The 138,912-nt window shown below is 41.2% G+C and overlaps 4 protein-coding genes across 5 annotated transcripts; 1 reads left to right on the top strand and 3 right to left on the bottom strand.

Annotated features, from left to right (window-relative positions):
• Positions 1–7,913: 7,913 nt before the first annotated feature.
• On the bottom strand, positions 7,914–10,370 carry LOC146668710 (E3 SUMO-protein ligase ZBED1-like). The gene is made up of 3 exons (XM_085408735.1): positions 9,544–10,370; positions 8,571–8,920; positions 7,914–8,315 (listed from the first exon to the last, which is right to left on the bottom strand). Exons 1-3 carry the CDS (start codon positions 10,013–10,015, stop codon positions 7,914–7,916), a joined length of 1,224 nt encoding a protein of 407 aa, XP_085264861.1. The 5' UTR covers positions 10,016–10,370.
• Positions 10,371–43,728: 33,358 nt separating this feature from the next.
• LOC146668708 (neuronal acetylcholine receptor subunit alpha-7-like) lies at positions 43,729–100,088 on the bottom strand. The gene is made up of 10 exons (XM_085410705.1): positions 99,738–100,088; positions 91,357–91,496; positions 84,227–84,271; positions 75,140–75,249; positions 55,039–55,118; positions 53,777–53,944; positions 48,782–48,976; positions 48,157–48,243; positions 46,398–46,507; positions 43,729–45,593 (listed from the first exon to the last, which is right to left on the bottom strand). The coding sequence occupies exons 1-10, from the start codon at positions 99,805–99,807 to the stop codon at positions 44,991–44,993; spliced, it is 1,608 nt and encodes a 535-aa protein (XP_085266831.1). The 5' UTR covers positions 99,808–100,088; the 3' UTR covers positions 43,729–44,990.
• LOC146668709 (uncharacterized) lies at positions 55,065–69,168 on the top strand. The gene is made up of 2 exons (XM_085410706.1): positions 55,065–60,877; positions 66,673–69,168. The coding sequence occupies exon 2, from the start codon at positions 66,965–66,967 to the stop codon at positions 68,477–68,479; it is 1,515 nt and encodes a 504-aa protein (XP_085266832.1). The 5' UTR covers positions 55,065–60,877; positions 66,673–66,964; the 3' UTR covers positions 68,480–69,168.
• An 8,283-nt stretch (positions 100,089–108,371) lies between the features above and the next one.
• Positions 108,372–121,420, bottom strand: LOC146668707 (neuronal acetylcholine receptor subunit non-alpha-3). 2 transcript variants are annotated; one of them, XM_085410708.1, is made up of 9 exons: positions 120,984–121,420; positions 114,586–114,737; positions 113,137–113,181; positions 111,858–111,967; positions 111,201–111,714; positions 109,524–109,714; positions 109,155–109,371; positions 108,814–108,950; positions 108,372–108,694 (listed from the first exon to the last, which is right to left on the bottom strand). In XM_085410708.1, exons 1-8 carry the CDS (start codon positions 121,057–121,059, stop codon positions 108,816–108,818), a joined length of 1,440 nt encoding a protein of 479 aa, XP_085266834.1. In that variant the 5' UTR covers positions 121,060–121,420; the 3' UTR covers positions 108,372–108,694; positions 108,814–108,815. The 2 variants fall into 2 exon arrangements, with proteins under 2 accessions (XP_085266834.1, XP_085266833.1); XM_085410707.1 differs by having other exon boundaries at positions 108,372–108,950.
• Positions 121,421–138,912: the final 17,492 nt, after the last annotated feature.

Genomic DNA, 138,912 nt, shown 5'->3' with positions numbered 1-138,912 from the left:
ACTGAAAACAGGAGATTGATATGTTCTGCACCAGCTCATAAAGGCATCACTAGGTTACTGCAGGCTGTAACAATGGTGTAGTAACTATAGATTCAACAGAAGAAATGGATATATACATTTTTTAAGAACTATACACTGATTAATCAGTGGCATGAATTGTTAAAAAAAAACACACGTTCCAGTCATGATATTTAGTCACTTTGCACCAGCAATCTCTTGTTTGAGAAAATAATCATTAAGCCAACTACAACATAGCAGCAGATTGAGAAGAAATTTTTACCCAGTGCAACATTGTGCATGTTTTCCGCATTAGGGTTAGGAGAACTGCAAACTGTCTGGGAAACCTCTACCCAAGCCATTTTAAGCTAACTGCACAATACTGTATTTTCATGTTAGCGCAGTTCATTATTATAAATGTAAAGGAATTCAATCTGTCTCTGCAAATGTATTCTAGGTTTACAGTTAATATTATAAATAAATAAATATATTATAATAAGTCTCGGCCTCCTCTGTCTGCTTGGGGAAAGTATTTGTCATAGCCAACCAGCAGAGTTATAACTACATATAAACTAAGCCTCCTCAATAGTTAGCTCTTCTGTGTTTGACTATAGCAGAAGTGCCAATTATCAGTGAGATTTGACCACAGAAGCCTGCAGAACTAGAGATAAGGGACAATTTTTCAACAGTGTTAGTTTTTCTAAATTAAAAAAAAAAAAAGGCATAAAAAATTTCAGATTTTTGGCTCCCAGGTATTCTTCTAATTCTAAGAAACTATAGAAATTAGCAACAGTTTGCTGTCTGGTGAAAGCAGATAAACATGATTCTGTTTTATTTTTCCCTTAACCCCTCCCTACACACCCACACGCACGTACACCCACACGCACGTACACCCACACGCACGTACACACACGCGCGCGCGCGCACACACACACACACGCGTGCACACACACACTCACACAGGTTGGTCTGTAGTTAATTTGTCTCCCAAGTTCTCGAGGTTGAGTAGATGTGAAGCAAACAGTCCTCGTCTTTCTCTCAACCACAGACAATGACAGAGAGAGACAAAAGGCTAAAGTATGAGGATTTTTTTTTCTCAGAGCAATATGAAATATCTCTGTTTTTCAGCTGTCCCTTCAGCACGCATGCTGAATGCTAATGGTCCTTCAGCAATTACTGAAAAAGTTTTAATATCACAGTCAAACACAGGACACCTTCAGAGGTGGAAGTTAGCTGACATCAGAATATCCCAACTTGCATGCATTTTAATGATTTTTCTTTTTTAATAATCACCCTTCCACTGTCTTTTCTCCTATCTCACTTTATCTGTTTGTATAATTCTTATCTTCTCCACTCAACACTGTGTAAATGCTGGTTAAGACAATTAACAAGTGAAAAAGCAATAAATGACAAGTTTGCACTTGTTTTGAAGAGTTCAGACAATTTTGATACCACAGATTAGTCAGTGTCAACTATAGGTACGTTTATTGTGCTAACCTATCATTTGGTTCACATTTTTTATGGCACCAGACCAGATGTACTTGTTATTAGTGATTACAATCCTCATGCTAGTCCTGTCCTTCCTCCTTCTGCACCTCTTTCCTGGGGTCAGCTGTCTTTTGTCTTAGGATTTATGTACAGAAGCTGATTTTCATCATCTAGGTTTTCTTGACCATGTCTACAAGCCTAAATGCACTGATCTGCTTAGGAACTACTAATTTTTAAAATTTATGACTTTTTAAAAATATTTTTAGTTGCATTGCACTCAGATGAATACAAATGACTAACGTGGCATTTCATGCTTTGGTTTTTCAGAGCATTTGTATTACTGAAAAAGTCCTGCAGGGCATTTTTGCAGATATTCTGTAAGTCCTTTTCTTTTTTTTTTATGGCTGTGAGTAATGTTCCTTCTGTTTCTTTGCAGACACATCAATCCCTGAGAACTTCCATTTCTTTCTCAGTTCCATGCCTACCAAAGTATTTCCTGTTACAGTGCTCCAGAGCTCTGTCAAGGCAGTCTCACTCTCACTCACTCACTCTTACACACACACACACACACACACACACACAGATTGTGACACGATAATAAAACTATAGTTGAGTTCATTTGATATGAAGATTGTCTGTCTAAGATTGCTTTACAGGATTAATGTTCCCTGTATGAGTGCTTTATGTTTTTTGCATTTCAAAGTGTGGAAAACTAAAAATTCAAACAAATCTGCGTTCTGTGCAGGCAGCAGTATAAGCTACCTTTGCACATTCATCATACTTTTCATAGTGTATTCACACACCACTTAGACTTCTGTGGGTAACTTATAGCTGAAACTGTTGGCTATTCAGTAGATGACATGCCCAAAAAACTCATTAATTACATAGAACTGCTGGTTGTATTCTGGGGCATTAGATAATAATATTATAGTTGGGTTATTGGGATAAGACAGCCTGACTATGAAATATAAGAATAAGGATAAATGGTAATGCAACTCATTTATTGTAAAGTTTTTATGTGTGACATTTTGTATTTGTTGTGATTAACTTAATACAAGGCAGAATCAGTTTCCTCTACATTTTCTGAAGCCAAGCTGTTTGCAATACAATGATTTTAAAGAATTATATGTGCATGTTCCCCAAAGATTATTCTAAGATTCATTTTTAATTCATTGTAATGTCTTTACCTGTCCATTGGCCCATTCTGCTGCAAACACAATGATTAGAGCATAAGTTACAAACACATCTGCTTTGTAACGCTAAAAGATTTCATTATTCTACTATTATTAGTTACTATAGTATTCTAAGAAAATAAATGTGTATACAATTTGCACCCAAAATGAGCCACAGCAGTTGGACTTGCAAAATAAATGAAAAGTGAAAGCACTTTTTTAGACTTTGCATTGTCTGACACATTTATAATTATATGTGATTTTTAACTGCCTGGATTAGCTGATGTTATAAATGATGTTGTCAACAGCAAGGTCACTCTCACGTTCAGTAATAACATTAGGAATTTCCCTGGTCCTTTTTGTAGTGAAAGTTATTCTGAGCAGCTTCGTAAACAAACTTTGATAAGAATCTCAGATATTCAGTAGTAGAAGTTATCTAACCTCCTTTATGTTTGTAAAATGCATTGTGTATTCAGTCCAAGGTGAGGTTTTAATCAAAGCAGTTTCACTGAGGTGTAATCCATCTTAAAGTTTCCACAATATTAAAATACACACATACTGTGAAACAAATATATAGTACCATATGTAGTCTGTAACTGCTCTTGCTGCTGTGTTCTTCACTGGTCTCTTCTTCACGAGTTAACCATCCATTTAAATAATGTTGTGTCCCACAGATGTAGTTAGACAGTCTACCCTTGGCAACAGTGTGTTAGCTTACCTTCATATATATAGTGCTTAAAATTTAATTAGAGAAGCTGTCATAAAAAAGGAAAAACACTTTTTTTAAAATTAATCTGTAAAAAACTTGTTTAAAACTAAGATTTACTGAAGTCACTGAACTGCACTGTCATTTTTGTACCCGCTCTGCACAGGCTTTTCAGAGAATTCAGAAATTAATCAAGCACCACATCACATCAACCGCTAAAACATTTAGACACTAAACATTTTTCTTTTCCAACATGCTACATGCAAGCATGTTAATAGATGTAATTTGGCATTTTGTGTAAAACTGTAGACTTCATAATTAATGGATAACTTCATAATTTATATTTTAGCACTTAAAATATAATTTTAATCCAATAGCGTGTGCATAGTGATGGATTAACCATCCAGAAACAAACAAACAAAATTTAGGGGAGCTTTGGCATAAACCTTATTTTGGGTGGCTGTTTAATCAATACTATGCATTGTCTGTATAAATATGAATTTGCATCTTTGAGATGCATTAAATGTAATTTAACTACTGTAAAATCCTGCCAGTACCTGATTTATCATCCTCTATATAACAGATCATGGTCATCCATATTTTTATTTATACATACTGCAGCACTATAAATGAACTAATACAACAGAAATTAATGGGTTTGTTAGTGTTAGGATTATTTTATTAGCAATGTTGTTTTCAAATGACATAATAATTTGATGTTTAAGTTACACAGTACACTAGTTTCTTGTGAAAACCACTGCAAGGGATCATACCTGCACTCTAAGACTGCCTAAACAACAAGAAGAAACACTGATCCCAAAAAGTGTCCTGGATTTTTCATAGACTTCTCAGTGGGTATCTATGTTGTCATTGCCAGGTGACTAATGACCCTCCTAAAGGCCTGCAAGCCAACATAAAATGAGGCTTCACTGAGATCACCAGCAGTTGCTTTGAAGGCCTCATTTCACTTCACACATAAAGAACCTGGTCATTAGTGCTTTGTTTTCTTGAGTGTTTTACTTGTATATGTGGTTGAATTGTTGTCTGATTATTGTGTGTCTTGTGTTGGAAAAAGAAACATCTGCTATGAGTTCACTGGCAATGACAGAGAATGTGCTCTGATCAACCTCAACTGTACTGCAAAGAGGACAGCATCCCTTGGAATGCTCTGATCTGTGTCACTGGTAGGTAGCAAATATTCACAGAAAAGTTGGCTTATATAATAATTATATAAGTTTAATGTTCAAGCTAATAAATTAGCAGTTGTGTGCACAGCAGGGTTTCTAAAGTATGCTGTCATGTGTGATCATTCCCAGATGTAATGCATGTCTTATTTGTAGTTTTGTATTTTTTTTTAATTTTGAATTATATTATTATTATTTTACATTAATAGAAAACCTTTTTAAATTTTCAACCATGGTTGCATTTTGAGGCTACATCCCAAAAATATGTACAAAGTCCTATGTGGGAAGAATGATATGAAACTTTAGATCGTTCAGCTTTAAACAAAAGGAAACAGGCTCTTTTTGATCACTATATTTGCTCCCATCATTGCTGTGTTGTGTGGAACAGACACTACACTGTTGTTTTGTAAATACCACAGATTATGAGCATCACAATACAAAGTGTTTGCTGATTTCACAAAGCAGAACAGTTCTGTAACACAATTTCACTCTGTTCTGCAGCTGTGGTCCCGTGTTTGTTCAGTTCTCACTCAGTGAACTTTTGCTGCTCTCTTCCTCTTGACTGTGTTTATAAAAAATAAAATGAAAAAAAAAACAAACAAAAACAGATGCCCCCATACATGCCAAAGCCTGCTTGAAGCTTTTTGCATGAGGACACTCGAACGGGGCTTTGCTCTAAATTCTATATATATATTTGTTTATTTTCTCTTTATATCATTTGTTCAGTTATGAATTTTCAAACTCATTGAAACTCATTAATTGTAGTTTTAATCTTCTAATATCGTCTGAAAACAGACAGAAATTAAGTTTCAGCTGGATTTAGTCATATAATTTTCATATTGTTTGTCCTTAATGATAACAGACACTTTCAAAGTTATTATAAAAAAGAAGTTGGCATCCCTTTCATTAACAGTTCTAATCATATTTTTGATGTTCATTTGCTTCCCTAATCTGGTTTTCAATTACACCTCCAAATAATTATGTGGTTCAGTCTCAGTAGAGCGCACCACATCAAATTGATGTCTCTCATTGTTATTACACTCCTGTTTTATTGGTTTAATCTTTAATTCTAACAATCATTGCCAGAGCCATGCATCCTTTGAGGGGAAGAATTTAGGCTCAAACAAAGCATGGTGTATTGCCTTTCCTCCTTTTGAAGGAGCAGTGCAAAGGAAAAAAAGACACTGCCAGCTTCAACATGCCTGCAGCTTGCTGCAGAGATTAGTCTGATCATTCATTCCATTTCTCACTGCCTTACATAACTGAGTGTTTTTACAAAAACTGTGGACTTTAAGTGTTTGAATCTTAAATATAATATAAAATTGTTTTCTTTTGATCTTTTTTGTAATATAGCCAATTCTGTTTTGAGTATTCCATCTTCTTTTCTTTGTACACGGAGATTGAGTTGGTTTTTTGTCTCTTTGGTTTGGTTTTTTGTTTCCAGATTTCAATCAGAAGGAATCTTTTTTTCAATTCCGTTAAGTTCAGTTGCAATTAAGTGTACGTAGTGCAATTAAAATGATTTAAAACATTTTAGCATAAATAAAAAATCAGATCATGGTTTGCAAGAGACATGGTAGAAGTAGAAGATTAATTACTTTACTTTTGCTAATAAATGTAATTAGAATTGTGATTGGCACACATGCAGCCACACAACTCTGAAATTGGTAACATGTCTTAGACACACAAATATAATGGCACACAGTCCTTTTTTATGTATTTTACATTCAATATAGTTACATTCATTTTTTAATTTCTTTCTTTTACTGGTGCTTGAGGGTCCATGTGGCTGCTGAGGGTTGCTGGTGCTATGAAGAGCAAAAATTGTGTTCTGGAATGCCGTGCAGTTATATACAGGAAGTGTTGATCGCTGATTGCTGACTCATCTTAAATTTTCTTTGACTTGTGAGATGCATTTTTTGCTTAGTCTTGTGTTTAGTTTTACTTATTTGAAGTAACTATGAGACTAACTGTTGTTTTTGTTTCTTCACTGTTAAATAGTTTGTTAGTATTACTCTTATGCATCAACCTGGTCTCATCAGCCAGTATTCAAATCCCCTTAATTTCTTGTGTGTTAGATCAGATTTATTTTGTACAGCAGTTAGCTTCAAGTTATGTGAAGTTTTTATTTTGACTGTAGTTTAGTTCTGTTCATTTGACTTTTTTTAAGTGCCCAGTGTTAATTCATTTTGTATATTTCTTTTTCATTTTTAGGGTAAATAAAACCCATTTTTTTCAACATACCCACCATGTCCTCCTATCTAACGCACTTCGTTCTTTACACAAATTCTAAAGTACCTATTTAGGTTTACTTCTCTCCTGATTTCAGACATTCATTTGAATTTTAAGATATTGAAAGGCTTGGCAATATAGAGCATCTTTTAGAGCATCTTGTTGCTCAAAGGGACCAAAGACAGAATATATATGTAGCTTAGTAAAAAAAGAAAGAAAGAAAAAAGAAAGAAAGAGGAAACTGTTATAAATACGCAGTTCATAAAAGATAAATATTGCAAAGTTAAAAAGAGTTAAATGTATGCTTTGTTGTGTGATGCAATCCATGATTAAAATGATAAGAATGTAAAGGTTATATTTATTTTGTTTAAAAAAACGTGTTACTTTGATAATTCAGTTTTGTCCCAGTGGAGGTGAACTAGACACAAGTGCAGACGTGTGGCGTCTCGGAGCAGGCAAAGTGAGACGACTAGAGGAGCTAACGCAGAAGCGAGAGGCATCCTGTGGTGATTTAAAGCTACAGTTTATGACTGCAAACTAGAGCTGGGTGATATAAGATTTTTTCATATCACGATATGTTTTTTTCATTTCAGGCGATAACGATATATATCATGATATAAGCCAAATAACTAAATTTGTAAGATTTAAATGTGCCATTGCTCACAATTAAAATGTGAAATAATCAGCAGCTTGTTTTGATTTAAATATTTATTTCCCATAATAAGTTAAACAGGGCAGATGTACTTAAGGAAAATGAAACTTCAGTTTCAGATAAATAGAGGCAAATATTGCAAACTACACAAAAGGCAGCCGCTAAAGCGTTTAAGTTTGAAAATAGAACAAACAAAACAGACTACTAAATTGTCAATTCCACTTAGAAACAAAATATTAATTCTAAAAATAAATCTTAGTTTGTTTTACAGAAGAACAGACAAAATTGACTAACTAACTTTTGTCAATATCAAATGAACTGAGAACTAAATGGAAATTCTCACTCTCCTTGTTGTATAGCTTAGCTTTTCAAACAGTTTTAAAATAAAGATGCTAACAGAACATTCTTTAAATCCTAGGTACACATCCAAGGTGCAACATATATATATATATATAAAAATAAAACTTTAGTCTGACAAAAGCCTACAGGTTGTGGGACAGGAAGACAAGTCTATCCACTGCTTCAGGCTTTAAAGCGGCCCTGTGGCAAGTCACAATATTAGCCCCTGTACTAAATACCCTCTCAGAGGGGCTGCTGGTTGCGGGGATGCACAGGTAGCGCTTTGCCAGGCAGCTAACTCTTGGGAAGCTTCTGTCGTTGATTTTCCACCACTCAAGTGGGTCCATTTCACTGTCTGCATCAGGTGCCAGCAAGTACTTTTCAAGCTCCTTTTCAACTGTCTCCTTCTCAGTGAGCCCTGTGCTGGTGGGGTGGGATTTCTTAAAGAAGCTGCCCAGTGACTTTCTCTGTTTCTTCTGGGTTGGTAGTACTGCAGCAGCTCCACCATCTTCTGTTTCCTCCGTTCCAGCTGAAGTGGACGGGTGCTCAATTTGCCCCAACATCTCAGACACTGCTCTCATTTTGATGGCATCAACATGTTCTGCATTAATGTATTGTACTACATCTACCAGGGTTGCAACATCAAGCAGTTCATTTGTAATCTGGTGATTGTACTTTTCATCAAGGTATGTCATGACTGTCATCTTAAGGTCTTTTGTAAGTTGTGTTTCATCCTCAGATGGTTTCAGAATCTGTGTTCTGAAAAGGTGAAGCATCGGCTTGAGGTAGGACACACTCACGTAACACTCTCCAGAAAGTGAATCTGTGAATTCCAGTAGTGGGTTCAGGGCCACATGCACAGACTCCAGAACATCTAGATCTTGCCAGGAGGGAACCAAGTGCCTGGTCTTCTTATCTGCACTGAGGACCTGAGAGATAGCTTTATGTTGCTCCAGAACCCTCCCAACCATTTTTTGGCGTGAGCCCCACCTGGTGGGTGACTCTGTCACTAACTTGTGCTGGGGGAGGTGAAGCTCCTCCTGAGCAGCAGCCAATTCCCTTTTCTTCTTACAAGAGAAACTGAAGGCGGCCACCACTCTCTTACACACGGCCACAGCTCGCTCCACCCTCTTGTCTTTGCCGGCTTTTTCTGTGGATAAAAAGGTAAATAATAGCACATATTAACCTCAGAAATTAATTTAAGATTTTTGATTTTTTTTTCAGTCACAAATAAAATTCACTGCCCTGAAAACCCACTTACTTGCTATGATTGTACTTTTTTTTATTGTACTTTTACTTTTTTAAATTTTGCTGACAGACTGTCCAAATTTTTTTTTCTTATATTTAAAAAGGTGACAGAGGCTGGTGTTATCAACATCATTGTTATATTTGACGTTTTCATCACTTGTTCTTTTTGTCTTGAATTGCCCTATTTGGTGGAATCATAATTTAATGTTCTTTATAGGAAAAAGAGCTGAGGTTCTGTATTAGCCAATTGGGATCCTGATAGAATCCCAAAATTCTAAATTTTATTTGGCACATTTTGTCAACTTGATTTACACTGAAGAGTGACTGAATATTTGCCTATTATGCATGCCAACAGCAACTATTACTTCAAATAAATAGGCTGACATGAAGAATATTCTTTCTGATGTTTATTTTTTAACAATAATCATGGAAGTGATTTAGATCTCTAGCTTTTAATATATTTACATGGGCTCAAAAACACAATTAAAAAAGGCATTTTTAATTTTATTCTGCTTCCCAACTTACCGATAGCTGAGTGAAGTCGATGTCCGAAGCACTGCAGCCGGGTCCAGTTATTCAGGGATGTGGCCTTCACTATATTTGTCCCACTATCAGTTGTGATGCAGACTTGTTTGTCTTCACTCAGTCCCCAGGATGCAAGCGCTTCTGACAGTCCTAATGCAATTACTTCACCCGTGTGGTCGTCGGGAAGGTAGGCAGTTTGAAGACATTTGCTTTTCAGATTCCAGTCTTGGTCGATATAGTGGGCAGTAAGGCTAAGGTAAGGTTCTGACGTGCGACTTGACCACATGTCAGATGTAGTAGCGAAGAACGATACAGTTTGTAGCTCCTTCTCAACAGCCTCACGGCGCTCTCTATATAGCTTTGGAAGCGCTGTCTGAGAGAAATGTTGAAGTCCAGGGAGTTGGTAACGAGGATCCAGTACCTTAATTAGCTGCTTGAATCCTTCATTTTCGACCGTGTTTATTGGTAGCATGTCTTTAGCAGGACAGTAGGCTATGGCATTCGTTATGTCGCTATGTCTCTTAGCTTTTTTGTCATATGGTAAGACGCTGGAGAAAGCCGACTCAATTGACTGTTGCTGCTTCGCAGGGATTCCCCTGGTTGTTTTCGATGACAAATTAGCACTTTCAGTCAGAGATTGAGCGTGCTCTAGTGGGTGGCACTGCTTCAGGTGATGAAAAAGGTTTGTTGTATTTCCAGACTTGGTGGGAACATGCTTTCGGCACAACTTACAGTGCGTGCTACTCTGTTTTTTGTCAGACTTCAAATAGCCGAAATATCTCCACACTACGGAACTTTTCTGGCCCTACTTTTCGACAATCTCTTCGGCATTCGAACCGCCATCCGTGTTCTCTTCGGTAACGTGGTCACCCGAGCTCTCGGTCGATTTTTCTCTACTTGGTACACTCATTTTCTCCATTACCCGGTCGACACGGTGGTTAGCTGCTTCGCAAACAAATACGCACGTGCGGCTTGGCACTTGTGCTGTACGTAACAAGGCACGTGACGTGGATCGGCTCTGCGCTACTTAATTTGGATTGGCTGTTCCTTTTTTTTTTTTTTTAAAGAGGAAGAGAGAGAGATGAGGTCTATCGCGATAGTTGTATTTTCCTATCGAGAAGAAGTTATATCGCAATACATATCATATCAATACAGCTCTACTGCAAACGTTTTGGGTTGTCGGTTAGATAACCCAGGAACTATTTGGCATTGCAAAGCAGCGAATGTCGACCTGAAGTCTGCTGCATGGAAGTTTACTGTTTATTGATAAAGTGGTGGCTAACTGGCAGAACATCCAGACTGTGAGCAGCTAGTTGCCCTGTTTGGACATTTTGGTGGCCTGAAAGTGGACAGCAAACACGCAGTGCCCAAAGTGGCCCAGACACACCCCATATATTCTGCAGCTGTTCTTGAGAGCTTCTGCGCTGCTTCGGAGTTGAGGCCTGCTTGCCAGAGTCTTCTCTGCTGGACACGAGACTTTCCAAAGCTACTACCCCGTTTGTTTACTTCAGATGGAGCGAAGCGACCATTAAGTTTGGGGTCACAACGATCCCCAGCTACGATTCAGTCCTGCGACTTTTACTTTCCCTTATGTTGTTTTAACGGCTTAAAATAAGATAGTTATTGTTAATTGATGAAATTACTCTGAAATTTCAGTTGAACAACTAAACAAAAGTGGACTTTATTTTTTTTAATTAGAATCAGTGAACAGACACTTTTACGTTTAAGTACTCAGTAGGTTCATTTTGTTTATGGTGAAAAATATTTGCGCATTGCTATGAGATGTAAGTCATTCAAGCATATGATCCTAGTGCATTATTAATTTGTATTTATTTTCTGGGGGTAATTTAAGTTACATAATCTTGAGTTTCAATTCATACTGTAATAAGAGAAAAGAACCCAGGGCTCCAATCTACGTCATTATAAATATATGGTAGATGGGCCACACACACTTATGGAGTTATAGCATGGAAACAAAGCAAAATTACCAAGCATACACTGCAGGCAGACCAATATAACTTGCAAAGCATGCACAAATTGAAAAACAAAAAGCTTTCCAAAGGTGATAAAATAAAGATGATTTGAAGAAAAAGAGTGATGTAATAAGTCCTTGAAGAGGGGAAAAAAAAACTTAGAAGTCAGAAGAGCTTTAATTGAATGACCTGCATCCAACTTCTTTCAAAAGTCTGGGTTTCATAAAAATGGATATTGCATATGTCTGAGTAAATATATCTATATTTGCTTGACATTTTTATTTAATGTGTTATTTAATTTTTTTTGTTTAATGCCACGAATAACCTTTTTTTCTGTCGTGTTGATTCTGAATAAGATTATGAGTGACTCGGGCTGACACTGTAGCAGGGGTTGTCATTAAAGCAACTATCATTTTCATCCATAAACGCGACAAGACCGTTGTGCATTATGTGCCCTTTGTTCTCACCAGGTGACATCACATGTGGAGCACAAGTGCCTGGAACCAACGCTACCTCAGGGCAATCCCCAAAGGCCTTTTGTTTTTTTTAACCTCCAGAAACTCTCCTGCTTGGCCTGACCTACTCCCCCTCAGGTATTATTCATTTTCCTTCCCCCTTTTCCCCCCTCTTTCATATATATAGGCATGTGTATGTACACATAGGGTTTCTATACAGGAACACTTAATACTTGATATACTATATGACTGCATCTAAATATATCTGTCACGGTTTGCCGTACCCCCCCCCTCAAAGGCTGGCCCCAGACAGCCCAACAAGAAACAAAACAGCCAGAAAAAACAGAAAACAACCCGACCAGGGCGGGCGGCGGGGGCCCAGGAAGGAGGGCTCGAGCAAAACAAAACCGGAGCACCAGAAGGCCAAAAGACAAAAACAAAAAACGAGTCCAAAACCAAAAGAAACGAAGCACACCAGAACACAGGAAAAAACAGAGTCCAAAACAGAAGAGTTCAGGGGGCCGACAGCACAGGAGTCCAAAACAGTTCAGGGGGCCGGCCAGGGGGCCGACAGCACAGGAGTCCAAACAGTTCAGGGGGCCGACCGTGCGGACGGCAACGGCGGCGACGTGGACACAGTTCGGGGGGCCGACCGTGCGGACGGCAACGGCGGCCACTCAGGCGATGGCGGTCCAGGGGCCGGCCGTGCGGAAGGCAACGTGCGGAAGGCAACGGCCGGACCAGGCGAAGCACAGGCAGAGGCCGGACCAGGCGAAGCACAGGCAGAGGCCGGGCCAGGCGAGGCTGAAGACACGGAGGCCGGGCCAGGCGAGGCTGAAGACACGGAGGCCGGGCCAGGCGAGGCTGAAGACACGGAGGCCGGACCAGGCGAGGCTGAAGGCCCTGGAGCTGCAGCAGGCGAGGATGATGATGGAGCTACAGCAGGCGGCTGGATGGGCTGAACGGGCCCCTCGGACCCTCCAGCGGAGGCAGGAGGCTGAACGGGCCCCTCGGACCCTCCAGCGGAGGCAGGAGGCTGAACGGGCCCCTCAGACCCTCCAGCGGAGACAGGAGATGAAGGCCGGAGCGGTCCCTCGGACCCTCCAGCGGAGACAGGAGACGAAGGCCGGAGCGGTCTCTCGGACCCCCCAGCGGAGACTAGAGACGAAGGCCGGAGCGGTCCTACGGACCCTCCAGCAGAAGTCACCACTAAGCCAGCAGTCATGGAGTCCTCTGGCAAACACAAAGGCAACTGGCGATGCACTGAGCACTGGCTCTGCCCAGGCAACGCTGACATGGTGCAGTTCTCAGGTGGCTGCATAAACTTCAGGGGTCCAGAATCAGCCGGGGACTGAGACCTAGCCTCTGGGGAAGCCCTGGAGCGGCAAACTGTGCCAATGGCGGCTGAACCATGAAAAGCACCTTGAGGTGAAATTAGACTTTCTCCCTGCATGGAGTGAATGAGTGAAACCGGTGATACTGGAGCCAGAGCTACGGGTAGCGGGGGCACTGGAGCTACTGGGGCCTGCGCTACAGGCGGCACTGGAGCTACTGGGGCCTGCGCTACAGGCGGCACTGGAGACTGAACTGAGGGTGGCACTGGAGACTGAACTGAGGGTGGCACTGGAGACTGAACTGAGGGGGACACTGGAGACTGAACTGAGGGGGACACTGGAGACTGAACTGAAGGAGGCACAGGAGACTGAACTGAAGGAGGCACAGGAGACTGAACTGAAGGAGGCACAGGAGACTGAACTGAGAGGAGCACTGGCTGCGGGGGAGCTAACCGAGCTGAGAGTGGCTGCGGGGAAGCTAACCGAGCTGAGAGTGGCTGCGGGGGAGCTAACCGAGCTGAGAGTGGCTGCGGGGGAGCTAACTTAGCTGCCGGTAGCTGCACAGGCGATAAGCAGCTCGCGTTGACATCCGCCACACAAAACGCAGCCCCTGAATGAACAGTCATGCAGTCCAAAAATGAAAAAGAGTCCTCACTCACCACAGCCGGCGATTTAGAAGCCCGAACGTCCGGCTGTGGGGTGGCGCACTTGCGGCGCGATCGGCGTTTCCTCCCCGCAGACGGCTCCGACGGGCCGGGCAAGATCACATCCGGCGAGTCGGGCAGCGAGGCAGGAGTGGCTGAGAGAAGGTGCGGTGTGAGCCGGAGAAAAGCCTGCATGGTCGGAGGAAGCGACTGCAGAAGCCATGGCAGGCCAGAAAAGAGCTGTTGTAGCCGACTTTCCACGGCACGACGAAGCTCCTCTGGAGGGTTCTCCAGCCATAGCCCGAGGAGAATCTCCACATTGTACGCAATGTCGTCCTGGAGCTCCTCGGACGGATTCACTGCCGCTGGGTCCATGGTGGCTGGTTCGTACTGTCACGGTTTGCCGGGGCAAGCCGTGTGGAATATGAAATAGGACCCAAAATGCGGCAGCTCTGGTGCAGATGAGTGTTTATTTACAGGGGTGTGAGTACAAACAGCGGTGGCGACAAAACATGAAACCGGAAACCTAAACTGGGTAAACTAATAAGACAAACCAGAAACGAGGATGCAGGGAGGTCCGGAGAAATACATACGGGGAGACGCAGGGAGACCGAGGGGAAACAACACAGACGAACCAGCGATTACCAAGACAGAAAATACAACTTAAATACACTCAGAGAACACAGGGAGATTACACACAGGTGGGAGACACAGCTGGGAGTGATTAACATGACGAGACCAGGGAGGCAAACTGAAAACACTCACATAAGACGCAGACCTTCACAATAAAACAGGAACACACGGGGGGGAACAGGGTAAACACCAATTAGAGAACAGAACCAAAATCGCGAAGAGAAAACACAAAACGCTGGGTCAAAAGGACCCAGGATCATGACAATATCACTGTGCGTGCTGTCATTTTTATAGTTCATGATAGAATCATATGGGTAAATGTTTTACGTAGTTTGTTGTTTGTTTTGATATGGGGAATGTGTTGAATGTTTCACTTTACAAGGATTACAAGAAATTATTTATGGTCCTTTTTATAATTTAATGTAGAGTGGCTCACCAAGTTTATGGATTGTTATAAACGCATTTTTATTAAGACAGTAAGAGATTGCTACTGTAAAATATCAATACATCAGTATGTGCATGTGTGTGTTTGCCTCTACAATCCCAAGACACTATAACTCTCATTAGTACCATAGTGGATATTATTCCTCATTCTGCAGCATAACATGGAACTAAAACTAACGAGGTTGCCGAACGGATGCTAGCCAAAGTGCAGTACCCATTTACATTGACACTCACACAGATACACCTCCACATACGTCTTAGTTATTGTTGACTTTGTATTGTGCTAAAGACAATTTCAAAATGTTTTTTCCCATGTTTTCAATGCACCATGCTGTGTTTTGTCTCTTTGTGCTTGACTTGTGCAGAGTGTCTGGACATGAATGAAGCCATTGAAACACTGTTTATCCGAGACAATAATGGCCACCTTAACTCCCACACAACTGCTTCGGGACAGGAAGCACCCCAGTTCAAGAGTTCTCAGCATGAGAGTCAAATCCCATGTAAATACAGACATTTAATTGGTGCAGATCGCCTCAGAAGTTGTCTGAATGTGAGGGCACATATTTACGACCCTTAGAAAACGGTCACGGGGTTTTTACAGCCTGAAGCAGCCAAGAGGAAGTGACGTAGCGTGAAGAGGACGGGCATGCGCAGTGAGAGAGAAGACGAGCGGAGCAAAAAAAAAACCCACACGTGTCCGGACGAGGGAGGACGCTAGGAAAGACCCGAACAAAGTGTAAACGAGGGGTTAGCGAGACAGTGTACGGTACCGCAGCGAGTCTAGGCTGGGTTTCCGTCCGTGTATGAACTCTGATTCCGGCTACAGCGGCCTTACGGGTGCAGCGCCGGGGCGAAGCGTCGGCGGAGATAGCGCTAGCCGAGGGGCTAATCGAGAGCTAAGGGCTAGCGGCCGCTCCCCTCCAATCTGCCTCAGTTTCCCGGCGTTACCGGTAGAGTTTGACGGTGAAGAACGTTTAGAAAGCGAGACAGCACGGCCGGCTGTCTGGCGAAGGACCAGCGAGTTTCCGAGAGAGGAGTTGGGCGGCTTCGCTTCGCCCGGCCTGGGGACTGCCGTAGCTCCGATAGCCCGCGGGACCGCCATTTTGGGCCTCAACGTCGGCGGTGTTTGGAGTACCCTGCCACCCAGACGACGCTCCGGATGTTCACCCTGCTTCAGCGGGCTGTATGTAAAAGCTTCGCCTACCCGTGAGTTCATCACACCCCATTTCAGGAGGGGCAAAGGTACTGTTTCTGTGTTTTTTCTTTGTTTTGTGTGGACCGGAGAATGGACATTCTATTCCGGCTGTGGAAGTTCTGGACAGCCTAACAGACTGTAACTCCGGTTAACGACACCTACCCCTAGAACTATCTGTCCGTCCCACCCCAGAGACAATTTACTGGATTAAACTGTAAAGACTGAAATGTTCTTTTGGTGTGTCGGACATTGTAAATGATGCGTTGGGACTGTGTCAGCCATTTTAGACTGGATAATTGCTGTGTTAACTTTTACTGTTCTTCTGTATTGTGAGTGCTTTCTCTGTGACTAGGGTGGGTTGTGCGGAGTCGAGGACTCCTAACACTGGGTCCCACCAGTCTGTTTTGATTTATTTTACCTCATTTTATTTCTTTCATTTCTTTGGTCCTGGGGAGGCTCCTTGCTGTTTTCCCTTTGCTCTCCAGGGCCCTGTGGACATTGTTAACCAAGTTTTTTTTTTTTTGAGGGCTCTCCAGATAAATAAAAAAAGAGCCACGTGGTTTAAAAAGTCGTTGTTGAATGCTTTTGTCCGACCCAGGTTGCCTTGGAGTAGGGGCACCCGAGTTATTTGGTTAGGCACAGGACGACGGAGTTAAGTGGGACCGTGCTAGTATTCCGTGTGCAGGCGCTGCTATCATTGCAGGTCCGGGCCTGGAGTCCTCCTTTTGTGCCTACTGTTGCCAGGTAACTAACCCCATTCTTACTGAAGTAAGTGTCCGGGTCAATCGCGCTAGAGGGGGTTACGGACTTAGATCCCACCACCCGCTAGTCGTTCAAGGAAGCCTGTGCGCCCTTCTACCCCTACATAGCAGGGCTAGTAGCCCCTCACAATTGGTGTCACGAACAGGATTCACCCATTGGCTCGGGGTCGTTATAGAGGAGGAATAGAGTTAAGGCAAACATGTCTGAACTAGAAGATTTGAAAAGGAGCTTTGATGAACTACAAGGGAGGCTTGCGGAGCAGGCGGGTGCCTTACAGCAGGCACGAGAAGAACAGAGAGAAGCTCTTTCTCTCGCAAGGGCAGTGATTGATCAACAGGCCCAAGCTTTAAAAGCCCCGGCGGCAATCTATGTCCACCGAGACCGCAAACTGGCAGATTTTAGTGGTTGCCCTGGAAAGAGTGGAGATGATTGTGTGGAAGAGTGGATCGCGGCAATGCGGTCTGCGTTCCAAGTCATGAAGGTGCCAGAGGCGGACCGTGTAGAGCTGGTCAAACAACACATAAAAGATGAGGCCAGGGCAACTGTTAAGTTCATGTTGGATGGGGCAGGAGAGTCTGTCGAGGGCATATTTGAGGTTCTCCTTCAAACCTATGGAGACAAGGTCCCCATAGGTACCAGGTTGAAGGAGTTCTATGAGAGAAGGCAGATGTCCAGCGAGACAGTCAGAACTTATGCCTATGACCTACAGGAGAAGCTGGCTTTGATTAAGAGGTGAGAACCCAACCGCGTTCCCGACTCAGAGACAGTGTTGAAGGAACAGCTAGTGCTGGGCTTGCGGGATGACCTTTTGAGGCGAGAGATGAAAAGGAGGGTCAAGGAGGAGAAAGGCCTAACCTTCATCGGGCTGCTGCAAGCCGCAGTTGACTGGTCGGAGGAAGAAGAAGCCCAGTCCCCTCTCGCCTCCCAAAGTAGGCTCAGAACTAGAGGTGCGGTGAACGCTGCAGTACCGGCCGAAGATAAACCATCCCCCCTCACCCTGGAGATGCTCCACGAAGAGGTTAGGAAACTAGCTGCTCGTCAAGCTGTACTTAGCACTACAGAGCAGGGAAAGAGGGAGCAGCCAGCAGAGTGCACAGCGCAGGCGAACACCCCTGAGGGACGGTGAAGGGCGATATATTTGCTACAGCTGTGGGGAGCCTGGCCACACTAGCCGGCATTGTACCAAAAAGCTAGACGCCGGGGCTCTGGCCCCTATTCCCATAGACCCGGCGCAGGTGGCATTTTCTGGCAATCCAAACGCCAAGGGTGTGGCCAAGAAACACCCCACCACACCGGCCATAGGGCGCCAAGCAGCCGAGTGTCTTCTGACAGAGGTGGAGGAGAGCCTCCAAAGGAGTGCTCTTGGGAGGTGTCGCACAGTCCACCTTAAGATAGGGGGGGGTGGACACCACCTGCCTCTGGGACACGGGGTCAAATGTGACGGCTATTACGGAGTCCCATTTCCGTAGGTGTTTTGGGCCACAGGAGTTGAAGTCAGCAGACTGGATTGAGCTCACAGCCGCAAACGGGCTCGATATTCCTGTCTTGGGCTGCTTGGAGGCGGAGGTTGAATGCGCCGGGAGAGTGGTTGGTAAGAAGTGCATTTTTGTACTCACCGACACTCACCCTCAGGTAGACAAAGCTAATGGGCTCCCAGGGATTGTGGGGATGAATGTTATAGAAGACCTCGAAGCGCTCTTTATCGCAGATGGGGGTCGCGTCCACATGGATCCCCACGCTCCAGACGAGACAGAGGCCACCATCCGTCGGTTGATAGCCCGAGCGAGGAAGGAGTTCCCGCGCACAGGTCCGGGTGGCAAAATCGGGTTCGTCAAGGTGGCTGGCAGGGAACCCGTTATCATCCCCCCGAGGAGCGAGAAAGTGGTGGAGGGCCGTTGCGGGGTCTCACCTAGGGTTGAGTGCCAAGTGCTGGCAGAGGCGGCAAAAGAGATAGAGCTGCCGCGGGGACTGTTAGTTGCCAACACTATTGCGACAACCAGTGGTGGAAGAATCCCTCTCAGAGTGATGAACACAAGCGAGAGGGCTGTCAAGCTGATGCCAAGAGCCAGGCTTGCCGTTGTAAGCAAACCATGAGCTGTGCTCCCCAAAGAGGTTGTACGGGTAGAGGAGAGAGGGGGGGCACTCGTGGTTAAGCCGCTGGGTCAGGGTGAGAGTATAGCGACAGGTGGCGAGGCTGGGCAGTTGCCGGTCCCTGTACAGGCTAACACCCGGGACCTCACGGAGCTACAGCGTCAAAAGCTTTGTCGGCTGTTAGCCCAACACCAAGACGTATTCTCGGCAAGCGAAGTCGATTACGGCTACACCACCACGGTGACACACAGTATCCCCACCGAGGCACCCCCAATCAAACAGAGGCACCGAAGGGTCCCACCCCATGTCTTTCAAGAGTTTAAGAGGCATGTTCAGGAGCTCGTTAGCCAGGGGATCCTTAAAGAGAGCTCCAGTCCATGGGCCTCGCCTGCGGTGGTGGTTATTAAGAAAGATGGAAGTGTTCGATTCTGCTGCGATTACAGGCGGCTGAACGAAGTGACGTGCAAAGATGCCTACCCACTTCCCCGCATCGAAGAGTCGTTGGATGCGCTTGGCAATGCGCTGTTATTCTCGACCCTGGACCTGACCGCAGGCTACTTCCAAGTGGCCATGAGCGAAAGGGACAGGGGAAAAACGGCGGTTACAACACCATTTGGCTTGTTTGAATGGACTCGGATGCCATTTGGCTTGTGCAACGCCCCAGCCACTTTTCAGCGGCTGATGGGTATGGTACTGGGGGACCTCAGTTTTGATATACTCCTTGTCTACCTGGATGACATTATAGTCTTCTCCCGGGACTTTGACAGTCACTGCGAGAGGCTCGAGACAGTGTTCGAACGTTTGAAGCAGCACGGGTTGAAGTTGAAGCCGACCAAATGCTTCCTTCTGCGGCCGGAGGTTAAATTCCTTGGCCACGTGATTTCTGCTAAAGGCGTCCAGGTAGATCAAGAAAAGGTCAAGGCCCTGGAGGCATGGCCGGCTCCAAGGAGCGTGCGAGAGGTGAGGCAGGTGCTTGGATTCATGAGCTACTACAGGCGGTTTGTGCCAAGGTTTGCACAGTTGGCCAAGCCTCTGCATGCCCTGGTTGGGAAAGGGTTGAAAAACACGTCGAGGGGCACCCAGACGTTTGTTTGGACCGGTGAGTGCCAGGAGGCACTGGATGAGCTGAAACGGTGCCTGGTGTCCCCTCCAATCCTGGCCTATCCCAACTTCGGCCTACCCTTCATATTGACCACAGATGGGAGTCTGCACGGACTCGGGGCTGTGCTCAGTCAAAAACAGGAGGGCGTAGAGCGTGTGGTAGCCTACGCGAGTCGGGGGCTGAGAGGCTCCGAGAAGAATGACAAGAATTACAGCGCATTTAAACTGGAACTTCTGGCGCTTAAATGGGCTGTTACCGAGAAATTCAGGGACTACCTGATGTACGCCAGGTTCACGGTAGTCACGGACCATAACCCGCTGCGCTACCTGGCTAGCTACGGCTAACCTGGGGGCTGTCGAACAGCGGTGGGTAGCACAACTCGCTGAGTATGACTTTGAGGTGTGTTACAAGCCCGGGCGGCAAAACACGAATGCAGACGTCCTCTCCAGAATCCCTAACCAAGAGGAACCCGAGCAGGAGGACACGGGCAAGGACTTTATCAAAGTGGGCCCAGAAGAAGTGCGTGCGTGTCTGTGGCCTGCTAGGTTGGAGGAGGATGGTAGGGCTGATCTGAAAGCCAGAGTGCAAGCGACTGCTGGGAAAGCTCTTGGTGGGCACAGCTGGGAGGAGGTCGAAGTGGCTCAGAAAAACGACCCGGTCGTCGGGCCCGTGTATCGGGTGGTGGAGAGGGGCACGGGGATGAGCCATGCCGATCTCCACGCGTTAACACCTGACGCGAGGCGGCTTCACCAACAGCTTGACCGCCTTAGGCTTTATAAGGGTGTGCTGTATAGGCATGTCAGCGACCCTCGTGATGGGGAGGAGATCAGGCAGCTCATTGTCCCAGGGGCCTTACAACGTAGGGTATATGAGAACCAGCATGAGCATGGGGGGCATTTCAGTGCAAAGAGCACCCTCGCGGTAATGAGAAGGAGCTATTACTGGCCTACCATGAGTAGAGATGTTCAAGATTGGGTTCAGCAATGCAGGCGGTGTGCATTGGCAAAGGATGTCTTTCCCAACCACAGGGCCCCCATGACCTGCAGCAATGTCACCGCACCCCTGGAGGTCCTTGCTATGGACTATACGGTGCTAGAAAAGTCTTGTGGGGGATACGAAAATGTCCTTGTCCTTACAGACATGTTCACCAGGTTCACCGTTGCCGTCCCCACCAGAAACCAAACTGCTGAGACGACAGCAAATGCTTTGCTGAAACATTGGTTTACCTATTACGGGTGCCCGGCCCGGTTGCACTCCGATCAGGGGAGGAGCTTCGAGGCTAGTGTTATAAAAGAGCTGTGCAGGGCCTATGGGATTGCCAAGAGTCGCACCAGCCCTTACCATCCGCGGGGGAACGCGCAGTGTGAGAGGTTTAATAGGACCATGCACGACATGCTCAGGACACTGCCACCAGAGAAGAAGTGGGATTGGAAAACGTACTTGCCAGAGTTGGTTATGGCCTATAACTCTCGTGAGCACTCTTCCACGGGTCATGCGCCCTTCTATCTCCTGTTCGGGAGGGACGCCAGAATGCCCTTGGACCTCCTGGGAGGGAAAGACATGAGGGAACCAGAGGCGGACAATCTGGACGACTGGGTCCGGGACCACCATGAGAGGCTTAGGACCGCGGTGGAGGTAGCAAGCTCGGCTACTCAGGAGGCTTCTAGGAAGAGGAAGAGGATCTACGACCGGAAGTCCCGCAGCGCCCTGCTTCAGTCCGGTGATCGGGTGCTGTTGCGCAACCACAAACCCAGAGGCAGGAATAAGATCCAGGACAAATGGGAACCCAACCCTTATTTGGTGGTGAAACAAAACCACCCTGACATTCCTGTGTTCACGGTCAAGCCAGAGAAGGGTGGCTCGACGAGGGTCGTGCATAGGGATCAGCTCAAATTGTGCACCTTCCAAGCGCCGACATGGCGGCCGAAGCAGGCCAATAGGTTGCCAGCCGAAGTGGAGTCCGATACAGACTTCACGGAGGTTGTTTGCTTTCCACCACTCCCCTGTGGGTCGAACCCGAGCGCTCTCGGTGCCCCAGGGGCGGAGGAGGTTGGTGACTGTGTCGCCCAGGGGTTGGAGCCGGATTTAGCGGGGGAGGTACAACCAGTTATGGCCCTAAGTGAGCCAGAGGAGAGCGATGAGGCCTCAGAGGCGAGCGATGAGGTGCACGAGGGGCGAGGGGAGGTTTTGCAGTTTGAACGCCCTTTGAGGCGAACCCGAGGGGTACCCCCTGCGAGGTATAGAGATTATGTTACGAAATGAAGCCATGGATTACTGTTATGCTCATTTGCAATGTAATGTGAGTCATATGTGAATGGTATAGAGTGTTACTGAACATGTGGGTTAATATGTGTTATTCTGTGTTTGTTACAGGGATGAACTGCTTGAGTCATCGCTGGTGTGGCAGGGTTTAGCTGGGGGGAAATGTGAGGGCACATATTTACGACCCTTAGAAAACGGTCACAGGGTTTTTACAGCCTGAAGCAGCCAAGAGGAAGTGACGTAGCGTGAAGAGGACGGGCATGCGCAGTGAGAGAGAAGACGAGCGGAGCAAAAAAAAAAACACGTGTCCGGACGAGGGAGGACGCTAGGAAAGACCCAAACAAAGTGTAAACGAGGGGTTAGCGAGACAGTGTACGGTACCGCAGCGAGTCTAGGCTGGGTTTCCGTCCGTGTATGAACTCTGATTCCGGCTACAGCGGCCTTACGGGTGCAGCGCCGGGGCGAAGCGTCGGCGGAGATAGCGCTAGCCGAGGGGCTAATCGAGAGCTAAGGGCTAGCGGCCGCTCCCCTCCAATCTGCCTCAGTTTCCCGGCGTTACCGGTAGAGTTTGACGGTGAAGAACGTTTAGAAAGCGAGACAGCACGGCCGGCTGTCTGGCGAAGGACCAGCGAGTTTCCGAGAGAGGAGTTGGGCGGCTTCGCTTCGCCCGGCCTGGGGACTGCCGTAGCTCCGATAGCCCGCGGGACCGCCATTTTGGGCCTCAACGTCGGCGGTGTTTGGAGTACCCTGCCACCCAGACGACGCTCCGGATGTTCACCCTGCTTCAGCGGGCTGTATGTAAAAGCTTCGCCTACCCGTGAGTTCATCACACCCCATTTCAGGAGGGGCAAAGGTACTGTTTCTGTGTTTTTTCTTTGTTTTGTGTGGACCGGAGAATGGACATTCTATTCCGGCTGTGGAAGTTCTGGACAGCCTAACAGACTGTAACTCCGGTTAACGACACCTACCCCTAGAACTATCTGTCCGTCCCACCCCAGAGACAATTTACTGGATTAAACTGTAAAGACTGAAATGTTCTTTTGGTGTGTCGGACATTGTAAATGATGCGTTGGGACTGTGTCAGCCATTTTAGACTGGATAATTGCTGTGTTAACTTTTACTGTTCTTCTGTATTGTGAGTGCTTTCTCTGTGACTAGGGTGGGTTGTGCAGAGTCGAGGACTCCTAACACTGGGTCCCACCAGTCTGTTTTGATTTATTTTACCTCATTTTATTTCTTTCATTTCTTTGGTCCTGGGGAGGCTCCTTGCTGTTTTCCCTTTGCTCTCCAGGGCCCTGTGGACATTGTTAACCAAGTTTTTTTTTTTTTGAGGGCTCTCCAGATAAATAAAAAAAGAGCCACGTGGTTTAAAAAGTCGTTGTTGAATGCTTTTGTCCGACCCAGGTTGCCTTGGAGTAGGGGCACCCGAGTTATTTGGTTAGGCACAGGACGACGGAGTTAAGTGGGACCGTGCTAGTATTCCGTGTGCAGGCGCTGCTATCATTGCAGGTCCGGGCCTGGAGTCCTCCTTTTGTGCCTACTGTTGCCAGGTAACTAACCCCATTCTTACTGAAGTAAGTGTCCGGGTCAATCGCGCTAGAGGGGGTTACGGACTTAGATCCCACCACCCGCTAGTCGTTCAAGGCAGCCTGTGCGCCCTTCTACCCCTACATAGCAGGGCTAGTAGCCCCTCACATGAACAACCAGGTTCCCACCCACCGTGCAAACCCCTGTTTTCTACAGTTAGAGAAATGGTCCCCAGAACTCCTTTTATCCACATTTGAAAGAGATACACATATTTACACCCAAACACACAAGTTTACAAGTTTAGTGAGTATTTTGTGAGGTTGTATGAAGCCAACTGAAAAGTCTTCTTTGAGCTCAGGCTTCTCTTTGTCAGTGACTCACAGACACTGATATGATAGAGAAAATCTTGGCTGTGCGTATTAGTCTGATTGTGTATGTGTGTGCATGCATGCAAACGTGCATTTGTGTATGTTTGATATGTGTGTTATCTCATTAGGTTGAAAAATGGTAGTAACACATACACACGCTTAGTTCATCCCTGAGGCACAGCACATCTCTCTGTCTCCTACTCTTCTCTCTTGCTCTCTTTCCATCTCCATATACACCCTATTTCAGCATGTGGTTCATCTCCCCTGACTTAAGCTGCTCTTCCGTAAGACTGGTCTGAACATGTGTATTGCACATTCCCTAAAATTTACTTAAACACACACAAACGGACACACGAGAAAAACAGAGAAAAGTCGCATTAGCTCATAAGGCAATGGGTAACCGCTGAGCTAGACAGCACATGTTGACTACCTTAGAAGAGAAAATCTACTTAACTTTGCCAATGCAAATTGAGTCAGAGTCAGGATGCCTGTAATGCAACATACAGCATAAAACATTACTTAAAGGTGCACACATTTATTTACATCTCTCCTTGCAAGACTTCAAGATTCCTTCCTCAGGCCTTAAAATATTAATATTTTAAGCATTATTTTCTTGCTAATAACAACAGAGGTACTGAAATGCAGAATAAAAGATCCAGAATTAAAGAAAAATGCTAAAATATTAATTTTACAACTTCAATTAGACTTCTCTGCAGAACTTGGTTAAAGTTTGTTGCTCCTTGTATTAGTTTAGCTTAACTTAGCTAGATAAAATGTCTGCAATTAATTTTCTTGTATGCCACATTTTTACACTAAAAACAGAATCATGTTTCAAATTGTCTGAGTTACACTATAGTATGATTCCAATTAGAGTCATTGCAACCAAAATACCTACCAGCCTGCACAAGATTGCCAATTCTGGTTTGAGGATAAAAGTGTTATATACCATTAGCCATAATGAGCCCTCAGTCAGCTTCCTTTCTTTCTTTCTTGTTTCTTTTTTTCAGAAAAAAGAAAGAGGCAAGCATTTCAATTAGTCAGAGAAAAATGTTAATGCGAAAGCTGTAAGAACCTGATATATTGTGTTTGTATTATATATGTATGTTTATCTTGTTTGGTTATTTATTATTTATTTAATTATGGAAGTACCTTTATCCTGAATCCCTAAATCTGATGTGTGGCGACTGCACCATGCATAGAACCTATTGTCAGATTAAATCTGTTATCCACTATCGTTGACTAGACTACATATGGTTGTAGTTAGTGTGTGTTATTTCTGGCTCAAGAAAAAGAAAACAATTTTGTTTGTAGAAAAACATTACTTTCTGTAAATACCAGCTATTTCTCCAAATGAACTTGAACTAAGGTGAATCATGCAGCACTGGTACAAAAATGATCACAGTTATTTATTCATCTATTCATGTTTAGATATACACAGTTAATTTCTTTGCTGGATCACAGATTCATTTGGCATGTCCTCTAAAGTCCCATAAATAGTGGACATCAAACCCAGCCAAACAGGATATGACCTGACTAATTTGAATAACATTTCAAATTATCAGCCATCCTGCCAACTTTAAACTGTAAATCTCTATTCATGAAAATAAATTGCATAAAAGATAAAAAACAGTTTTAGATTTATTTCACATTTTCTTTTTTATTATACAGCTTCTGTAATCCCTAACTAATTAATTTTGTGTTTACTTTTTTTTTTTTACCAGTAAATAAATTAAAAAAATATATAATTCCCTTCAGTATGGTTATCTGTTAAAACAGTTACCAGAGCTACAGGATGGTGTACTTGTTCTCAGTATGTTCATGGATGCCTGTCGCTGGGATCATGTTAACATGATGATTGATGATGCTTTGCATCGGTTATGAACGCCATGCTGCCAGTGGTGCACTTTGCCCCATAGTAGAACTAAGTGCCAGAGCATGACCTCTACCACATGCTTGCTGTAGAGGACCTCAGCCAAAGCTGGCATTCTGTCCACCACGGGTACATGTTAGATCCATTAACTTTCCCAAACAAGCAAGAAAACCCAACTAACTCTCTTACATACACACACATATTTTTGGCAAAGCGAAAGTATTTTGCACAGCAGTGCATTCTGACTGATTCTGCTTGGGGAAAAAAAGCTTTTTATACTACAAGAAATGCATAAAATCATTTCTGGGCAGCCATTGTTGGGAATTTTAGCGGGTTACAGTGAAGGTCCCTCTTACAAAGATACAACGTAAAAAGCTGGCTCAATTTTTTTTCTCAACCTTCATTGCTTTTCAGATATAATATACTGTATGCTGGAAGTGAATTGCATACAGTGTAATAAAAATGCATTCGCTCACCCTGACTGGTTTATCAGCTTCCTTCATCTCGTACGTACAGTGGGGCAAAAAAGTATTTAGTCAGCCACCGATTGTGCAAGTTCCCCCACTTAAAATGATGACAGAGGTCAGTAATTTGCACCAGAGGTACACTTCAACTGTGAGAGACAGAATGTGAAAAAAAAATCCATGAATTCACATGGTAGGATTTGTAAAGAATTTATTCGTAAATTAGGGTGGAAAATAAGTATTTGGTCACCTCAAACAAGGAAAATCTCTGGCTCTCACAGACCTGTAACGTCTTCTGTAAGAAGCTTTTCTGTCCCCCACTCGTTACCTGTATGAATGGCACCTGTTTGAACTCATCATCTGTATAAAAGACACCTGTCCACAGCCTCAAACAGTCAGACTCCAAACTCCGCCATGGCCAAGACCAAAGAGCTTTCGAAGGACACCAGGAAAAGTATTGTAGACCTGCACCAGACTGGGAAGAGTGAATCTACAATAGGCAAGCAGCTTGGTGTGAAAAAATCAACTGTGGGAGCAATCATCAGAAAATGGAAGACATACAAGACCACTGATAATCTCCCTCGATCTGGGGCTCCACGCAAGATCTCATCCCGTGGGGTCAAAATGATCATGAGAAAGGTGAGCAAAGATCCCAGAACCACACGGGGGGACCTGGTGAATGACCTGCAGAGAGCTGGGACCAAAGTAACAAAGGTCACCATCAGTAACACACTACAACGGCAAGGAATCAAATCCCGCAGTGCCAGACGTGTTGCGCTGCTGAAGCCAGTGCATGTCCAGGCCCGTCTGAAGTTTGCCAGAGAGCACATGGATGATACAGCAGAGGATTGGGAGAATGTCATGTGGTCAGATGAAACCAAAGTAGAACTTTTTGGTATAAACTCAACTCGTCGTGTTTGGAGGAAGAAGAATACTGAGTTGCATCCCAAGAACACCATACCTACTGTGAAGCATGGGGGTGGAAACATCATGCTATGGGGCTGTTTTTCTGCCAAGGGGACAGGACGACTGATCCGTGTTAAGGACAGAATGAATGGGGCCATGTATCGTGAGATTTTGAGCCAAAACCTCCTTCCATCAGTGAGAACTTTGAAGATGAAACGAGGCTGGGTCTTCCAACATGACAATGATCCAAAACACACCGCCCGGGCAACAAAGGAGTGGCTCCATAAGAAGCATTTGAAAGTCCTGGAGTGGCCTAGCCAGTCTCCAGACCTCAACTCCATAGAAAATCTGTGGCGGGAGTTGAAAGTCCGTGTTGCTCGGCGACAGCCCCAAAACATCACTGCTCTCGAGAAGATCTGCATGGAGGAATGGGCCAAAATACCAGCTACTGTGTGTGCAAACCTGGTAAAGACCTATAGTAAACGTTTGACCTCTGTTATTGCCAACAAAGGTTATGTTACAAAGTATTGAGTTGTATTTTTGTTATTGACCAAATACTTATTTTCCACCCTGATTTACGAATAAATTCTTTACAAATCCTACCATGTGGATTCATGGATTTTTTTTTCACATTCTGTCTCTCACAGTTGAAGTGTACCTCTGGTGCAAATTACTGACCTCTGTCATCATTTTAAGTGGGGAAACTTGCACAATCGGTGGCTGACTAAATACTTTTTTGCCCCACTGTATGTTTCACTAAATTCATTTATGTCATATACAACAAAATATTCCGAAAAGAGACATTTCACCTTCACATTGGAAGCACAGCACTACTTAATTACTGTAACTTACTGGTTAACGTGTTTACTTAATTTTATAATACAAATGTAATCAGAGGTGGAGAAAAGAGATGTGTAAAAGAGATATAAGAGGTGTGTGAACAGGGATGAGTAGACATGCACATATAGTAACTGGTAATGTTTCACAAATGCAAAAGGAGGAAAAAAAACAAGGTAGATGGTATGTGTTCAGACAGGAGGAGAAATGATGATCATCAAATGATGAAATGTTTCCGCCATGGCTCCCACACACATCAGCAGCCTATTTGTATCACTTAGGGCACGAAGCGCAAAAACAGAAAATACGCCTCTTCAAACACATTAAGTTAACTCACTGCAGCACTGGGGCAGGGGCCAGACACAGGCTGTGTCTGTCACACACACTGCCTCTCCACACCTTACTGATCTGATAACAGCAAGCAGAGACATTATATTCAACATAATATACTGCAACAAAACATCTGCAATAAAAAGCAGCAGTGCAAATGGTAACTGTCACCATTCACCCCTGACTGCTTTAAGGGGAAAATAGTGATTTAAACCTGAGAGAACTTTAACTGCCAGTTTATGAGGTTCTGCCTGACTTCTCATGTGCTATTGCAGTTAGGGTTAGGGTTTTCTTGCTTTGCGGTGCCATTTAAATATACTTTATCAGAACATGTCTGATCAGAAGTGAAATATTGCCATTAAGTAAAATCACTTTCTCATGGTTGTAATTACAGAAACTCCTGAACAGAAGTTTAAGTTAAATGTTTATTTTTTCTTCATTTAGAAACCGCAGTCTTTCAATTTAGTTTTAATCATGTGTAATTCCCTCCAACTACGACATGCGATACATGGTTTTCTCATGTATCGCCAACAGCAACATGTGACCTCCTAACCTCCTTTAATAACCTCTTTTCTCCCAATCAGTTCTGTTATGAGCCAAGATTATGCACTAAGAATAACTGTGAATATGCACTGTACTCGTAGTGTTACTATGAGAGCATTTGTTAAGAATAGAATGGAAAAGGATTGAAGGAGTAAATGAGATTATATACCCCATTCACCCTGAAATCAGATTAAGAGCATTTTATTTATATGTTTTATTTTTTTACACACTACACACATATACATGCATTTCCATACTTCTGGATTAAGTTGGAGAGAAGAGAAAGTGGTTGATACGTGAAATAAATGAACATGGATGTAATTATTATTATTTCTATTTTTATTATTCCTTGGTTATAGACAAGGTGAAGTGTAGATTTTAACATAAAAACATCCATGGTTGATTGCCACATCTGTAAGACAATGAGGACGGCTGGTAACACATTTGTGTTACCAGCCATTGTCAGCAATGATGGACAGCACAGCTTGATGTCGGGTAAGCCTTGTGTTCTCACTGGGTTCAATTTGTTTTAATACTGCTGAGAACTGCCATTTGAATGGAAAATGCGTGATTACAGAGATCAGATTAGACTTACTAGGTCATGCAGGTTATTCAAAAGCAAACTACTTCATGAAACATCCACGACAGCAGTGACTTTCAGATCATTGGCTAGAGGCTGGCTTTCCTCATATTCAGGATGCAGTAAGTACTTTTGACTTTTTGCATTCTAAATAATAGAGATGCATTAAGACATTATATTGCATTGCATTTTATTATTGTAAGAAACAATAGTTATTCAAAATACTCAGGTTAGCTTGTATTTATTTAGCTGCAAGTTGCAAAACATTTTATCATAGAACTGTTTAGGACCATATACATACACCTCACTGGAGATGTTAGGTGTGTGGTCTTTATATTGAACTACACTATTAAGCCCACAGAGGTGTGTTCCAGATTACCTGAGACCAACAGTGTCACCAAACAGAGACAACATTACTCACCAAAACTGTGCAAGCATCCAGTACAACCAAAGTGGCCTGTTCCAGGACAATTTCAGGTAAAGGTTATGGCACTGTGTCTGTCACCTTGGTCTGCTGGCAAATGGAAGGTTGGGGTCCATGTGTTTGTGGTGTGATACAGTGGGGTGCAATTCCAGCCACCTACAGCTGTCTGTATGTGTGCAGTGAAGCCTGAGATTAGATTTGACCAATTTGAACATGTTATCACACTGCTGAGCAGCATTTGGTGTCTGTGTGTTTGTGTGTGTGCTAAGCTGCTGAAAGTCCTGACTAATATCATAGGCAGTAAGGAGATTGGATACTGTCTGACTTTGTTTATTTCCTCCATTCCTTCCTCTTGGGAAATGAGGAAGGCTGCTGAACCATACTGTCTGATGAATGTTTGTTACATGTTCACATATCTGAGTTTAGTTTAACTTATCAGCTCAGGGTGCAGAGAAGGTTCTGGCTCAATTTTGTGTAGTAATCTGAAGCCTGAGCCTAGAAATACTATTCCTAAAACAGGGAATCTTTGAATTTTGCATTGCATCGAACATGAGTTTTGAAATGTCAAAAAATGTCATTTCTTATCTTAAAAAAAAATCTATCAATACTGGCATATGTAAATCAGCATGTGGTTCTGGATGTCTCTATTGAAGCTAGGAGCTTGACACAGCAGCAAGTTAATTACATAGACCTCGAAATGCTGTAGAGCAAGCAATAGAGAGAGAGCTTCTTTTTCAATGGTGCTGTATTTTTGTTGGTGGGAGTTGAATTTTTTCGAAAAGTAACCAACTGGGTGATCAACACCCTGCCTATCCTCCTGCAACAGCACCGCACCTGCACCGTTGGCGCTGGCATCCACCTCAAGTTTAAACGGATGGGTGAAAACAGGAGCGGCAAGTACTGGTGTGCTGCAGAGGAGAGCTTTGGCAGACTCAAAAGCATTCTGGCATGTGGGGGACCATACGAATGGTTTTGACACACTTGTGAGACTGGTGAGAGGTGCAACTACATCTGCAAAATTCTTACAGAAGCCACGATAATAGCCGGCCATACCAAGGAACCGGCGAAGCTCACGTCTAGTGCGAGGCACAGAAATCTAGGATAGCCTGGATTTTAGCCAGCAGGGGGCGCACCTGTCCCTGACCCACCTGCTTCCCTAGATAAGTCACAGTGGCCTTACCAAAGTCACATTTGGCAAGATTTAGGGTAAGGGATGCCTCTTGTAATCTTTCAAAAATCTCCGTGAGTGTTCCAAGGTGATCTGACCAAGTCTCTGAATAGGCTACAATGTCGTCTAAGTACACTTCACAGTTTGTGACACCACCTAAGACAATGTGCATAAGGCGTTGGAATGTGGCAGGGGCATTTCGAAGGCCAAAAGGCATGACGGTGTATTGGAGGAAGTGGTCAGGAGTGACAAAAGCAGAAATTTCAGATGCACGCGGAGTGAGGGGAACTTGCCAATAACCCTTTAATAAGTCCAGTTTGGTGACAAACTTTGCGGAGCCAACCCTGTCAACACAATCTTCCATGCGGGGAAGAGGGTAGGAGTCGGGTTTGGTCACACTGTTCACTTTTCGAAAATCACTACAAAAACGTGGAGTTTTGTCTTCCTTCGGCACAAGAAGGCATGGGGAACTCCAGGCACTCGAACTAGGGACAGCAAGACCATTTTCCAGCAAGTAGGAAACTTCTTGCCGAAAAAGTGCACGTTTGGTAGGGTTCACACGATAAGCGTGTTGTTTGATCGGAGGGTGGTCACCTACATCTATGTCATGTTCGAGGACAGTAGTGCGAGACGGAGTGTCAGCAAACAGAGATGGGTAAGTATTGATCAGAGAACACACATCGGTCTGGGCAGCCTCATCTAAATGTTTTAGGTGGGATTTCAACTTATCCAATACTTCAGAGTTTCTGAGTCGGGAGCAACCCTCAGCACAAACGAAAGCTAAGCCGTCACTTTCTGGGCTATACTGAGACGGAGATGCTGGCACAACTACCGGCACGGCAGACAGCGCAGCGGGGGATGAGGAGGAGTTTACACCTGCATCACGAACAAAATAAGGCTTCATCAGATTAACATGACACACACGACGCTTTCTCCTACGGTCTGGGGTACCTATAACATAATCTGTGTCACTCAGTTTCTCTTGGACAGTATAGGGCCCACAGAACTTTGCCTGGAGAGAGGATCCAGGAACGGGTAGGAGAGTCAACACTTTGTCACCCACTTCAAATTTTCTCTGCACGGACTTTTTGTCGAATTTCCTTTTCATTTTTTCCTGAGACGCGGAAAGAGCCTCGCGTGCAATTTCGCATGCTTTATGCAGACGCTCCCTAAAACAACTTACGTAATCTAATACGTTCTGCTCGGGGGTAGCTGTGTCGGACAGATATCTCTCTTTAAGCAGCCGCAGGGGACCACGCACTGTGTGTCCAAACACCAGCTCTGCGGGACTGAAACCCGTGGATCAGACAAGTCAACATCACCATATTTACGCTTGTGGGCGCGTGTGACAACACAGGCAGGAAAAACAGAGGGCAGACTGTCAGCAGCAGGCTCGGAAACAAAATCAAAATCATCGACGGGGTTTTCAATTACTTCAGGGATCGGGAAAACTTTCCCATTGGCTAGATCATTCCCCAGAATCATAGTAACCCCCTGCACGGGCAAGCGAGCGCGCACCCCAACTGTTACCGGGCCCGAAACGAGAGGCGACTGTAGGAAGACTCTGTGCAGCGGAGCTCGTAACACACTCATTTTCACTCCCCACACGAGAGCATCAGCACCACAAAACGAGTTACTTGAGAAAGGCAACGCGCTTTCCAAAATGAGAGACTGGGCAGCCCCAGTGTCGCGCAAAATTACAATCGGCACGCGATCCTCCTCTATTCCAGTCAGTGAGGCGAACCCTTGTGAAATGAATGGTCGGTAACTGCTGTTAAGACTGTGATTTCCTGGTTCATCACTGACGGGATTAGGAGTAGCAACCGATTGAACAAAACCAATGCTTTTTGGCTTTTTCCATGTGTGAGTTTGCTCTTTGCGACGGAGCGACGGACAACTGGCAATGAGATGGCCAGTATCATGGCAATAAAAGCATTCTCGGACAGTCATGGGGACCTGATCAGGGCGCGTTTGACGCTTAGGAGAAACCCTCAAACTCCTTGCAGGTTTCGACAACAGGGCACATTCACGGCGCACAGCTGAAAACGCAACGCGATGGGTCAACACAAACTCATCTGCGAGAACAGCAGCTTTAGACAACGAATCCACCTTTTGCTCATTGATATATACAACAACATTCTCTGGAAGACACGTTTTGAATTCCTCCAGCAGGACCAATTCTCTTAGCTGAGCAAAGTCCTTCACTTTACTTGCAGCTAACCACTTATCAAACAAGAGAGTCTTCTCCCTGGCAAACTCTACATGTGTTTGGTTGGCAGATTTTTCACATGACCGAAACTTCTGGCGATATGCCTCCGGAACTAGCTCATAAGCCCTTAAAATAGTGGATTTCACAATTTCATAATCCAGGCTGTCATCAATAGACAAGCTCGCACACACTTCCTGTGCTTTCCCCACCAATTTACACTGCAGCAACAAACTCCACACATCCTTGGGCCATTTCAAAGTGGTTGCGATGCGTTCAAAGGCATTAAAGTAAGAGTCAACCTCACTTTCTCTGAAAGGTGGCACTAAAGCAATTTGCCTGCTTGCATCAAATTGGTCAGAGGAGAGTGAATCAGAAGATTTACTCACAATTTTACTCACTGGGGTAGAGGTAACATTGCGCTGCCGGGAAGGATCCAGCTCCATAGCCCTTATGCGGAGATGCATAAGCTCAACTTCTTTGGACTTAGTCGCAAGCTCCACCTCTTTCAGGCGAAGGGCGAGCCCAAGATCCTCCGTAACCAATCCTGTTGATTGTCCGGCTGGGCTAGCGTTTGGGATCTGAATGGCAGCAGGAGCCTCCGCCCCTGGCGACACCCGTCCACTGGGAGCTTTTGGGATGGTTGCAGCAGCTTCTGCTCCCGCATCCACCACCAAACCTCCAGTCGCCTCAACCGGCCGAGGTTTCGACTCCGCAAAAACCCCCTTATCCACCAGCTGAGCTGTCAGGCACTGCTTAATTTCTGCCTTTTTAGCATGTAAAGGCACACTAACATTAAACAAATCTGCCACCAACAACAAATCTGCCTTTCTGCATCGATCCAACTTATCCATGGTGGGTTGTAGTGCAAAATCATCCACGTCAAAAGTCATTGTGACTAGATCACCCCCAACACTACAAGAAAACTGCCAACCAAAAACTGCAGACAACCCACAAAATACAATGAGCAAAAAGAATGGCAAAAGAAAAAAAAAAAAGGACGAGCCCCCACTTTATGTTACGCCCCAGTCTAGGGGTACAGGAACGCAACACGAGTTGGAAAGAATTGCCCCGCCCTGGTCCCCAAAACCATACACAAAGGGAAACCAATTTCTTAGTGAATCGTGATTTATTTTTCTGCACTGCAAAAATGAAGCTCCGGGGTGAACAAAGGCCAAAATAACAAACAAAACAAGCTAAGTCAGGAGGAGGTGTTATCTACAACCCTATGTGAAATCAAATATCAAACAAAAGACAAGCGCTACACCTAACTCCCTAACTGAAATAAACAGGAGAAAACAGTGCAAGGAAAAACAATAAGGCAGCTCACCCCTTCTGTTGCAGTGCTATTTACAAGGCTATTTACAATGAAAACTAATGTACACACTATATACAAAACTCCAAAAAAGTCGCACAAAGTCACAGGCACAAAAGTCTCAGGTTTTGGAGGCCAGGGTCAGGTCTGCTGCTGCTGTCAGTGGCTGCCCCGGGACAACTGCTGGTGAGGGATTTGAATGAAGATCACATGGCCAGGGGACCAATCAGCAGCCGTCAGCTCATCCACTCCGGGACCTGCAAAGACTTAAAGGCACAGACAACAACAGCCACCAAAACAGATTATGGACAGGGCCATAACACTGTATTTTCCGCATTATGAGGCATACTTAAAATCCTTTAATTTTCTCAAAAATCAATAGTGTGCCTTATAACACTGTGCGCCTTTGTGTATGAATTCTGGTTGTGCTTACTGACCTCAAGCCGATTTTATGTGGTCACGGCGCTCAAAACTCTGTCAAAAAATGTTTTAGTACGACTTTGGTAAGCTATGTAGCTGCACTGCTTGATGGATTGTCAGAGCATTACGGCTACCATAGTCAGGAGCGGAGTAATCTGGGTCCAAAACTCTTTCCACTTCAGGTCCCAAAATTAAAACGAACACTGCGGCATCAATGAGAGGTAAAAACTGTCTAAATTCTTTCATCTTTAACAAAATTAGCAAGATTTGAAGTTAGAAGTTAGAAGTTAGCAGGAAGTTAGCTCCCTAGTTTCCACCTAAACTTGATATGGTATGTTCTAAATGAGAGATTTCTGAAAAAAAATAAAACTTACAGCTCTGCTATCACTTCCAACATACATGAAGACAGAAAACTAAACAACAGTGACTTTTGTAAGGTTACTGAAGTTGGACTAGCTGGTATTTAATGATGTGCTATGTCAGTGGTTCCCAAACTTTTTTCGCTGCGCACCCCTTTGTTTTACAGAAAAATGTTCGCGCACCCCCCCCTCGCGCGCGCACACACACGCACGCTCTAACACATCCTCCAACCACACACACCCATATTTTGCTCAATTGTGGTTTATTTCACACCTCAAACATTTAGTAAACAATTAAGCAAATACAAGTAATCTGCAGGTAGTAAGAAAATAAACTACTAACTCTTTACGCTACACGGGTATTTTTTGAAAACGCAGCTGTTTCGTCCACACGTAAACGGCGTTTCGAATCACCGAAAACGGAGATTTTTTAAAACTAATTTTTTGCGTTTAGGTGTGGATGAGGAATACAGTTCGTCTCGCACCGTCAAAGGTATGTGCCTTTTTTCACGTCAGCTGTGCACCACGTTATTGCTTACATGAGTGGAATTGCAGAATGGCAGATAGTCAGATTAACAGTATTTTGTCTCTATCTTCAGGTTTTACATGCTTACATATAAACACGCAGTTACTGTCCCTCAATTTAGTAAGGCAGAGGCATCACGGTGTAATTATTTTACATGTAGTTGTTTTTTTCCTGTGTAATAATATTCAACATTGCTATCAATACATTTTTCAAAAAAAAATGCCTCTGTGCAAAATGGGTTTAAAAACATAAACAGCTGTGGGATACTGTTTGTCCATGATTTAGACAGGGGGAACAAATCGTGGCAGGATCAGCCTGATATTATTTGTACCCCACTGTAACTTTACTGTATAAAGAGCTAACATCTCCAAAATGTCAGGAGTAGTTTAGTCATTACAAGAAGTGTTTGTGAACTAAAAATCACGAATGTGGGATGCTGTTTGTCCGTGATTTGGAGAGCCCAGCTTGTGCTCCCAATGAAGGGAAAACCAATTCTGCAGGGGAGACCTACCTTGGCACTTGTGCAGGTGAAACCAAAGGGAAGATATGCTTCACCATATTTTCTAGTCTTTGGCTTAGAATGAAGTTGGTTTGGAAACATATTCAGCGATGCTTCATCTCCTGCTTTGCGTTTGTGTGGGCGCCCAATGGTTGTTTTGTTTTTTTCCCCTTTTCATGCTGCGCCCCCCCCTGCAATGGCTCTGCGCCCCCCATAGGGGGCGGGCCCCACACTTTCGGAAGGTCTGTGCTATGTGATCGCTAATGACACAGCTAGGATAATGTAATGTTAGCATAACATAAACACAGTGAAGCTGGAGGATGAATGCTAACTTTTTTCGACTCGATAAAGGTTAACATGAGGGTTCCCAATGGTTAGGAACAAATGCAATCACATGGCAGGATGCTGTAAACGAACCAAACTTCAGTTAGGAGAACAACTGAGATAACCCATCCACAATACGAGGTTAGTCATTAATATACTGCAACAACATGGGAATAGAGCAGCTGCAAGAGAATTCAACATTAATGAATTAATGGTAAGGAAATGGAGGAAGTAAGAAGAATGAGTTGAGTAAAATTTGACTTATCTGACTGTTTTGTTTCCCTTAATGCGTCTTATAATCTGCATTATATGTATGAAAACAGACCCGTTAATCTATAGTGCGCCTTATAATCCAAAAAATATGGTACATTTAGATTTGTTCACAGCTTAACCTTTATGCTATGCTGAATGACTCTTGACTTCATGGATCTTACTGCACATGTGAAGCTTCATGATCTCACTGTCATGAAGAAGACATATGCAGTTAGGGTCATACATATTTGGACAATAATAGAATTATTGCAATATTGTCTGTATGACATCACGGTCCAGCAATCAAGCAATTCAAGTCATGCAGTCAAGATGATTGTAGTGCAGACTTTTATGTTTAATTTAAATGATTTAACGAAGATATTAATTGTTTACATTAACTGTTTACAGACATTTTTAAAGAAATTCTCCTATTTTCAGAGGCTAAAAATAATTATAAAATTAACAAAGTTTTTTAGTTTTGATAATTGTGTTTAATGCTAGACTAGGGCTGCCACAAACGATTATTTTGATAGTCGACTAGTCACAGATTATTTTTGCGATTAGTCGACTAATCAGAGCATGCATCTGCTCTTATATAACTATCATTAGCTTACAGCTTTAAGTGTTTAAGGTATGTGCTAATTAAAAATAAAGGCAAGATGATAGTTTATTAAATTTTAATGAAATTTGCAGATTGTTTCGGTGAAGTTTAATAAACTCCTTGCTATCTAAAATATAACAGGACACCGGAGTATATTCTCGAGCATTTCACACTTCTGATAATCAGTTGTCTGCTTGACGTTTATTCAGCTGTGTAAAAACTATAACTTTAATCTCAGCCAAACCGATTTACTCAGGAATAAATAAAATACTAAAAAAAAAGCCAAACAATAACATTTTAAGTTATAACATATGTAGTGACTTACATATCATGTTTAACCCGAGTAGCGAAAGACGGCCGTGGGTTTGAAAACGATTTGCCCGGAGTCCGGGGTTCTCACCGGCTCTAGTCAGCTTTGCCCCCGGCTAGCTATCGAGGTAGTGGGGAACAGACGTTTGAGTGCTTTTCAAAATATGTGGTGTCTTGATAAACTGAGCAGATATTTGAGGTTTGCACAGCTACATTCTCGCTTGAAAATATGTTAAACGTTTATTTTGTGACCCAGAAAGAATAATAAGAGTAATATTAAAACTAACTAGCTACCGCCATTGTTGGAAACTGAGCTGGGCTGCGCTATGAATTCTGGGACAGAGCTACTTCTTTTTCTTCTTTGGGGTTTAACGGCAGCTGGCATCCTTATACATGCAGTGCTGCCATCTTCTGTTTCAGTACGTTATTACACTCTTAAATCCTACTACTTATTCCTGCGTCTTTTGTGATCTTACAAAAGCTTCAAACGACGCGTCGACTATTAAATTAGTCGTCGACGATTTTGATAGTCGACGTAATCGTGACTAGTCGACTAATCGTGGCAGCCCTATACTAGACAATGAAGCCTGGAAAATCATCCATTGCTGTGTTACCTTCCTTGTTGGCCTCTGCTAGGCCTTTACTGTAGTTGACTTCAGTTGCTATTTGTTTGTGGGTCACTCTGCTTCATCATGATTGACTGATATTGTTGTATGCTTTCGATCATGAGGTGTTCTTTCCCTTCTCCATACTTCCCCCAGTCTCAATACTTAGATGTTTGTCTTCTGTGGTCTTTCTTGCCCTTGGCTGTTAATGAGCTACCCAGTGCATGGCTTTTTAAGAATATACCCAGTTTTGCTGTTTTGTCTGATAGATAAGATTTATTTTTCAGGGTAATGATAGCCTTTTTCAGTTGCATCAGCATCTGTCTGGACCTTATTTTAAAAGCACCAACGAAGGGCTACAAAAGTTTAGTATTTGGAATTACCACCTGATTTAAATCTCTGCTTAAATTAAAGCTGAAAGTCTGCACATTAATCACATCTTGGTTTTCTGTTTTTTTTAATCGACTGTTATGGTATACAGAACCCATTATTGGTTGCATTGTTCAAATACTTATGAACCTGATTGTGTGTATATTTTTCTAAATTTTGAACTCTTTTGTTAGAGCTTATTGTGAGAAAAAAAAATATTATTCTGTCAGTGAAATATGACATTTTATAAAACTGTGTGAACAATACCATAGAAGTCACTTGTGATTAGGCAGGCATATTAGATGACAAGCTGTCATTTCACTGACTCTTCAGATTGCAAAAAACAACCTAGTAATGACCACTTCCAGTCGGTTCCAGAATTCATCATGACTGATTGAAAATTCTGGTGGTAACATTTTAATCAAACTATATAATTTCATGAATTGTAGCATGTCAGCAAGTGAAATGCCAATAATTATTAGTCACTCCTTTATTTTTCTCAAAATAGTGATGTACACTGAGCATTTATGTACATTATTCAACGTAGAATGACTCTGAATGATACTGAGGCACAGACTACAAAGAATAAGACACTCAAGTTGACCAAAATACAACATTGTCAGTTTAAAAACCATTAAAAGCAACAGACAAATTCAAAAGCACTGCAAAAAGTAAACTGCCACATCCTCATTTTTAGCTATACTTGTCAAAATCATTCAGCAGAATTAAACCTTTAAAAAACTGCAATTCGAGCCTTTAGTGTGTGGGTGAACTTCAATATATTGAATTGTAAATTGCATTGTCTTTTACATTAAACAATTCTTGACATGGTTTTATTTCTTCTAATGCAACCTTTCAATTCATGCCTCATATGAACTATTGCATCTGTATGTTCCAACACGTTGGTAGGTGAGATGGAGCACATTTGTGATACCTTCCCACTTCTATCTGCATGGACATTTGCAGGCATTTCCAATAAATCCCAATAAATGTTTTGTTATCAGATCATCTATGATTGGATTCATATTTAAGCAAATACTGTACAATTTGGAATATGCTAGGACCGTGCACAATTAGAACACTGACCAATATTTAATGGAATTGTTCAACTTGGTAAAAAATGGATTTGTTTCTCTGAGTTAGACAGAAATATGTCAGTCAAGTAAGTTACCATCAGCATGTAGGTAGCTTAAGATAACTCCAGAGCACTGACTATAGCTCCTTTATTACACAGATGTGAAAGTGGTATTCATCTTTTGATCTGTTTGAAACAAATGTCTGCCTGTTCATTTAAAGATTATAAGACTACTCCGTGTTATTTTTAAAAGCATATTTGTGACATTTAAAGCAAGTAAAAACATTATATCCCTGGTCACAGAAAAGTAGATTTTTGAATGCAGCTTAAGTTCGCACAAAAGAATTGGCAATAAAGCAACACTGTACATTTCATTGGCTTCACCTTTTGCTTCATGTCTATTATGACTGGACATAACAAACTGTTTACAGTGCTTTAGTGGCATAAAAGGTCGACAGCAGTTGGAAGCTGTTTGTCTGTACGTAGTGCATTGATTAACTGTAACAGCATGAATTCCATTTCAGTGAGTATTTCTGCAATCGCTGTGTGGTATACTGTATGGTGTTGCTTCATTCTTCTTTAGTTTCCCCACTTAACACCATTTAAAATATCCAATAGCTTGGTGGAAAAAGGCTGTGAATTTATGTGGGTTTTTAAAATGGGAATTCACTCATGTCTTTTGCCCCCTGGAATCAGAGGACAGTCAGGGGGCGAAAAGAGACAAAGTTGAACAAAAATCTGTTCTATCAAGTCACCCAGTAATCCTTGTTACATGTTGTCACTAGAGATTAGGGAAGAAAAGTGTTTGCCTTTCACTGAGCATTAGAGAGTAAAATACAAAGCACTCACCACTACAAAAGAGTACTAAATGCACATCTCAGAATAGATTTCAAAATATTCTCTTTCTGTATTGTGAGTTTCTGTGTGAGAATACAAAAACATGTCTAGCTCACACAAATAAACAAAGATGAATTTACTACCCAAGGAAAAATTGCACTGTAAGTGAGTGTGAGTGATTTACAAATAGTGCATCATATGCTAACAAAACTATACTGTATTAACACAAGGGATGGATGTAATGAAGTGACACTTTAATAAACTGCCCTGAAAAGTTAAGTTTTCAGTCACAGAAAAGTTCCGGTAGTATTAATTTGTCGCTTTAATGTCATTTCAAAACAGTAATGTTGACTGAGTATTTTTTCCAGTGTCTGGTAAATCATTCCTATAGTTTAAATGAACTGCCACTGACAGACTGGGTTGCTGTGGAGAAGCAGAGATTGGTAAGATTTGGCCTGTAAGGCAGGGTTAGCAGAGGTATATTAACATTTTGGTGCCTACGTATTCTGTGTTCTTCTGTCTGCAGTAAATAAACCTTATAAAGGGCAGGCGATGTATTGCAGGTTTTCTTGATTGCTTAAACACTATAACCAATCTTTTGAACTAAAATTTCAAAACCATAATGCTATTTTTCAAAAAGCACACCCATTTCCTTGAACTATAAACACTATTCCCCTGCTTTAACACATGAGTCAGATGTGGGGAACTGTTACTGCAAAACTCTACACACAAATCCCTACATTTTTCAGTGCTTATACCATGTGGCCATTTAGAAAGCGCTTGCATTCAATAATGTTAACTTAAGTCAGCACAGCTTGAGCTCAATTAGCACACAATTAACCAAGTGGAAACACTACGAGTCAAAATTTATCACACACCAATCGGAAACTCATTCAGGTTTGAAACAATGGATTCAAAGAGATGCAAAGGAAGAGGTTGAGGAGGAAAAGGAGGTCTAGGACACCAAGGAGGAGGTGGAGGAACATAATTGGCCATTGGGCTATTGTAAATGTACCTGGTCAGCGTGGAGGGAATGTCACTCTGTGCGCAGCCATCAGCCAACGAGGGGTACTCCACCGCCATGCCATTCTAGGACCCTATAACACTATGCTTCTCCTTGCTTTTCTTGATGGTCTAAGACAACATATGTTCCAGCGGGACTACAGTGAACCAGCACAGCCAGAGCAGCCTCACTATGCTGTTGTTTGGTGTAATGTCAGCTTCCATCACACTGCTCTGGTTCATGACTGGTTTACCAATAATCCAAGGTTTTCTAACATCTTTCTGCCTGCATACTCTCCCTTTCTAAACCCGATGGAGGAGTTATTTTCGGCGTGGCGGTAGAAAGTGTATGACAGAGAACCTTATGTCCGTGTTCACCTCCTCCGGGTCGTGGAAGAAGCCTGCCTATACATATCAGTAGATGCATGCCAGCGGTGGATCAGGCATGTGAGAGGATTTTACCCCTGCTGCCTGGCCAGGGTCAATATAGCCTGTGATGTGGATGAGATTCCCGGACCTGACCCAGATCACAGACAGGATGCTGCAGGTGGAATAATGTTTTTGCTGTGTGTTGTACTGTATGGTACATGAATAAAAATGTGCCACTGTATTAGGGCTGGGCGATATGACCCAAAATTCATATCTCGATATTTTTTAGCTGGATGGCGATATAAGATATATATCTCAATATTTTTTTTAAAGTTTTAAGTTTTAAGTTAAGAACAAAAAGAGAGTTCTAGTCACACTGTGTCCCAGATGTCACACGGGCACTTTTATTTACATACAGTGTAGATGTACATGAAGAAATTACTCAAAAATAAATTATCAGCATTTATTAAATAATCATGGTCCATAAATAAAAGAAAACAATGTTGTTTTTGTGCATAACAAAAAGCTCACAATTGTGCAGTCAAAATGTAAACTAATAGACGCTGAGCGTAATAACAAAGAGACAGATTTCACAGCTGCACCACGTCTCTGAACAGGTGCCATTTGTGGTCCTTAAACACACACAGTACGTATCACTCCGCGAGGCTCCTCCTCGGTAGCCGTAATCCTCCGACAATCCATCAAGTGGTGCAGCTCCGTAGCTTAGCAAAGTCATATTAAAACATTTTTTGACAGATTGCTGAGCGCTGTGTACCACATAAAATCGGTTCGCGTCAGTAAGCACAACCAGAATTCATACATAAGGCGCACTGTCGGTTTTTGAGAAAATGAAAGGATTTTAGGCCGTGCAGCTCCTCCGGGCTGCATGTCGTTAGCGCGGTTAGCTCGTTAGCGTGGTTAGCTCGCTAACACGTTGACGCCGTCCAGCCCCACGCACGGGGCGATCCGAGGTAACTCGCTAACGGAGATTTTCCGCTTTCATCTTGTCATTGCCTGCAGGTGAAGCTATGGGGGAGGGGGAGTTGTGTTCAGTGAAGGACAGGCGAGGCCGAGTGACGTTGCGTAGAGACAAAAGTGGACGAAAGAGAGGCAAACCTGCGGCTCCATAAGTATAATTATAACGTAACATAGACTATATGATATAAACGATATTGTCACATCTTATATCTCGTATGAAAATATATCGCCCAGCCCTACACTGTATGTACATTGGATCTTTTGTTTTCATGATGTGAAAAGGTTTTTGAGGGGAAGAACCACAAGCAACATAACTTGACAGTTTTTGAAATATTGTTTTCAATTTATTGCACCAATGTGTAAGACTATGTTGTAGTGTGTGTGTTTTTGAGGCCTTGTGTCTGATGTCTGTGGACAAAGTTTGGTTTTTCAGCAAGAGTGAATGGTTTTGAGTGTAGAGCTTAATTTTGACCTGAAAATACAATTTTCGGGAAATTGAGTGAGACGTTATGGATTTGTGTTTACTGTTTTGAGAATACGAGCCATAGTTTCAAGAAAAGTGTTTAAGCAATCGAGAAAAACTGTAATATATATTAGACTAATAGCTCCATTTGTAAAAGGAAGAGTAATAATGAAGGTATAAAGAAATTATTTGGCTTTCTTTGTTGTAATGAATCAGATACAGTTGTAAGTCAGGCTGTGGGAAATTATAATGGGCATTTTCACCTTGAGGGGACAACTATATAAATAAAATTGAGTTGAATTGAAATTTTAAATCAAATTTCAGTTAGCGAGGGAAAATGGTATATTTATCTAAAATGAAAATACTCAGTAGTTTCACACCTCAGATTAGTGAAATGTATAATTTCAGTAGATCTCAGTGAATTTGCTAACTCATTAAAAAATCAATTTCAGCTTAACCAGATTGCACTGTAAAATGTGGATTTATTTATAAAATACAAAGAACAAATGCATTACAAGAATACACCTGTAAAACCCTGTACTATATATGTAACTGCTGAAGTTGTTTAGGTAAGACATCTCTAGAAAACGGAGTGAAGACAGGATGTGTAAATTCTAAAATTAAGAGAAAAGAAAAGCTGTAAGGGAAAGAGTGAATTCTGATGAGACGTGACGCTCAAATGGTGGCAAGTAAATGATGTGGTGCAGCAGGGATACAGAAGAAAAGTGCATCAGTCTGACTTTCTACATCATTAACTACTACATGTTGCTTCAACTTCCTATGTACCTGTATGTATGTTGTAAGCTAAAGAGGAACCTTCACAGGGAAAAAACACATTACCCCAGCTATATACCAACAAACGTGTAATGAGAGGGGTAAAGGCTGGGTACTGATCTATGGTGATATCAATTCTAAATTAACTTGAGCTTGTGTGTCTTCACATAAAAGTACAAGAGAGGCTTGTGTCTAATTGTGTCAGAATTTCTACTGTTAGTTTTTATCTGTCAGTGATGATAGAGAGCAGCCTTACGTAAAGTCTTTTGACACGGCTTCAATGAAATTGGGAGCTGACATGAGAATAGTGAAGGTGCAGATGATGGAGAACAGCGAGAAGGCCACCAGGCATAACCGGTCCACGACTGCAGCTGCAAATTTCCACTCGCTGCAGATTGCCTCCCCCTCGTCCTGCTCTCTGAAGCGATTCGCAATGTACTGCACTTCTTCCAAAATCCGGCAAATTTCGGGAATCTGCTCCAAAAGCAAAGTCCGTGTCTGGTCTGAGTGGATGTCAAGCTGGGAGGTACCGTTATGATGATTCCCTCCACCTCCATTTCCACCACCGCACACAATCACACCTGAATCAACACTAGGTGGAAACACAGGGTTGTCTGTGCCCATTGAGTGGTAGCTAAAGTATAGGTTCATGTTTCCATTGGTTGTTGTTGCCTGAGTGGATGGCTGCCCTGGTATGGTGCTCATCTGAATGCTGGTGGTGCTAGTGTGGTGAGCAGGAGAATGGGAGTACTTATAAGTTGGAGGACTGCTTGAGCTCACTGGAGTTTTGCTTTCCTCTCCAGGCTTCTTCATACGGAGGAACCAAGCGCACCAGTTGAGAAGAAAGACTCGGACCTGAAAGAAAGAAATAAGAAAGATAAAGATTTAGCTGGAGGAAAGAAGGTGGAAAGATTGGATTGATATGTTAATTTACACTGGAAAGTGTTCCTTAGACTACCATGACCTGGATGACAGAGAATCTACATAGACAGTTTAATTGACACTTACCAAAAAAATAGTCTAAAATCTTCTAAAATGACTAAAGCTAGCAACAGAATTGAAACAACAGTTGGTATGATTTCATCCTGAAAATTTCTATTTCTTGCATTTATTTGGTGGCCTACCAAAAAGGCAAAGCTTCTTAAGAGAATGAGAGCAGGACTAAAAGGAAAAAATCAAAAGATAATAGAAGGATACATCAGAAATGACTTGTTCACAGCCACTCTTAAAATGTTGCCTCAAGTGGTAAAGGGTTTAAGAAAAGTTTTGCAGAGTATAGTTTTAAAAAGTACCTTTAATCATTGTGTAAGATCTTGGTGTCATGTCCTTACACAAACAAACTCGAAAATAAAATGGACTTATACTGGCTCAGCGGCTGTACCTCTATGCATTATGTTAGAGCAGTGGTTGTCAGGTGAAAAATATGATGTGAAACTAAGGAGAGTCAATTTTTTTTTTTATGGTTTTTTTTTTTTTACTAAACAAAGAAGGATCTGTTATTGTTATTGTGCTAATGATGCGTACCCTTTTTGTTGCAAGAACTAACCTTTTTCAACTTCTAAAGAGGGGCACATCAAAGCTTGGAAACAGTTTTAGAGAGGTGGTTATTGAAATAATACTGTAATTAAATTGTCTCTTTTTTCCCCTTATTGAACTCACCCATTTAGGCATTTTTCCTCCGTGGGGGTCATGGTGGTGGAATTGCAGAACCAGAACAGTTACCACCACCGACAATCCCACAATCATCATGGTGCTAGCAAAATACTGAGCTGAAGAAGAATACGAACAAATCAGTATATTGCAATTTCAATAAAGGACACATGGCTTGTTAGTAGATATTGTAGTCTGTTACTGAATGATTTATTTATTTAAATATATAAGTGAAATGGTCATTTTAAAATTATTAGATTAGAAAGCATCATCACTGTCACCAAGTAAGGTAGCTGGTTGATTATTCAGTGAAGAAATGATCCCTGTCAACAAATCTAAGGTCATAACACCCCAGGGGCGGTTAAGAGGATGACTAACATCTTTTTTGTTAATGTAAAATGTAGCCAAAAGACATAACAGCCTTGGAGGCACTGGAAGACACACAGGGACATAAAAATGCATATCCTTTCCATGTAGGAAAGCATGTTTTTCAAACACATTCTGATGCAGCTGTGATGTCAGCGATTAAGTAGAAAGGCGGGCTAATGAAATTATACGTTTCCGTGTCACAATATAATTGGAATTGTATGATAACCTCTGATAGTAAATGTCAAAGACATTTTTGTCTTTTATCTATTATCTCTGATATACAGTATCTGTAGTGTGTTAAACATCTACTCTAAAAGGCGTGTTTTCTCTTGGCTTTGTTTTACATCACTGAGCTGCCAGATGATGCAGGGCAGCAGCCCTATCTGCAGCTTCTCCTCCCTTCTTAAAGTCTGCTGCCTTGTCTTCCCCTGTCTGCATCAGTATGGTCTTATGCAACACAACTGTTTATCTCCTACGCTGAATATAATCTTCACATACTGCATCAGCAAGCAAACACCCACCCCACACTCTTTAGAACCCGCCCACAGCCACAACATATCAGTCCATCTGTGCAAAGAATGTTTTCTGCTACAGACTGCCCTGTGATGTGAGTATGAGGCATAACGATCTATTTTGACACTCTAACCTATTGTAGCCAACTGTCTCCTGGGTAAATTATTCTTTTCATCCAGCAACTTTCCATGGTTTTCTCTCTGAACAGTAAATTGAGAAAATAAAATCTCCATACTGACCCACTACCCTCACTGTGGCACTTTATACCTTTTCCACCTTTTGGGCAAGTCATGATATATTATAATTTTCTTACCTATTTATTGTAAAAACAATTCCATCAATTAAAAATAAACTAAAAATAGCACACATTTTAGCTCTTGGATGTTTGAAAATGGAAATATTAGATTGTGATTTAAATAACATTTTCTAGTGTTGGCATCCATAACCAATTTAGAATCACCAATTAACATCCATGTCTTTAGGTGGACACCAGAGTACAGTCTCTATGCACTACTGTGTAAATGGACTTGGTTAACTGATTATCAACAATTGCAATTGCTTCTATTAAAGCAGAAGTTTTAGCAGTTGACTCAGCAAATGAAGTGGTATGATAAGACCCTAAAAGAACTCCCCATAAACCTTGCAAAGAAGATTTCTTCACAATTATTTTAGAGACTAGTGAAGTCATATAGAAAACCAATCAGTGCTTCAAGTTATTGCTGCTAAATGTTGTTCTACAAGCCACTGAATCGAGGGATGTGCATACTCAGACTGCATAGGTTCCTGTGAAAACCTTCACAATTCACAATTGCTTTAATGTTGTTTTTAAACCAACAATTAAATAATTACCAATAAAAGCATTACGAGGAGCTGAATATTGTCTTACCAATTAGAGGAACTGAGTCTGAAGTGGCAGGCATGATCTCTGCTACCAGTAACATGAACACTGTCAGAGACAGCAGTACCGTTATGCCTAAAAAGGGCAGACACACATTAGATACATTATTTCATCAAACATCTCTATTGCTGTTAAATTGTGACTTGAGAGAACTCAAAATAAATGCAGCTGGTTGTCTTCAAAACAGGTGACAAAAGCTATGAATTTATTTTTGGAATATTTACTATCTTATCCACCGTCAAAGGAGCACTGTCTCATTTCTATTTAGTGCAGCCCTGTCTCACGGAATGGCAATTTGAAACAAGCTGGCATTTTCAGGTCCACATGATTATCTTTGCTGCGTTAACAGTGGTGCTTTTGTTCATCTGCTAAGGAACAGAATTCAAAGCAAATGCTTATTCAAAGCAATAATGTCAGCGCTAGCATAAAGCAAAGACAAATAAATGGGTAAGCAATTGCAGTCTGGTGGGCAGAGATGACCAAAGTAGGGGAGAAAGGCACATTTTTGTCTACATGTATGAATATAATCATGAATCATTGTCCCTCTGCGTGAAACTGTGTATCTGTGTCTTTGTGTGCAAGGATGGCCTGATGTGTATGTGATCCTCTGTACCCAGTGAGATCTTTTCTCCAGAGTCAGCAGGGAGCAGAAAGACCAACAGTGCCAGACCAGAGATGAGCACACAGGGGATGAGCAGGTTTAAGCCATAATAAAGAGTCCTGCGGCGCATAGTGACTGTGAACGTCACATCGGGGTAGGGCTCCTTGCAGCAGTCATAATACAGCTCATTACGCTTTGCTGGTACACCTGGGAGACATATTAAGGGGTAAAAAGGTGTCAGTTTAGAGGTCAAAAACACAGAATTATGAAATAATGGTCCAGTTCTTTCTTCTGCTTGACTGAATATTTTTTTATAAACAGTAAAATAAGCCAATAATGCACATTTCTTCATACTTCATGTATGGCCTTGTTAACAAAAAGGCATTAGTTAAAATGTAAATAAATACAGGCAAAATACTTGTAGAAGTATAATGTTTTACATTTTATGGAAAGCCAACTTGTACTTTTTATAGAAGATGTTGGAAACTTATGAATATGATAATAGTACTTTTTTCTTCTTCTTTCAATTTCTGTATTTCATAAATTTGTAGACTTTAACCAATCAGATTAATATTATTTTGTCCAGACTGGAATTTAGTTAATCATGTTGGGAAGCAGCTTGCTTTGAAAAAAACAAAAACAAAAGAAAATCAACTTGTGCCTAATAATCTCAAATCCATTCCACCTGTTTGTTTAGCAGGAAGTTATAATCAGTATAAAGAATTGCTCATACAGTAGAGACTGAAATAGAAGTTGCAAGTTCATGGCTTTAAAATGACAGCCATTTGTTGAGAGCAGTAATTGGCTTTTGAATCTGTTTAAGATAAGATAAGATAAGATAACTCTTTATTGTCATTGCACAGTCATACATAGTACAGTAGTACAATGAAATTGGAAAAACTGTCCTACGTCGGCACTACATATAACACAACACGACACGATATGACACATCACAACGTAACAAACAACACAACACAGTATATTAACTTAGTATAAAAAAGAAGAATAAGTGTATGTGTATTGCACACTGTTATTATTGCACATTAATTATTATTGCACCTTGTTATAAATATAAATATTATTGTTATCGTTTTAAACATTGTTACCTCCCCCTAAAAAGTCCAGGGAGGTATCCAGTCAGGTCAGCTATTTACATTGATCAGGGCTATTGCCCTGTTGTAAAAGCTGTCCTTGAGTCTATTTGTTCGGGACCTCAGCAGCCTGAACCTCCTGCCAGACGGCAGCAGCTTAAACACCCGGTGTCCTGGGTGTGTGCAGTCCCGTAGGATGCTGCGTGCCCTCTTGAGACAGCGAGTGCTGTACAGGTCCTTCAGGGAGGGAAGAGGATGTCCAATGATTTTTTGGGCCATGTTGATGACCCTCTGGAGTGCCTTTCTGTGTGCTGTGGTGCAGCTGGAGAACCACACACCGATGCAATATGTCAGCACACTTTCAATGGAGCAGCGGTAGAAGACGGTCAGCAGCTCCTTCTTCAGGTCCATTTTTCTGAGGATTCTCAGAAAGTGGAGACGCTGTTGGGCCTTCTTTAAGACCGCAGAGGTGTTAGAGCTCCATTGGAGGTCTGTGTCTATGTGCACACCCAGAAACTTGAAACTGGAGACCCTTTCCACGCACTCCCCGTTGATGCTGACAGGCTGCAGCTCGGACTTCCTCCTTCTGAAGTCAACTACCAGTTCTTTTGTTTTGGTGGTATTGAGGTCCAGGTTGTTGTCTGCACACCAATCTGACAGCCTCTGGACTTCAGCTCTGTATGCAGTCTCATCTCCCCCTGAGATGAGCCCCACCACAGTGGTATCATCTGCAAACTTGATGACTGTGTTGTCTGGGTGGGAACTAACACAGTCATGTGTGTACAGAGTGTACAGTAGGGGACTCAGTACACAGCCTTGTGGAGAGCCGGTGTTGAGGCTGAGGGCTGAGGAAAGATGAGGCCCCACTCTAACTCTCTGTACACGGTCTGAGAGGAAGTCTCTGATCCAGCGGCAGGTTTGCTGACCAGCTGGCCATCTTTTCATCCTGTTATTGGAATTTGTTTGATCAAAACCAGCTTGATAACTTTCAAATATAAACTATTAAAATTTATGAATACTTCCACATCTATTTTACAGACAAACAACAGTTCCTGTTCCTTACAGCATATTTGAAAGGCACCTTTTGTACACAGTACTAGTTCAACGTATCAAAACAAGTAAGGGTAGACAAAAAATTAAATGAAAACAGTAAAATGACATTAAAAAGCAGTCACTAAAGTTTATTTTATGTTCAAGTTCATTTCATGGTGACTAAAAAGTGAAAATATAGAATATATATCTGAACAGTAACTCTGTTTTTGTAAAAAACAAATAAACAAAAACTAAAAGGAGCGTGTATTTATCTTTAGCTGTAATTTAAATAGTTTCAAATAAAATTATCTTTGGAGATTGTGGAAAGTTAGCTGTAGCTGCAATGCATTGTGCCATGATCATTGGTTGTATTATATGCCGAGCAAGAGTAAAGGACTGCCACAAAATGTTAAAACCTGCAAATGTTAGTAAATGCTTCAGATTACCCAGCTACATCTCCAAAAAGCAGTCATCTGCCATGTTCAACACTATAGTTTTATCTTTGTTGTTGGCATAGATATATTTTGATTTTTAAAAGGTCAGTAACAGAAATCAACATCACATTGGCCTGGCCATAGTCAGAAAAACTACAAGTACAAGAACAATTGTATAGCTAAATGATCAGTAACAATAGCAGATCTATTTCATATGTATAATCATTTTAAGGTGGAATGCAGACAATGTTAGCTTGTCCTCTGGATTAATATCATCAATCAAGGACCTCTGTGTGAGTATGTGTGACTGCCAGGCAGTCATGTGTAGCTTACAATCAACAATCAGTGATGAATAAAAGTCAACCCACAAGAGTGCTGCCTGTGTATGGTTTACCCAGCATTATACACCTCTAATAGCAATTAATTGATTGTGAAAATGACACAATCAACAATACAGTCAAAATGCACAACTTTTTTCAAGTCAGTAACAGAAAACACTTGATATTATCACTGCGTGTGTGAGCCTTACTTCCTATAGGAATTCAGTTTAAATTGATTGCTCGGATTCAATTTCATTTCATTTAAAACTCTTGTCACCCGCTTGCCGAAGAGAAATAGCCTTTGTTAGTTTCTATTAATTTGATGGATTGTAGACCTGCAGATGCATTTACCAGATCTTGTGTGTGTGTGTGTGTGTGTGTGTGTGTGTGTGTGTGTGTGTGTGTGTGTGTGTGTGTGTGTGTGTGTGTGCGTGCGCGTGTGCGTGCGCTCACTTGTATGGGGTCATGTCCTCCATTCCCTTTAGGGACTTTAACCTGACAGAACACTAACCCATGGGAACGTGTGTCACCCTAGAGACTTAAAAGTGCAGTCCCGAAGGGTCCAGACTGCTTTTTGGGGATAAGAGTTGGTTTTAGGGTAAAGGTTATAAATAGGTGAAGGGTGGGGGTGAGGCATTCAGTTGTGATAGTTCAGATTAGGTTAATGGGCTCAGGAATGGCTTAATTTAATGAGTTACCCCCTGAGACAGTGAAACAATGCGTGTCTGCTTGCTTTTGAGTGTGTGTTTGCACTCTTGCATGAACATGGGCATGTTCTAAGGCACCAGGACAGTGTGTGTTCTTGGCCAGCTAGCTGCCTGGCTGTGCCTGAATTAAGTGAACCATCCCTAGGCCAGCTGTCACCACACACACTCACAACCCCCCATCTATTCCCCCAGCCAGCTGGGTGCACCAACTCTGTGTGTTAGTCAGTTTGTGTCTGGAAATTATTCCATTGGCCTCCGATTAACACCCAAACCTGGATGAGTTCTTTATTTCCATATGGAGACACAAGCAGTGGAATATATACAGTAAAAATATTGATAGGATGAGGGATAAAGTTAGGAGGATGATTTTAAACGGCACTTTGATGGGCAACTTTCCATGTTTTTTGATATGCTTTATCCATTTGAGTCATCAACCCTAACCCTAACTGTAGGCAAAATGCTGGAGTCATTTCCTAGATGCTTCTGAAAGGCTTGAAGGTATGAACTGAGAGAGTTCTTTTTAACTACTTCTGATGGATTTTATTTTTAGATTTGCTAGCCTACCTGTTGTGATCAGTATTTGAAATTAGCATCACCTGTATTGTACAGAAATGCTGTCAGAAACAGAATTTGTTGAAGATTTATTTAGTACTATAGTAAATAGAAGCTGCATTATTCACACCATCTAAAGACCCCTTCGTTGTGGACTGATTGACTAAGAGAGTGGCATCTTACAAAGAAAGAAACACAGCTGAAACACCTGCTGTGTGTGACACTGATTGGATGTTTCACATAGTTAATACTGTCACGGCCAGGCGGATCAGCTGCACGCTGATCAGCCCTCTCTGTTTCTCTTCCTCTTCTCTCTCGCCGGGGCGGAACTCACTGTGGGTTCATGCCCTTGGTCCACGCCCTCGGGAGATGAGACCCAGGTGTCTCATTAAGGGGAGCAGCATTTAAGCCAGGAGGTGACTGCTGTTCGTCGCTGGATCGTTGTCTACCACGCGTTAGTAAAGTCAAAGCTACAGCAAGTTTAGTGAAGAGTGTTTTCCTCTGTGCATCGTCCTTAACCCTGTCTCCCTGTCTACAGAACCTCTTGGATTTTTCCCCGTGTGTTTCCCGTGTGGCAGTGTTGGAGTGTGAACCTGTGATCGTGTGAGTGGATATTCTGAAGAACATATGCTTTCCCTTGGACTTCCCTGGAGACCCCTTCTTCCCCCACTCAGCTGTATATAACACCCCCCTGCACATTCTTGTATATACACCTGGTGACTTGTAAATAAACTCTTCTTGTAAGCATCAGTACCGGAGTCCTGCGCTTGAGTCCTCCTTCCAACCGTAACAAATGCTGAATCTCAGTGAGAGTCTTATCAGGGTCTTTCTTATTCAGCATCTATGCATGACATTTTGTTTTCGTTCTTACCAACAAGGTCCCACTCCCCATTGGGTATATATGTAGAGACATCGACTTCCATCATCTGGAGATCCAGCAACCAACCATTGTGGGTCCAGGAACCAAATTTCAGGTCACACTTCTGAATATCAAACGGGAACCACCGAACGTCGATGTAGCAGGTACTCTTCAAGATACCTGCAGATAAATTACTTTTAGAAACCAATCAGTTTTTTTATGTAAATATTTATTTTTAAAATAATAAAAAGTTACTTCTACATGACAATTTTTATTTAAACATACTTTAAATAAATGCTTCTCTGATACTAAAATCTAGTATATTCCAAGCCATTTATTATAGGCACTGATATCCTTTTAGAATACAAATAAACATCAGCTTTGCGATTCAAAAAATACTGATCTAGAAACAGATCAAGAGCTTTAGTTAGTGTTATATCAAACATTAGATGGGGTGGGGGGGGAGTATTTGAGTTCAGTGGCCATGGCATCTTTGCTGATGCCAGGCAGGGTAGTTTGAGTGAGTCTGAAATTGCTGATCTCCTGAGATTTTCACCAGAACAATCTCCAGAGTTTACAAAAATTGCTCAGTGAGCAGCAGTTCTGCAAACAGAAAAGTGCATGTAAAAGACTAAAAGAGAATGGTGACACTAGTTAAAGCTGACAGAAAGATGATGGTAAGCCCTTTAGAAAGCATAATAAGTGGAAGACCATGACGCGCTCTTCTCCTGTCAGCCAAGAAGACAATGCTGAGGCTAGAGCTAGCTTGTGTTAATAATCCAAGTTGGTTGTAGTGGTATAACAGTTTTCTCTGCAAACTTGAACTTGTATGTCTGCATGCTATAGTCTGAATATTTTTGCTGACCATATATTTCTTATACCCATAATTTACCATCTTCCAATGGCTGTTGCAGTAAAACAATGCAAGACAGCAATCCAATTCTGTCTTTGTGAACAAGAAAGTGAGTTCAGTGATCTTCCATGGCCCCCCGAGTCACTAGATCTATATCAAATGGAACAACTTTGGTATGTGGAGGAAGTGGAAACAGTCTCTAATGTTCAGTGATTGTAAAATGACATTGTCTTGGGAATCTGAATAGAGATTGTTCACCAGAACAGTGAGGTGAGAATGAGAAGGGTGTTGATGGCAGTGATAACAGTAATGATGATGTTGAGATAATGATGTCCCTAAGATGATGACAATTTGGATTTAGCATGTTGGGAGTAGTGTGGGACGGTAGTGTAAGAATATAGAAATATCTGGGATGTCTCACCTGGTGGAATGTACTGACAAGCTCCTGAAGCATTGACCAGCACATTTGTATGGAACGTGGCATCAAACCTCTCATCAGCACTATAGGGGGACAAGAGTAGTTAAATGGGGCATTTTATCATAACAATTAAATGGAAGAGAAAAACACACAGAAAGAAGAGAATAGAAGTTATTAAGCTGAGTCAGAGTCAACTACAAAAGTAAAGATAGACAAAAAAACATCAAGTGGTAAATGAAGGTGACAGAAGGCAGAGACAAGGGGGATTAGTGAAGATCCAGACAGAGTGTGTTTAATTTTGCTCATCATGTTAAATAAACACGGTCGTCTGTTACCAAGACGTCCTTCAAGCAGACCAGGGATTATCTATTTCGCATGCTCAAAATCTCTGGAACACAAAAACTGATTAATGTTTCTTTCAGAGAGTAAAAATAACCAGAAGAGTATCTGAGAAGTCAGTTGAAGAATACTTTTGCTTTGTTAGGCTGATTTGATTGTGTCATGCTGAAATTGTATCTATTGAGCTTCTGACAACACACATGCTAATAATAAAGTCTTCTACACTGACAGTTTAATATACCAACAACTAATTAACATCTAACAGTCAAATTAAACCATGCCACTGTTAGATAGTGAGCTACCACTGACTCATATTATGTTGAGATTAGTATGTGACATTAACTTCATTCATTGTAGGTGTCTTAACAATTATGGTTGCAATGTGGGATAAAATTAACAATGCCCCAGTCATACAGCTCTACAGACTGGTCAGGACCCATCTGGGAACTGGCAGGTTGCAAGTGGATGATGGAGGTTGATGGAGGGTGTCACTAGGAAAACAGTTGCAGGTGCAGAGACTGGTCAATGACCAGTGGAATAACCATGGAAGTGACAGACTTGTGCAGCTAATCTCTCAGTTGTAGTAAAACTCAAGTGTTACTGTCCCTCAGCTAGTAGTTACCAAGTATTTGAGGTCAAACATGCAAAATCACAGGCAACTGTGAGTAATCAAAGCAATCACTATGACTTTTTGGTGAAGCATGTTCTTTGAAGCCAATTTCACTGTGCGAGCAACAGTGACCTCTATTCATTGTTGTAAAAGTAAGCATGTGAAAAATATAAAAAAGTGTAGCTTTTAATAAATTCTAGACTGAATCTGTGAGTGAATGTGAGTGCGAATGGTTGTCTGTGTCTCTATGTGTTAGCCCTGCGACAGACTGGCGACCTGTCCAGGGTGTACCCCGCCTCTCGCCCTATGACAGCTGGGATATGCTCCAGCGCCCCCCTCGACCCTGGAAAGGATAAGTGGAAGTGAATGGATGGGTAGGGATTAGCTTGAAAAAATCTGTTGACTCATTAAAACACATCTTGATTGAAATATACTTGTCAGATGTCAAAACTTGTCAATGAGGTCATCAAATGGAAAGAACTAAACTAAATTGCCAAGCATCTGAGTATGTTAGCACGGTCATCATGAGTAATTAGCATATAATTTTATCATTTAGCTCAAAGCCTCCTGTGTATAAGTATACCCTATCACGGTTGTAAACACTTTTGAGTTTTGTTTATGCTGGATAATGAGATGGAAAAGAAGGGGAAAAACTACCAAATGGACAAAGCATATGGACTGAAAACAGCCTCCTTGCAAAAGTAATGAACCGGTAAATGGCATACAATTATACCTATTTATCCATGTATTCATAACAAGTATAATATTTAATTCACATATTTCAGTATGCTGTGACCTCTTAAAAAGGAAAACTGAATGAGGTGCACTGGCAACTCAATATATCTCATTTTAAAGGATGAATGAATGTTAATGCAACTCAGACAACAGTTCAAACCGCACTGTTATTTTCCATTAGTAAATATTTACTGCTTGTAGCATGAGACTATATGCAACTGGAGAGTGAGGAACATTTAAACAACATTTCAAATTCTTCTGACAAGCTTTTTGCTTTGTGGGTGGAGTATAGATTTTAGTAAAGTTTTTGGGACTGAATCCAGAAGACGTGTAACAGGACAAAGCTTTAATGGATGCAGATTTATAATGCTACATCCATAATTTATATCTAATCATTTATTTCACTTAAAGGGTGGAAGACAGAGACTGTGAGAATATTTCAGAGTAGCTCTCATCCATTGCCTAGAATAAATGATCTTAGCATTTAGCCTTGTAATGGTATCTGGAATACATCTACCTCACATGGACAAATTAAAGCATTAAAAATTGAAATAAAAACATTTCATTTTTCATTTACTAAACCCTCTCTCAAAATGCCAATATAAATGTTTAATATGAAAGACAATGACTTGAATAATGTACAGCACACAGAGACCCAGGCATTAATGATTCCTTGATGTATAACTTTAACCGCATTTAATTAGATCACATATTAATAAAAGATCACATGAAAACTACAATATGTCTTAAATCCCAATTGACTTTTTATTGAGTTTTTTCTTAATGGGATTCTTCAAAAACTTTACTTTATAGCAATAAATAATTCCAAAAGTGTAATATCCCAGTATTAAAAGTGAAAAAGAAAATGTATAAATCATAAATGGAAGTAAAGTATTACTTAAATTAAATTGGTCATTACTGCACTGTAACTTTAAATATGTTTCTCACATAGCAGTATAGAATATGAAGTCTGGTTTCAATAGTCAGTGGAGAAATGCAATGACACGGTCTGGACTGACATATCATTCTTGTCAAACACTGTTGTAGTGTGTGTCAGCAATTTATCTTTTAGATAACTAGCTATAATATAAAAAAGTAATGCTTCTTTACAGATAAATGGTCTATACTATTTACATGGGAAAAGTAGAAAGCTTAGTCTTTTTGTATTCAAGCTTTCCAGATATCTATAAATGATGAAATATTCAAATCCATGTCTTTGACAGAGAGGAATTGTCATTGTATTCATATTTTATTCATGTGAGGAGATTATTGATTTGTTTATGTGCTGACACAAGCAAATACAAAATTACAACTGTCCCTACTTTCTGGACCTAGTGTTCAAAAATTCTTGACTAAGTCAAAGTCACTAACTTTCTTTAGAAAAAAGAAACAGAAAAAGACTATCCAGGATACAAAAAGTGGTACATTAAAATGCACATTCTCTGAAATAATATCAAAGTCAATCCACTGATCTTTGTCCTAAGGTGTTGTTGTATGAACTACCTTATGATCAAACAGTATCTGATACAAGTCCTGAGCCAGGAATCCTTAATGTCCCACTCAGAGACTCCAATAAGATGAAATTCTTTGAACTGGTTTTTGCTTCATAAGCATAAAAAAATAATCACCCTTTTTGAGAAGTGCAGCTGCATAGGGTTTACCTTTTTTGTTCTCTCAGATAAAAGTCCAACTAAACACCTCTACACCAGTAGAAGGAATATGATCATTGGTATCTTTTCACTTCCTATACTGTCTGCTGCGTCTTCCCCACCAGAGAGGAGACATTCTACATTGCCAGTCAGACTTCATAGTCCCAGACTTACCTTGAGGGTTGAACATGAGCATGGTTGACCTGGGCTTAGACTTTGTAAATCTTAGGGGCTGATGTGAGGCTGATGGGACCAAAGCAAAGATGCTTGATCCAGGTTTTACTCTGACCAGGGTCAGATGAAAGAAAGGTCAAGTGAAGTGTCAACCATGGCTAAAGACTTGGAACTTGTAGCATTTCTGAATATCCACAATCCAGAATATAATCTACTAGAAATGTGCACTTGCATTAGAGTCCACCACTTGGGAAGGAGCGCACTTTACGCTGCCATCATCATCATGCTGTCTGTGATAAAATAAATAAATAAGAATTTATTTTTTGCACAAAGGGCTGAATGGTCTGAAGATTGACTTAAGGTCTATGTATACCATCCATCCATCCATCTTCATCTGCTTTATCCAAGGCCGGGTCGCGGGGGCAGCAGCCTAAGCAGAGAGGCCCAGACCTCCCTCTCCCCAGCCATCTCCTCCAGCTTATCCGGGGGAACACCAAGGCGTTCCCAGGCCAGCTGAGAGATATAATCTCTCCAGCGTGTCCTGGGTCTGCCCCGGGGCCTTCTCCCGGCGGGACATGCCCGGAACACCTCACCCAGGAGGCATCCTTGTCAGATGCCCGAACCACCTCAGCTGGCTCCAGTGTATACCATTGTAGCTTATTGTCAGCTGGCCCAACAGTCCTGATTCCCATGGCTTTCATGTTGTGTTTAAGGGGCATAGTAGTAAAGACAGTAAACATTTGTGACACAAAGTGGGCAGATCCTGACCTAAAAGTATCTTAATTTTGAAAAGATCATTTGATGTGATTCCTTCTGGGAGTGAAGGATACCAATAATTGACATCTGACAAGTTGGTAAATACATTAGATTGTTCCCTATGCAACCAAAACCTGCAATGCCCATTACCTACTAACCCTTAGCAGTGAAGTGGTAAATCTCTCTGACATGGGGGATAGAGGTTTAATGTCGAGATTTGGTGTGGGTGGAATGAGGGTGGTCCTGTCACTTTGAATTTAAAAAAAAATGTGTGTGCTAAAGCCTTGCCACTGCACTGACCTAGTTTCCCATTAGGGATTTGTAAAACTACATCTTCTCATAATTTTAATCTCCTCTCATGCTTGCTTTCTTGATTCATAAAAATAAGAGTAAATGATTTTACTCCAGATTTATGTTGAATCCATGAAGAATGTCATTTACAATCTAGGTCTCTGTCAGGAGCATATTGATCATTATCAGTTATCCCTACTGTAAGCCGCTTAATGTTCTGTATCATCCCTTGTAGACACCCAGAGCTCTTGCTTCCATCCCTCTTTCTCACTCATTCTCTCTCACTCTGTCAGGGTTCCTGGGTCGGTGACCCAGTGTTTTCAGTTCACACTCACTGTTTATCTACTGCCTGTTCCACTTCCTGTTTTATTGTGTTAGCTGTTGGGTTTAGATTTTATTATTGTCATTTGTATTAGGAAACATTTAATCATATATGCTTAGAGGTGTATAATCAATTGTGTAGTGATAAGTTGTGTGATCTTTAACAGGCTACAGAGGCTTGGTGTGTATTCCACACTGGAATGCACACCTGCATCTTGGGGGCATGGGAAGAGGTCGCATCTTGTTTTATTGTTTTATGGTAGGATTAACGTAGCTACATTTGTTTTAGTCTAAGTGCTTTTCTGTTTAGATGAACTGCTGGACTTCCTTACCGGGGGGGTCTAGTCTACCCTCTTCCTGACCAAGGATGATTGCCTTCGTGCTTTCATGTGTTATATGACCCTTTTGACACACACACACACACACACACACACACACACACACACACACACACACACACACACACACACACACAGTATTCTTTGTTCACATGTATACCTATGTAAGATGTTATATGTTAATGACCCTATGCATATTCATGTAACCACAATAAAAGGAGTGCTGTGGGGAAACCTGGCTGAGAGTCTGACAGTGGTCAAGTGGTGGAACGACGCTTGGCTCCAGCCAGGTCTCCCTCATGCATGAGTAACCAGAGAACTTTGGTGCCTTGAGTCTTGCTTTTTGCTGCGTAGCAGATTGTCCTTAACGTTCCAGCGAATAGGTTTATGCTACAAACCTATCATTAATTGGTCCTTCGAGCCGGATCCCTGGAGTCGACGTTCACCGAGGGGAAAAGAGACACACCGAAAGACTGACGTCAGCCAGGACTTATAGAGGTCCTGCAACAAAGTCCTGAGGCGTGAGAATTCGTCATCGGGCCGGTGGATTAGCCGTCTGTTTTTTTCTCCTCGATGGATGGCGATTGATGGGATTCGGGACTGACGCTACACGCAATAAGCAACTCCAAGTAAGAAAAAAAAAAAAAAAAAGAGTTTATAGCTATAATTACGTCTTCACCGCTCAGTGGGGTGTTGCCCGTGGCCGCTCAGTGGGGCTAAAATTCACCGTCTCAGTGGGGCGATGTACAAAGCCGCTCAGTGGGGTTTTAGTACAGAAGCATTAAGTCGCAGAGTTGCGCAGTTCGAACTTTATTTTGGTTAAAATACAGACCGCTTTGTGGGGTACTGTAGTGAGTTCTCCACCGCTCAGTGAGGTGTTGAGAAGTTCCGCGGAGTCCATTTGTGCTGGACGATAGGCCTATTTCGTGTTAATTTTTTGTTGTTGTGTGAGTGTGTTTGTGTGAGTGCGTGCAGAGCAGAGCACGTGGTCTGTGACGTCAGCAGTTGTTGTTGTTGTTGTTATTATGGGTTCCCAAGCTACCAAGAGTGTGCCAGAGGGTGACGAGAAGTTTATGATGAAATTCGCTCCCGGTAGCACAAAGTATTTAGGACATTGGCGCAAGAAATATGATTTTGAAGGTAAATTGGTTGTAGGACTATGTCAAATGTTAGTAGATCAGTTGACAGTAAAGGCAGCTTGTGCGAAAGGAAAATTTAAACAGGAGAAGGAGTTACAACTGGCGTCCGCTAAATTGTGGTTGGAGCAGGCGCGGAAAAGACAGGAGGCAGTGAATGCGAAGAGAGCAGCTTTGCAGGCATTAGCTGTGAAACCTGAAGATGAGACGGTGCAGTCTACTTCAGTGGTGCTGACGTTAAAGGACCAACAGCGTAGAGCAGCATTAGAGAGAGAGAGAGAGGTCAGAGAGGAGGAAGAAAAGCAGGAGCAGGAGAAGAGAGAGAGAGAGGAGGAGGACAGAGTACGGCTGGAGTTTGGGGATGCCGCAGCACGATATTTAAGCCCTTATAACACTAGATCCAAAACTAAAAGTGATGGGGCGAGTGCAGCTGGTATGCCTGTCTACCCTTTCCATGATACCTTTCCCATGGTGGAGGTTGCAAATCCCCATTTTGGTGTTGAAAATGACCAAAGCCGTGTTATTTGTGTTTACAGGCCATGGACTGAATCTGAATGTGCAGAGGCATGTAAAGATTTAGGAAACCCGTTGACTAATGTTGATGAATTTATCGCCCGACACAAGCAACTCTGCTCCTCGTATCGTTTAAACGGTCAGGAAACAGAAGCCACCTTTAAGAAGTGTCTCACATATAATTGGGCTCGCGTGCGAGGCACCTACACAGGGAGGGATGGTGATACAGTCCTAGCCTATGGCCATGCAAATTTAAGAGGCCAAGTTGACGGGGTTTATGAGCGTCTTAGAAATACCTTTAAAGCTTCTGTAGATTACAACAAAATTGCCCAATGCATTCAGAAGGAAGGAGAGGATGTTCATGAGTTCAGGGCAAGAATAGAGGAAGTTTTCAAAGAACATAGTGGCCTTGAAGAGAGTGCAGAGAAGGCCAGCCCATATCAGCAGCAGTTAAAACATGCTTTGATGAATGGCTTCCATCCACGCATTGCTGCTCTCATCAGGAAACAAAATGTCAATCAGAACACTGATGGGTCCGTTGAATGCATGAACTGGGCCCGCCATGCACAGGAAGTTATTAAAAATAAAAAAAAGAAGTCACAAAACACTGAGGCCGCTGCCTTTTTAGTAGATGAAATTTTGTTTCAGGGACAGGCTGGAAGAGGGCAAAACAGAGGCAGGAATAGGAGAGGTAGAGGCCCATGGCGACCCCAGGATAACCGTGGTAAAAGAGATGATAAGTGCTATGCATGTGGGGAAATGGGCCATCACGCAAGGGAGTGTCCTGATCGCGTGCCTGAAGAGTATAAACGCCCTGATCCAAGAAACCCTTATTATAATAAATGACTAGCACCTGTTGACACTGCTAACACACATACATGTACAAATGATCCCTTACTTTGCCAGAATTTACAACAGCCTGTGTTTCAGACTCTAGATTTGACTGAAGTATTGTTAAATCTGTCAGGGAAAGAAGTAAAACCAGTTCGCACGTTAACTGTGCAAGGCAAAACTGTTCAATTTCTGTGTGATTCAGGTGCAGATAAAACTGTTTTAAAAGATCATGTGTCAGGAGTTGACCCTTCAAATGGCACAATTTATGTGAAGTCTGCAAATGGTCAGTTAAATCAGCATAGAATCTCTAAACCAGTCTGGATTAGAGATCCTACCACAGGAGAGGCAGTTCAGAGTTCAGTTGTAATGTGCCCAACTTGTCCGGTGAACCTCTTGGGAAGAGATATGATGATGAAACTTGGAATTTCAATAATTCCAACATCCATTGGGATGATAGCTGCAGGAAAAGGTGAAACTGCTGAGACAATGGTTCATCAGGGCAGTGGGGATTTGCATTATTACTGGACACTTGACCTGTCGGCCTCCAGACCTGATCAAATAAACTGTAAACTGTTAGCTGCAGCTGAGGAAATGTTGACAACTAGCCATGACATACAGCCACCAGATGATTTGCATGTCACACTGAGATTTAAGACCATGCCTGGGCCTGATGAGGCCTACACAGATAAAGTGCTGAAATTAGGGCCACAGAGAATCACCATAAAAGCGATATATACTGATGGTGAAACCATGGCTGGATGTAGTGTGATCCTTTCTGAAGCTGCACAACAACTTTTTACAGGGCAAACACCACACATTTCACTGACAAAGAGTGTCACAGCCGAGTGGACAGACTTAGCATCTTTGGTGAGACGGGGGGAGAGTGTTAGAATGTGGCAGCAAGCTGGAGGGGGTTGGGAGACAGACATGCAGCACAGCATCTTTCGTAAAAAGCTGGGATGGGTGACACACACTACACCACAAACACATTTAAAGGGGAGTGAGAATGACACAGCAGAATGATATGTTGTAGATGTCAAAGATCACCCGGAGCTTAAACAGGTCCCAGAGAAGCTCTGGTCTACTGGGAAGACTGATGTGGGGTTAATAACAACAGCGAGTCCAGTAGTTATAAAACCCAAAACGTCTTTTAGGCCAAGAGTGAAACAATATCCCTTAAAGCCTGATGCAGTAGAAGGCATTAAACCAGTAATAGAGGATATGATTAAGGCAGGGATACTAGTTGAAGCTCCACAAGCAGCATGTAACACACCCATCTTCCCAGTTAGAAAGGCTGATTCACAGTCGTGGCGCATGATTCAAGATTTAAGAGCTGTAAATCAAGCAGTGGAGAGTATAGCTCCATGCGTCCCCGACCCCCACACCTTATTAAATCAGCTTAAACCAGACATGACGCACTTCACCGTGGTAGATTTAAGTAATGCTTTCTTTTCCATACCAGTACATGAGAATTCACAAGGCTGGTTTGGTTTCACGTATCAAGGCAAAAAATACACATACACCAGACTGCCGCAAGGTTTTTGTGATAGTCCTACAATTTTCACACAGAATATTACAAATTGTCTGTCTGATTTTGTGATTTCATCACATTCACAGATGTTGGTATATGTCGATGACATTTTAATTGCATCCAATTCAGAGAAGAACTGCAAAGACATATCATTGGCATTGCTGACTCACTTAGCTGAGACAGGTAACAAGGCCTCACTTTCAAAGCTACAGTGGGTAAAGACAGAAGTGAAATTTTTAGGACATCTGCTTAGTGCAGCAGGGAAAAGCATACACCCAGAGAGGAAAACAGCTATCTTGGCAGCACCTAGGCCAGTGACAAAGAAACACATGATGCAATTCCTAGGGTTGCTAAATTTCTGTCGATCGTGGATGCCCCATTACTCTGAAATTGCGCAGCCATTATTAGATATGATGTACAGTAAGCCTTTGGCTATGTCAGAAAGTTTAAGTTGGACCCCTGAGGGGGAGCAAGCTTTGTGCACGCTGAAACAGATGCTGACAGGAGCATCGGTTCTAGGGCTTCCAGATTATAACAAGCCTTTTGTTCAAACTGTTGACTGTAAAGGACATTTTATGACATCCATGTTAGCACAAAAATGTGGAGGTGGCATGAAGCCAGTAGCTTATTATTCTAAGAGGCTGGATCCTGTGGCTTGTGCCTTACCTCACTGTGTGCGATCTGTGTGTGCAGCCGCTGAAGCCGTAAAGTGTTCTGGTGAAATTGTTTTGTTTCACCCTTTGACCCTGCTGGTCCCACATGAGGTTGATGTTTTATTGCTGCAGACTAAAATGACATTCTTGTCACCTGCCAGACACTTGTCTTTAATGTCACTGTTGCTCTCCCAGCCACACATAACTATTAAGCGGTGTACTACTTTGAATCCCTCTACATTGTTGCCCACAGAGGAGGAGGGTACACCACATGTGTGTAGTGAGCATGTGGAAACACAGTGTAAACCTAGAAGTGATTTAACGGACATACCACTCACTGAGGGCAAGATTTGGTTTGTTGATGGTTCCAGTTTTAAAACAACAGAGGGAAAGACTAAAACAGGCTTTGCTGTTGTGGATGATGTGCAGGTCATCCGTGCTGGGCAGTTATCACATTCCATGTCTGCCCAAGCAGCTGAGATAGTGGCTCTGACGGAAGCCTGCAAAGCAGCTGAAGGGCAGGCAGTGACTATATATACAGACAGTCAGTATGCATATGCTACACTTCATTTCTTTGCCGCTCAGTGGTCAAGACGAGGCATGACAACTTCAACAGGGAAACCTGTGGAGCATGCAACATTGTTGCAGGCCCTGTTGAAAGCAGTCTTACTGCCTAGTAAAGTTGCAGTTTGCAAATGTGCAGCACACACACGTGGCACTGACCCCATTGTACTGGGCAACGCCTTTGCAGACAAAATTGCAAAGGAAGCAGCCCTTGGAACACATGGGGTTCATATTCTGGCGGCACAGGAGCAAACTATGCCCATCACACATGATGTGCTGGCAGACATGCAGTCACACTCACCTCCAGCTGAGAAACAGCTGTGGCTCACTAAAGGAGCAAGCCTGAGAGGTGATGTCTACTATCTTTGTGATAAACCTATATTGCCTAAGAACCTATATAGGACTGCTGCAATTTTGAGTCATGGACTCTGCCACGTCTCGACAACTCAAATGGTAGCAGCAGTTGAACGGCAGTTTTTCACACTGGGATTCAATGCTTATTCAAAACATTTTTGTAAAGCATGTTTGATATGTTGTAAACATAATGCTCAGGGGAACCTTAGACCAAAACGAGGAAGGTTTCCCAGACCCAGCTACCCATTTGAAGTAATCCATATGGATTTTATTGAGTTGTCTAACTGTAACACCTACAGGTACTGCCTGGTGATTGTGTGCCCGTTCTCAAAGTGGGTAGAAGTTGTCCCCACTAAGAAAGCAGATGCTATTTCAGTGGCTAAAGTAATATGCAAAAATGTGATCCCAGAGCATGGGATCCCCCAGACTATTTACAGTGACAATGGTCCTCATTTTGTGAATGAAGTAATTGAGAAAATGTCACAACATCTGGGGATAACACTGAAAACGCACTGCTCATATCACCCCCAGAGTGCGGGGCTGGTGAAAGGACTAATGGCACAGTAAAGCTGAGACTCAGGAAAACAATGGAGGAAACAGGCAGAACATGGGTAGACTGCATTGAGCTAGTGAAAATGTATATGAGAATCACGCCAACTGATAATGGCCTAACGCCTTTTGAAATAATATATGGCAGGCCATTTAGAGTTCCAGTGTTCTGTAATGATAATGATAAAGCAGAAGAAGAAAACACACTAGCAGACTGGATGATTAAAATGCTGAAAAGCAAAGAAGTCATGAGTGCAAATAATCTGCCAGATGATTCTGTTTCTGTACAGGAAGAACGTCTGAAGCCAGGGGACTGGGTGCTGATAAAGGTCATAAAGAGGAAGTGCTGGTCAAAGCCACGGTGGGACGGACCATACCAGGCTCTGCTGACAACACCGACAGCTGTGAAAATTGCACAACGACCCACCTGGATACACCAAAGCCACTGCAAGAAGGTGACACACATCCAGGCCAGCTCGGAGTAAGTGGCAGGAAGACCGGGAACAAAGGGGGGGGAAAGCCTCCAGGGCCCCTCGTCTCAATCCGGTGAAGAAACCAACTGAGCCACAGGTACTCATCAGAATGGCTGGTAAAGTGTTGTCTACCCTGCTGGGTGTAATGGCTTTGATGTCATCATGGTCAGCTGTGGAGACCCTGTATGTTCAAGGAAACCACACCCAATACCCTCATGGCTATTCTACAAACTTTTGGTGGCAGTTTATGAATACAACTGCTCACTTGAACAATAGGACAGACTGCTATGTGTGTGCTCATATGCCGTTATCCGCATATACATCTGGACTGTGGCCGTACAGCATATCAAAGGACAGGAGTTGGTGTCTGTTGGGCTTAGCAACTCATCCTGGCAACAGAGTCCTCTGGTCCCAGGCCAATTACAGTACACCTCTGAACATCACCTGGAGTAAGTCACCACTTCTAAACATGAATTGTTCTGAGCAAACTGACTTATTGGCCTGGCCTCAAGTGTCAGACCCACTGCCGGACATAATATTGCTGAACAAGCTGAATACAGCCCAATTGCCGTTGTGTGTGATGAACAATGGATCATTGTCAGTGGGGGAGTTGCCGCTTCACTTATGTGGATACATATACACCTACTGCCCTCCAGAGGATGAGAGCAGGTGTATGAAATGCTTGACCGATGCAAAGTGCGCTGAGAACTTGACATTAAGGAGGACTGAATGCAAGTCCAACCGGGCTTACAGGATACCAGTAAAGGCAAAGAGTCAGAAGTGGACAGGATGTTCAAGGACGGTGCCGAGCAGTAAAGGAACAAGAGTTTTGGCTGATTGGTATTTCCTGTGTGGACATAAAGCCTATCTATCACTCCCTGAGGGATGGGGAGGATTGTGTGCCGTGGTGAAATTATCCGATCATGTCTTCTTCATGGACAGAGTTGAACATCACCCTAGCAACCGACAGAAGCGTGAGGTGAATTTAGCCTCACCTGACTCGTTTGGAGTGACAGTAGACACTGGAGTGCCGCGAGAATTCCGCATTTGGAGTGGAGGAGCTAAGTTCTTCCAAAGTTTGATCCCAAACATCGGAGTTGCAGAGGTGCGGGATCATGTGGAGATCAACCGATATGCCCTACTGCGACACATTAATCTCACTAAGACTCTGGGAACAGCCTTAGCGGAGGAGCAACAGGCCATCAGAACGATGGTACTGCAAAACAGGCTGACCCTAGACTTGATAACAGCATCACAAGGAGGAGTGTGTAAGCTGATTGGAGAGACGTGTTGTACGTTTATTCCGGATGGATATACGACTGGAGGAGACATCTATGAGGCACTGCAGAACTTAACTGCTCTGCAGAAATATGTGGCAGACCACACATCAGGAGGAGACGCGTCACAAGGCTGGATAGCCTGGTTGACATCTGGACCATGGTGGAATATGTTCTTACGGTTTTTGACTCCCATTCTTACATTATTGGCATTGCTTTGCTTGTTTACAGGTTGCATTTTGCCATGTGTAAGATCGATGGTGAATAAAATGATTGCTAACACCTTTACCAATTACATACTGTTGCAGCAGAGTGACATGGATACTAAGGCTGATATGTGTGTATGAAATGAAGCCTGCACTGAAAATGTTGACAAGTGGTGTAGAGCTGAAGATATATATGCCGTATAGCCTTAAAAAATGACAATACAGGGTGGTGATGTTGGGTTTAGATTTTATTATTGTCATTTGTATTAGGAAACATTTAATCATATATGCTTAGAGGTGTATAATCAATTGTGTAGTGATAAGTTGTGTGATCTTTAACAGGCTACAGAGGCTTGGTGTGTATTCCACACTGGAATGCACACCTGCATCTTGGGGGCATGGGAAGAGGTCGCATCTTGTTTTATTGTTTTATGGTAGGATTAACGTAGCTACATTTGTTTTAGTCTAAGTGCTTTTCTGTTTAGATGAACTGCTGGACTTCCTTACCGGGGGGGTCTAGTCTACCCTCTTCCTGACCAAGGATGATTGCCTTCGTGCTTTCATGTGTTATATGACCCTTTTGACACACACACACACACACACACACACACACACACACACACACACACACACACACACACACACACAGTATTCTTTGTTCACATGTATACCTATGTAAGATGTTATATGTTAATGACCCTATGCATATTCATGTAACCACAATAAAAGGAGTGCTGTGGGGAAACCTGGCTGAGAGTCTGACAGTGGTCAAGTGGTGGAACGACGCTTGGCTCCAGCCAGGTCTCCCTCATGCATGAGTAACCAGAGAACTTTGGTGCCTTGAGTCTTGCTTTTTGCTGCGTAGCAGATTGTCCTTAACGTTCCAGCGAATAGGTTTATGCTACAAACCTATCATTAATCTTGGTCTGTGTGTATTATGTTCAATCCTCTTCCCATTATCATTAGTTCATTATGTTCAGCTGTGTACTCACCGGTCCCTCATTATCATCATTATCACCAGTCTGTGTATTTAAGCCCTCTGTTCTACCCATTCAGTGTCGGGTCATTGATGATGTTGTTTCTGTCGTGTGTTCCGTCCAGTCAGTCAGTTAGCCAGCCAGTCTACCAGTCCGCTAAGTCCAGCCAGCCAGCCATCCATCCTATCATCTGTTGTCTACATATTCAATAAACCTCGTTCTGCACCACGAGTCCTGCATGTGGGTCATCCCTTCCTCACCTCCGCACACGAGCCCTGACAGAATGACCCGACCCGTGCCAAGAAGACACGCTTTTGACCCAGCGGACTCGGACCTCTACGAGCGGCAGGAGGTAGCGCTCTCCTTGTGGGCTGAAAAACTCAAGGAGAGACAGCGGCTCTTCGCGGAGCGAGAGCACGTCTTCGAGGGCACTCGCTTGGCTCTGGGCGGGCCTCGGAGACGCCGCGTTCCCCCACCTGCTGCCTCACCTGCACCGGAGCATCTGCCGCAGAGAGTGGACGTTTCACGCCGCGCTTCGGCCGCTCCCTCTCTCGCCACTCCGCTCCACGCTCACACATCACCTGCCTCATTCACCGGACCTTCAACCTCGCCACGGCACAGCGGCTCCGTCTTCCACCTCGGCTCAACAGAGGCTCCCGTGCCAGAGGCTCGGACGTGTACCCCGCCCGCTTCCTCCTCCCGGAGAAATCGGCGCACACGCCGCCATAAAACGGACCACTTTCAGCCACTCCCGATGGTGAGCTCCAGTGACTGTTTTTCGCACTCACCATCTGATTATTCACTCAAAACGCACAATAACCCCATCTCTGATTCGTGGGATGTTTCCCTCCTGGAAGATTCTGTGGACTGGGAAGATTTGTTCTGCTCTGCTCTCCCAAAGACTGTAAATAGTGGTGGCAGGAAAACCAGAACAATCCCCAATAAACCTGCTAACATCACACACCCAGTCATTATCTCCACTCCCGTCAGTCAGTCTACCCCCACACCAGTGCCAGCTCCCAGGAGGAGGGCAGCTGCGACCCAGTCTACCGCCACACCCGCTTCGGTTTCTCGAGTGGGGGTGACTGGTGTCCAGCCACCTCCCGTGCCTGTCCCAGCACCTAGGCTGAGGACGGCCAGGATCCAGTCTGACCCCCCTAGAGACTCAGCTGAGGCTCTCCAGCCAGTGCCCTCACACTCTGGAGGCACGGAAGAGCTAATCAGTCCACCACTTCATCCACCTCCTGACCCAGCCTTTCACGCACTAGCTTTATCCCTGGTTAGGCTGGCTGAAGTGTCCCCTGCTCAGGCACCGGCCTTACTAGCTCAGGCTGTAGCTTTATCTCCCTCATTAGCTCAGTCTGTAGCCCAGCCATTAGCCACACCAACCTCAGCTCCGTCGTCAGCCTCACCTGCTGTTCAGCTTCCAGCCCCGTCAGTTCACTCACCTGCTCTCCAGTCCGCTCCTGTCCAGTCACCCGTAGCCCAGTCGCCTCCTGTCCAGTCACCCGTAGCCCAGTCGCCTCCTGTCCAGTCACCAGTAGCCCAGTCGCCCATCCACCAACCTGTTCAGTACCCAGAGCCTGCTGTGAGCTACCCTGCTGCCCAGCCAGGGGTTTCCGCACCCGCTGGCCCGGCCGCTCCTCAGCCAGGGGTTTCCGCACCCGCTGGCCCTGTCCTGTGTGTGCCAGGGGCTCCAGTGCCCACTGGTTCTGAGACCGTTTTCGCTGGAGGGCCCGAGGAGCCCGTCCGGCAACCTTCCTCGTCAGCTGGGGGTTCAGGAGAACCGCACCAGCCTCATGCCTCGTCGGCTGGAGGGCCCGAGGAGCCCGTCCGGCAACCTTCTTCGTCAACTGGGGGTTCAGGGGAACCGCACCAGCCTCATGCCTCGCTGTCACCTAGCTCTGCTTCGTCCTCGTCTGGCCCGGCCTCGGAGCCTTCGTCCTCGTCTGGCCCAGCCTCGACTTTGGCTTTTATTTCGCCTGCTGCAGCTCCGGCCTGTGCTTCGCCTGATCCTGCCTCGTCTGGTCCTGTGCCCACCGGGCCATGGCCAGCACGCCTAAAACTGGAGAGCCGCCGCTGCCTTCCGCGCGGCCGGCCCCCTGAACTGCTCCGTCTCCTTCGCCGCCGCCGTTGCCTTCCGTGCGGCCGGCCCCCGGACCGCCTTCGCCTGAGTGGCCGCCGTTGCCTTCCGCACGGCCGGCCTCCGGACCGCCTTTGCCTGACTGGCCGCCGTTGCCTTCCGCACTGCCGACCTCCCGAACTGTGTCCACGTCACCGCCGTTGCCTTCCACACGGTCGGTCCACCGGAACAGTCTCGCCTCGGGCCACGTGGCCGCCCACCCGAACTGTCTCTGTGTGGCCTCCGTCCCTCTGTCCTGGGCCCCCTCCGCCCGCCCTGTTCTGGTTCTTTTTCGTTTGGCCGTCGGGTGCCGGCCTTTGAAGGGGGGGTCCTGTCAGGGTTCCTGGGTCGGTGACCCAGTGTTTTCAGTTCACACTCACTGTTTATCTACTGCCTGTTCCACTTCCTGTTTTATTGTGTTAGCCTTGGTCTGTGTGTATTATGTTCAATCCTCTTCCCATTATCATTAGTTCATTATGTTCAGCTGTGTACTCACCGGTCCCTCATTATCATCATTATCACCAGTCTGTGTATTTAAGCCCTCTGTTCTACCCATTCAGTGTCGGGTCATTGATGTTGTTTCTGTCGTGTGTTCCGTCCAGTCAGTCAGTTAGCCAGCCAGTCTACCAGTCCGCTAAGTCCAGCCAGCCAGCCATCCATCCTATCATCTGTTGTCTACATATTCAATAAACCTCGTTCTGCACCACGAGTCCTGCATGTGGGTCATCCCTTCCTCGCCTCCGCACACGAGCCCTGACACACTCAGTCATAGGTAAGCTGTAAATCTGTCACTATCTCTCCCTTATGAAAGAATATTTAATCAACTTAAAGAAGCTGAAACAGAAACATCAGGAGTCAAATCTACCTCTATCTTGTGTCCTGTTGTCTTTTTCCCATCGAGTTAAGTGAAGCGCTGATGCCCTGTTTAATATCATCTGTTTTGACAGGTTAATAATGATCCACAATTACATAGCTGTCTGTTTTAGTCACATAAACTGGAGCACTATATAAATACCACTTCAGCGTTTCCTCAAGTGGCCTTGCCTTGCACATTTCTTTGATTAATGTTTAGCAAGTGGACATCCTTAAGTAAGAACTAGAACTGTCTTCCACTTTGCAGTTTAAACTGTAACGATTACTTACTATGGCCAATAAAATAAATAAATAAAAATTTTTTAAAAAAAACCTTCCTAAAATTGTCTATGTTGTTGCAACTCCTAAGATATTTTACTGCAATTTTCAAAGGAATTTTAAGTGTTTCAAGACACCTACCAAATTCTTCTCTGAAGTGAATATTATTTCACTATTTATTGACTTTATTTATTTATCTATTTTTCTCAGCAAATGCTTGTAGACAAAATCATGATTGATGTGCCCCACAGAGGCACACTGGGTGTTGCTGTTGATTTTTATTATGTCACAGCTGTTTTGCAAAAGGGTAAATGTTCTGTGTTGTTTACTGTGTAGGCAGCTGTCAGTATATGTTATAAAAGTCTAAAATCAGGTTATGTTTGAGGACAACACTGGTGCCACAGAAAAGGTCAAAATGCAAAGGACTCTGGAAAATGATCAAGTCAGTCACTGGCAGTAATGTGAGGTGCTTGAATTCTTCTTAAATCTGACCAGATCTAGACGACATTGTGAAAGCAGCCCAAGCGCTTTGTATTTCTTCAATCTAGCCAAGCAGGACAATGAGCACAGGAGCCTCATGTCCAGCCAAATATGCTGAAAGAAAAGAGGTTCTGTTCTATTGACCTCTGTATCAGAGAAGCCAGTGAGCCAGTGTTCAAGAGACAGATTATTTCCCCTTTGTGCTATTAAAGCCCAATTCTTTGATAAAGGAAGAAATGAGCTTGTTCAGATGGATGTTTCCAAGAGCCTGTGGTTCATTATTGAATTGAACCTCATCTACAACCACGGTGACAGGGCCTAAAACATGGAATTAAGAGAAGAGAAGAATTCTCCAAATAAATAAAGGTAGTACAGAATATAGCTTAAATTCTCTCTATTCTTCTGAAGCTTGAATCGTTATTAGTTTTCAAACTAGCCAAAGCACTGGCAATTTTACCCACTTGGCACAGTGCTTTCAGTAGTCAGAGTCCTATGCTGTTACTGGAAACAGATGCAAAGCCTAAAAGGAGTTATGGTTTATTCCCCAAAGAGGGAATTGGCTCGATCATTTAATTAAATGATACTGTAAGCAGAGTGATATTTCATCTATAGAATCTTTCATTCTGCTGTGTTTTTGGATACACAGATACATGGCAATGTAGTGTAGTGTTGTGTCCATTCACAAAAAGCATATTTTTCTACATAGAAGAAGAATGGCGAAAGAGAGAAAATGTAAAAACCAAAATATATAATGAAATCTAATGAAAAATTAAATGGTAAAAATCAATTTGAGGAAACAGTGTTGATTATTCTAGTGGGCAGTATGATGTAATTAACAGCAAAGTGGAGGTTTTGTAATGTGGGTTGCCTGTCCTTATCATTTGCTTAAAGTCAGTACACTTTATTAAATACCCACTCTAATTCACTACACTTTACCATGTGAACAATTTTAAATACAAAATGGTGAAATACCAAGAACTGTGTAAGTTGTCATGCCCATGGACTGCAAATTATATAATGGGTAAATTTAGCAACTATTGCCTGAGAAACTACGTTTGAAAAGACATTATGAAATGTTTTACTTAATTTGGTCTGAAATAGTTTGTAAGCTTTTTATATTACTGTTGTAGCCAATTAATTGATGAATAAGTATTTTAACATGGTAAAATAAATTGCTAATTACCAAAATTGGACTAACAAATTCTAGTCATGATTATTGATTTGCTGTCATTTCAAAATTGTGTTTTTTACCCTTCACATTGACATTTTAGCCAGAAGATGGCTTTCAAGTTTTGGCTTCTGCAAGCTCCAAAACAACCCGTTCTCACTCCCAAAGCGTAACATTTTACGCTAGGTGACAAATCGTCACCATATTACGTTTTCGGCTACCCACCACGTTCCTAAATGACGACCTCGGAAAAAGAGGAAATATGAGAACCGTCTGGACTGAACCTACACATGTTCGCTCTTATTCTTCAAATCGCTTAGAAACACGCTATTTAACATCATTAAAGTCCTGGTTAAGGTCAGGAATAAGGTTATGGTCAGGGCCAGGGATAAGGTTAGGTTTAGGGCTGGAATACAGGGCTGGAACGTCTACTCCCGCGGGAGCGTCATTGCACTGGATTCCAGCCATAACCCGCCGCGTACCATAAGAACGCCGAAGGTCTCCTTTCGCGTTCCTCAGGAACGCCGCGGGACGTGACAAAACGTCGACATGTTACGCCTCGGGAGTGAGAACGCTCTGTCCAAAAACACAATTTTCTTTTCTCAGTCCTTTATGACTGATAATGGAAAAAGTATATATCAAATTGTATTCAGTTTTAAGTTGTCAAAAGTCAGAATAGTTTTTTGTTTGTTTGTTTGTTAAAGATTTTTTTCTGTTTCCGGTTGAAATAGTTAAAAGCCATTTGAGCAAGGCATGTTCTTCTAATGGTATTAGAAGATCTATATATTAACTTATAGTTGGATCTGCTAGATGAGCATGGTTCTAATCAGTAAAATAAATGAACAAATGTTACTGGAAAGCAATGAAGTGACCCAATCACTAGCCTGATAAGACCAACTCAAAAAGATGAGAATGTAACATACCTGTTGTACAGAAGAATATCTGGGACCCACACTAGATTTGAAGGGAAACGGAGATTCTGAACCCCAGGGTAGCTGTCTGGGTTCCATGAGAGGTAAATGTCTGTCCAATGCTGAAAACAAAGTGTCAAATTAGAAAAAATTATGTAAGGCAATGGAAAAGTGGAGGGTCAACAAAAGTGACATGTGAAGGAAACTTTTTCCCACCCTATATATTCGTGGTACAGTTGCATATATATCACATCACTGGTATTTCATAGCATTTTTTACTGAAACTATATCCATGCATATTATTGCTTTACCCTTGAATGACCAAAAGTATCAGAAACTGCAGTAGGAAGAAATCCACTGATAAGCTGGAATTTCCATCTGTTTTATGTGCATTGATATTAATTTATGTTTCACATGGTATTTGAATCCTCATCTCAACTGATCTGAAAAGTTTGGTGATTAACCAAGAATAGTTATTGTAGATAGATTTTCTATAGCAGATCCTAGAGGATGAGGGTGTACAGGATGTTGGAGCCAAGTCCAGGCCAATATTTTACTCAGTTACATCATGCCATATTTAAGTATTTGTCATGATCTTTAAGTTTTTATTATAATCTTGATCATTTTAGGTTATAATGTAATATGCTGTGCTCCATAAATTAATCCTGCTTTGTTAGTCTGTTGTTGTTGTAAAGTGCTGGTAGATGTCGTAAAGGGGGTGTGTATTTGGCCCGCATGCGGAGGGGTGTGGGTAAAAGGTTAGGTAAGCAAGCAGGACGTGGAGCAACAGTTTTCTGATCGTCGCCGTTTTAATGTTATCTTTTGTTGTAACACAAAGGGAATATAAACGGAGCTCCCACCAGAGGCATTTGTTTTGTACCTTTCGATTTGTAAGGAAAATAAATGTTTTGCACCTTCTTTCCTTCGCCTCGTTTTTTGCTATCGGAAGGCATCCAAGAGACTTAACAAGAGCACGAGTCAGAAACTTTACGTTCTGCAGAAGCGGCAAAGAAGGACCGAAGGTTGTCGCTATAATACAGAATTCTACTTTCCACTCAAACATTTTGAATATGATATTCAAAATGTTTGCTATGGATTTTTTTTTCTTTGTCAAATCACTGTAAAACTACCACAAGATTTTTAAGTACTTCTAGTAAAGTGTTGCTGTATTAGATACTCCTCTGTTTGCAGATAAGAAGCTTTTTAAGTCCTTAACAAGAGGACAGCTTCAACCCATTAGAAGTCAAATATTTCCTCTTCACACAGACTAATACAGCTGTTGGCTCTTCTACTTTGTCTCTAACTCTGATAATGAAGCTTGGCACAGAAACGTTGCCAGGCCAGCAGTTGTTGGCACTAACCATGTGCAGTCCCATTTGAGCCTGCCAGTATTCAGCTAACTGAACACAGCATCAAAGGGTTCAAAAACACAAAGAGTGAGTGTGATATGTGTTGCTTCTGTGCTTATTTTCATTACTTGTAATGCACAGCATGATGATATATGATCCACAGTGGTATAAATACTGGCATTCATCCTGGCATCTAAACGTATGCTAGTATTATGCTTTTTTCTAAATCTGTGTGCAAGCACACGTGTTACCCAGATTAACCACAATATTGAGCATGTCTTTACAATACAATTCACTGTTTGGAAATCTAGTTGTCAGGGTATTCATGTGGACAGACCATTCACCCAAACATTACATGGCAAGCACATTTACTCACGGCGAAGGTGGTTACAGGATAAAGTGCTTCGCCATTATAAAAAAAAAATCGGCTTAGGAGTGGCTTGACCAAGTGTATTCAGACTTAATAAAATCCATAAATTAGTCTGTCACACCCAGTCCATTGAGGTCTTGTCCCACTACTTGCAGCAATCAAAGAATCTGCTGCTAACATCCGAGTGACAGACACTACAAGACATAGTTTTTCCATGCTCCAATGAGTTGGATGTGTTTTTGCTGCATGAAAGCTATATGGTGTGTATATAAATATATGGTGGAGGCATTCAATTGCTGAAAGCACAGGGCAAATTCCTCATGTACCAACAAAAATCCCCAGAGCTAAAGTAGCAACAGTATATTTGGGATCATCTGTTTGTGTGTATGTATATGTGCATGCATGTATTTTTATAGTGTTTTTTTTCTTCCACTTAAAAGGTTTAGTCCTTGTGACTGTCAGCATGTTTCCACACCATCTGTCAGTTAAATATACAATAGAAAATGATTTCAAAGATATTCCATCCATCTCAAATGGGCCTGCTGCATATGTCTGCACTCACGCAGCTAATGACTTAATCACTACACTTGTCATCTGTGGGCCTTGGCGGTTTGGTGCTTCTTTTCATGTTCATTGGCTGGAAACACACAACTAACAGCCAACAGAACTAATCACAGCTCACTAACTTTGTAGTCTGTCAGGAACAGATGAGGAGGACTGAAAGCTATGTAAGGTAACAGCTGTCTAAGAATAGGTATGGAGTTGCATAACATAAATTCAAGACAGCATCTGTCACGGCGAGTGAGGTGAGCCGTGTGGAGGCAATGAAGGAGGATCCAAACGCAGGCAGTCGTGAAGGTGTGAAGGTGGTTTATTGAGCATGAAAGTAAATACAAACGGCAAAGGGAGCTATGACTAACTAGACTGGGAACAAACTAACTACAGAACACGAACCTGAACATGAGCAGAAACACTTAGCGGTTGACAGCAGGGAAACACAGATGACGCAGGGTGGAATACACAGACGGACCAGCAACTACAATGACGGCAGACATGACTTAAATACACGGAGAATCACAGGGGAATTACACACAGGTGGTGGACACAGCTGGGAATGATCACAAGACGAGACAAAGGTAAAACTGAACACACTCACATGAGACGCAGACCATCACAATAAAACAGGAACAAGAAACCATCACACTAAGACAAACTCGACAGAGAGACAGACAGACAATGGCACATGGAGCTAGACAAATACTAAGCAGACACAACCGAAGAACAAATCCTAAACACCACAGAAACATGAAACTCAAATAATAAACATCATCATCATCAACACTACAAGAGAACAAGAAAACAATCCCTGATGCAAACTAAAACATAATAAAACTCAAACTACTGGGTCCAACGGACCCAGAACCGTGACAGTACCCCCCCCCCCCCCAAAGGGCTGGCTCCCGACAGCCCCAAACAAAAAAGCACAAAGCACCAAGCCAGGGCGGGTGGAGGGGGTCCAGGAAGGAGGGTCTGAAACAAAAACAAGGAGCACAAGAGACCAGAATAAACCAAAAACAGGCCAACACAAAACAAGACCATACACGAGTCCACAGTAAAGTCCGGGGGCCGACAACACAAGAGCCGAAACAGTTCAGGGGGCCGACCCTGCACACAGCAACGGCGGCGACAGGCAAACAGTTCTGGAGGCCGACCGTGCGTGCAGCAACGGCGGCGAGGAAGCAGGTCCGGGGGCCGACCACGTGGAAGGCAGTGGCGGCCACCGAGCAGGTCCGGAGGACGGCCGCGATGCCAGCGGCGGCGACGAACACCTTCCGGAGGCCGTCCCCGAAGGCCATGATGCCATCTCAGAGGCCCGGAAAACGGCCGGCAGAGGCGAGGCGGAACGGGTCGAGCTGGCACCGACGGCGGCGTGGCAACCACAGGACCAGACGAGACAGGACCGGACGAGGCAGGACCGGACGAGGCAGGACCGGACGAGGCAGGACCGGACGAGGCAGGACCGGACGAAGCAGGACCGGACGAAGCAGACGAGGACGAAGCAGAGGCTGGACCAGGCGAAGATGATGAAGACACGGAGGCTGGACCAGGCGAAGATGATGAAGACGGCAGTGGGACGGCTGCGGAACCTGACGGCAGCGGGACGGCTGCGGAACCTGACGGCAGCGGGACGGCTGCGGAACCTGACGGCAGCGGGACGGCTGCGGAACCTGACGGCAGCGGGACGGCTGCGGAACCTGACGGCGGTGATGCTGCAGAAGGTGATGTGGAGATGTGCTGGGTGGGCTCCACGGGCCCTCCAGCAGACGAGGCTTGAGGCTGGCTGGGTTCTCCTAAACCCCCAGCAGACGACACTTGAGGCTGGCTGGGTTCTCCTAAACCCCCAGCAGACGACACTTGAGGCTGGACGGGCTCCTCAGGCCCTCCAGGGAAAGCAGTCTCTGAAGCAGCAGGTACGGAGACCTCTGCCAGTGTGGACACTGGCTGGGACTGAGCAGCACCGTGGCTAGACTCAGGCAGCAACAGTGGGATACAGTCCTCAGAGGGCTGGAAGTGTTCCCCAATACACTCAGCAGAGGACTGAGGCGGACGGGTGAACTCACTTGAGCTCTCAGGGGGTGCTGAGAGCCGAGACTGTTCAGGTGAGTTCTCCGGTGAGGCTGCTGGTGCTGGTGTCTTGACCTCTAGGGGTCCAGAGTTGGCTGGTGACTGACACCCAGCCTCTGGGGAGGCCCTAGAGGGAGCAACTGCCTCTGAGATGGCCAGCTTAAATGAACCAGCAAAAGTTTGTGTGGAGTGTGTTCCCTGCTTGTAATGAGGCTGTGAGGATAAAGGCTGGGTAAATGAGTGGACAGGCTGCTGAACTGGTGGCAACTGAGCTACAGGTAGCAAAGTAGTAACAGGTGGTGGAGTGGCTGGCTGAACTGATAAGGCTGATGACTCTCTTGCCAACTGAGCTATTGACTGGGCTATGGACTGTAACATGGTGTCTACTGGGTCTGACTGTGACTGTGATGGAGGTGATGAGTGAGTGGCTGACTGAGTTAGCGACTGCTGGGAAGCTAACCGAGCTACCGGCTGAGCAGCTGACTCAACGAACACAGCCCCGGTATAAACAGTCATATGAACTGGTGAAACAGACAGAGCGTCTTTTCCACTCACCACAGCCGGCAGTTCTGAAGTCCTATTCTCCAGCTGTGGGGCGACGCGCCGACGGCGCGATCGTCGCTTCCTCCCGGGCAAAACCTCCGGCGTCCGGCTGGGTTGGGAAGCGATAGCGGCTGGTGGGTGTAGGTGAAGTTCGTGAAGGATGAAGTCTTGCGCGAGTGGGTGTAGTGAGTCCAATAGCCAGGGATAATCCGTGAGCAGCTGTTGCAGTCTGGCTTCCAGAACGTGGAGGAATGCTTCTCCCTCATGCTCTAGCCACAGGTTGATTATTTGTGAAGCGGAGTTCGTGATGAGGTCCCGAAGCTCCGTGGGTGGGGTGAATGCCGCTGGATCCATATCTGGCTGGTCCGTACTGTCACGGCGAGTGAGGTGAGCCGTGTGGAGGCAATGAAGGAGGATCCAAACGCAGGCAGTCGTGAAGGTGTGAAGGTGGTTTATTGAGCATGAAAGTAAATACAAACGGCAAAGGGAGCTATGACTAACTAGACTGGGAACAAACTAACTACAGAACACGAACCTGAACATGAGCAGAAACACTTAGCGGTTGACAGCAGGGAAACACACAGATGACGCAGGGTGGAATACACAGACGGACCAGCAACTACAATGACGGCAGACATGACTTAAATACACGGAGAATCACAGGGGAATTACACACAGGTGGTGGACACAGCTGGGAATGATCACAAGACGAGACAAAGGTAAAACTAAACACACTCACATGAGACGCAGACCATCACAATAAAACAGGAACAAGAAACCATCACACTAAGACAAACTTGACAGAGAGACAGACAGACAATGGCACATGGAGCTAGACAAATACTAAGCAGACACAACCGAAGAACAAATCCTAAACACCACAGAAACATGAAACTCAAATAATAAACATCATCATCATCAACACTACAAGAGAACAAGAAAACAATCCCTGATGCAAACTAAAACATAATAAAACTCAAACTACTGGGTCCAACGGACCCAGAACCGTGACAGCATCACTAATTTGAGAGTATGAAAGGCTGATTTTTTTTCTTCAAATTCATATATGACACATGTGAGTCAACTGCAAATCCAAAGAGGTAACAGAGGTAATTGAAAATGTAGCACTAATCTGATTTTCGTTATTTGCAAGGGTGAATTGATTTTATTTGCACTGCAATGGCCATATTACTATATAAATATTCTACAAAATGTTGGTTTCATAATCAATGGATTGTTAACAATAACACAATTTCAGATACACTATTTTTATTTGTTTATTTGTTTTTTATTTTCAGTGCTGAGTATTTCAGTCACATCTGAATGTAGAACAATCATTGACTGATAAACCTGTAATCCCAAACTTGTCCTTTCTTTGACTGTCTGGCTGACTTTGTATGAGCTGGTTAATGTAAATCTTAGGTCTCTCTCAAAAATTGCAATGTCTGCAAAGCCCCCTTGAGCCACTGAACCATAGTAGATGCCAGTATTAAAGAGGAGGCTTCCTGAATAATTGATTTATTCAACTTGTAAGGTAGGCAGCAGCCAACTCAACGTGACGGCTGTGACATACTTAATGGGATCTTCTGAGTGTGGCTGTTCTTATAATGAGACTGTTGTACCTACCTGGTTTGATGTAACACTTTTCCTAGAGCTACTAAACGCTGCAATCCATATTTTTTATGCTATTTACTTCTTTGCCAGTTTCTATTCTGATATAGAAATTCTATTTAAGTGGATAAGAGATAGGAATTTGTCTGACAACAGCATAGCAACCACACACAGGTTTTGGTGGACTGTGTTGAAGCAATGCAAAGTTTTTAAAGAAATTATGAAAGTAGTGCTTGGAAATATATGCAAACAAAATTACCACAGATAGTGTGGCATTTGCTGCAACCTGCAACCTAAGTCAACAGTCTAATCCATGTTTCCCTTCACACATACAGTCATGCAATGTTTTGACTGGACTGCATAGAGTAATGTGAAAACAAAGTACACCCTTACTGCTTACATGGGAATTAAAAGACAGGTGCTACTTATCAAATAGATTTGAACAGTTTTAGCAGTTTGCTGGTTTAGAGCATTCAGGCATATTCTAACACATGCAGCCTCCCCAGGAATGGATGTGCCTGTAAATTTACCGCAAGGTCAGATCAAGAAATGCTCAGAGAAATTGCAAAAAAACCTAAGAGCTGCATCTCAGATGCTACCGGCCTCAGTTAACATATTAAATTTTAAGGACTTGTAAAAAGCATGTCTTGTTTGGAATGTTTGCCAAGATAAAGCTCTCCTCTCTAAAAAGAACACAGCAGCAGCTTAAGTTTGTGGTTTAAGCCAAATGGCCTTTGTAACAATGTTTTTAGGAAACTTGAGATCAAAGTGGAGATGTGTGACCATAAAGTTCCTAATCCACATTTGGCAAAAAAAACCAACACAACATACAGTACAAACACCTCATGCCAGCTGTCAAGCACAGTAGTGGAGGGATACTGATTTGGACTTGTTTTGAAACCAAAGGACTTGGACAACTTGCAGTCATGAAATCCACAATGGGCAATGGCTCAGTCAAAGTCCAGACAACAATCTAAAATGTGGCAGTGCTTAGGATAGATAAGTGGAGTTGTTCTTATGTAGTACCTTTCTAGCCTGTTTGAACACTCAAAGCTCTGTATACAGCATGTCTCATTCAAACGCACATTCATACAACCATTTTTTTCTACATCTTAGTGTTTTCTGTCTTACATTCATATTCCGATGAACTCATCAAGAGCAACTCAGTGTTCAGTAACTCATTCAAGTATACTCTAGCAGACTGGTGCAACCAGGGATCAAACCTACCAACCTTCTTTTTAGTATATGACCTGTCCTACCTCCTGACTAACAGCCACCATGGAGGGTTCAGCATTAACGAATATCTGCAAACCTCAATTAACTAAAAAAAAAAATAGAATATATCAACAATATCAAATTTGTCCCACAATGACATGAGAGACTAATGAAGTCATACAGGAAACAATTACTTCAACTTAGTGCAAGTTATTTTCAGTAAAGGTGAGTCTCACAGATGGACTTTTAACAGGAATCTACATATTTTGTATTAAATACCTCTACACCACAACAAAGTAAAAACCTGAACTGTTGACTCTCTACAATGAAGATATTGTGTAGCAGTTATGCTTTGGGCAGTATTTAGTTAGCATGGATTGGTCCACTTACCTCCTTAGGGAACACGATAAATACAGATCAATACAAAGTTGTTCTGAGTGGTCAAATTTATGATGACATTTTTCTGTGCTGACGGCAGTGATCCTGGACAAGCTGACAACGAACCTATCCACAAGACACTAGGGGTTTATGGTTCAGTGGTTTGATGTGTATGAAATGGATGTGAGTCACTTCACAGTCACTAGAACTCAACCCAGCTGAACACCTATGGGAGATTTTGGATTGATGTGTTAGACAGACGCCGCCTACCATTATCAAAATATAAAGTGGGAGAATATCTTTGGGAATATGGGAATGCTGATAAGTCCAGGAATATCCCAGAGACTGGCATGTAGTGGCCTAAAAACTTAAAAAGTAATGTCTTTCTTTGTCACCTGTCTGTAGGAACGGCACTATTTTTTGTATTTTAGTGTGTGACTGTATTAGTTGAGGAGGATGTTGATTTTTCTGTGGCTTTAGGAACCAAGATTTAAAATTTGTATTTTAAATGTTGAGAATGTCAAATCAGATATAATTTTTAAGAGTAAAACAAAGGTAAAATAGAAAAGCTTAAACAGCAAAATAAAGTAACCCAGTGTTTTAAATCTTGAGTCCTGAAAGAATATCTTTGAAAATATATTTCTATCACCTTCCCCTGCTATATTGCTGACAATAAATAGCCTTATGATACCATGCTATTATTAAATATTATATAATATCATATTATCCTTTGTGATCCATCTTAACATAATTTTTCCTTTATACTTGGCAGTTAAAGATGTCTGCCATAAAACTGCATCGTGCTGTTTCTTGTTTGTTCCCAGAAATTGTTTTTGTTAAAAACAAAAGGTTATTGGTTGTAGCTTGTGCTATGCCTTCAAGAGCAGTCAGATGTGTACACTTATTGAAAATATGAATGACACAGCCCACATATGGCTTCCAAAAATATACTAAACGACAATTATTGTGCAGTGATCACACAAAAAAGGACTTAAAAGTGAGACGTACCAGCTGCAGCCAGGCATTTGTTATCAACACTTGGTTCTTTTCATCCTGGAGGGGAACAAAAGGAGACGGAGAGAATAATCAGCAGTGAGTTGACATGGGTGCAGGCAGATAGTAAATGACAATATTCTACAGGGAAAGAGTAAAAAAAAAAAGAAAGAAAGAAATTATTCAATTCTGGTAAACATAAGGCACAATAATGAGACAGATCGGCAATGAAGTCAAACAGCATCTCATACGAGTCTGAGCTGCCGGCTAACTGAATGACAATGATGTACTTTTTCAGCATTCTCTTATGTACAAGGTTTTTCCATTGCCACGTCAAAGAAGTAACATATATCAATATTTTAAACAGAAGTAAAAATAATAAAGAAACAGGGTCAAGCAACAATTTCCATTGACAATAGACAGGGTGAGTGCTTTTCAAGAAAGAGATGAGCATACAGCCATTTCTATCCATATTGTGAAAGTATAAATACACAGAAGCTCCTAAAGTCCAACTCATGGTCAAATGTTCAGATGGAGAAAAACAGAGAGGATGGCTGTTGATTCTTTTATGATTCTAGAAGTAGTGAGATGAGAGTGAGAGCAATAAATGCAAAAAATATTCAGAGAAAACTGATTTCAGAGATGCTTCAACAAAGCAAGTCATAGAAGAAATAGTAGTAGTAGTATTGGATAAAGAGAGACAGGAACAATGCAGGGGGGAAACTGAGATGTGAATGAACTAGAGTCTGTTTTGTGAAATCCTACATGACAGCAGCACATTTTGCTCCTTGTGTTATTACTGATACATTGGGTTCATGTTTTATCACTGCCTTGGATCTGAAACACTTGCAAGCTGCTTGTGGGTAACTGGATGATCTCGTGCTGTGTTTCTTCATTGAATAGCCCCTTTTTAACATTCATGGATTCATTGAAGTGACTTATCACATTATCTTCTACCCATGACTGAAGCTGGAATAATACAGTTATTTCAACCCTTTCAAAACTTTCCCTTTAAAGTTACTGAGATAAAATCATGAAATCAATTTACTGTACTCTCTATTTTTCTCTGTTTGTCAGAACTAAGCTTCTGAACAGTTTTCTGTCTTATCAGACTCTTTCACGCTGTTACTTTTATTTTTCTCCCTCTGGATGTTCAGGATTTCTTATTTTGTGAAACAGTCCAAGTGGTGAAGTATGGTTAGATATGACCTTACAGGTCACCTTCAGATGTTTTTAAGACTATCTTTAAACATTAGTTGGGAGACCACGTGTACACTGAAATATTTGCTTGGAATGATTCTTGATTTTCATTGAGATGTTAGGAAAACCCTTCTTTAAGATGTATACAGTAGCTTGTAAACTTTGATTCTATATTTTACTGCTAAATAGATTTGAAATACTAGAAATGAATCACTGTCACATATATCCCCTCTGTTGAATATTGCTTGCCTAATAGTATAATCTAAAAACGGTAGTCAAACAGTAAATAGTACTTTGATAATGTTTCCATTAAATTGTTTTAGAGAGGCGTTGACATATTCTTCACAATAATTTTGGAGGATGTTTGAGGGTATTTTAAGTCCTTTATTTGAGCAAAACTGTCCTTTGTCACTGATCCTGTTCACAACTTTTGTGTACAGACTTTCTATTTGCAGGCAAGTAGAGCAAGGTTTCTGGTTTGGTGGCCTCAGGATCTCCTCTCTGTAGGATTAAAATATAACAAAAACAAGTCTGAGGCCATGGTTCTCAGCCAGAAATGGGTAATGCACCTAGAAGGATGAGTTGTTACCCCAAGAGTGGAGTCAGAGACTGACAAACTGATTGTTGTAGTGTCAGCACTGACGTGGCTGCTGTACAGATCTGTTTGTTGTGAAGAGTGACTTGAGCGTGAAAGGAAAGCTGCCAGCTTACCAGACAATCTATGTTCCTACTCTCACCTATGGCCATGAGTTTCCTCTGGGCTCAGACTATGAGATTGGTTGAGGAGCTCAGCCAGAAAGGGGTCATAGTAGAGCAGCTACTTCTCAGTATCCAAAGGATCCAGCTAAAGTGGTTCAGGGATCTGACTAGGATGCCTACTGGGCACCTACTAGGTGAAGTGTTTCAGGCATATCCTAACAGAGAGACACCCCAGGGCAATCACAGGACGTGTTGAAAATTATACCTGTCACTTGGCCCTCCAAAATCTAACTCAAAATTTTAAAGCTACTGCCAGTGCACTTAATATTGGCAACCATGATTTTCTATTTTCAATAAAAAGGCACAATAAATGTATTAACAAAGCATTTACAGATGCTCATTTACACTAGAACTAAAGTAAATTAAAGTAAATATACCATATAAAATAGGCAACTGACAAAGAAGAGAATCGTGTCTTTGTGTTTACCAATATAAATCAATTAAAACATATTTTGCATATAAAGAATCCTGCAAGGAGCAAGCAAATGCATGCAGTGATTCACCTATTCTCATATGCAGTACAATCATATATTACACAGACTTTCTACTAAGGGGCTGATGGCAAAACTGTCTAATATCTGATCTGATAAGGTTGGACACTTGCTTTTTTACACGCAGCTACATTCTGTAATATCTTGAAAAAGGTCAGGGCACAAGTGCATTTGTGAAAATGCACTTACATAGGAATTCATGAGAAGAGATTTTAACAAAAACTATAACTAAACCTAAGTCATACACAAAAAAAGGAAGTTATAATGTGTAGGATACTGGTCTTGACAAAATACAATTCTGTAGACTATGCTACCCTGTCTCTACATGTTTTTTTTTTCAGTCTTTCACTAAAAAGAGGATTTTTTTTCACATAGGTATATAATGGAAATTCTGAACATACTTACTATACATAGACACACACACTCAGGATTGTGGTCACCTCAATTAAAAAAAAACAATGTAAGTAAATGAGATTTTTTTTTACAGTTACCAGTTTTATTCTTATTCTAAATTGTAAATGTAGCAGCACACACCATACAACATCGAATTTCATCAGCGACAAGCCAAGCAAAGCACTGCTTTTACTTCTCTTTGTAGTGAAAATCGATTCTCACGGTTTACATCCCCCTATCCCTCTGCCTCCTCAATTCCTCCCTAACTCCCCCCAAACTACAATCTTATCTCCACCTGTCCTTTCTAATCTCTGCTTCTTTTAAACAGGCTTCCTTCTCCACAGTTGAAATGGAACAGCCTTCTATTGTATACATTACAAAGAAACATTTTATGTCCCTCTGGTGTGCAACCTAATGTACAGTTTTGGAGACCTGGCTTTGCTTTAAGGTTGCTGTGTTTTTGCTCTATTTTGTGGCTGACCTCTCTTTTTTTGGTGTTTTGTGAGATTTCACTGAGCTGCAATATCAGCTCTGTGACACCCGCTATAAACACTCTAATCTTTTCATAAATCTACTGTGATTGGTTTTTGTAGGCTGTGCTTGATGGACACTTGCATTTAATAACAGCTCTTTATCTGTATTTCACTGCAAGCGATATAGCATTCAAGGCTGAAAAATGTAATACACATATGAAATAGTTCTTTGTTTGAAATCTTCATGTGCATTTTCCCCCAGAAAGAGGATTTCATCTGTGGAATTCATTCAGTTATATCCCCAGCTTGGAACAATAGGATAACTTCCTACCTCTTTTTCTTCCAATCCAGATGAAAGGATCAATATTTCAAAGATAGAGAATCACCAAACAGGGAAGACAACAAATTCTAAAATCTGAAATAAATAATATCTTCTTAGAAAACTCTATTGTGCTTCATGTACTTGCATTGACTTTATATTTCCCATCAGTTTCTTTGAATAATAGAGCTTCATCGGGACAAAGAATAGTGAAAATTCGTTCTTTTATATACAGGTCAATGGATACGGTCATGCTTCTGCTGCAATGCATCAGTTTATCTGAAAGAGGAGCATTTCTCTGCAGATACTTTATATCTCAGGGTTGATTGAATCAAACATGAGCAGAAGCAAAGAAGTCCCTGCTCTTGTGCAAAGAAACATCTGTTACAAGCATTTTTTCTGACTATTTTAATCTTCCTCAAGAGTCAAGAATCTTCCTCCAGAGTTGTTAATACTATTATCCCAAAGCAAACAGACTTCCATCTTACTTTGAATGTAGCATGAGCATACTTGGCAACTGAAGAAGTAGTATTCAAAATGGTTTACTTAAGCATTTATGACTAGTATTAATATTTTTTAAAATTATCACCACAGCAAATTCTCATTGTGTGAAAGTATGTTTTTATAACAAAAACTTGTTGAGAATGTGTCTTCAATGAAGCGTTTTTGGCAAAAATCCTGCAGATGAGTTTTTAACAGTGGAATTGGCCATGGTACATCAAAATTGTGACTGTTATATTTTATCACTGAATCATCTTCATTGAGGCAATACGATGATTGTGCAAATTTAATGTTGATAGCCGGATTAGAGCTCATTATTTATTTGATTTCATATTTAAATTTATAATAATGTCATAGTACATGTTTTTTTTAATTAATTTTATTAATTTTTTAATGTAAAACCCTAATCAGTTAAGAACGCAACACCTATAGTATTCAAGTATAAATGTGCGGTAAAGTAAAATTGCAAATATTTATTTCTCATTCATAGTTGTTCACTCAGAGGTAAAAGAGAAACTCAAAAGAATGACAGGGTATATATGTGTTGTCCTCAATTAAATATACTTTGTTACATATCTGCAATGAACTTTACTGGTTTCCTAATAAGGTGCATGAGACACATGGTGGCACTTTAAACTATATGGTTACCAGTTGTCCATCAGTCTGTCTGTGTATGGCATTATTCATGGCAGTGGACCCAGTGGGCATCAACCTGCCCTATTTCCATGGTTAGAGAGTTACCCAGGAGCAGATGGAGGAATCAAAGGCCATATTACACACACATTGCAATTATACTCACATACATATACACAGACACAGCAAGGTTTACATTATTTACAGATGCCCAGTAAGCATTAATTCATCTGGTTTTGCCAGCTTATTCATTATTTATCAAGCCATCTAACAGCACAACAATACATAAACAACCAACACACAAACACACATACATGCACATACATGCACATACATGCACACTATACATATTTACATAACATAAACTACAATAACTATAAAATAGTTTTAAAAGAAAAGAAATTTGTAGTCATGTAACTATGTGACGAGTTCTTCAGAGATTCCATGTGGAAGCTGCTTGGTTCTGATTCTCCATATGGAAGCTCAAGATCTAAAATGCATTAAAATGTTTTTAGTGTGCGCTGTTTGAGACTTCATATTAACAATAGAATTAGAATAGGAGTCTAGTGTATGAGATTTACTGTACCACCATGTAGTTATCATGAGGAAACCTCATGTCTTGTCACAGGGCTGACTCTGGGAAGTGACAGGGTGTCGGCTTGGCTTTTTTGGTTGAGTGCCCTGGCTGTGTGGTAGGGCCAGAAGGCAGGAGGTTTGTGTGTTTTTGTGCAAGAGTAGGTGTATGAGATGGGGAACAGGAGGAAACACTTGACTGAGTGTAGAGCAAACACTGAAGGAGCAAAATATGAGATGTGACAGAAAATCTACTCAAACCACAGAAGTGTCAATTTAAGAGTTGTGGGTTTAACATTAAAAAGAGTGAAGAATGTCAGAGAAAGGGAGGATTGTGCCTTGTTGAGCTAAATGGTGTGTGTATGGGTGTGTGTTTGTGGGTATAAAATGTAGGACACAAAAATAAGAATGGATGCTTTAAGTCAAGCTTTTCTCTCAGGGTACCACTTCAAATGATATCCATAAAATGAAGAAGACAAACACAGGTATTGTATTGTGTTGTGCAGGAAGTGTTTAAAGGAGTGGCAACCAGCTAATGTTAGGTGGCTAATTAAGTATTCAGGCTGGCAAATGTTGTCTGGGATCGAAATATGCAGTCAAAAATAACTAAATCTGTCTGTTGAGCACTCGAATTATATTTTTCCATATGCCTTAGCTTGTTGACTAGTTAGGAAGACATGATGACATTGTTAATCAGCTCTAATTTAATATAATGATGCTTTGGGGTAATAAGTGTTTGAGGTGACAAAACAATTTTAAAAATTGTCAAGTAATAATATATTCTTAGGCTGAGTCACCATTATGAAACCTTCTAACCTCTGTTTTAGAGGTTATTTCTCCTATTTCTGGTGACAAATATAAGCAGCAATTTAGCATAGCATAGAAGAGCAGAGTTCTTTAAAGAGAAAATAGCTGAAGACGAAATTAAAATATCTTACAATATTTGATCTTTATTGTTGTTTTCAAAAACAACAAACTGAAAACTGACAGTGTTTGACACTGTAGATAAGTTTTACCTTGAAAACCTTCTACAGGAATTTCTAGAGAGGCACTCTATACTGCCTTTGGTTAGGATATGGTTAGCATTTTCAGCATGTCAATCTTTAATTTTTCCCCCTTGACTGAGTTTGACACTGTGGGAATAATAGTTTGAAATTCAACTTCACAGTTTTAAAGAAGTACAAAAGATGCATAAAGAAAGATGAAATACCTTCAATATAAAAAAGCCTAAAAGACATGCCTCAAGTTTCACAAAGTAAGACAGCATTATAAGCCCAAAACACATATAACGCTGGGCAAGGGAGGTATGGAAAGAAAGTGACAAATAGATGAGAAAACGTTTTTATTTAATCAAGGAATGGTATTGCTTCATTTTCAAGTATAAGTTGGAAAAGATTCACGTAATCAATCTTTTGGGATAAATATTTAGCACATTTGCACCGACCTGCATGCAGCCTGTTGCTATTACCCCTGTTTTTTTCCCCATTCTGTTATTTTTCATTATTTTGGATTGGGATTAATGAAGTATTCTGATTCTAATAAGAGATAAGAACCATTATTAGAAGACCAACACCTTTTTGTAATCCTGTTATTAGGGTAGGCAATAAACCTCAAGCTTGTTTTCAGTAAAAGTAATCATCCTCTCAAACTGAACTAACAGCAGTGGCTTCTATGTGCCACTGGCTGCGAGATGAGTGTTTGTTGCAGGCAGTGTGCTGCTGTACAACTTGTCTTAAAAAAACCCTCATCCTCTTTCAACTGTCTTCAGATATTCTCGGCACTTCACAACACACACAGACTCACCACATCAATAATCTGTAGCAAAGTGAGGCCGAGTTCGACCACAATGGGTGCAGAGTCGTTTTGGACTGGTCTCTCAAGTCGATTGTAGTTTACCATCAGATCACGATACAGCTTTCTCTGGTACACTCCACCATGACAAACTGCAGGGAATAAATTGAGAATTATAACCAAAATGAAGCAAGATAGTCACTCACTTTTTAACTTGTACAGATTTGCCCTATGGTAAAAGAGGAAAATGAACTAGCAAAGGAAACCAAAGGAACAATGGTGCAAGGAACTGATCAATTTAAATTCTGCTGTGCACATCCTTTTTCTTTTTCACTCAATCCAGTAACTTTATAAAACAATCAAACAGTTACTCCACCCATATTAAATCTAATCAGCACTGTTATTGCAGTTACAACCAACATTGTTCATGCAGTGTCAAATTCTGCAATAAATACTGATTAAGTCGCACTAAGGTGAATGTGATGAGCACATTAAATCATTGAACTTTAATTGTGTTGACTGTGTTTCCCTTTTTTCTCTCCTGTATTCATTATGCCTCATCAAGAGGTTTACACTGAACAATTACAAGTATTACAGCACAGTCCCTCAAGCAAAAGCAAGCCCAGGCAGCCACGAGGGTATCGCACATCCACAATGCTAAAATTCTTTTTTATCAGTGCTGCTGTCGTAATTTGAAATATAATTACTTTGAGTGGCGGTCAAAGCAGTGACTTTAACCAAGTTGCTGTTAAGGCCCTTTCACAGCAGGCAGGGTGAGCAGGGTAAGCAGAGTGATGATGGATGGTCAAATCGATGGAGCTGTCATGTCACACAGCTGTTGAGTCCACATTTCAAACAGTTTTTGTGTTCAAGTGTGACTCTGGTGGTTGCAGCTCTAAGTGTGTATCTGTTAGTGTAACCAGACAAAAACAAAAAACCCACTATTGTTATCAAACTAGTCTTTACAGTCAAAGCTTAAACTGAAGTAAACCTGTGTTGAACATTATTATATACTTGTTAGAATTTTTAATCTGAATCTCACAGTTCAGCTGTATTATTTAGAATATGTGAATATTTTGTGCTATAATGCCTTGCAGTGTTGCTTTTGAAAAAGACAGCAACTGATATAAATATAGAACAAGGGGGGATTTACACAATCAAGGCTCTGGTAAAACGAATGGAAGAGAGCCATAACTTTAGGTTCAGTGAACACCAAGACATAAAAATCTGATGAAAAAACTTTAATAATGTTTGGTGACTTTGGATTATGTCACAATGACATAAATTATACAGAGTACCAATATAATTACTGTTTCGGGCTCCTACCATAGCATTTGAATAAATGCCATGCAACATACAATGAAAATCCTGACTGTGTTCTTCCTATATTAACATGTAGAAATGTGTGCGCAACACAGATGTGAACATCAAGTGTATACTTTCTTCTCCAGAACAACAACACTGGCTTCCCATTTCAGCTGTTTTAAAGCTTCTGATTGGCTCTTTTGAGTTATTGGTGGAAGAATATATGGACTTCATATATTTTATTTTAGGATTCCTGGTTGGTTGCATATCTCTCACAGTCTCTCTGAGTTCCCCAAAACCTTAGAGCAGCAGCTTCTCTCATTAAAGGATGACATTAGATAATTTTCTAAACTTCTCTACTTCAGTGTCATTTTCAGTCACAGTTGAAAAGGTCTCAGTCTGCCTCTCCCCAGTGATCCATGTCCAAATTAGATGTTGTCTTAACATATTCCAGCAATTACCAAGTGACAGCCAAGACGTGAGTGCACCGACAATGACTGAGTGAATGACTAATTAGCTAATGAGGCAAAAATAAACAAAGGCATCTAGCTGTTCATTTGTGAGTGAGGGTGTTGGCGAGTGATAGGCCACTCCTAAATCTTGGGGTGACAGGAAATCTGCATAATGGCTGAAAGTGGCAGCCAGCAAAAGTGTTGAGAGTCAGTAAAATGAAGTGAGCCAAGAAAAAAACAAGCTGAACAGTAAAGAGACCTGTCAAAGAGCCACTACAAATAATATACATCTCTAAATGGGTGTCAACATGGCAATTAATGAAATCTGTCTTGCTATAAACCTTCACAATAAGACAGAAATATCATGCGTATGTGTATGTGTGTACTTGCGATGTGTTATTGTACAGCAAACTTAAGAAAGCAGACTTCAGAAAAATAATGAAATGGTAATAGCTGCATGCCATCTACAAATTTAGAACATTTAGGACTGTTGCTTCTCCTTCAAGGAATGGGCATCCTGCAAACATGAAATCTCCACAACAAAACTATAGGTTCATATTTACATTATAAGAAAAACCCTGAAAAATGTTGTGTTAAAAAGCAACAAAGATCCTGAACATAGCACGAGCTAAATTGTGTGTTATAATTGGCTATAGTTTATTTAGCTGTAGCTGTTTGTAATTGTTTCTGTTTCCTGCACAACTGTAGTGAGAGCTTAGTTTGCACTAGCAGCAAAAAATCTTGTTCTCAGTGCCTGTTGGTCTGCCGTTTACCACCAATTCTGTTCATAATATTTATGGACAGAATTTCTAGGAACAGCTAAGGGTGGAGAGTTTGGTAGAGCTGCTACTCCTCCACATCAAAAGGAGCCATTTAAGGTGGTTTGAGCATCGGACCAAGATGCCTCCTAGGCACTTTCTAGGTAAAGTGTTTCAGTCATGTAATGGAGATCTAATCTCTCCAGAACACACTAGAGAGATTACTAGGCTGACTGGTTGACTAAAATACAAATAATGCTCACTTTAAGTTATGAAATGCCTCTTTGTTGTCCTTCTTTTTCTTCAAATACACAACTGCACATACAGTAAAACCTATAGTAAGATCTTAGAAATGCTTGATGTTGTACATGTGTTAATTATTGTAATCTAATAATGTTTACACTCTTTCTAGTGTTGCTGCAGCATACAAATCTAATTAATTATGTTAATTCTTAACATAGGGAGAATTAAAAGGCAGCAGTTTTCAAGGAGCGTAAAACGTCTATGTTGTATATTAACCTCCCTGAACTGCTACAAAGCTTTAGCTGAAGATTCAAAAAAGTCATGTTGTTCATTTTTCTCTATGGTAACTTCATAATTCCTTAAATATGTTTTTTTAGTATCTTTACAGAATTACATTTTTAGATCTGATGTTTACTTCTATTATCACGATAAATCCAAAAATACAGTCCAAAAAAGTCGATCATTACCCACTGAGAGAACAATGCCAAAAAACACTTTGGAAAGAATATTAACTTAAAATAAGAAATATTTTAGGTTAGTTTTGCTTTTAAAAGCAAAAGCTAGGGAAATATTTTCTCATGCTCTGTGGGTGGTCTTATCCTCAATTTTTTTTTTTACACAAATAGCTACATCCTCAAAATATTCATCTTACCCTCAGGTCCTGCCACTGACATACAGGATTCTGCCCCAGTTTTCCATCGTCAAGTCATACTTCCATCACCCAGATTGCAACTGTAGCTCTTTTTCAGTTTTAATTAATTAATTCTGAACTGAATGATACAGATGCACAGGACATACCAGTACAGTGTAGTTAACGGCAATGAAAATATTTTTTTTCTTTTTTATTGTCTGGATTCTACAGCAGTAGACAGAAAGACAATTTAGTTTATAAGTGGTTCACCCTTGAAGTTGTATGCTGCCTTTAAAATACTACACATACTGGCATCTGTACTGTTGTCATTCTTCTTGGCAAAGAAAACAAATCATAATCTCTCAGTTACACACAAACCTGATGCATGTTGGACATTATTCATTTTCATGTACTTAAAATTAGGCTTAAAGTAACACAGCTGACAGTAGAACTGCTGGATCTACCTTATGAATGTAATATCTACATATTACATTCATAAGGTGGAAATCCAGCAATTAAGTACAGCATGTCATTTCCTAAAGTTTGCCCCAAAATCTATTCCTGTCATTGTGTCCAAAATCTTGTAATTGCCATAGCTGAACTGAAAACCACATATTCTTCGCTCCTTAAACGACACTAAAAACTTTGTTTTACAAACTGAAAATATATTGGGGGAAAAATGAAACTATACTTCCTGAAGCAAATTCTTATCTGGGTTTCTCATCTTACTGTACACCATATTGCTTTTGCCAGCCAAAGGGAAACCCTAACAGCTTTTGGCTTCCAGCAATAAAAGGGACACTTGAGGACAGCAGGCCAAAGACGGGCTTGAGCAGAGGAGAGTCAATCTTTAATGCCTGCAAAAGGTAGGTTGGTTTACACAGAGTAGTAAAAAGTGAAATTCACAGGACAATGAATAAAAGACCATTGTACCACTTTAAGTGTGACCGTCAGCGAGATTGCAATGAAAACAATCTGTTGTCAGTGTTTACAACAACCGACAGGGAAAATTGAACCTTGTTTAAAAAGCTGATAGCTGGTGGAATAAAGGCCCTCATACCAACTATCAGTGGTCCTTCTTGTGAGGTATGAGCTCTGCCCAGAAAATTGTCACTCGCATTTTGAGCCCTGACTTCTAAAACTTGTGCTCCCAAACTGCATTTCCATGTTATCAGACATTACATTTGTTTTTGGCATTGTACAAATAGGTTTGTATTCAATATATCTTTGTTCAAGTGGTTGCCTTTCTTCTGTCAGTTCTTGTCAGGCGACCAGTCACATATTAAATAGGGTGTTACTTGTCACTTCTGTGTAACCCAGAAAATAGACAATTAAATGTGGTTACTTTGTGAAAGTAAAAGGGATTTCCTGCACCGAACAGTAAGTAAATACAAAACTAAGCAGTGAATAAAAAACAAAACCTAAAACTCATTAAAGTGAAAAATTATGCTTCCACATATTACTCTCCTACATCAAAGTTTTTTTTCCCTTTGAGTGGAATTTGTGGACCTTTGGAATTCTGTTGTAGTGATATTACACTTCCCTGCTAATGTATCTGAGCACTTACTTTAGTGGTATTGGGTCAATGTTGCCTCACAACAAGAAGGTCTTGGGTTCAAATCCACAGACTGGCTAGGGCCTTTCTGTGTGGACTTATGTGTTCCTCTGCAGCTTCCTCCAACAGTCCAAAGACATGTTTGGAGTTAGGCTAATTGGTGATTCTGAATTGGCTGTAGATGCAAGTATGAATATTTTCTGTTTTACTGTGTTAGCTACCTGATGAGGGTGTATCCTTCCTCTTGTACTTAACCATGAACTGGGTAAGTAGAAAATTTATGGAAGGATTTTATTATTTCCCAGAAGCATATTTTTGGTATAACTAAATATCTACATATCTAGCATATAACACATATGTAGATCAAACACAAACAGTTTTTCCTTGTTGGGTGTTTTATTTAATTTTACTTCAGTGTTTATTGTAGAAATACACATTAATATTGTACATTTTGCTGTGTGTGTTATTATAGTTTTCCTCTTAAATACTCCTACAGAGTTAGGATCACAACTGCAAGCACATGAAGGAATGTACATGAAAGCAGATACCATTCAACTAAAGAACAGATATCATGACAATTACCACACCACAAAGACAGATTAAATATTGATTAGTCTTGGCGAGTCTGAACATCGAGGAAGGCTGGCCAAGTTTAAAATCGAATCACATTAAAGCAGATGGTTTGCAAACATCTGCAAAAGATCAATACATATCCAGAATTTGAAAAGCAAGAAAGACAGCCCAACTGTGTCTGAGTGTTACAAGTAAGTTTCCTTGAGAATATGAAGTCACTTTGCTGGGAAGTGGAAATATGTTTTTAAGGAGGTTTTGCCATTGCTCTAGTCAATACAAAAACATGATTTAATAATTCCAAAAAAAAGTTGTCTCATACTTTTTTTTTTGTAAGCAACATTGATTTGTGCATTGGATCTGCATTATTTATTATAAGAAATGTTCTTTAACCTCCTAAGACCCGAACTCTTCCATGGCATGCATTTTTAATTTCTCTTTGATATTTGGGCTGATGACCCGATGAATGTAAAAACAAAGAATTAGAAGATTTTTTCTTTTTACCTAATTTTTCTTTCTAAGAAAAATGAGAGCCACATATGAGGATATTCGTTTAAAATTTCGATAGAACGGTAGCAGTATAATGTCCTCGTAAGTGGATATCAGGCGCTTGTAGAGCAAAATTGAGTATTTTGGTCTAAATAACCCAAAATGTGATGTTCACATATGTGGACGCCAGGTCCTAGGAGGTCAAAGCTGCATCAATTTTTTTCTAGCCACTTGGTGATGGTGTAACAACCTGTAAATAAAACAGACAAACTTTCAAAATAAAACTAATGAGGGATTTAAATGTTATCATCCAGGACCAACATTTTTCATTTGGCGTGGTGTGTGACCACCAACAGTTTACTTTGTATTCTGATCCCCAGTAAGTCCAGAGGGAAATATCTCATGGCCTGCTAACTATTCCACTATGGTCAGCATCTAGGTACCACTCTTTTTCTTTTTTTTTTAATTTAACAGCGCTAATCAACCTAGAAACAGGTTTGATGCTGCTGCTGTATACTGTAGATATACTAGAATTGAAATGAAGTAGTATTTTTTTCTTTTATTTATTTTTTTTACTTTTTAATAGTTTTTTATATCTTATGTATGTTTATTGTTTAATTCTAATGTACAGCACTTTGTGTAAGCTGTGGTTATTTTAAAGTATTTCATAAATAAAGATGGTATGGCATGGTATGGTAGTTAAACCCAACTCAAAAAGGAAAGATGTGGGCTGAAGAATAAACTGAAAATTGCAAAATTCAGACAAATACTCAGTTTTCAGCAGCCATTAACATTTGTCTGAGTCACTCTGAACACAGGCCCATGAGTCATCCCAGTTTTGTTTTCAGTCTTAATCATTTATATCTAACTATTCAAAGAGAAATTGTCCTTTGAACTGTTTTCATCATGGCCGACTCTGAATCAGCTGCATACGCCTAAATGTTGTCAAACACAACAACAAAAATGGCTACCCATTTAGGGTGTATACATAGATTTTTCAGAATAATAAGCAATCATGCTACACTGTCTCATTAGCAGCCTTAATTTTATGGTAAGTCCACTGCAAATAATCATGTTCAGTGAGCTATGAAAGGACTAGATCCTGGCCATATTTTACAGACTATACTGAGAGTAACTACTGTATGATCTGAAAGGACTTGTGTGACTCAGTGTTGCTGGTAGAAATGCACATTATTAAGAAAAAAAACAACAACAACTCAATGATGCTCATTCATTGGGAATAAGTGCCAGTATCAATGAATAAGCATCTTTTCATTTCAGGACAGCTTAAATCCCCCTTCAAAAGGTCTTATGAATTATGACCAACGTTTTGTGCAGCATTGTAGAGCTCAGAAGACAAATCCCTTAATTCATTGAGTAATGAAAAGGGTTTGATGCACTACACTCGAGACAATTTCCTTGAAGATTCACAGACTCATCTCGTGAACAACATTTAACTTCACACTTGTCTCTTAGAAACTGCTCTTGAACATTCTCCAGGAAATGCCCCTCCTCCAGCCACTTTATTATACAGAATGTATGTTTGCCTGCTTTTGTAATAGCAATGTGGCTTCTTAGAGCTGCAAGCAACCTGTTGGGAGAAGCTGAGAGGACACATAAGCATACAGCACCCTCCTTACTTGAAGTCCTACCATGTTGGGATATTAATCTTGGAGCAATTAAAACGTAAAGAAATCACTTTTTGAAACTGGCTGTTCAACACCCCCCTCCACCTCCGCACCCTCTCAACAGCATCAAAATAAAAAAAGACTACTGCACAAAGACAGAATAAAACGAGGGATTCAGACATAGACTTTTAACCTCGTCTGAGGGTTCTCTTGCTCAGTTCCACTGTCGCGCATTTAACAATCCTTTAATTGCAGATTACACTGAAGGGATGAATGGCCCCATGAAATTCGTGCATCACCGCCGGGACGCCCTCCTTATTGTGGGCCAGCTGTCGCCACTCTATTAAAGAAGGTTCACTCACTATCGTGTACGCGCAGACACATGCAGCCACTGAGCCATGCGCTGCAAGCATGGAAATCCAGTAATACAGCACTTTTAACCGTGGCAATCTTTAGGGATTCACTCTTTGCGCATATAATAATATACCGCAAATATATAGCCACACGACTGATATTACCACGCTGACTTAACATTATAATCAAGCATTATTATTATTATTTTTATAAAAGTCTCTACAGTATGTACAACTCATGTGCTTGGCTTTTTTAAACACACTGGATACAAATCTCATGACCGATAAACATCCGAAGTAATCCGAAGTCTGTCTTAAAACATGTCAATCCATTGCTCCTCTCTCGGTCTTTTTGGCCATCTTTTCACGCACGCATACAGAATACAGACTGAAGGCTCCGGTGACCCACCTTGACAGCAGAATGTTGCCCACAGGTAAACTCCAACCAGTACAAAACCAGTGCGTTTCCGAGGCTCCATGGTCGCGGCGGAGCACAACTCTTTCTGTAGCCGCTGGAGATGTCAAACTTTGAGGGAGTGCAGCTTTGTCAGACTGCTGGTGCTGCTCTCTCTCGCTCTGTTTCTCTCTCGCTCTCTCTCTCTTTCCCCTTGCCGGATGCTGGAGGAGACGCGCGGGCACGCACGCACACACCCAACGTGTCTTTTTGCGTTTGGGTCTGTTCAAAAGTCACATCGAATTCAGCTCTCTTGTACTCTTTCTGCTGCTCTCACGCGTATTTTTATATCAAACGTCTCGAGCCTGACCCTCGCGCGTTTCCGGTCGATTGCGCGTGCGGTGACGATGACAGCCACCTGTCCGCTAGCTGCTGCTGCGCAATACTTCGTCAAGGTTTGTCCCCTCCAGTCATTTCAGGCTCATCCTCATCTTCTTTATGGATGATGACTAAGGAACCGATGAACGCATAATCTCAACATGCACACATTTCCAAAAGAGGACAGCACGCCCCCACCCAACTTTTAAAAAAAACTTTTTACACACTTATTTTTTTTGTAATTGATTGACTAAGCGGCTTAGCGTGATTTCACACCCAGTGTAATAAAAGATCTCCTCCTGCATGCCACAGGGATCTAAAACAACTGAGAAACAAATAAACAAGTATAGAAAAGAGCACACATTGAGCAGAGAGCCAAATCTTCTCCTTTTGTCACACTTCCTACAGCTCCTCCTTATTTCTTCTAACACACTGCTCCTTTGCCAGGAACCTGCCACTGAGAAAGTAATACTTTTAGATTGCACCTATGTCGCTGCTGTTTTTATTATTATTACTGTGCGTATTTCATGGCAGGGGAAAGCTTAAATATTCTAATTTAATTGTGAGATTCTTGGTAATACTAGTTCTTCACTGTGCAATACTTTTTGTTTATAGAGTGTTACCAAATAAATGCCAAATAAACAGCTTTAAATGCTTTAAGCTTTAAGTTTAATATAGATCTTTCTAGTTATGTAGCTCTCAATGTGATTCAGTCTATATTCAGTCTATATATCTGTATCCATAAAGTTCTGTCTAGCTCCAAATGGCCATGCCTACACCATCTTTACCCTTTCATTGTCATAGGTCTCAAATTGTCCTCCATAGCACAAGTAGGTGCAAGGTCATATTAGCATAGCGTTCTACATCACAATACAACACATGTCTGAGGGACCCCTTTGAAGTAATCTGTGAAATGACAAAAAGAAGACAGTGAAATTTGAGTTGGAAATAAAGGTAATGAGAGGCAAAGTTGACTTTGAGCTTTGATGCATTAAAAATAATAAGACTACAAACATGTGTACATGAATGAAAACCCAGAAACCTTTTGAAAATTGAATTTCACAGTAAAACAGACATGGCTCAGATCATGTGGAATCATGTGGCTTTTGTTCCCCTATGACTTACTCTGAAATTGTCAGTAATAATTTCAAAGAATATGCAGACTTGTTAGCATTGTTTCAAGGTACAATGAATAATGCAATCTGAGGGTTAGGTTTTAGACCGCAACCACCTGAAAATCATCTTAGACTTGTACTTCAAGCTTGGAGGAGGATCATTGGTCAATAAAACCACCACAAACCATCCTCTGTAGAGTAATTATTGATGTCTGTTCTAGGCTACTGTTCTCGTGCAAAATCATGGACCCCATGAAGAAGGACAGGGACCAAAAAATTTACTCCATTTGTTTTTTCAAGGTTATTACACATCTATTACAACATATTTTTGGATGATTCTGGTCTGTAGATTCTGTTAACTCCTCACACATGGAGCCATGCTGAGTCTTTAAGACATTCTTTAAAAAGGTATCTCAGCACCTACCAAAAGTTACTTGGCTTTCATTGTTCACTGCTTATTTAGATTTGTTCTAGTGAGTGTCAGTGTTAGGTCTCTCAGTTATACCTTCTTGCACATTACTCTTTTTTAGATTGGAAGAATAAGGTTCTCCCTGTTTTACCAATCAATGTTAATTTAAAAATAATAATAATAATTTTAGTGTTAGTCACTAACCAACATTTTATACCAAGAACATCATCCATGGCATGTCTTTGCAGCAGTGGTGCAGATGATGAATTAGGTTAGATGAACACAGTTTCATTTCAGCATGCACCACTGGTTATGTCTTTAATCAGCATGGCAGCTGTCCAGTCAGGTAAGTCTGGTGCATGTGGCCAATTGTTAAAGCATATTCCATCACGTAATTACTTCTAACGAGGCAGTTGCCTGAGCTTCAGTGTGGTGCTGTCAGTAGGGAGAATAACATCTTCAGGGCACAGGCAGCACACCTTGCATGGCACGACTGTTGTGTTGGGTTGCATGTGCGTGCACTTTGTGTTGCAGCTTGCGTGCAGCATTGCCACCCTGTATAGAGACCTTTCAAGTTGTTGTTTGGTTTGGTGTGATGCACATATGATTGGTTTCCACATCAGTTAGCTTAGTCATTTATGCTACCCCTGCGTTCACTATATTATAGTTCTTTCTTTCCTATTCTTTTCTTCTTAGTCACCCTTTCACCCACCCTCATGTCCTCCAATTTTTTTCATTCTTTTTCCCGCTGCTAATCTGCTATTCCCACTCAATCCCTCTTTAAGCGTGATGTTGTCTTTTTTTCCTAAACAAACTGCAGTCTCTGTCTTCTTCCTCTCTGCTTCCGCTTGTCTCTGTTTTGTACTCTTGAAGCACTGAATGTGAACATCAGATACAGTGATATCCTCAGACCATTACAAGAGAGCCTGCAGCGTTTTCCTTGCTCTCACTATTTACCACACTCTCTCACTGGATTGCCTTATCCACAGTGTAAAAAAATTCCCTTCTTCCCATGCCTCCCCATCGTCGCTTTCTGTCTCCCTAAGGCTTCAATCTGGACACAGTTCTGTGCATATATGATGAGTGCTATCAACTCAAATTAAACACAGGTCCCTTTGGCTGAGCCTGGAGGGTTTGTTACTGGTACTCTGCTCCTATTTGTGTGCTATTCTGTTTCTTTAAAATGCATTGCACTGTAAATAATCAGGTTGCACTGAAGACACAACACATACTGAATACAGTCCTGCATGTGTCTTATAGCTTTAGCAGCTAAAAGTCTGGATATTTACCTCAAGAGCTGGTTCACGAGTTTATTTATACAACTGTTTCGTAACACGATCAACATATTTGCTTAAAACGACCAGTGGTCCCATTGTTGTTTTCTCATTTTTTTAATTGCACCTTAATAAACCATAAAATCTTTTCCATCCAGGATTAGGAAAATGTTTTGTTATATCTTATGTACCCGGTAAAAAAAAATGTCATAATTACTTCTTAAAGTTACATTTTGACCTTTTTCAAGTTTAATAGACCTTAAATAATAGAGACAGCAAACATGTTAGCAAATACTTGTGTATATTTAGCAGGTCTGGAAAAACATTAATTTGCAATTCCTGTGCTCACTCTCCTTCTCACTCTGTTTTGTTCTTCACTAACTCCCAAGGAAAATATCCTATTTGTTGCCCGGAGTGGAAGAGATTAGGTTTTTTTTGTTTGTTTGTTTTCCTTCTTTGTTACAGTTGGAAATGTGGTTTAGAAAGGGCAAATTCACATGTAGAAGAAACTTTAATTACACCTAACCTAACTGCTCCTTGGTGACAAAAAATGAACTGAAAGTTGCTGAAATACTCTACAAAGGACATGCGATGAATATGAGTTATCTTTACATCACTTCTCACTAAATACTTTTAGAAATTAAATATATTAATTTTTGTATAAATGACTTTCACACACAGACAATCTCTTTTACGAATGCAGCATTTTAGCATGACCTTTTCCATATCTAGTACTGATTTATTTAACAGTGAGTAAATGTACCTCTGTGTCATGGTCTACTCCTTGTCATGTCTCTGTGTCTGTCTCCATGTTCTTCTCCCTCTCTGTCATCCTTTATCTTCCCCAGTCTGTTGTGTGTTTCCATGTTTGTATACCCCTGTCTTGGTGTCAAGCCTGTGTGTCCTTGTCTGACTCTTGGTGTGCATGTTACTTCCTGTTTTATTTTGCCAGTCCTTTGTGTCATGTGCATTGTGTTCAGTTTTTGCTTCCCCTGTCTCCTTATGCCTGATTTGTCCTGCGTATGTTTCCATGTGTCTCCACTTAAATCACCCTCATGTGTATATATTGTGTCAGTTACTCCATGTATCCATGTGTCCAGTTCTTAGTGTTTTGTTTAGTTAGTAAAGTGTCTCTTTTTGCCTTTTGTAATCTTGTTGGTTTTTCTCCCAGCCTAAATAAACGGCTTGCTTTTTGTTAAGTCCACTCCTGTCTCTACGCTTCTGCTTTTGAACCCTCTCTCCAACACGATCTGCACACACAGATCACGACACCTCTGTGTGAAGTCCATAACTAATAGCAACCTATTCACCTTCTCACAGCTAACCCCTCTTGAGAAACCTACCTCGTTGCCATGATTTTTCTATAAATTTCTTCACTTTCATATCTCAGTGAGCAGAAAACAGCAAATGCCCTTCACTCAGACTGTCAGTTTTCATGACAGAAGACATGAAAGGTAAAGGTCACGTCGAAATAGGTCTGTGTTTTCTTTGAAAGGTAGGATCACACCTTTAAATGAAGAGGCTGAGGAGTGCAATAGAGTATGTTTTGCAGTCCTTACAAGCTTTTCGTAGTGCTGTAAGTGCTACTGACAGTTTATGTCATGAATTCACAAGGCTTGTGTACACACTTACACACACACACACACACATGCACACACACAGTAGATGTGATGAAAATATAAGGTCAGCAAGTGGATGGATGAACAGGTCTTTTCCAATACTTTCACCCACAGTGCCAGGGCAACAACCCTGTAATTTCTCAGTGATGTACAACCTGGAATTGTTCCATTAAGAATGGTTGTGAGACTGACCTTGTAGAGAACCTTGTGTGTTTCTGCCTTTTCATTCAGATAAGCTGCAGTTCCCAGTGGTGATAACAGATATAAAGCTGAAAATTGAGTCTTTCTTTATGCCAGGAAATTCCCTAGCGTGCCTCTATGATCACCTTTTCAATCTTTTCTTTTTCATTCCTACTGGAATTGTATGTCGGTGTCACAGAAAATAAACTATGCATATCCCAAGTCAGTACTAAGCAGAAAAGAAACCATGAATGTTTCTCAACGAGAGCTTTAATCGTGTATTTCTAAACCTGTCTCACAGTAAAGCAGTGCCTATTGCCTTGAAATGAAATGAAAATACCTGACACATAAAGGTAGGTAAAGCTGAATTTTACTTGTACGGTGTCTGGCTTAGCAATGAATGTTCATTCAGATGGAACGAACCGAGTCGGGATCCCTATGAATATAAAATACTGCATGACAACTTTAGTGAGTCCAAGTGACCTGTGTCCACGAATGTATGTCCGACATTTGTAATTTATCCAACACAGCGGACAAAAGTGAGACTTGTTTATCATTCTCTCATTTCCCTGTTTGGCAATTTTCACCCTAGCTTATTGATTTGTGTCTGATTGCTTTCACCTGTGTAACATCTGTGCTATAGAGTCTTGCCTGTCCTCTTGTCGACTGTCAGATCATTAGTTTGTTAAACACTGCCTGGTAAACATTAACGAGTTAATTCTGCCACTAAGATGAATCTGTTCCTTGCTTTCTGCTACATGGTCAAAGTTACCTTTGGCTGTTTCCTTTGTTACAAGGGGTCATCACCATGAGTAGCTTTGCATATTTGATTTGGCAATTTTCTTTATGCCAGATGCCCTTACTAAAGCAACCCTCAAGAGATTTGTGTCTCCTCCTGGGATCAAATGAGAGATTTTTGACTTTTATTTAATCAACTAAACTTTTCGTCATATGTGTTTTTCACCATTTGTATAAACAACTTATCAAATTGCTCATTTTCAGCTGGGTTTTTCTGTCTTATTCAACTTGTGTCTTGTGGTATTAGTATAGCCAGTTTCCTTAATATTAGCTATACTGACAAAGACGGAGACACAGAGCTCTCCCTAAACACAGACATTTAGAACTTTCTGTTTGTGACAGGCAGCCAATCACAAGATAGTTGGCTGAGAGTGAGGTTTTCCTAAAAGGGAGACAAGCTCAAACACTTTCTTTCTGACAAAGGATGAACTCAGACTTCAGCTGTTGCCAATAAAAAAAGTTAAAAAGGATCATGCAGGGTACTACAAATCATTCAATGTGCTATTCAACAAAGACAATAATCATAATAATATGGAGTTAGAATAAAGCATATTGAGTACCCTTTACGTGCCTTCTTTTCTGTGGCGATCGTGGCTCAAGAGTTGGCAGTTCGTCTTGTAATTGGAAGGTTGCCGGTTCGAGCCCCAGATTGGACAGTCTCGGTCGTTGTGTCCTTGGGCAAGACACTTCACCCACCGCCTACTGGTGATGGCCAGAGGGGCCGATGGCGCGACATGGTAGCCTCGCTTCTGTTAGTCTGCCCCAGGGCAGCTGTGGCTACAACTGTAGCTTGCCTCTACCAGTGTGTGAATATGAGAGTGAATGAATAGTGGAATTGTACAGCGCTTTGAGGTTCTCAAAAAGCGCTATATAAATGCAATCCATTATTATTCTTTTCAGTTAACTTTTGTTCACATGATTTGTCTAAATTATAACAACAAAAAATGATGTTTCAATCATCCATCCTTTACTATTTATTGATGCTGCTTTTTTTGTTTTTTGTATTTTCTATATTCTTCGAGGTTTTGGTACTTGCAGTATAGATGTAGACAGTATGCCCAGAGAAGGGGGTATGATGTGACAAGCCATCCATGTTAATGCCACAGCAATAAACTGTAAAATGGGTGTGATGATTTGTGGTATGTGCCGTAGCGTATTGATATAAATATTTGGTGTTGCTAATAGCAACTTCAAGTCAATACACTGAACTTCCATTCAGTTTCAGATTCATAGAAACTGACTCAAAATGTGCATAACACAGGCAGTGTCATGGACAGAGCAAGCCTGGGATTAATTGCTCAAGTCCCACACCATTGTTGTTGTTTTTTTTTTTTTTTGCATGATTCATTGTTGATAATAATCCTTTATTACCACAAGATTGGCCACGTTTCTCATTGGCTTTAAGATTGGCTGTCCCTTGCAAATAGAAAATTTAAACAAGTGGTTGGAGATGCAATGCTAACAGCCAGAACTATATGCTTAAAATGACCATGTTAAGGTCATCTGCTTTTGGTGATATCATGCAGATCCAGAAGTACAGAAAATAAGGAAAGACAAAGGTATATTTTAAAGTGCTTTGGTGGGTTTCAGTTTTTTAAACACAAATAACTGACGCCACCTCTCATACAGTTTAGTTGTCTTGAATTATTAATTTCCCAGCAGCTCTATAGAAAGCAAGAAGAGCTCCGTTCAAAATATTTTGGGTGTCTCGCATACGGTCAAAGATTTTTCTCCATTGAAAGAGCTGAAAGCTTGTTTATTTGTATGCAATCCTGAGGGGCTTGCACCCTCCTCTGTCACAGTCTATCTGTGTCACACACACACACACCTGTCTTCCTGAGTCAGATCTGTAGCTATGAATAATGGAAGAGTGGGCTGAGGTCAGACTGTTCAAGTGCAGGGGAAAGAGGGGAGACTCTTGCTTAAGCATCCCAGTCATATTTAATAAGTCAGAGAACAAACTCATCTTCCAAAAACTAGGCCAAATCACGCAACAATACGATATCGCCTTAGACTGCCACTTGTAACATCTGGGTGACTAAAAATGTAAGAAAGTTACCACCATTATAAAGTTACAGTTGGTGGTTCAAATACACACCCAGTCAGCTGGGAGAACAAGTTCTGGGGAGATTTAAGGTCACTGTCTCCTCGTGTAATTACTAATGATGACGATGGTGATGATAATATGCCCTTGTGCAGAGCTCATCTGATGAGGACTGACACAGCACCTCACCATTTTTTCTTGGGGGGTGAGGGGGTCTCTAGGGTTGATGCTAAACCATGGCATCAACCCATCCATCCAGCTATCCTTTTCCTCCTGCTTATCTAGGGTTTGGTCGAGGTGGCAACACCCTAAGCAGCTATCAGACATCCCTCTATATTATATCAAGTGATTTTATTTTACTAACTTATTATAGTCTATGTACAGTGTCTTAAATTGTAAATTGTATCTGTTGCATTATTATGTAGGCAAATTGGAAAGCAAAAAATGAACCCTTTTAGAAACTGTTTCTCAGCCATTGTTGCTCAACGCTAATTCCACCACATTGTTGAACAAAGACTACTGCTGTTCTGCAGAGACCGTCATGTGTGCCTTTGTGACAAAAAATGGATGTCTGCTGCCACTTAGTGTATATACTGTGTCATTACAACCAATAACACATTCTAGTGCACACTGAAGCTGTTGGGTGCAGTTTACAGTGCTAGATTACCATCTAGCGGACACTATGGGTACCAGACATCTATTTTTATTATTATTATTATCATTACTACTACTAATCATTTTACCATATTTATATATATATATCAATTTAACACTTTATTCTACCTGTTCAGCATGTGTGGGTGTCGCAAAAAAGGACGTAGAAATAGTGGTATTCAATTTTTTCTTTATTCTGATCATCATTACAGAACATACAATAATCAACAAAGTGCATGTGACACATAAAACAGCTCAATATTCATGGAGTGACATTGTGCATTTTGTTGCATGTATAAATACTTTTACATTTATACAAACAAAGATGTTCAAATCATACACGCTACCTTAACCTGTTTATTGCTTATACTCCTCTGCACCCCTCTACATGCATTTCACAGCAAAGGACAAGTTGCATCTAGAGCATTACAGTCTCCAGTAGTTATTACAGGCTGCAAACCATGTTGTAGGGAGGTAAAAGTTTGTTGCCCGGGCTTGTCTCTACAATAGAAAGATACAATATGAATGTTTCATTGAGCTTTATCAATAAATCATAGTTAAAGACAGACTGGAAACCAAGAACGAACTGTTGGATAGTATTCATGAGTTTGAGTGTGCGCCTTCATGAAGGTGTGCTGAGGTACATCTGCAAAGCAGGGGTGAAGATAAGGATAGTTCCCAGGATTGACACTGTTAGGAAGGCCCACAGGAAAATTCTGTCCAGCACCTGAGCCACAAATTTCCAGTCTTGTACAACCTGATGAAACAAAGAGAGACACAGAAACACAAAAGTACACAGGTGTGAGTCTGTGTTGGCGCCAAACATTTTTTTCACAGTAAAACATCCCTCATTAGGGACATGTAAATGACTCTGTGCCACTTCTGTAACAGTAAACAGATGATGTAACACGCATCCAACCCAATTCGTCCCACATCTAGTCTCCCGTTTGGCCACGCCCACCTCTCTTATAAAGTGCTCCTTTTTGATATGACGGCTGATGTAGCGAACGGAATTTGTGGCTTTCTCCAGCATTGCCAACCAAGCTTGGTTTTCATCCTCCTTCCCTCCATGGGGGCCTCTCTGCTGACCGCCACAGTGCCCAGGAACGCCCCTCCTACCCGCACCTCGACGGGGCTTCAGCTCTGGGCTTAGCATCTCAATGTCTGGGAAGTGGTATCTGCAGATAATGACACTAAATCTGTTATTTTATTTCTTTTATTTTGCATGTGTAGCTGCTAACTGAAACTGTTAGGCTTCGAAGGTTAGTTGGAAATTTTATAACTAACTCTCTTAACTAATATTTGTTTAACTAAAGCTGATCTTTGTTACCTGTCTGTGTGTCCCCTCATGCAAAGGAGTCTGGGCAGTCTCTGAAGAAAGAGGCTCTTTACCCAGGGTGCCATGGGGTGATAGGTGGCAGAGGAGCGATGGTGGACGTTAATCACAAAGACAGTGACAATAATGGAGAATGTGACAAAGATCATGATGAAGAGCAGGTACTCTCCAATTAGTGGGATCACCTGTAAATGTAAAGATGAGACAGGTATTCAGCTGTGTACAAACATCAGTAATACTTCCATCCATCCAGCTATCTTTTTTCTTCCACTTATCTGGGGCTCTGTCAAGGTGGCAACAGCCTAAGCAGATACCAGACCTCCCTCTCCCGAACCACCTCCTCCAGCTACCTCCTCCAGCTTATCCAGGGGAGCACCAAAGTATATCCTGGGTCTACCCCGGGTCCGTCCCCAGTAGGACATCCCCAGCTGTAAATGTCATTCTTTCGATCACTAACCAAAGCTCGTGACCATAGGTGAGGGTGTGGACGCAGGTCGACCAGTAAATCAAGAGCGCCCCTAAACTATCTTTTCACCACTTTGGACTGGTGCAGCATCCATATAACTGCAGCAGTGGCCCCAATCTGTCCGTTACTTCCCCATTATCATTACTCATGAACAAGACTGTAGGATAGTTCCTCCACTCACTAATCAGCAAAATTTGGAATATTAGCCAAATTTAAAGAAAAATTTATGTCATGTAGTAGTGGTTTAAGAGACCTGAGTTTGTTTCACTGGCTTTTTAGGATGCACTGTATATAACATAAATAAATTCTTTTGATTCCTTGTGGTAGAATTTACTTTTTCTCATGTACTCTGCAGAAGATTACAAGTCTTTTGTGCATTATGTTTGAAAAGACCTCTGCTCAGGCTCGTGGCTACTAAATGACTGGAATTACGTGACATCATATAACTCAGTGTACCTCCTAGACTCCAAGATGTATAAGTCGTTTCACCTTAGCAACTCTATCAGGAGATTCAAGGAGCTGTTAATGAAGCAGAGACTGTACCCACCCACATGTTTCAGAGAAGAGCTATAGTTTAACACTGTAAGATGCCAGTGTAGATGTTTAAAATACAATTTCATGCCTTTTTTTTCTTTTTTTGCTGTCATGGATGAAATTGCTTTAAAAATATTTAATGATGAACAAAGTGCATTTCTGATGTGTTTCAAAGCTTGTTAAATATAGATTTTATTCATTTGCAAAAAAATACTAATTAGTCTAATACATTTAAAAAGCATGGTACACATTTTAAGAACTTTTATAGCATTTCTACTTACTTCTTGTTTAAACTAGCCTCTGTAATAACATATTAACCCTGAATAAAACATTCAGGCAACATTATAATAGTCTATGAAATATGCCTCGTAGTGGGCTACAGACTGAAAAGTCATTGATTCTGTCATTGCCTTTGAAAGTAGTTTTTTCTGAAGGCTTTTTTGTTTTTCTCTGCTGCTTGGTTAATAGAGCTGACATGCAGTTCAAACAGCAGGTAATTGAGAAGGTTGGGGTTGTGCTCCATTTTAATTAGAGCATGCTGTAATTAAGATTGTAGTTAGGATAACTGAACACAGAAGAAAGAAAAATGGATTCAAAAATAAATAAATAATAATCATAATATAGCCCAGTAAAAACTTGACTATGGAGAAACACTGACATAGATTACCCACCTTTGAGGATGAAGGGATAATTTCTTCTATGACCAGCAGGAACACAGTGAGCGATACCAGCACCGATGTTGAAAGTGAAAGTTTCTCTCCTTCGTCTGATGGCAAATAGAATACCAGCACAGTAAGGAAGGACAGGCCAAGGCAGGGGATGATGAGGAAGAGGGTGTAGAACAAGGGCAACCTTTTAAGGATGAAGGAGTATGTGACAAATGGATACCAGTAAACCCCATCCCTCCTACTTCCCTTTACTCCAGTGGCATTGAGGATCTCCCATTCGCCATTATCAAAGAAGTCTTTACGATCCACGTAGTGGTCCACCAGGACAAGATCCACCATATTTCCATCATAAGTCCAGGAACCGAACTTCATGGAGCAGTTCTGTCGGTCAAAGGGGAAGAAGGTGACATCCATGGTGCAGGACGACTTATAGCTGGCGGGTGGAGTCCATGTTATGGTGCCATCCCAGCGCACAATGGCTTTAGTCATCAGTGAACCTTCAAAGCGACCATCAGCACTGGGAGAAAATGGAAAGAAATGGAAAAGAGAGAGGAAAAAAGGCTGAAGTCACAAAAGTGAGGCAAGGGAGGCAAAAAACAAAGCCACTGAGCAATGCCTCAGAATGTGGTACCAATGTGTGTAGAGTGTTGTGCAACTCACTTTTCATACAGAACAATATCAGGCAGCCATATTGTCTCCGAAGGCACTCTGATAGAGGTAATGCCCCCATAATCATCAGGGTTCCACTTCAGCTTCACATCAACCCACTCCTATAAAAACACAAACAATACCACAATGACCCACTGATACATTAAGCCTACAAGCTAAGTGCATGCAGTTTCTGCACACATGGTACTGTCCATGGTACCATCCATGCGCAGCACCATGGACAGCACCAGGCAGGTCGCTCAGCAGGAATGGAACGGACACTACAATATGTTTTCCACCAGTATACTTCTCCTTATTTTTAAGGAGAAGTATACTGGTGATTTTACTTGCAAATACAATCTAAGATTATTTATTTTTTGCCCTTGTCATTGTGGTTTAAAAAAACGACTTTCTATTTCTATCAAGAGCTCACTCACAGAATTTTTACTAAATAATTTATAATTAGAATAATTAACACTAAAGAAACTGTACAATGCGGCAGATATAAAGTAATGTTTACAATCAGGTGTAAACAGTAATAAGAATGGGACCAATTCTTAATACTTTTTTGCTGTTCTTTTGCTGATCTGACGTCTGATATCTCTTGTAGAAAGTAACACTAGCGTGAGACATTTTAAAGGATGGATTGGGAATCATTAAAAGGTTATTACTGAAAGGCTGAAAATAAAAAAAAAGGCAAAAGCAGTATGTAAAGGTTAAAGCTACCCCCATCTATTATATATCTATGCATGTTTATTATCTTTATCTATTATACATCTTGTGTCAGCCAATTTACTATTGACCAAGGCCAGAGATGTATTGTTCCGTGAGTCCGACACAGGTTTCAAAAGATCATCTCTTGCTGTAGTGCAGTCATTCAGGATCCAGCCTCCTCTTAAATGGACTTTGAACCTCTCCAAATGTAATAAAATATACAAAAGCAAAATTTAACAGTGTGTTAAAGATGGGCACATTTCTTGCCTCTCCTCACAATGTGCCTCTGGAAATATGCGTAAATGGAAAATGTTTTATTGAGATTCATGTGCTCAAGTTTTATTGTCTTTTAAAAATAATAATAATAAATCGATAATTACTCCATAATAATCATTATTTTATATATACACAATGGTACATTTATGCCTTTATTTAATCATGTAGTCTCATTCATTTATATCTTCTTGTCCATGGACACCAAAAAAAACCCTTATCAAAATGTGAATAATAACAGTAAAAATTAGCTTACTGAAAATTAAAGATCCTATAATTTGTAAGCAGTAGAGCTAGTATTCACCTGCCAGAGCCAAACATTTGTAGTCATTAGCTGGTTCTTTTCATCCTGCAAGACAAAAAAAGAATAAAATACCAAGTTCATTATTTATAAATCTACTTACTTGAAATGATAAGTGAAGCTAATGAGGAGGTGAGCAGCAAACCCAAAGCTGGAGACAAAAAGCTGAGTGGCATTGAAGAAAGGACATAAGCCTAAAAAGGTTGATGGGTTAATTGCTTCTTCAGCTTCCTACTTAATAAGTGCAGTGGAACAGCTTTTGGGGTCTCGCACATATTTTAGAGTTTCTCACTTTTGAGTACAAACAATATTAGACAAAAAAAAAAAGAGATAGGTTACTCCAAATGACACTTTCACTTGGAAAATAGTATATAATAAAGACATGGTTTACTATTCCTGCAATCTTACTCCTATCTTGTGCTATACAAAATAATGAAACCCACTGTATAAAAACACATTTGAGAGGGTGGTAGAGGATTACCAGGAGAAGGTCAAAGACAGAATACATTCCATGTGGAGTTTGAGAGCAGAAAAAGTATAAAGTATTAAGAAAGATGAAAATCTATGAAATCGATTTTGTCTACTCTCGTGAGCTTGTGAGGCATACCTGACTGCAACATTTAATTAATTTGGTATAAATATTTGCAGTTTAGACAGAAAACCAGAAGATGGCACTCTTCTAAATGTTATCTTTTCAGGGAGAAGTACAAATGTGAAATGCTGATGTAGTAAAACTGTTGCCCTCTTTAGACTTGGGACAAGCAGCTTTGTGAGCACATACTTGTGTGAATAATAAATGAAATCTGATTCCTCTCAGCTTGATGGCCTCATTACTTCCTCTCCCACTGCATGTACAAGTCCACTTTGGACTTCACTTTTAGTCTTTCTTCTTCTCTCTTTGTTGTTACTCTCTCTTCCTTTTGAGGTCCTTTAAATCCCTCTCGACACCCTTCTCCTTGTTTATCCTCACTGAAGGCTTCATCTCTACAATAATTTGTTTTTTACCTCCATATATAACATTTACACCTATTGTAAGCTCCATCTGTCTATTGCCTTGCTTACCTATCTTCTAGTTCTCCTGCTGCTGTCTCTCCTCTTTTCTTATTTCCACACACTCCTCTCTCTTGTTCCTGTGAATAACCCATTTCTCCTCAGACGATTATAACAGGATTGTATTAACCATATTACATATTAATCTATGTTAATTTATGCAGAGTCACAGACACAGCTGTGTATTCACCTGAATCTACTTTGCTCAAGAATTTGATCAATACCAACTGACAAAATTACCCAAATCCTTGTAATTGTGACCTAATATTATATAAAAATATTGGGTAGAGTAAGCAGTGTCAACAAGCAGAGGCAATGTATAGAGCAATTTAACTAACTTGGCATTACTATACACACTGTATACCTCCTGCAGGTTTATGGATGTGCATGTTATTTCCTCACCACATCAACCAGCTGTGAGATCTTTAGTCCAAAGCGTACAGTGATGGTGTCATTGGCGTGCTGAACAGGCCGCACCCACTTCTGGTAACCTCTGAAAAGGTTCCTCAGCAGAGAATCCTCCAACTCTGCCAGCGACACAAAATCTTCCTGGACTGGAAGGAGGGGGAGAAGGTAGTAGGGATAAGGCCAGAAAGGAAAAATGTAAGACTGTTGTACGTCGTAAAAAGCAGGAGCAGCTGCCACACACTTGTAAAGGAATAGATGTGCTTCTGGAATCAATGCAGATCACTACACACATCACATAAACCTTTTGTGTCACTATTTATGGGGTAAAACTGTGGAATAGTTTTACTATAGATCTACAGCAATGCTCACGAATTAGTAAGTTCATGAAAATACTTCGAAAACTGATTTTGGAAGAATATGATACCGATAAAGATGATCACCCATTGTATGTATAAAAATATCAAATTATATCCAAATTATATCAATCACGGTAGCCATGTTTATATAGGTTCTCCTCGTGTATTGTGTGGAGTATGTGATGATGGGAATTAGGTGAATTATGTGGGATCAATAAGATGTTGAGCAGGGGTAGGAATTAATAAGTATGTTCATACTTCTTCCTACTCCTTTTCAGACCAAACATTGTTACATTATGTCAGACGATTTTGTTTTATTTCATTATATTTTTTTTTTGTTTATCTGAACACATACGTGTGTGTGTGTGTGTATATCTACATATATATTCGTATCTGTAAATGAAAATATATGTAGTGTGTATATATTGTTTTTTTGTTTTATATGTCTGAAACAAATAAAGATACAATACAATACAACAATAATTACTCATATTTCACACAGACTGTACCTGAACTTAACATTTGACCCCCCCTCTCCTTTTGATGTGTGTAAGTACAATGATTAAACTCAGCTCTTTATTTACCTAAATTAAGGTCATTTACACTCAGTGATTTCACATTCTTTTGACCATTGTGGCTTTCAATGCTGCTCTTCTAACATGCTGTTTCATTACTGTGCAGCTGTGCAAACCTTTTACTGTATAAGACACCGCCACACTAGCAGCTTAGTAAGGCTCAAAATGATGGTGGTAATATGATGATATTTAACAGGTTTCATTTTTACAGTGTTCACATTTACACACTAACACGTCATAGCAAGTTTAGCACTTGGAATCATTTCCAGATATTTTATTTCCTTAATTGTCAAATTACTTTTGAGCCTCTGAAAATAGAGGCCTATGTGTAAAAATGGCTGTCATGGGCTAGCAAGTTAATTTAACACTTGTGTGAGACCCTCTGAATTAATCCACTGTGGTGGCAAAATTATATATAAAAATGTCAAAGGCCCAAACTTTGTTGACCTGATTGTACATCATAAAGTGCATTACTTAAAAGTAAAACTAGCTGAACCTCTAAACAGATGGCTACTTACCTCATATACACTCAACATTCATGTGCAAAACAGATCTGCACATAACTGTCACACTTTTCCAAGTTTTACATGTTTAAGTTATGCATGAACGAGCTCTACCACATGTCTCCGGAGTCTCAAAAATAAGTGGGATAAAAAATTAAGTCAGGGCCTTAGAGTCAGGCATGAACACACAGTCAGCCTCGGACTGACAGCTGGTTATGGCCGAGCGAATGCATCTAAGCTCCCAAGGCTGACAAGATGATCATACTGACATGATCACCTCAGACAGAACAATCGCCAGGGGAAACAAAAAGAGCTCAGAGCGCTTTGTGCAGTCAGGCACAAGACATAATAGTCAGTTAAAGAGTGACGCTCATGCTGAACAGGAAACAGTGCAATGAAGGAACAGTGCATTCATTTCAACAAGCCGGGAGATGTTTTTTTTTTTTTTTAGGTAAACAGTTATAGAGGAGAACATGCAAGATTATGATGTGAATTTCAGTTTAGTTCATCTTTGCTAAAATATACATGTATGAGTTTGAAACCTAGACTGAGTAGAAAAAAACTACTCTTTGTGTGTAAGTAAGATGCAAATGACAGCAGCATCCGTTGGACGCTCAGAGCATTATGTGGTATTTGTACTTGAGAGTCACACAAGAGCCTCCCACAGTAACTCTGTGGCTTTATCAGCTCAAAGCTTGGAGCAATTGTCTGCATAAGAGCCCGATATTTGGCACAGCCTATGGTAGTGTTGCAACAGAAGCTGATAGACAGAAAAGAGAAGTTTGAATCAACAGCCTCTAAAATGAGAGGAATGCTGCAGAGGAGTGGAGAGTGCTGATAAGAGAAAGAGTGAGACAGAGTGACCCAAAGCAATTCCCTCTAGAATATAAGAGAGACAGAAACAGGGGGAAGGGGAGAGGTTGCTACAGAAGGGTACACTAACTGGGGCAAGGGGAATGAGAACAGGCAGAAAAAAAGATAGAAGTGAGAAAACAAACTCCCACTTCCACTTGCATCTTAATGCAGCGACATTGCTCTCTGCTAAGCAATGCAATCTTCTTTTCGTCCTACATTTTGGTATACAGTCGTGATATAATATTTTAGCTGGAGAGGGAGATAAGAAGGGCATCCCTATTTATATAATTATTAATAAATAATATAGGAAACTAGGTTTATTTTAGATTGCATTTAAAATGTAATCTGCAATAATTTATTCTGTTTTTGGCTTTTTGGGAGGGCTATGGTAAATAATGATCTAGTGGCCACAATAATTCGAGCCAAAATGACTTAGCAAGCAAGAACAGCCTTGTAATGAAAGATGACTAGAGACCTGACAGTTGCAATAACAAAAGTTCAGAAGTCCTGAAGTGAAGAGAAAACCTGCCAGAATGACAACGCTTTCAACAGCTCAAGCTTTTATGGTAGAATACCTAGACAGAAGTCACTTGAGTAAAAGAGACTTGTGAGACTGTCAACTCTTTTTATTTTATTTGGTCTTACAAACTTGGTTTCTAACCAGATACTTACTCTAGATTTCATTACATTGGCCTCTAGTAATTCTCTGCAGAATCTTGGAGTCCATTTTGACCGGGACATGTCCTTCAACATGCATATTAAGCTAATATGTAGGACTGCTTTCTTGTATTTGTGCAATATCTATAAAAGAAACAGACTGAGTGGGTCTGAAAGACAAATGGAACTATTTCAGCAGAACTCCAAGCTCCAAGCTCACTCCATGCTTTATTGACTCCCTTGTTGATTCCTTATCAATCATCTCTGAGCCAGAACACAATAAAGAAAATGAGGAAAATGAAAGGCTTGTATATGACTATGCATGCTGGCACTGGTAAAAATAATAAAAGCTTGGAGTCATATCATTCAGATTAATTAGAAAATCTGGAAATGGTTTTCTACTCCCATCCCTACTCATTATCTGGTGGGTACAATCCATGCAATTAACTGTACTGTAGGAATGTGTCTCTGTGTCACGGACAGAGAAATGGGTGAAAGAATAGCAATGATTGCAGCCAAATGCAGAGAGGTCCTTGAAGAAGTTCTGAAATGTAAATACCTCATGAAGTGGTGATGCTGAAACTTAAAGCATGACAGTGAAGTGAAGCATCCAGCTAGGTCAACACTTGCATGGCTTCAGGACAGGTTTCTCATCATTAACCCTACCAAGAGTCTAAACCTAACCCTATGCAATATTTGTAGAAAGACTAAAAGATGAGAGTTTACAGATGCTTCCCATTTAATATAATGGTGCCTGAGAAGAACACCTTGGAAGTATTTCAATAAATTGCCCCAGTTCAGACATGTCCTGTAGAGACTTACCTGTACAGACTCAAAGCTGCCATTGAATCTATAAGGATATGAATGAACATTCTGAATGTTTGTACATATAACAGATATAAATTTGCTTTTTTTTTTAAAAAAATTATGCAAACATTTGATAGTTATTGGTCATCAATTGAGGGAAAAAACATGCAAAGGACAAAAAAAATACAGTGTGGGTAAAATGTGAAGGGTGTGTGTGCGTGCATGCATGTGTGTGTGTGTGTGTGTGTGTGTGTGTGCATGGACACAAATATACCGTGTATTTTTTTCATTTTTAGATTCCTCTTGTTCTCTGTTGGGTGTGCTGCCATAAGTTAAAGCACATGCTGTGTTCATACGCAGACAGATTACTTACTATTGCATCAGATCCGCTCTCAGTTTGTAAAGACTTGAAATGGGGCAACAACACACTCAGCTGAATCCATCTATCTCCCATCACAACAGGAAGCAGCCCATCTCGAGATTCTCATCAACAAAAACCCAGGAGCCCCTGTAGTCAAACACCACAGGGATGGATTCCTCTACAAGGGCCAACGCCCTCCCTCAGAGAGACGCTTACTGACCCTGCACTATGTGAGTGTGTGCATATTTGACTGAGCAAAGGTAAAGAGGAAAGTATTGATCAGAACACACACACTGTGATGGTTGGAAGGATGCGGTTGCTTCTCTGTGGGGAAATTATAATGCATTAGGTCGAATGTGTGTGTGTGTGTGTGTGTGTGTGTGTGTGTGTGTGTGTGTGTGTCTGAGAGAGTAAAAGAGATTTGTTGATGATTGATAGAGACAAAGGAGTGACCCAGCATGCAAACATGCACCCTGCCTCCTCCTCAATTTGAAGCACCCCATGGGTGACAACTGGTATGATCACCTTGACGTGACTACCATCTGTTCACATAGAGCGACAGCAGGATGCACCACTGCGAGGGGTAATATGAGAGAAGGAAACTGGAGGGGAACACCTTTTTTGGTCACACACCAGTGCATATGAACAACACTTTAACTTTATATTCTAACTCCACTGTCACTGTTTCAGTCTCAGCAAGTTGACAGAGGTTTTGATGTTTATTGGTCTGTCTGTGTGTCAACAGAATTATGCAAAAACAGTCAAGCTGAACCTCTTAACATTCACCAGGTCACTCATGACATATATGGTAATCACTAGGATTTTCGGGGGGGGGGGGGGGGGGGGGGGGTAATTCACATACTAAAGAATCATATTTAAAGAAACTACAGGTTGTATCACTTAACCACTAGGGGACTAATGAAGTATTATCTTTTCATTGTTATAATAATGGAAAAGTAGGAAGCGAGCTTTGAATGCTGAGGGGTAATTTCAGCATTTCCCCTTATCCATGAAAAGTGATTTAAGTGACTCTAAATGTGGCATGGCTGTTGGTGCCAGACAGGCAGGTCTGAGTAGTTCAGAAACTGCTGATCTACAGGGAAGGTTTACAGAGGATGGTATGAAAAAGATAAAATATCCCGTGAGCAGCAGTTCTCGGAGTAAAACTGCCAAGCTGACAGGAAAGCAACAGTAACTCAACTAACCATTCATTACAACCAAAGTATGCAAAGAGCATCTTATAATATACTTTCTTGGCACACTTTGAGCATCATTTAAACACTATGTCCTTCCTAAACATTGTTGCTGACTGCATTCATACCTCTATCGCCACAGTGTACCCATTTTCTGATGGTTTCTTCCAGCAGGATAATGTGCCACGTCACAAAGTTCATACATCGGATCTCATTCCACCTTTGTTATATAATGGAATGGGAGATTCACATTTTTGATGCGCAACTGACATATCTGCAGCATGTAATAGATGCTATAATGTCAGTATGAGCCAAAATCTCTGAAGAAAGCTTCCAGCACCTTGTCCGTCTAAACCATGAAGTATTAAGGCAAAAGGTCAAGGCCACTGAGATGAAGTGGATTTACACAGGCATGTGCACAAACACACAAACAGATAAACAACTTTAGATTGTTAATTTGTGTCTGCGTGTTAAAGTAATATCTGCCCACGCTCACACACACACATGACAGCAGGAAGAAGAGACAGCAGTTTGATCGTGGACTTCTGTTCTGCCATCTCTGTGTCACAGTATTTTGCTCAATATATTTCATATCAAATTCTATGAGGCATAGCCCGCTCACGGCTTTATTATGTAAGGGAATTCTTCTCTCCCATTGCTGTGAATATGTATTGTATTTATACCGTCCCTTATTGTTCTACTGTAGTGTTATAAAGCCCATTCTTAGTCACACATCCCAAGGGGGGGGGGGGGGGGCGCTGTGAACTCACTCTTTAATAAATCATAAACATGCTCTTTCACCTGACCCCATCGTTTTGTCCTGCGACCTGATTAAAAACTATAATCATATTTAAACTACATAGCATGATCGCCTCTTTTTAAAACACCTTTCTCACTGGGCAGAGCCGTGGCACGTAGCCAATTAGTGTGAATATTGAGGATATAACGTGTTTCGATTTAACTAGACGCAATTCTCCTGCTCAATCTTCTGTCAGTTTGAGCTTTTGTTTTGTACAAATTAGATTTTCTGTCCTGACAGTTGTGCAGCTTCAGCAGTTTAAAGACGAGTGTTTCCAGATTCTTACCTTGCATCGTAGCTTTCCCAAGAGCCACGCAGAACCACAACACCGCAACCGCAAACTTCATCTTTCCTCCTGTCATCAACGAGACCGAGTGGATATTTCCACAGCGAAGATCAAAATATCTGACTGTTCATCCCTGCATGCATCTCAGCAGCCAAGTGGGACCTCCGGAGTGTCACCGCCGTGATGTGCAGTTTAAATAATGAAGGACGGTCGGTTGTTGGTGGCTTTGTACAACACGCACCGCCTTCACGCTGCGAAACACCACCTTGTGTCGAATATGTGTGTGTGTGTGTGTGTGTGTGTGTGTGTGTGTGTGTGTGTGTGTGTGTGTGTGTGTGTTTGTGTTTGTTTTGTTTTTTTCCTTGTCTTGGTTCTGTCGCCTGTTGGGTTTCTCTGCACCTTCTTTTCGTGCGTGTCCCGTCGCAGAGATGGATCCTGCCCGACACGCACCGCCTTCACGCTGCGAAACACCACCTTGTGTCGAATATGTGTGTGTGTGTGTGTGTGTGTGTGTGTGTGTGTGTGTGTGTGTGTGTGTGTGTGTGTGTGTGTGTGTGTTTGTTTTGCTTTTTTCCTTGTCTTGGTTCTGTCGCCTGTTGGGTTTCTCTGCACCTTCTTTTCGTGCGTGTCCCGTCGCAGAGATGGATCCTGCCCGAGCCGAGATGGGCTGAGGGCGGGACAGAAGAGGGCTGGCTTGTCATACTGTGGGATGTAGGGGGGAGGACAGATCTGGTCCCCAATCAGAGAAAAAAATAAAGAAATAAAAAATAAAATACATTTCTGTGTGAGCAGTACTAGCCTCTTTGATTAGGAAATTACATGCATGGTCTTATTATTAATGTTAAATATTCCAAAGTAGTGCAGCTCAGTGCAATTCGACACTCGTCAAATACGAATGATGCCAAAAAAAAAAAAAAAAAAAGCATAATGAAAAAGAAGATTAAACTTGGCTGTGTTGTCTCCAGTTCAGAGTTACAGGTTGTTACATGTTTTATTCAGTGATGAGTGTGGTGGGGAGATGCTCGCTTGAATCTGTTACCCCACCACAAAGTGATGGCATGCTGCACGGACTGCACTTCATCGTCACTTACACGAATATTGCAAGTGTAAGAAAGAGCGGTGGTTTGCATATTCAACAAGTAAGGTAACTCTAAAAACGTTATATAAACCACAAAACTTGAAATAAATACCAAGTAGGTTGTTCCAGAGCTGAATTTCTAGTACATAAAATCCTGTTTGAGTTTTAACAGACAGTGTTTGCTTGCTAAGCCATGACAGGAATAGTACAACAAAGAAGGAATTTAATAATGAGAAGACTAACTTTAAAAGATACACGCTAAGATACACACCAGCTGCTGAAGCGACCCACTTTTTTTTCCTTTCCTCAACCCTTCTGAAGTTACATGTTCACACAAGGAGCAAATAATTGTGATGGACTGCAGTACTTATTGCTTTACTTGCAATAGTGCTGATGTGGTGAAGCACTTTGGTTTATGATTAATGGCTTAAGATAATCTTTCAGGAAGCAGTGACCTGTAAGTTTCCAAGAAGCGCATTACACAGTTTTATAGGTAGTGCATTATCATTACTCATCAGAGAGCGGAACTGATGCTTCATTCATTCGACTAGACAGAAAAAGACACTTACGCTATGCAAGCCATGTTATGTCCATATACATATGCATGCCGTGCTCCGATCTTTTTGGCTGGGTGTGGTTGTATAACACAAAGAAACGGAATCAATCATAATAATATAAATACACTGAGCAGGGGATGATAAAAGCATCCAGTGACTGGAACTATGCTGTAGACTCTGGCACATCACTTCCTGAAACTAAATCTGATTAGAGGTTATAATGTATGTGGGCATCGTAGACCTTGATTAGAGCCTGAATCCACAAGGCTGAAGATACTCACGCAATTATTTTTATGTATTTTTTTATTCCAAAGCTATCACCTTTCACTTATAAAAGGTAAAGTAGGAGAAAAGCACTTACTGCAGCACAATCTATCTAATTACTTGCAGTACAAGCTGAGCAGATGAGATGATCTAACTATCGATTTTTAAAATGTTCCATACAGTATTTGGATACTGAGAAATATCTATCGCCTTCAGTTATAATCACATCACTACCAGTTGTCAGCAGTGTAACAGACAGAGAATTTGACCAACTGACAATGACCAGGCTTCCCAATCGGTCAAGCAACTTTACCTTTCTCATATGTAATATAAAATGCATCGTGTCACTGTTTAAAAGACAACTAGTAGAAAACAAATAGAGTGTGAAGAATGGGGTTGATTTATTGAGGCACAACAGGCCAGCAGCCAGCCCATCTGACACAGAGCAGACAGTTCAGATTCATTTGCTTTGTGTCCTTTATGCAGGCAATCAAATGAGCAGTCGGTTGACTCGTAAACAACTCATGGCGATTTAGTGAAGAAGATGGAATCCCACTCTCTCTGCTAATTAAGTTTGAGCTAACAGCAGCTGGAAGAAGAACTGTAAGGTGAATCATCCTGCACCTACACACAAACACACATGCAGGTCACATGCTTGAAAATCTGCCACTCGGCTGCTTTTGTTGGCTTTGTGTGTCTCATTAAATGCCATCTTATGCCAGCACCTGATCACTGCTCTGGTATTGCCAAGATTTGCCCAGGGGGACAGCCCAGCCTATCTGTCTCAAACACACATAGATAAACACATTCCTGTCAAGTAAGGAAAACCTTCATGTTTATCTAACACACAAACAACCTATGCCTCTTCTGTGTCAATGTAAACAAACTGAAAGTGGATGCTTTTAGAGTCTTGTTATCCAACGATGGTTGTAAATGTAGATTCTGGATGGACTTAAAATTGCAGACTACTTCAGTAATTAGTCTCATTCACTCCCAATCCAAGTTAATTAAGAAAATGAGTTCACATTAAGGTCATGAGTGCTGAGGGAAGGTCGGTAGAGCAGTTTGTGCCTTAATTATACAAGAAATTATCAAAATTCTTGAGGATCTGGAATACACAGATGAGTCCACAGTTTTTTTCTCTTCTTTTTTTTTCTCTGTCGCTTAATATCAGCTTTATATCTGTTATTTCTATCTTCCCCTCTTTTGATGAGTAAATGAATGGTTGACTGTAGTGGAAAATCCATCACATTAAATGATGGTATTCATCCCTGACTGCAATGCATTAAGTACATGTTTTTTTCTTATGAATGAGTATATCACTTTATGTTGCTTGACTGCTAAGTCACCGTGGAATCAGTGCTGCCCTTTAAGCCAGAGGTAATAGACCAAAACTTAATGCACGGCACGTATATCTGACTACTCACACTTACAGACAAATTCGCTAACAAATATCAATCCTCTTTGTCAAACTGGAGTCATTTTCACATCCATTTAGCAGCTTCGCTTTGGTGTGTGTTCAGTGACCTTTTCACTCCAAACAGCAAGAGAGTTAAAATAAGAACATTTGCCCCTGGCTGTGTACCCATGAGTTTCTTTCTTTATCTTTACATCGACAGAAAAAAAAGCAAAAAAAAAAAAGCTCCTTCTAGAGTTTTGGGGGCAAATATTGAATTTGCCCAAGAATTAAATTACCTTAGAGTATGTTTTAGCTATAAGCTATTCTTTTTAGAGTTATTCCACATCATTAGCTAGCTTAATATCTGACCAAACAGGTTATAACCAGATTCATTGCACCTAAGCAAACTGGATCAATAAAACTAGAAATCTCTGTATGTCTCCTTTTTATATGTATTTTTTTCTATTTATTTATGCTTTTTTGTTTTATGGTAACTAATGTTTCATTCAATGTACATAAAACACAAAAGTCACATAATGAAGTCACTAAAGAGTGTGACAAATGAAATGGTTTTCAAATAGGCTTCCAAAGACCGTGACATCTCCTTTGTTGATGCCAACATGCCTCCGACTCATAGTAGCACTAGTATAGAAAAATCTGACCTAATGATGACTTCATGTTGCATGAGGTAATAGAACTGCCCCACCTTTTCATATTTTTTTTCATAAAACAGTAAATATTAAGGACATTTCTTATTTTTATTTTCTACTTGTATTGGACTACATCACTAGCAATTCATGCACATATAACTCTTTCTGTCTTGAGATTACTTATAGGGTTTCATCTTTGAAAATTGAACATGAGGTCTATATTCACCCACGGACACACAGACACACGGGGTAAAGAAGCATCCAAGTAAAAACTTAAGCAAAAGGGTGACATTGAAAGGCTGGTGCACAATCTCACACGCCAGCAATTACCCAGTGTGGCTGAATGAAGGAAGTAGCGTTCCTCAGTAGCTATTGTTAATGGAGATAAAAATGAAACACAAAAAAGGATAGGAGGTGGGACATTAAGCGAAAGAACTAAATGGCTAATAAAGGGTGAGTTGTAAATATCAAAGAGAAATGTTCTGAGACATGCTAAATCCATTTTTTTTTTTTTGTAATTCTATGGTCAGGTTGTGTATTGTGATGCCAGTATAAATTCCCTGGTCTCAGAAATGTAAAACAGAATACTACATGGAAATTATTTTAATGACAGAGCAGCAATTGTCTATTTGTTTCTCATGCAAAAGGTCTTGCCAGACTGAGTTTACAGAATAGATCTTAGATGCAAAAAAAGGGACACAGTTTTTAAAGACCCAAACACTAAAACCACTTACAAAGTTCTTTAGTGCTAAAGACTCAGGGTTCCTGCAAGGGATGGTGGACTTAGTATGTTTGCACAGGAAGGCTCAGGTGCTTAAAAGGAACAGGCTTTTCACTGGAAAAGTCTATTTGACAAGGAAAAAAAGAAAGGATGGAAGACACATAGGTTTGGGTAGATTGGAAACCAGAATGTTGTTTATGACAAAGCGATAGCTCCGATTTTCTGCCCCAGTTGCCCTGGCAGCCAGGAGCAGCTGCAGTAGCAGGAAAGCATTTGCTCTGCCATTCCACTCCTTCATTCCCTGAGCCAGTCAATTATCAATGATATGGAAATGCAAGGAAAATCCTGCTGGGCCCACTGCCTGACACAAGCTGGGGCCACAGGAGGGGGAAGAAGTATACACACACAGAGAATAAAACAGGTTGTCTGGTTGGCCTATAGCTGATGTTAAAATCATGGACAGATTAGAAAGGGAAGAAAAAACGATCATAAATACACAGATGCACTCTCACACTTGCTTTTTTCCCTCAGGAAGTAATCAAATTATGTAGCATTCATTCCCTGGAGACTTGTACTAACATTAACCACACACCAATCACGCATTAAAATCACCAACAGGTGAAACAAATACAGTAACGTTGATTGACAGTAGCCTGCTTCTTGACAGTAGCACCTCTCAGGATATGTTATCTGACAGGTGACAATGAGTTCTTAAAAGAGATGAATCTAAAGAAAATGGGTAAGCATAAAGATGAGAGTGATGTTTAACTGTGGTGGCCGAACGACTGAGACTATGTTTCACCAAAACAGCAGTTCTGTGAGGACCACTATTGTCATAGAACATTGTTATTTCCCAGGAACTCGTGTCATACCACACGCATATGTGGAAAGCACAATGTGTTGCAAAGCAGCTTGCAAATGTGCAGCTAAACAGAAGGCTGGCTAAAGTACTGTTTATAGCACTGTTTGAATTGTTGCAGTTTTACATGTAGAAGGCTGTACGGATCCATATCCACTGCCTAAATGTACGTGTACATGTTAAATGTAAGCTTCAAACATGGATCATGGATAAGTGAAAGAAGGTGGTCTGAACTGAATCACAAAAGGGGAAAAAAGGCAGCAGGATTCACTATGTGCATATACAGGCAGTGTGATGCTTGGGACAACATCTGCTCAAATGGTTGTTGTCACTGCTGTATCACCCTATTCTATTCTATTCTATTCTATTCAGTTCATTTTTTAAAATATATAACATAATATATTACATATTATACATTTCCCACATTTCACATATCATACTGATTGAGGATTTGTAGGAATTTATGGGAAACTATGTCTAATTCACTGCCTCACCTTGCAACTAACTTGTGCACTCTTTGTTTTGAAAGGGTAAATATATTTTGGTGATATGAGGGGGATGAATTGACGTGATCTGCAGTATGCTCTGGAGCAAAGATTTTAGAATTGTATCTTTTGTCGTCAGTAATGACTCAGCATGGTGCTCTGAGAGCGCTGTGACATCATAATGTTTCTTTAATGACCCACACATTAGCAATCTCATTAAAGTGCTCTTCAGAGAACAGAAGCAGGCAAGAGAAACGTTTTTATAATAACAGTGATCATCTCTGAGTGTCTTCTCTTCCTCTTTTTATATTTCAGAATAAGTGTTACACTGCCTCTGCTATTTAAGCTGAAATGAAAAGCGGTGTTCACTACACTCTTTGATACGTATTTTATTGCTTCAGTCATGACATCTGCTAGGACTTACCAGATAGATTTACAGCGAACAAGGTTTATTTCCCAAAGTGTTCACTATAAATTCTCTGTTTGCTTACTGGAACAAAAACTTCTAATGCAAGATATTAAAGTGGAATTCCCTACATGCAATACTGTCGATAAACTAATCATACAAAACTCCTTGGTCTGAATCTCTACAAATCAAGTGCTACTTTCTATTTTCAGCATACATGCAGTACTACGGTGTGTGTGGGAAAGTATATAGAAAAGAATATATTAAGGGAGCCTTGGTGAATCATTATTCTTTGATAGCTGCCACAGTTATCCACCCAGAGGGCTTCAGAAGTTTCAGATACTGGAGCGTTCAGGGTGGTATTATGGGGGTTTTGTGTGTGGATTCATGTATGTGTGTCTGTGTGTGTGACAGAGAGAGAGAGAAAGAGAGAGATTAATTTCAAAAGAGGTCACATGGTGACAGGGATACAGGCTAGGTGAGTCGGATGTAAAGGTATTTGTTACAATGTAACTTTAACATTTCTTGCATGGGTGTCTAGAGGGGTGTGGAGGAGAACACACACACACACACACACACACACACACACACACACACACACACACACACACACACACACACACACACACACACACACACACACACACACACATATGTATATAAACACTTTGTTATACATGTGCGTAATGCAGTGAGCAGAGAGAGAAAAATAAGGAAGAGTGAAGGAGTCTGACTGAGTCATACCTTAAACTCTCCATCCAGAACATTTTTGTGGCAACTTTAGTGGTAGGAGAGCAGAAGGAGTGTGTATGTTTGTGTTCATATGTGTGTGTGTAAATGCGTACACATATCAAGGTATACACCATCCACGAAGGCAGACAGTGAGTCGCACTGAGTCAGATCTCTGTCTCTCTATTAGAATATTTTTGTGACAGCTTCTGTAGAAAAGAGACAGCGAGCTAGAGATGAAATGACAGTCTTGGTTTTACTTATTGCAAGCTCCTGTCCTGTTAGTTGTGTGCGTGACTGTCTTTGTGGGTGTGTGTGGGTTTGTGTGTAGTTGGCTGTTTTTGCATGTCTTCTTGTGTTGCTTTTACATTTTCTTAAGAGGTACTTTAGTTAGACAAAAATGTTTGACAGTCAAAGGGTCACTTCATCCTTCAATATACATACTCAAGTTCATATGCAGCTGAACAATGAGCGAATACTTTTGGCAATAAAGAGTATATTTACACACGCATCAACCACATTCAAGGCTACTCAGATCTTCTGATATGTGCATATTTTAATCTTTTGTAATCTTCATATCTTACTTTTCTGCTCTACATATTTAAACTCATCATTGGTGCACTGGTGTTTTGGTAGGTGGTATACCCAAACCCTGACAGCTAATTATAGTGAATTGAAGTAAATAAATATATTGCTTTTTGAGGGTGTGTATTGTTATTTATGTGCAGGAATACCTTGACTTTACTTTTATACAGTGCTGTAACTTACAAAATCTAAAGAAATCCTCTACCATTTCTCACCACCCACTCATTTGCTGGTGTAATGTTCCTAACACTAAATCAGTTGCATTATCTCCTTCTGGAGATTCAGCTCCCATCTGCTTGTGGCAATCATCTGTATAAGTACTGGCAGATGTTTATTTTTCTCATTGACAAATTTCATCCTGCACTTCTCCCAAAACTCATGGCTGTTTCTTGTGTTGCCTAAGAGGAAGACTGTCTGCTGTCTCACACTGCAAGATGTCCAGTGATACATAGCCTACTGTATCAGTGACTTTTTAAGTAAGTATACATTAGCCTTCACTGTATACACTGTATATATCCATGCATATACCACTGCACCTACCTCTATATAAGACCAGTCACCCAATCAGCTTGACTGACATATTGTTGAGATTTTTGCAGTCCCTTTGCTCTTCTGCAGTTTTTTGGGACTTACTGTTACCCGGGATAGTTTATTCTGCATAGACTCACAGCATTTGTGAGTATTATTCCAAAATAAAAATATAGATCAAACTAATAAACATTTCAGCCTTGTTGGTTGTTTTGCTAAAAATATAAAGTACTTCTCTAGTAAAGCCACTTCAATAGGTTTTTCAGTGGGAAACATCAGAGTGTTTACTGTGTAGTAATTAAGAGGCTTGAGTTAGATTTCTTTCATGTCACATGAGAAACTTATTTAAGACTTGAAGATTGTGTCCAAGTAGCAACCAAAAAAGTTGTTGGTCTAAAAAACCTAATATGGCCAACATGGGACTTAACGAACATGCCTGAAAGAAACAAATGTGTAAACAGTGCAAAGTATTTACAAGTCAGTAACATGAGCATATTATTTCGCCATCAGTTACTCAAAATATTTTACAATTACTGAAAGAGTATATTTGTAAATGTAAAATAACATCTCACATAATCCAACTGATATAATCAACTACCCTCTCCATGTTCTTAATAAGACTGAGAAAAACAAAGAAACAGGTGCTCAGAGGTGTTGGTCTGCAGGGGGAATCCAGCAATACAGAAAGTTTCAGATCAGGATTTCAGATTATCTCATGACTCTAGCAAACATACTAAAACCACGAGAACAGATGTAACCAGGTGCTGACAGAAAGCCATATAAATAATAAAACATATATAGTGATCTTTAAAACATACACTAATGTACAAAATAGATCAAGTTAGTTAATCAAATGAGTCACTTCTCAACAAGGAAAAAAATAAAGTGCACATTGTATAGCCTACAAAATCTGAAGATTTCCTCCACCGTGATGTAGAGTTATAACACAATCATTCATTTGAACTCATGTTTCAGGAAATCTAATGAATTTTAGTTTCATATCACACAATAACAAAGATAAGCACTTTATCTAGTTACTTAATTTGGAAGCAGCAGTTTTTAATCTCTACAACTGTTTCATTGGTTTGCAATTGTCCGTTACGAAACAGCAGTATAATATAATTTTGCTAACACCAATAGACAGTGTTTTTGTACATCTCCCTCCCACTGCTCTGTCTGAAGTGTGCCTGTGAGAGTTATGCAGTTTAACATCGAACGTTAAATCTTGTGATTTCCTGCCTCCGCTAGCCATCAAAGGAACACCTCTCTGCTACCATGGACCACATCTCTGTCTTTTTTTCCCTTTTCCTCCTCCAGTATCCCACAAGCAAACTCTTTTCTCAAAGAGGGAATGTCAGCAACGCCCTCATAAGTGCAGCTAAAAAAAAGTTGAACGATTTCCACACACACGTCAGTGCCAATTTTAAAACATGTGTTGTGAAGCTTCAGAAATAGAAATGTAATGTTTTTTTTTATTTCATCTGCATCAAGATCTCAGAGATCTCATGTATTTGTGTGAATCCATGTTTATGTAAACAACAGGCATGTGTGTTTGTGTGCATTATAGACACAAGAAACTGAACTGAACTGAAGAATAGTTCAGTATTTCTATCTCCAACTTATTACCACATTACTGTAATATTTGCAAGATTAAATCAGCTGTTGAAAATGAACTTAAAACTGAAACTGAGCTGTTTTATGCTCAGTACCAGCCCAACTATCAGTGTGAGCAATCACTCTCAAAGCGGTAAGGCCTCAGATAACATGATTTAGTGCTACAATTGGTGAAGATGTTTTATTACAATGGTAAATTTAGAGCATTTTACATAATTTTCAACACTTTCATCGTCTCTCTCATACAGTTTACCGAGTATGCTTCTTCTGCCCTCTGCATACTATTCCTAAAATAAAATCTTTCACATATATCATAAATCCTTGGCAGCGTTTGCAGCATAAAAAACTAATTATGTATATGAATATTGCACCAGCCACATTGAACCTAGCTCAGGGTTTCTTTGCTTCATACATTCCCACAACCAGGCTTTTCAGTAAGTCGTGCCATGATTTAATGTGCCAGCACTGTACAGAAAGGAAAAAATTTCTAGAGGGACTTGGATGTAAATTTGTATTACACATCATAATATTTCCTATTAGGATTGAGCTCCATTCCCTTTTGCAAATCCCTCTGAAAGATAGAGCATGAATCACCCCACACAATGTAATTCCAACTCTGCTTGACATCCCAATTTCATTTGACCTCCATTACCAAGAGCTTCCTGTTGTAGAAGGCACTTCATAGTAGTGTGTTAAGCTGCTCCATTAATGTTTTTCATTTCTCTTTCTTCTGCCTTTAAGCATTGAGCTAAACTGTTATGAATTAAATCTAAATCAAATTTTATGCAAATAGGGAAATCAAATGGCACCGAACCTGAAAATATTGCCAGCTACAAAGCATGGGTTATTGATACTTTGCGGCTAGATGACTCAATACACTGCATCAGAGTCCACAAAGAGTGACTGACTTATGCATGACACCTTACAAAAAAATCAGTAACTGAGGATTTGTGCATGTTCTGTATATCAAATCATATCATATCTGCCTATTATGTTGTTGTGTTGCTATGACCTGATCACAAACCGGATTGTGACCATTTTCATCATGCTAAGAGCGTTTTTCTTTCTTTGATAAACAGATTATGAGGCTCCTGCGACAAATTCTTGATTTCTGATAATGCTTCTGATAAAGCTGGCATTTTCCCAGAACCACCACTACGTGCATGAAATTTGCAAACCTAGACTGAAAATGAAACATAAATCTCGAGTTTGATTTCCTGTGCTGCCAACTGTTCCTTGTGACCAGAGGGGCGGTTTGTTAGTGTGCTTCACACTAACAAAACCCAAACAACTACACTGGATCTGTCATGAATCGATGTGTGCAGGCAGGAGAGGAGGACCCAAACGCAGACTTCACAGAGGCAAAATGTGAACTCAAAAACACTGCTTTATTGCAGGCTCAGAAGTAATACAAAACAATATCAAAACTAAACTGGGAGAATTCTAAGTATACGGGGAGACACTGGGAAACACACAGCATGAGGGTACGATGCAACGATGAGTAGGAGCAGACACGGACACTAAATACACACACTCGGCAACAAGGAAGTGGTGCACAGGAGGGAGACACACCTGAATCTAATTGGCCTAAACGAGACAAGGGAAGCGAGACATAATACACTAACCTGAGACACGGACCTTCAAAGTAAAATAGGAAACACACAGACAGAACTTACAGACAGACTAAGACACACGATACAGATATTGTACATCAAAAACATAAAGATAGGGATGACTAGACAGGAAAGGCGGGACCAGGGCACGTACAGAGACACCCACCAGACACTAAACAGAGGGAGCACTGAGCACAGGAACCAAAACCTAAGAGCTAGAAATACAAAACAGAAATCAAACCTTAATATATCCAAAACACTGGGTCACTGACGACCGTGACAGGATCAATGTGCCAACTCAAATTTCCTTTAATCGCAATGTTTTACCTTTATTTTTCATGCACAACATCATATATTTAATGTTACTAACATCCAGAGAAACCACACAAGCACAGGCTTGAAGTGTTACCTGCGGCATAATTATGTGATAAAATAAAGTCACATAATTTAGATGAAATAGCTGCTCAGTAGAAGTGTTTACAGATATGTAAGATTTCCAAAGGAAGTAAATTGACTGTGACTATAAAAACCATAAAAAGATACCAAAATTAAATTTGCCCACCACCTTCATCAACACTGTCTTCTTAAAAGATATACATTTTGAACCAGTGGCAAGTCATGTGCCTAGCCTATAGGCTGAGAAGTTGTCAGATTGGGTTAGATTTTTAAAACTGGCACACTGCTGCATTCCTTAAAGTGCAGTCTCTTTATTTTCTTTCTGAAAATGTGCAGTTACGTGTGCAGATTTGTGATCTCACCATGGCCACGATGTGTCACAGTTCATTAAAAACCAGAATTTTTAACCACCTACCCTGCAGGCCAGATTTGGCTCCATGTGACCGTTTACTCTTCCCCCAAATGAAAGTCAAGCGGAAGGGGCCTTTTTTTGACATACTATAGAGTGAGCTTCATACAAATGTGTAACTGCAAGTTGTCAGAAGTGGAAGTGGTGCAGCACTGCCCACGGAAGGGGATGGTGAGGAAATTACTTCAATATGTGAAGTCATTGAAATATCAGCCCTACTGCACATCTGTTTTTACAGTGGAAAACGATGGATCTCATGTGTGGAGTACAATGCAGATCAAGCTTACCTATGATTTTTCTCTGAACCAATCATCCACTTTTGGAAATGAAGACGCATTATAATCCTTACATAGCATTATGTTTTCTTTTACATGCAAAAAGAAGAAATAAATATGATCACGTTAATCAATAGCAGTAAAACTTTATATCACCACGTTTCCATCATCACCAGCTGCCCTGCCCCTGTCTCTCATTTTGTCTCATTTATTTAAAAAAATTCAGTGAACTTTGCGTGAATACAACCGCAGGGAGCAGTTCAGGCTGTTGTCCTATCTCCTTTGGCCATTTATCGCCTTTGTGGTTCTATGAGTCATTTGATTGTTTGGATGCATGTGTTTGTATATTTTGCTTGTTTAATTAAAATGTCTGCTTGATTTCTTGATTGATTTAGATTATTATCAACAATACATAGTTTTTTTTAAATCTTTTTTTCTGTCAGAAAAGTTATTGAACTCCAGACATCCAGAGGCCCGCAGAACACAAGAGACCATGGAAGACCAACAGAGGGGCAGCCGCGCCACTGTCCCAGTAAGAGCTGAGGAGAGTCCCAGATGAGGGCTCGCCCAGCAGCCGCGGAGCAGAAGTCAGGGGGAGTTGCAGTGACGCGCCCGTGAGCTCCGCCGGCCCCCAGCTGTGCCTGAGTGACCGAGCCCCAGGCCGAGAGGCCGGGGGCACCCCACCTCCAAAGGGGCCCGAGCGAGCCCCAGGCCCCAGGCCCCGACAAGCGGCCGCCAAGGAGTGAGCCGGTGTGTACCCGGACGCCCACCCCCAGACACAAAGAACCACCAACACACCGACACCTGAGGGAGTCCGCCACCGGCAGGGGAAGTGGTGGTGGGTGGAGATAGGCCTCCAAACCTTGGAGGGCCTGAGGTGTCCCCAGAGAGGTGGCGTCTGATACCCAACCTGACATATAGACACAGACATACAGGCACACACAGACACAAACATCCATTCCCACCCTCATGCTCTCTTTGATCTCCTCCATACCCGCTTCACACCCTGGAGGACGGGGCTGTGGCCCCCCCACACTCCCTAGCAGATCATTACATGGAGAAACCTTTGGAATGCAAGCATGCTGATCCACACAGGTATGCACACATGGGTATTCACAGACGCGGACTAAAGCTTTCTTGGCTGCTGCCTCAAAGCACACTGTGCGCTGTCTATCTTGCGTGCTGCACAATATCGTTTATTATTTAGTAAATATTGATATCTATGACTAGCTAGTTTATTGTGATGGTGCTTTGTTTTCTCTATTATTATGTTGCTCTTTGTTGTTTGCTGTCTCCTCTGTTTGTTTTTTTTGTTTTGTTTTTTTTTTCTCCATACAGGTGACCCAGGAGTTCTTTTTTTTTTTTCTCTCTCTCTTCCCCCCCCTTCTCACCGTCTCTTCTCCCCTTTGGTTTTCTTTCTTTCTCTCCCCCTCTTTCTCTCATTCATTCCCCCTGTCCTATTTATTAAAAAAAAAAAAAAAAAAAAAATGACAAAGGATGAACTGAAGCTCTGCCATCACGTAATGTCGCATACTGCTGTTTCTGATGTCATTCAGAAAAAAAAAAAAAAAAAAAAAAAAAAGTTATTGAACAAGTACTTAGTGACGAATAAGTTGAAGTTTGTATTTTGTTACATAGTTTTGCTGGACAGTGTACAAAAAGATCAACTCTAGATCCAACTTGGTCACGATCCTTTAACAATAACAGCCTTGCACAACATAATACGAGCATCTGACTGACTGTAGGCAAATCTAAACACTAAGGATGATGTCTTTAACATAGATATGCAAACAATATACCGGCCAAATAATCTTTAATTTTTCTGTAGCACTTAGTTAATCTCTATAAACATTTGTTCAATCTTTTTGTGCCACTCACTATGTACAGTATGTTCCAGACAAGCCTTTGCATGCCCAGAGCTCTGTCCCTAGCTGCTGGCCTCACTGAGGCTTCTGCAACCTCTGAACTACGGTCATGTGTTTCATGCTCTGATGGCACCAGAAGAGACTCGAGTAAGTCAAACTGCACTAGGATCTCTTGTAAGGCTGCATGTTAGTGTGAGTGTGCTGCAAGTTCCCTCATGCATTATGCTTATATAGAAATGTTGTGCTTTACACATTCCTGTACAGCAATGCAGAAAATCAGTGAAATTGGTGAAGTACAGTTTAGGGTAGAGCTTGTTGTGCCTGCTTTCTAGTTAAAAGACTTAAAATATGTCACAAACAAAATGTGGTGCATGGAAAATATTATATCTTATTGTGATTGTTGAACATGTCAATGCAAAATCATGTTCATTAATCAGCATTGTTAACAGCATCGATTCTTTTGAGGTTTTCTCCCATTCAGCTACAAAGGCTCTAGTAATATTAGAAGGATGGGCAGTCATACCATAGATATTCCACAAATATAACAAACACTTGACTAGTAAGAAACTTGGGGTTTGATAACATACATTATTTAATCTTGGGTCCTGCCTCTTAGTGGACTGTGGCTGTTTGCGCTTATATTATACTTAGGTGAAAATATTAGAAAATAACTGAAATAAGCAGGAGAACTTTCAAATATTTTCATGTTTACCACAACTTCCTTAAATATTCCAGGCAGAATGCCAGTCCAAGCATTTCACAAGGTGACACATGTCAAAAACAATAATAGTACTATTAGATTCACATTCTTTACATTCTCACAAGTGGGCCAAGCAGCTAAAGTAGAGTCAGGCAGTAAATGAGGCTCTGCGCACCCAGATTGAGGTTTCAAAGATTAAAATGCAGGATACAGAAAAATATATTGCCTGTCATGGTGAGTTCACCTAGATCTCTATAGGTAGTGCAAATGACCAGTGGTCTACAAAAAGAGCTAGCTGCAGACTAGAGCTGAATAATTAGTTTGAAAAGGAGAAAGATACCCAGTAGGAACAAACAGAGAAAGATTGTCACACTGAAAGGGAGAAAGACGACCAGGAGATAATCCAAAGCCTGAAGGATGATGGCACTGTCAATAACAATAATATTAATAATAATAACTCAGATTTATATAGTGCTTTTCAAGGAACCCAAGGTCACTTTACAAACACACACACACACACACACACACACACACACACACACACACACACACACACACAAAAAGACAAAAAAAAAAAAAAAAACCCCACAGTCAAAGGCCAAAGGCTTCAGTGAATACATGACAGTGTATCTGTTTTTGAAAAATGCCCAGAGACAGGGCAGAGTGGATCTCAGAGGGAAGCATGTTGTACAGAGTGGGGGGAACAGTGCTGAAGGGTCTGTCCTTGAAAGACTTTGGTCTGATGTGGGGGATGGAGACTAAGCCTTTAGCTGAGGAATGTTGAGGAATGAGGAGCAGGGAAGGAGAAGGTCCAATAGGTGAGGTGGAGAAAGAGCATGAAAGGGTTTGTAGAATCCTTTCTAATTATAATTTAATTTACAAAAAACCCCAATAAACATAAAGACAATACAAAAATACTCATATCATGATTGAATAATCATCACTAAACAATAAAGCATTTTTTTTAAAAAAATATACGTTTTATCTTTTAGTTTTAAGTTAAAAGACAATTACAAACAACATGCAATGGTTAGTGTAGACTGCAGAATTTTCTGAGGTGAACCATCCAAATGTGTTTGACATATGAAGCAGGTTTTTCATAATTTAGAATATGACACTTATTATCACAATTATTTTGCAATGTATTTATTTAAAGGTCATAGCTACGTGAAATGTATGCACTAAGTAGTACTCTCCAGTTCTTCCCAGCTGAGAGCAAAAGGCAGGATATCACTTCTTGCTAACAGTCCCAAAGAGGTGTTTCACTTTATGTTGTAGAAGAAAAAACACAGCTGTGAAAATGTCTGCAAATGAATGTGTTCTGTAAGGAACATTAAGTATAGAATTACTGACTCATTGCAATATTCAAACAATGACTGCTATGTGCAGCTGGGAGATTGACCCTCTGATAATCATGATTATATGGCAATGTCATGTGTAATTATGCATTTTACCCTAACACTAAAATTATGTCTGAATAGCACAAAACAACATGCTCTTCCATACGACATAACAACGGGCTTGATTATACCTCTGGTGGCTTTTTGTTAGAGTAATGACACACATATGCAACAGTGTAAGTCAGTGTATATTTTAAAAATGGTTTAATTAAGTCATAGATTTTTTTTTAGCATCATCGCAAACCTTTTCTGTTAAATGCAACCCCTTTTATTTGAAGAAATACTCGTTTTATTTTGAAATTCAGACAGTCTGACAAAGAATGGCAAAGCTCCTTTGCAAAAACAATATTTGCTTCTTTCAGCAAAGGCTGTCTGTTTCAGGTACATTAAAATATAATATAATATGATGTGAAAAAGAAGGATAAATTAAATTCAACATATTAAATTAAATTAAGCTTATATTGCTGTACAATTCATATATAAATATATATATAGAGAGAGAGAGAGATAAAAATGGAGCTGTGCAGTAAAGCCAGAGCAATTAAATCTTGATTTTTATGAATAATATACCATTCATCTCACAATGTGCAAAACCAAAATTCAGATTAATATATCATTAGCCATAGGTCAAAGCCATCAAAACTTCTGTGATACATGTTTCTTTCATCACGTTTGTGTTTCATAATAATCAAAAGTGACAAGAAAAAAGAAGATTAAATTAGTCGCCATGGAATTGGATGATAGAATCCTCTCATGAATTAATAGATGTAATGCTATTTCAGGAGCAACTAATCAAATACCATTTAATCCAATATTTACCAGGCCAACCAATTACCTCGTGGAACATTTATAAACGTATGGTTTCTAATTACAAATAGAAGAACAGCCTGCCCTTATCTGTAAAAGCACTGCCAAGCATGCCAGTAGTCTCAACTGTAATTGGAAATGGCACAAAAAAGCAGCAAGCATGATGACTCTGACAGTGGAATTCTTGATGAATCAGACTGGGTAACGGGTATGACAGTTATCAGTCAGCTGAGAGGAGGAATCTTGCAGGGTTAAGTTCAGTTTTTGTATCATCTCTGCTGGAAGTACAAAGTTCCAAGCATCTGCTGAATGTCCGAGTTCCAGTCCTAAAGGAATATTCAGTGTGCCGAGTTTTGAGCTGAGCCAGACTGTTACAGAAATCTATTACAATACAAAAAACAATCAATTACATATTTTGGCAAAATAAGGATGAGGCATGAATCTGAGTTTCTGACTTCTTTATCACATTTATTTTTTGCCAGAGGCAGAAATTTTATGAAAGCAGTATACAAAATTTCCCAAAAGGAAAAGATAGGTCAAAATTAAGCTGTGTGAATTTCGTTGCCCCTATGGACTATAAAAGTTGGAC

The sequence above is a fragment of the Rhamphochromis longiceps genome, linkage group LG6 (assembly GCF_057381845.1).
Source record: "Rhamphochromis longiceps isolate RC_006_pf linkage group LG6, R_longiceps_female_GT1.1, whole genome shotgun sequence".
Taxonomy (NCBI): domain Eukaryota; kingdom Metazoa; phylum Chordata; class Actinopteri; order Cichliformes; family Cichlidae; genus Rhamphochromis; species Rhamphochromis longiceps.
The sequence above is the reverse complement of the archived record's forward strand: the minus strand, read 5'-3'. Positions and strand labels throughout refer to the sequence as shown.

Excerpts from the sequence above, each read along its gene's own strand:
- LOC146668710 (XM_085408735.1), bottom strand. The coding sequence starts at position 10,015 with ATGCTACCAATAAACACGGTCGAAAATGAAGGATTCAAGCAGCTAATT. Across the intron at positions 8,921-9,543 it reads TCGACTTCACTCAGCTATCG|AAAAAGCCGGCAAAGACAAG; the intron begins GTAAGTTGGGAA and ends TTTTATCCACAG. Across the intron at positions 8,316-8,570 it reads CACTTTCTGGAGAGTGTTAC|CACCCGTCCACTTCAGCTGG; the intron begins GTGAGTGTGTCC and ends GGGCAAATTGAG.
- LOC146668709 (XM_085410706.1), top strand. The coding sequence starts at position 66,965 with ATGGCTGGTAAAGTGTTGTCTACCCTGCTGGGTGTAATGGCTTTGATG.
- LOC146668708 (XM_085410705.1), bottom strand. The coding sequence starts at position 99,807 with ATGGAGCCTCGGAAACGCACTGGTTTTGTACTGGTTGGAGTTTACCTG. Across the intron at positions 53,945-55,038 it reads TTGTCAGTACATTCCACCAG|GTATCTTGAAGAGTACCTGC; the intron begins GTGAGACATCCC and ends ATTTATCTGCAG. Across the intron at positions 46,508-48,156 it reads AGACTCAGTTCCTCTAATTG|CTCAGTATTTTGCTAGCACC; the intron begins GTAAGACAATAT and ends ATTCTTCTTCAG.
- LOC146668707 (XM_085410707.1), bottom strand. The coding sequence starts at position 121,059 with ATGACAGGAGGAAAGATGAAGTTTGCGGTTGCGGTGTTGTGGTTCTGC. Across the intron at positions 114,738-120,983 it reads TGGGAAAGCTACGATGCAAG|TCCAGGAAGATTTTGTGTCG; the intron begins GTAAGAATCTGG and ends CCCTCCTTCCAG. Across the intron at positions 111,968-113,136 it reads CAAATGTTTGGCTCTGGCAG|GAGTGGGTTGATGTGAAGCT; the intron begins GTGAATACTAGC and ends GTGTTTTTATAG.